The sequence below is a fragment of the Rhinopithecus roxellana genome, chromosome 11 (genome assembly GCF_007565055.1).
Source record: "Rhinopithecus roxellana isolate Shanxi Qingling chromosome 11, ASM756505v1, whole genome shotgun sequence".
NCBI lineage: Eukaryota > Metazoa > Chordata > Mammalia > Primates > Cercopithecidae > Rhinopithecus > Rhinopithecus roxellana.
Window position 1 is genome coordinate 61377700 of NC_044559.1, and position 144179 is coordinate 61521878.

Genomic DNA, 144179 nt, shown 5'->3' on the forward strand with positions numbered 1-144179 from the left:
CCTGCCTCAGCCTCCCGAGTAGCTGGGACTACAGGCACCTGTCACCACGCCCAGCTAATTTTTTGTATTTTTTTTTAGCAGAGACGGGGTTTCACCATGTTAGCCAGGATGATCTCGATCCCCTGACCTTGTGATCTGCCCGCCTCGGTCTTCCAAAGTGCTGGGATTACAGGTGTGAGCCACCACACCCAGCCAGCAAAATCTTATATCATAGCCCATGAGTATGTTGACTCAATCATATATCTCAAAAATTTCAGACCTAGTCCTTTCTTTAGTTATTTTGGTCTATAGTCTCTATATTCATATTCTCAGATATAACTTCCAAAAAATGAGACTCAGAAAACATGTATCTTACATATGGAGGAACAGCCAAGGAGACAGGTCCACATGTGTACTGGGAGAAGGAACCTATCCTCACTCCAAACCCGCTCCCTGCATCTTGGGACCCAGTACATTCAAAGACCTAGAGAGCAAAAAGAGGCATTTGGTAAGGAAACTCAAAGCCAAGAAAGAATAGGACACAAGGAAGCAACTCTAAGATGTTGGCCATCATAGCAGAGTACCAGGTCTGATTGTCATGCTACACCAGGGATCTGGGCATCTTCCTCAGTATATACTTCATGTGGGTCCACATTGCAAAGAAAAGATGAAACTGAATGATTGAAAGTTGACACTAGAAAAGAGGCAGGGCAAGAGAAGAGGAGGTAGAAATTTAAAAGCATTAAAAAACACACACACACACACACAACAATTTTCCCCTAGTGACATTGGCAAAAGTAGTTAACTGAAAGGGCCCTGTGGGATAGGTGTTGTGAGTGGCCCACACTCACTGTGGGTTGGAAAAACTAGTGGTGAAAGAAGCAGAGCCACTTCTACCCCACCTGTGGATTCCATAGAAGTGATAAGATAAAAATTGGACCTGAAGGACTTTTCAGTTCATTTTTCTGGTCTTGGATGTGCTTATCCAGTTGATTGTAAGGATGCTTGATGAATTGAACTACTAATCTATTTGCAACCAGTGATGAGCTCTGAGAGAACAGTAGAGCAGGCACAAGATTGAGGGCTTGAAGAACCTGAGGGAGGTTTGGTGGGAAGAAAACCAACTTGCCCTAAGCCTAAGGGAGCTCAGTGGGTGAGCCTACACCCACACTGTGGGCCTCAAGGCCAGGCCATCCTCTTTCTGTGGACCCCAGAACTTTGTTCTCTGTATTGTGTGGGAAGGTGCCCTACCTTCTGCTCAGAACATTTCCAAATGCTAAGGACCCTTGAAAAGCTCATTTATTTCAGACTCTCACTTTTTCAGCCCGTAAAAAGTTCTGGTATGGAGAAACCCAGTTGACTTTTGAAGGGACAAAGATGAAGAAAATAAATCCTAGAAATGATTCTGAGCCCCGTTTGCCATTGGTTCAACGATTCCCATAGTTAACACCTGAAGCCTGATTAGAATGAATTTTGAAGTACTTTGTAAACCACTCAAGTACTTAGTGGCTCTTGCTTAAGAATGAAGTCTAAATGCCTCCAAACAGATTGGGAGGGAGGGAAAAACATGCACTACCCTCTCTGAGCTGTCCTGACATGCTGGTTGCCTTCCAGACTACCTGATTAAATCAGGACCTAAATTTGTCACTGGCCTATTTTCGCATCTCTAGTATAGGCAGTTAATGTAAGTCCAATGCTCTGTGAATAATTTTTGTGTGAAACTTAGAGTTAGCCCATTCTATTTTCTTATCTGAATCTTGCAAATGATGGCCTATGATTCTAATTATTGTCAGAAGTGGGTCACGACCTAATTGTGTGGGCAAAAGAAAACTGGGAGAGAGCCAAGCAAAGAAAACAAGATTCACCTCCACAAATGACCTCCACGAATGACCTCACACACATGCTACTACCAGATACTTGCTGAGGACACAAAAGGCCAAGGAGAAATCAGAAAATCATTGAACTGATTTCAATTCAACACATTTGAAATGTCATAGCTCTGCACTGATATTGAGAAGAATTCTCACCCCAGTATCATTCTAGCCACTTGAGGCTGAGAAGCTCTTTGGTGTTCAATGCCTACAATGCTAGAGCAGGTTATATAAAAATAAAACACTCAGCTTCTGGCCTCAAGGAATATATAGTCTAGTGGAGGAAAGACAAGTAAACATATGTATGAAACAGTGTGGTAGGTGCTATGATGGAAGCGAGCCCTGCATTGTAGGAGCCAACTCACAATGGCATGGCCAAGGAGCAGAGAGGGAGGAAGAGAGGGAGCTGGTAGGGGAAGAACAATGAGCCTCTTTATTATTTTGTGTGTGTGTGTGATCCAGTGAGGCATTTGTTTGTTTGTTTGTTTGCATAATTCCATATTTTCAGAAGACAGGATCAGGGAATAACTCTGTTAATGCCTCCTGGGTTTCCCATCAAAGACTAGACCCTAAAGAAGACCTATCTTTCCCTGAGGCATCGAGAAGAGGAAGAAGCTTGAATGGGCTGATGGCAATAGGAGTCATTCCAAATGAGAAACATTGTATAAGACAGTTTATACATGTCACCAATCACCAGAGAAAAACAATGTAGAACACACAACCAGACACTACTTTCTCTAACTAAATTAACCTTATTTTGTCAGAATTTCCTGTAACCATTTTCTACATAGCTTCTCTCCATACCCAGTGAGGTCCCTGACTCCTATGCCTCCATCTTAACAATCTCCCACCCACTCCCATCATTTTGCCTCTGCTCTTGCGTGCATAACACAGTCTAGACCCTGTTTATGTCTCTCTTGGTGGTCCATAGTAACAGGCTCAGAACCTACTCACTCCAGTGCAACCCACCAGTACTGCCAATTGAGTATCTGCAAACTATGGCTACTGCCAAATGAGTCCTCTGCTTGGTGTCTCTGCAACACTTCCATGAAAGAGCTTCTTCAACATTTGAAGCCAACATCACCCTATGCAACAGCCAAACAGACATCCATGCTATTTTTCTCCCAGGAGCTGACTCAAATGCTCCTCATTTTGGTTGTTGTTGCTGCTTTTAAACTTTATTTTCTAAAATTCTATAGGTGCACATGGTAAATATTCAAACAGTACAAAGGATATGAAGTTAGAAAGTGTGTCTTTCACCATTGAAACTCACTCATACCTCCCTGAATTTCCTAGAGACAATGATGTATTTGGTTTCAGCATCATTCATTGCACCTATAAGCATGAATATATATATATATTCATATATATGTGTGTGTATATATACACACACACACACACAATATGAATACATGAATCTATATATGTATATATACACACACCATACGTATACATATATATGTGTATATGGATCTATATCAGTACAAATATATAGAACTCCCTTATCTTTCTTAGCAGCTGCATAATACTCCATTATAAAATATGTCATAATTTAATCAGTACTCTACTAACAAGTTGATTAGTTTACTCTTTTGCCTCTAGAAATGGTGCTAAATTATACATTCTAACTATAATTAGAGAAGCAGAGAAAGATTTTTATAATAAAGCTAATGGTGCTCAAGCCTCAGGGTCCCTCACTTATATGGGCTCATTGATTTTTTTTTTTTCCTCACAACAAAGGAACTGCAAAATTATATGTGCTTCAAGGTACACAGAACTTAGATCGGCACCTGGATGTATTATAAATGTTCTGTGACAGCAGAGTCGAAGTATATGTGTACATCACATTTTGAATGATGTTGCTGAATTCTAAAATCATGTCTGTAATTCATGGTGATGAAAATTCTCTTCACTTCTTTAGAATTCTCATGGCCTTCCATTGACATTTCTACTAGGATACATCTCTTTAGGCCTTGTATGTTATTCAGGTACTTATCTCACCTTCTTCATGCAGCTGTAAGCACCTTGAAGTCAGCACTCGATTGTTCTGTCTCTGTATTCTACCCAGTGCCTACCAAGGTGCCTTTCACATAATAGACATGTAAATGTTTGTTGAGCCTGCTTGAAGTTGTTTTTGGATACAATAGATATATAGCATAATAAATCAGTTAATAAAATACTTACATAGAGTGAATAAATAGACCACTTCTACACTGTCTTAAGTACAATTTGAATTTGGATTCTATCTATAAGATACCAGCACTGCCACCTTTGCAGGTTTAACAGCTGTTCTTTCCTTCCATCATTAAAATCATGTAAAAATAGTATACAGCAGTGGCCTAAGGCCAAAGGCCTACAAAATAGTATCTAATTTGTTATCTTCCCAACTTTTCCAGTTAATATTAAGCAATTAATATTACAGTCTAAATATAACTTTGTGCCCAAATTTATAAATATTAAAAATAACCAAAATCTTACTGAAGCCTAAATACATGCTGGCAACTACTTTCTTATTATCTATGTGCAGTGTTTGCCAATCAGTTCAGAGCATTCAGGTTAAACTCATCAGAATACGTAAATGTTAAAATGAATGGGATATGTAATTTCTCATTTTAAGCAATTCAAAGTATAGCAATGTTGGAATCACTGCTAAAGACATAGTTTTTCCTTGATCTAAATAAAAATTCAGAGTCTCTCAGAACCCCAATTAAGCCTTATTATACATTAATCTTAGTCTTTTTGATTGTCAACTGATATTAATTTGATTCTAACTCTGCCGGTCCCTCTGTGCTTCCTAAAATCTCTATTTTTTTTCTCTCTCATTATTTCTAGTAGTCCTCTCACTTTGATATGCAGCATGGTCACCTGGGAAGCTTGCTAAAAACACAATTTCCCAGTCCCATCCCTACAGTGTCTGATTCAGTGATTTCTCAAGAATATGCTACTCAATTTATGGTCCCTGTGACATGGCCTTGATATCACCTGGAGGCTTGTTAGACACTCAGGATCTCAAGCCCCACCCCAGCCCTACTAAATTATAATCTGCAATTTTAACAACATCCTAGTGGAGTCATACGCACATTAAAGTTGGAGAAGTGCTAAACTATCGCCCTCTTCCTTCCCATCCTTTTTCAGTTTGTCTCTTTGACTCCATCCCCTCTTATCTACTCAAAGACATCAGTCTTCAAATAACCTCCTCGTTTTCTTATATCTTCACTGTACCCAGTGCTTAAAATATACCAGTGAATGAGTCCAACAAAGCTCCTACCATCATGGAGTTTATGTTGGCTTTGGTAAGACAGACAACAAAATCAACAAATGAAATAAAACAAGCAATGACTGGAATAGGTTAAGAAAGAAATAAACATCGCCGAGTGCGGTGGCTCATGCCTGTAATCTCAGCACTTTGGAAGTCCAAAGTGGCCAGATCACAAGGTCAGGAGTTTGAGACCAGCCTGGCCAGCATGGTAAAATGCCATCTCTACTAAAAATACAAAAAAAAAAAATAGCTGGGCATGGTGGCACATGCCTGTAATCCCAGCGACTCAGGAGGCTGAGGCAGAAGAACTGCTTGAACCTGGGAGGTGGAGGTTGCAGTGAGCCGAGATCACGCCACTGCAACCAGCTTGGGCAACAGTGCGAGACTCTGTGTCCAAATAAATAAATAAATAAATAAATAAATACGTAAATACATAAATAAACACAGTAGAATGAGGTAGGAACTATTATTCTTATTTTACAGATAGGGAAACTGAAGTTGGAGGTCACACAATTAGTTGAGGGTCACATAGCTAGTAAATGGCAGTGATCCAAGTCTCTGTAATGCCAGGCCCTATGGTCTTAGTCACTCTGCTAAAATGCCTTCATTGGAAATCCAGTTGGGATTTATCCACAGCCCTTCTCTGGTCACCTGTGAGATCTTTTCTCTTATATTCCTAGGATTTTTGAAGCCTTTGTCCCCAGTTTCAGACATTTTTGCTCTAATAAGTTTGAACACATTTCTGAAGCTCTGATCCTGGCACCACTAATACATTAGCCCATCCTGCGGCTCATCACCGTGATAGGGAAAACGACAGTGCAAACTTTCTTTGCCACTCTAGAAGCTCCAACTACCCCTCTCTTGGTTAATGAAATTAGACACTCCTGGCGTTTTGTCCATAATTTAATGATTTTATCATCTTATCTCTTTAAAAAGAAGAACATAATTCTCTATATCTACAAATTACCAGTAGTCAGTGTCTTCTCGTATCTTTTCCAAGAAGTAGAGCAGATAATAAAACATAAGCCCAGGGTATAGAACAGATCTCATCTTTTCTCCCAGATTCAGAAAATGGAAACTATTCTTTTTCAAAGGCCTAGGTTACAAAGACACTCGGTTGATACCAGTTAACATTAGACAAATATATTCCCAGAGAGCAGTGTTTAATTTTCTTAGGTACTATGCTAAAATATCCTCACCCAAATTTGATTCCCTGAAATGTTGATACCATTTATGTTACAATAGAAATATTCAAGTACTAGAGTATTCTAACAAATAAGTCTGAAATGCTTTGTACATATTTGCTTCAAGAAAATATTTTATAGTTTGCCATATGTAAATATTATAATTGCATTTCATTTTACTATTTCATTTTTTTAATTACACTTTATGTTCTAGGGTACATGTGCACAACATGCAGGTTTGTTACGTATGTATACATGTGCCAAGTTGGTGTGCTGTACCCATTAACTTGTCATTTACATTAGGTATAACTCCTAATGCCATCCCTTCCGCCTCCCCCCACCCGACAACAGGCCCCAGTGTGTGATGTTTCCCTTCCTGTGTCGAAGTGATCTCATTGTTCAATTCCCACCTATGAGTGAGAACATGCAGTGTTTGGTTTTCTGTTCTCGTGATAGTTTGCTGAGAATGATGGTTTCCAGCTGCATCCATGTCCCTACAAAGACATGAACTCATCCTTTTTTATGGCTGCATAGTATTCCATGGTGTATATGGGCCACATTTTCTTAACCCAGTCTGTCATTGATGGACATTTGGGTTGGTTCCAAGTCTTTGCTATTGTGAATAGTGCTGCAATAAACATACGTGTGCATATATCTTTATGGTAGCATGATTTATAATCCTTCGGGTATATACCCAGTAATAGGATGGCTGGGTCAAATGGTATTTCTAGTTCTAGATCCTTGAGGAATCACCACACTGTCTTCCACAATGGTTGAACTAGCTTACAGTCCCACCAACAGTGTAAAAGTGTTCCTATTTCTCCACATCCTCTCCAGCACCTGTTGTTCCCTGACTCTTTAATGATTGCCATTCTAACTGGTGTGAGATGATATCTCATTGTGGTTTTGATTTGCATTTCTCTGATGGCTAGTGATGATGAGCATTTTTCATGTGTCTGTTGGCTGCATAACTGTCTTCTTTTAAGAAGTATCTGTTCATATCCTCTGCCCACATTTTGGTGGGGTTGTTTTTTTCTTGTAAACTTGTTTGAGTTCTTTGTAGGTTCTGGAAATTAGCCCTTTGTCAGATGAGTAGATTGCAAAAGTTTTCTCCCATTCTGTAGTTTGCCTGTTCACTCTGATGGTAGTTTCTTTTGCTGTGCAGAAGCTCTTTAGTTTAATTAGATCCCATTTGTCAATGTTGGCTTTTGTTGCCATTGCTTTTGGTGTTTTAGACATGAAGTCTTTGCCCATGCCTACGTCCTGAATGGTATTGCCTAGGTTTTCTTCTAGGGATTTTATGGTTTTAGGTCTAACATTTAAGTCTCTAGTCCATCTTGAATTAATTTTTGTATAAGGAGTAAGGAAAGGATCCAATTTCAGCTTTCTACTTATGGCTAGCCAGTTTTCCCAGCAACATTTATTAAATAGGGAATCCTTTCCCCATTTCCTGTTTTTGTCAGGTTTGTCAAAGATCAGATGCTTGTACATGTGTGGTATTATTTCTGAGGGCTCTGTTCTGTTCCATTGGTCTATATCTCTGTTTTGGTAAAAGTACCATGCTGTTTTGGTTACTGTAGCCTTGTAGTATAGTTTGAAGTCAGGTAGTGTGATGCCTCCAGCTTTGTTCTTTTGACTTAGGATTGTCTTGGCAATGTGGGCTCTTTTTTGGTTCCGTATGAACTTTAAAGTAGTTTTTTCCAATTCTGTGAAAAAAGTCCTTGGTAGCTTAATGGGGATGGCATTGAATCTGTAAATTACCTTGGGCAGTATGGCCATTTTCATGATATTGATTCTTCCTATCCATGAGCATGGAATATTCTTCCATTTGTTTGTGTCCTCTTTTATTTCATTGAGCAGTGCTTTGTAGTTCTCCTTGAAGAGGTCCTTCACATCCCTTGTAAGTTGGATTCCTAGGTATTTTATTCTCTTTGAAGCAATCATGAATGGGAGTTCACTCATGATTTGGCTCTCCGTTTGTCTGTTATTGGTGTATAAGAATGCTTGTGATTTTTGCACATTGATTTTGTATCCTGAGACTTTGCTGAAGTTGCTTATCAGCTTAAGGAGATTTTGGGCTGAGATGACGGGGTTTTCTAAATATACAATCATGTCATCTGGAAACAGGGACAATTTGACTTCTTCTTTTCCTAATCAAATACCCGTTATTTCCTTCTCTTGCCTGATTGCCTTGGCCAGAACTTCCAACACTATGTTGAATAGAAGTGATGAGAGAGGGCATCCCTGTGTTGTGCCAGTTTTTGAGGGGAATGCTTCCAGTTTTTGCCCATTCAGTATGATATTGGCTGTGGGTTTGTCATAAATAGCTCTTATTATTTTGAGACACATTCCATCAATACCAAATTTATTGAGAGTTTTTAGCATGAAGCGCTGTTGAATTTTGTCAAAGGCCTTTTCTGCATCTATTGAGATAATCATGTGGTTTCTGTCTTCAGTTCTGTTTATATGCTGGATTAAGTTTATTGATTTGTGTATGTTGAACCAGCCTTGCTTCCCAGGGATGAAGCCCACTTGATCATGGTGAATAAGCTTTTTGATGTGCTGCTGGATTCGGTTTGCCAGTATTTTATTGAGGATTTTTGCACTGATGTTAATCAGGGATATTGGTCTAAAATTCTCTTTTTTTGTTGTGTCTCTGCCAGGCTTTGGTATCAGGATGATGTTGGTGTCATAAAATGACTTAGGGAGGATTCCCTCTTTTTCTATTGATTGGAATAGTTTCAGAAGGAATGGTACCAGCTCCTTTTTGTACCTCCAGTAGAATTCGGCTGTGAATCCGTCTGGTCCTGGACTTTTTTTGATTGGTAGGCTATTAATTATTGCCTCAATTTTAGAGCCTACTATTGGTCTATTCAGGGATTCAACTTCTTCCTGGTTTAGTCTTGGGAGAGTGAATGTGTCTAGGAATTTATCCATTTCTTACTAGGTTTTCTAGTTTATTTGTGTAGACGTGTTTGCAGTATTCTCTGATGGTAGTTTGTATTTCTGTGGGGTTGGTGGTGATATCCCCTTTATCATTTTTTATTGCATCTATTTGATTCTTCTCTCTTTTCTTCCTTATTAGTCTTGATAGTCTATCAATTTTGTTGATCTTTTCAAAAAACCAGCTCCTGGATTCATTGATTTTTTTGAAGGGTTTTTTGTGTCTCTATCTCCTTCAGTTCTGCTCTGATCTTAGCTATTTCTTGCCTTCTGCTAGTTTTTGAATGTGTTCGCTCTTGCTTCTCTAGTGCTGTTAATTGTGATGTTAGGGTGTCAATTTTAGATCTTTCCTGCTTTCTCTTGTGGGCATTTAGTGCTATAAATTTCCTTCTACACACTACTTTAAATGTGTTCCAAAGATTCTGGTATGTTGTGTCTTTGTTCTCATTGGTTTCAAAGAACAACTTTATTCCCATCTTCATTACGTTATGTACCCAGTAGTCATTCAGGAGCAGATTGTTCAGTTTCCATGTAGTTGAATGTTTTTTATTGAGTTTTTTAGTCCTGAGTTCTAGTTTGATTGCACTGTGGTCTGAGAGACAGTTCGTTACATTTCTGTTCTTTTACATTTGCTGAGGAGTGCTTTACTTCCAATTATGTGGTCAATTTTGGAATAAGTGCAATGTGATGCTGAGAAGAATGTATATTCTGTTGATTTGGGGTGGAGAGTTCTGTAGATGTCTGTTAGGTCCACTTGGTGCAGAGCTGAGTTCAACTCCAGGATATCCTTGTTAATTTTCTGTCTCGTTGATCTGTCTAATGTTGACATGTTAAAGTCTCCCACTATTATTGTGTGGGAGTCTAAGTCTCTTTGTAAGTCTCTAAGGACTTGTTTTATGAATCTGAGTGTTCCTGTATTGGGTGCATATATATTTAGGAGAGTTAGCTCTTCTTGTTGAATTGATCCCTTTTCCAATATGTAATGGCCTTCTTTGTCTCTTTTAATATTTGTTGGTTTAAAGTCTGTTTTATCAGAGACTAGGATTGCAAACCCGGCCTTTTTTTGTTTTCCATTTGCTTGGGAGATCTTCCTCTGTCCCTTTATTTTGAGCCTATATGTGTCTCTGCACGTGAGATGGGTCTCCTGAATACAGCATACTGATGTGTCTTGACTCTTTATCCAATTTGCCAGTCTGTGTCTTTTAATTGGACAATTTAGTCCATTTACATTTAAGGTTAATATTGTTATGTGTGAACTTGATCCTGTCATTATGATGTTAGCTGTTTATTTTGCTTGTTAGTTGATGCAGTTTCTTCCTAGCATCGATGGTCTTTACATTGTGGCATGTTTTTGCAGTGGCTGGTACTGGTTGTTCCTTTCCATGTTTAATGCTTCCTTCAGGAGCTCTTGTAGGGCAGGCCGGGTGGTGACAAAATCTCTCAGCATTTGCTTGCCTGTAAAGGATTTTTTTTCTCCTTCACTTATGAAACTTAGTTTGACTGGATATGAAATTCTGGGTTGCAAATTCTTTTCTTTAAGGATGTTGAATATTGGCACCCACTCTCTTCTGTCTTGCAGAGTTTCTGCCAAGAGATCTGCTGTTAGTCTGATGGGCTTCCCTTTGTGGGTAAGCCAGCCTTTCTCTCTGGTTGCCCTTAACATTTTGTCCTTCATTTCAACTTTGGTCAATCTGACAATTATGTGTCTTGGAGTTGCTCTTCTTGAGGAGTATCTTTGTGGCGTTCTCCGCATTTCCTGAATTTGAATGTTGGCCTGCCTTGCTAGGTTGGGGAAGTTCTCCTGGATAATATCCTGCAGAGTGTTTACAAACTTGGTTCCATTCTCCCCGTCACTTTCAGGTACACCAATCAGATGTAGATTTGGTCTTTTCACATAATCCCATATTTCTTGGACGCTTTGTTCATTTCTTTTTACTCTTTTTTTTTCTCTAAACGTCTCTTCTCACTTCATTTCATTCATTTGATCTTCAATCACTGATACTCTTTCTTCTAGTTGATTGAGTTGGTTACTGAAGCTTGTGCATTTGTCGCATAGTTCTCGTGTCATGGTTTTCATCTCTATCAGGTCGTTTATGGACTTCTCTGCATTGGTTATTCTAGTTAGCCATTCGTCAATCCTTTTTCAAGGTTTTTAGTTTCTTTGCACTGGGTTCGTAGTTCCTCCTTTAGCTCAGATAATTTTGATTGACTGAAGCCTACTTCTCTCAACTCGTCAAAGTCATTCTCCATCCAGCTTTGTTCCATTGCTGGTGAGGAGCTACGTTCCTTTGGAGGGGGAGAGGCATTCTCTTTTTTTGAATTTCCAGCTTTTCTGCAGTGCTTTTTCTCCATCTTTGTGGTTTTATCTACCTTTGGTCTTTGATGATAGTGACGTACAGATCGGGTTTTGGTGTGGATGTCTTTTCTGTTAGTTAGTTTTCCTTCTAACATCAGGACCCTCAGCTGTGGGTCTGTTGGAGTTTGCTTGAGGTCCACTCCAGACCCTGTTTGCCTGGGTGTCAGCAGCAGAGGCTGCAGAAGAGAGAATATTGCTGAACAGCAAGTGTGGCTGTCTGATTGTGCCTCTGGAAGCGTCGTCTCAGAGGTGTACCTGGCCGTATGAGGTGTGAGGTGTCAACCTGTTCCTAGTGGGGGATGTCTCCCAGTTAGGCTACTTGGGGGTCAGGGACCCACTTGAGCAGGCAGTCTGTCCGTTCTCAGATCTCAACCCCTGTGCTGGGAGAATAACTACTCTCTTCAAAGCTCCGTTGGAAATGCAGAAATCATCCGTCTTCTCTGTCGCTCACGCTGGGAGCTGGAGGCTGGAGCTATTCCTCTTCAGCCATCTTGGCACCCCTCCCCATTTTACTATTTTATCTTTTAATTTTTGTGACTACATAGTGGGTATATATATTTATTATGCACATGAGATATTTTGATACAGGTATACGATGTGTAATAATCACATCAGGGTAAATGGGATATCCATCACATCAAGCATTTATTCTTTGTGTTACAAACAATTAATTATATTCCTTTAGTTACTTTAAATGTGTAGCTAAATTATTTTTTATTATAGTCATCCTGTTGTGCTATCAACTACTAGATTATATTCCTTCTTTTTAACTATTTTTTTTACCCATTAACCATCCCCACTACCTCTCACCCCCATTCCAACCTCTTGTAACCATCATTCTATGCTTCATCTCTATGAGTTTGTTTACTTTTGGCTCCCACAAATAAGTGAGAACATGTGAACTTTGTCTTTTTATGTGTGGCTTATTTTACTTAATGTAATGACCTTCAGTTCCATCCATGTTGTTGCAAATGACTGGATCTCATTCTTTTTTATAGCTGCATAGTACTCAGAATATTGTTATGTACTACATTTTATTTATTCATTCCCCCATTGAGGGACACTTAGGTTGCTTCCAAATCTTGCCTATTGTGCATACTGCAGCAATAAATATGGAAGTGCAGATATCGCTTTAATATACTGAATTCCTTTATTTGGAATATATACCTAGCAGTGGAATTGCTGGATCACGTAGTAGCTCTATTTTTAGCTTTCTGAAGAACCTCCAAACTGTTATTTTATAGTATTTTATAGAACTAATTTACATTCCTACCAACAGTGTACGAGGATTCTCTTTTCTCCACATCCCCGCCAACATTTGTTATGGTCTGTCTTCTGCTTTCCACAGTGGCTGAAAAATTTATATTCCCACCAAAAGCATAGCATTCCCTTTTCTCTGCAACCTCACCAACATCTGTTACGTTTTGACTTTTTAATAATAGCCACTCTTACTAGTGTCAGATGATATGTCATTGTGTTTTGGATTTGGATTTCTCTAATGATTAGTGACATTGAGCATTTTTCATATATTTATTGGCTGCATTTATGTCTTCTTTTGAGAAGTACCTCTTCACGTCTTTTGCCCATTTTCTAATGGAGTTCTTTGTCTTTTGCTTGTTCAATTGAGTTCCTTATAAATTCTGGATATTAGACTTTTGGTGGAGGCATAATATATGAGTATTTTCTCCCTTTATCTTTGCATTGCCTGTTTACTCGGTTGATAGTTTCTTTTGCTATGCAGAAAGTTTTTAGTTTAATTAGATTTCACTTATCTATTTTTTGTTTTGTTGCAATTACTTTCAGGGACTTAGTAATAAATTTTTTGCTACAGCTGAGACCAGAAGGGTACTTCCTAGGTTTTCTTCTAGGATTTTTGTAGTTTTAGGTCTTATATTTAAGTCTTTAAGTATTCTTAATTTTTGCGTGTGGTGAAAGGTAGAGATCTAGTTTTATTCTTCTGCATATGGCTAGCCAGTTTTCTCAGCATCATTTATTGAATAGGAAGTCATTTCCCTATTGCTTGTTATTGTCAACTTTGTTGCAGATCAGAGAGTTATAGACGTGCAGCTTTATTTCTGAGTTCTCTATCCTATTCCATTGGTCTATGTGTCTGTTTTTGTACCAATACCATGCTGTTTTGCAAATAAACCTGTTTTCTTTAGAAATTACCCAGCCTCTGGTATTCCTTTGTAGCAATACAAGTGGACAAATCCATTTCCATATCTTGGCTATTGTGAATAATTCTGCAATGGAAGTGCAGAATTTCAACTTTAATTTCTTTTGATATATACAAAGAAGTGGGATTGCTGGATTACATGATAGTTCTACTTTTAATTTTTTGAGGAACCTCCATACTGTGGCTGTACCATTGGACATCCCACCACCAATGTACAAGGATTCTTATTTCTCCACATCCTCATAAATAATTGTTTTCTTTTCTATTTTTGATAATGGTCATCTTAACAGGTGTGAAATGTTATTTCACTGTATTTTTGACTTGCATATCCCCGATGATTAATGATACTGAACAACTTTTTATATACCTGTTGGCTATTTGAATGTCTTCTTTAGAAAAATGTCTGTTCAAGTTCTTTGCTCACTTTAAATCATGTTTTGTTTTGCAGGTATTTCTATTGAATTATAAAAGGTTCTTATATTTTGCATATTAACAATTTGTTATCAGACAAATTGTTTGCAGAGATTTTCTCCTATTCTTTAGGTTGCCTTTTCACTCTAATTGCTCCTTTGTTGTACAGAAGCTTTTGGATTTGATGTAGTTTCACTTGTCTATTTCTGCTTTAGTTGCCCGTAGTTTGCTATCACATCCAAGAAATCACTGCCAAGACCAATGTCAAGAAAATTTTCCCTTAGTTTTTCTCCTAAGAGTTTCATAGTTTCAGGTATTAAGTCTTCAATCCAGTTTGAGTTGATTTTGTGTATGGTAGAAGATATAAGACCTATTTCATTCTTTTGCATATAGATACTCAGTTTTTCACACACCATTTATTGAAGAAACTATCCTTTCCCCATCACATATTCGTGGCACCCTTGTCAAAGATCAATGGACCACATACACATGAATTTATTTCTGGGCTCTCTATTCTGTTTCATTTGGCTGTATGTCTTTATGCCAGTACTGTACTGTTTTAATTACCATAGACTTTGTAACATAGTTTGAAGTCAGGAAGTATGATGCCTCCAGCTTTGTTCTTCAAGATAGATTTGGCTATTCACAATCTTTTATGGCTCCCTTGGGAAGTTTAGGATTGCTTTTTCCATTTCTATAAAAAAATGCTATTAGGGTTTTTCTGGGATATCATTGCATCTACAGATTACTTTAAGTAGTGTGGAGATTTTAACATTAAGTCTTCAAACCCATGAATACAGGCTGTCTTTCCATTTATTTGTGTCTTCTTCAATTTATTTCATCAATTCTTTAGAGTTTTTAGTGGTTAAATCTATTCCTGTTGTTCCATTTATTATAAATTGAATTGTTTATTGATCTTTTTCACGTATTTCATTGTTTGTATATAGAAATGCAAATGATTTTTACATGTTAATTTTGTATTCTGCAACTTTACTGGATTTGTTAATTAATTCTAACAGTTTTTTTGGTGTATTCCTCAGGCTTTTCTACATATAATATTATATAATCTGCAGAAAGACACAAAATATATTATATTTTGTGCAGGTAATTACCAGAAATTTTGATGCTTATTGAATCCAGTAATCGGAAGAGATTTAGGTTTCAACAAAAGTGATACACTTTAAAAATGTGCCTTGTCGCTGTTAGTTTAAACAAAAAGAAAGAAAATCATCGTAGTGGACACTATGCAGTTGCCTTTCAACATTCTTTCCAGCCTCTTCCCTTTGTGTGCCAGCCCATGTAGATTTCAGATTGTACACTGATTAATCATAATCATTATATTGTCATCCTCTCTTGCCAATAGTCAAAGAAATGAGATGTAAGCCAAGCAGTGTACAGCTTTTCCCTACAGACAGAGTTTATAGGAGAATGGACCCATGAAGATTGTCTTCCTCTGGACCTGTGTGTAAGGATGTGAGGCCTGAACCAACCTAAGTATGAGGCTGACACATGAAACCAAGAGCATTGGCTGGAAAATGAAGCCAGAAGCTCTACAGCAAAACCAAAGCCTGTGCTACTTGAGGATCTCCAGCTACCATATTTTATCAAATCGAACACACTGCCAGTGTAAGATATCCTACTTTATGTACCAGTAAGACAAGAAAAACACTGCCCCGTGACATAATGCTTTCTTATCCCTTAGATTTTTTTAAAAACTTTCTTGCTGAAATAGTTTCTTTAGATTTATTTGGATATAGAATTTCATTACATAGGCTTTTATACATAATAATAAGGAGCAGATGGAAACCAAATTTAAGGTCATCACAAAACTTCTCACACTCAGTCTAGCCATCGTTAAGTCTAGGTTTCTCCACATAATTTCCCTCCCTGTGCCATTAAGGCCACTGAATACACATTTTTTTTTCTTTTTTGAGACGGAGTCTCACTCTGTCGCCCAGGCTGGAGTGCAGTGACGCGATCTGGGCTCACTGCAAGCTCCACCTCCCGGGTTCACGCCATGAATACACATTTTTAAAAGAATCACACACTTCTATCTTCAGGACTTTGTTCCAAACCAGTGATAACTAATCCTTCAAATATTGATTTGCATGTCCAAGTAATAACATCATTATACTCACTATCTGGTCAACAGTGATTGTAAGATGCAGTTTGAGATATTAAAATATGGAAAATGCATATTTTAGAATTGCTGAAATACAGTAGGTATGCCAATAAATGTCCTTATTTTTTATTACTTCAGTGGACCCTGTCAACATGAAAACATGCCTCCTGAGAGGCCACCCTGCCTCCTGTCATCATTGCTGAATTACGTCTTTAGAGAACCATGTTGAACAACTAGAGAGCTGGAGCCAAGGAGAGTGTTTGAGTTGAAGGATTTTGTAAGGCAATCGTGATTTGCTGTTTGAATGGTGAATTATTATTGCAACTTTCCACATTATTAGAAAACAATTCTTAAAGGGCACAGAAACTGGTTAGCAGTAGATATCATAGTCACAGCCATATTACAATTTGTGGTCCAACTCACCCAAACTGAGTAATATTTGACATTACTCATCTTAATACAAATTCAAATTTGGTATTATTAATTTAAAAGAAAATTTTCAAAAGTAGTATTATATGTAAGTACAGTGAGTGATGATCTGTGCTCTGGGTCATTAACAAGAGGTTGGGAGGTAGGGTTTTCATAGACTATGAGGTGTGGCAGTTAACTAGAGCCTGGAAGCTATCTTTATAAATTATAGAACAAGTTAAGAGTAAATATATTTCAGTTAATAATATTATTTTTACAAAAGAAATAATCTTATCTTGAAACTAAATATTCTTCAAAACCAGTTGTGTACAGCAAATGAGTTTTCAGCCCAAATCTCCTGACACTCCATGATAGTCCTCCACGAAAACAAAACATTATTTAAACCCTCAAATACATTTTGATCTCTAGAGAAGACAGAAGACAATGACAGCAGTAACAAAAGATATTTTTAAAGGCTATCATATATTTAGTTCTTTATATGTGACAAGCACTATGTTATGCACCCTTTAATCTTCACCTATGAAGTGGGTAATTTTAATATCACCATTTTATTAAATATAGAAGAAAAAACTGAAGCTTGAAAGTACTAGAGAACTTGCCTGCAGTTCTGTTGGGAAATGCAAAGCTGTGAATCAAACCTGGTCTTTTAATATCCTACATGTATTTGCTTTCCTTTATACTTCATTACTTTTCAACGTCAATTTCTAAGGTGACATAATAAATCTAAGGACCTCTTCTAGGTCTTCTCAGGCAGATCAAAAAGCTACTTTACTCAACTCTCTCCGGTGTGTTCAATTAGCTAATACTGATTTAAATATATAACCTGCTCAAATTTTTTAGTTCCTCCAGCAAACTGGGACATGGGAGAAATGTTTGTTAGATGTATAACTTAGGCACTGAGTACAGGATTGGCAACATTTAAATATTTTCTTGAAATGTATGCTGACTTTTGGGGTCCATTTTTAATAGACAATATCTAGTTACATATAAATATGGAGAAAAAGAAAAAGACAGAGAGAATTAATGAAAGAGGTGGTTATAGGCACATGGATATAACTTTAGGGTTTTGAACATCTATAAAGTATTTCTCAATAGCAATATTCAGGGTCGCGTATGGGCATAAGGTTGGGCAAACCTGGGTTCAAGTTCTTGCTTACTGGCTGAGTGACCTTGGGGAAGTTACTTAACTTATCTGAGTTTAATCCCTTCATCTATAAAATAGGGAAAGCATTACTAATGCTTTCCTTTGACAACTGTTTTGAAGTTTTGGAATGGTATACGTAATGTGCCTTACACAATGTTAATACATACTTATACTCGTTCATTCATACATTTCTCCACTAATATTCACTGAGCATCTACTATGTTCCAGGCACACTTATAAGTATTGAGGATACAGCAATCAACACTCAAACAAAAGAAGATACCTACCCTTCCCCCATAAAGTATATGATTTTATGAAGGGAAACTACATTAAATTTGAAAGTTATACAAATATATGTAAAACTACAACTGAGAAAACTGTGCCTGGATGCAGCAACTAACTGAAAGAGCTCCCAGTAGCCACACTGGAACAATTTGAATAATGAAAGTATTGTTGGGTTATAACCTGAAGTGTAAAATAAATATTCATGAGCCAATACTGATTTAAATAAATGAGTAAATAAATAAATAGGGGCAAATAGACAAATCTCCCATGCAGAAGAATTCCAAATAGTATATGCAGATACCATATCCAAAAGGAGAATGAACATAACTTTCCACTTCTTAAATGTGGGCTATGCATAGTGACTTCCTTTCAAAGAGTACAGTATGAAAAAAGAAAGGAAAGAGTAATTTTTCAATGGAGAAACATGACAAACACTATTTCATCTAGATGATCAAAGTCAACATCAACAGTCATATATAATGTTGCTAGAATATATCCTTGATAGAATGTCATAAAGGCAGCATTTTACCTCTGTGATCTTCCTACCAAAAACCTGTAATCCCAGTCTAGTAATGAGAAAAGCATCAGATAAATTCCAATTTTGGGACATTCTGTAACATACTTAATCAGTACCCCTCAAAACTGTCCAGGTCTTCAAAAACAAAGTCTAAGAAACTGTCACAGCAAAAAGAGAGCTTAAGTAGACATGATGAATGTCTATGGTATCCTCGATGAGATGCTATGATAGAGAATATGAAGTAAAATCTAGCGAAATCTGATTGAAGTATGGATTTTGGTTAAACATTAATACCCATATTGGTTCATCTATGATAACATGTATACTATGTTAATACTATGTTAATAATAGGGGAAACAGGGTGTTGGGTATATAGAAACTGCACTATCTTTACAAATTTTCTGTAAATTTAAAGCTCCTGTAAAAATAATGTTTATCTTAAAGAAACAGTTGCAAAAACATCTAGAATGCACTTGTCCTACACCTTAATAAACATTCTTTCAAAAGTTAAAAAACGTTACCCTCAAGAGAGGAGGAGGGAAGTAGTAGAGCAGGCAATAGCTGTATTTGACTTTTGTATGTGTAGGCATATAAATGACTTCCTGAGGCAGTCCTAGTGAAGCTGAGCTAAGACTCATTAAAGAGTAGATACTGTTTTTATTCTGATAAGTTTTGTTTGTTTAATTTTTAGAAAAAGGATCTTTGCCTCTTTATCTATAAATCTACACTAGTAGAGTCACTCATTGAGTTAGCCTATCCAAGGATCATTGCCTGATTGCCTGGGAGAGCTCTAATGAGGTATATAAGTGTACGTTCTCTCCAAGACAGCACCATTAGCCATTAGTCTACAAAGGAAATCAATGTGTATTAAATGCTTACGTGCTCAGCAAGGCAGCAAGCTCTATATAGAGTATTCATCTCACTTTTTCTAGCACTCCCAAAGATAGGTATGAAAAACCCATTCTACAGGTGAGGAAACTAAGGTTCAGAAATTATGTGGCTAGACCTGCCAGAGCTCAGAATTAAATCTTTGACTCCTGCTTTTTCTATACCACCTAGAATAATTTGTTCATATTGTATGCCATGGATAGCATAGCCCTAATGAGATAAAATCATTTTTAAAGGCTTGTCTTGGTCACAGTTATATAAGAATATATATAAGAATATATAAAGTTTACAGGAGAATAAAAAATGTCAATCGACTACTCTGCTAATTTTTTTAAGTATAGTGAAAAAATAATTCCTCTGGCATAAAGTCAGCAGTCAGATGTTTGAACTCAGAGGAACTTAGCAAAGGAGGTCTTGCTGATTTAAGTGTGCCTTTAATTGGTGCTTTGCTTGAATGTCCTTTTTGCAGCAAATGAATCCACAATAACTGTCATTAACACGAAGCTCATTTTCCAACTGAGTGAACAGAACTGGGTGAGGTTGTAAAGTGTGGTTGTTCCATTTTCAGTGGTGCTTCATTGTGTGAAGTTAATACATTAAAAGTAATCCATGTGGACAGTCCAAAATATTTCCAGCAACAAAACCCGGAAACATTTTGGTTGGCCAAAGCAAACACGATCTGGGATGCATTTTAAACCATGAACTGCCTTCCTCTCCAATCCTCTTACTCCAAGATTTAGATATAACAACACTACCATGAGCTCCCAACACACATTTAAATTTATGTTTTGACACAAACTCAATGTACTGTGAGCCCTTTCACTTTCTCTTTTATATTTTTGTCAGTAACAAATAAAGGACTCTCTTCTTCTTCTCTTATTACTAAATCCTTCTGAATAATGAACTAATCATATTATTGGAACTCATGTTTCACTTAAATAATCTACAGTTAACATTCATTGAATACTTACTGTACACCGACAATAGGCTAAGTGTTTTATAGAATTATCTTAATTAATCCTCAAAATACTCCGTTTTATTTTAAAAAGCAGTTAAGAAACATGGAGAGTAGTTTGAGACATTTCAAAATGCATTTAATAGTGGATAAAGTGTACATCATGTGAATTACATCTCAACAAAACTGTTTTGAAATAGAGCTATATCTATCATCTATCTATATATCTCTATCATCATCTATAAGTGAGATCCAGAAGAGAATAGAGGGAATGGTGCAGAGGTGAAGATATAGCAGCTGATCATTTCTAGAATTGAATAATGTCTAAGTTCTCTTAGAGGAAGCCCTAGACACACTCTAGTGAATATGGAAAATAAGAGAGTGAGAACATTTTAAGAGAATATATGCTTTGGAAGTCCTCCTTTATCTATCCCCTCAATCTCACATCCTCTTTCCCAAACCACTACTAGTAAAATTTGATGTAAGGGAATACATATATAACTATATATTTATGCAAATATATTATGCAGTTTGCTATGCATGTGTTTTTGCTTTGTTTTGAATTATTTGTTAAAAGGTATCATACAATACAATTGCTGTGCAATTTTCTCTTTTCATGTAACAGTAAACCATGAGGATCTTGACATGTAATTCTATATGAATCCAGCTTTTTATTTATGGTTTTTCCATTTTTAATGCTATTTAAAAATAATCTTTGTTAACTTTTTTCAAAATCAGAGAAAAATAGAGAAGTTCATGATCCTCTCAAAAACAAAACAAAACAAAAATACTCTATTTTAGAGAGAAGGAAACTAAAATAATTTCATCAAGATTTCACAGCTAGTGAATAGGGGTTCTAAACTTGAGGTAAGAAGGAAATCTAGCTTGAGGGCCCAAATGCTTAGCCCCTGCACCTTCCTACCAGGTACTTAGTAGTGTTACTTCTCAGCGTGTCTTCCCAGTGCACTCCAGTACCGACCTCCCAGTTCAAACCTAGAACTCACCAAGTTCTAATGTCAGAATTGAAGTGTTGGAGTTTCTTATCTCAGTTCCCTATGTTCTCCTCCAAATTGATCCTTTTGCCAGCCCTGTATAGGTCATTTCCTTATGAGACTCAATTACCTCAATTACTGAAAGAGACGGTCAGACTAAAAAATTTTCAAATCTCATATTCTCTCTCTTTTCCTGTTGATTGGAACTTCTGATTTGATGGTCCACACACAAGTTCACTCTGAGCTTCCTACTTACCAGAACTTTAACCTCATCAAGTGCACCTGCACTCTATGAGTCATGGTACAAGTTGGTAGAATCACAGTCACAGAATGAAAGAATCACAAGATCTTACCACTGGAAGGGAAGTTAATGGTTACAGGGTGCCGATGAGTACTCAAGTGATGAGGGGCAACACAAAAGCAGAGGCCAGTAGCCCCCAATGCCATTTCTTCCTAAAGCCAGACTGAACTTAGCTGCACATCAAGGCATTTATACCCAAGTTCTGTTTCTTTCTCTGATTATTTTAGTAGAACAAAATGTGAGAAGGAGATTGGTGAACACTAAATAAAGATCACAAAAAAATGAAAAAGAAAAGAAGGCAAGAGAACATCAACTGCCACCACTCTACCGGTAGAGAGTGGGGAAGAAAGAACATTGGCCTGCTACTTAAAATATGCCCATTCTGCTCTATGCACTGTAAAAAGCATTCTTTTTAAAAAGAATAAAAAGTAAACAGCCACTCTTCAGCAGACTAAGAATATAAAACAAATGGCAGTGAGCAACCCCAGCCCTCTCTTTTTTTGACCCAACTCTGTTCCAACACATCAAATTCAATTGGTTTAAACATCTCTTTACCAACCACTTTACTCAGCAACCTCATTGCCAGTAACAGTAGATTTAACTTTTTAGAATAATATTCTAGATACTTCTAAGATATCTTAGTGTCAAAATTCCAATAATACTGAAAATAATATTTTTAGTTGTCCAAGATTTTTCTTTTATAATAACCTTTTTTAAATGAAGGCAACTTTCTATCAAATGTCTCTGAGAATAATTCTTTGACAATCTACCTTTGGAATTTGTTGCTGCTGTTTCAGAGTTGCTGTTTTAAAAATACTTATTAATTTTGTCTGTTCGTTTCTTAATTTATCATCCCTGTTTGATTACTGTCAAATTTTAAATGTAGGTTTTATAGTGGTCTGCTTCCAGCAAGTGTGTGTGTGTGTGTGTGTGTGTGTGGAGAGAGAGAGTGGGTGGGGGTGGGGAGAGAGAGAGAGAGAGGCTGTGTGAGGACTGCTGAAGTTTACATAGTTCATCCTCTGGGTGCTGGGGTTCCTCATGCTACAGTCATAACCTACCTGGGCCCGTTTCCCACTTTTCTAGTGCCAAAAATCACTAGCAAAGTGCTCTTAGCGAGGCTTTAGAGAGCAGTATGCCCAGCTGTATCATTTCACCTCTCCAAGTGATTCTCCACATTCATAAAACAGAATCAGAAGACAGGCTTTCCTACTTTCAACTGGAATATTCTATGATCTAGAAAGCTGTGTTAGTAAGGGTTCTCCAGAGAAACAGAACTGGCAAGTTGTGTTTATATGTGTCTCTCTGTGTGTGTGTGTGTGTGTGTGTGCACGCAGATGTAAAATGTATATATGTATGTGTGTGTATATATATTTTACACACACAGCTCACTCATGGTACAAACACATAGATCATTTAATTATTTTTAAAAATGCAACTTGGAGATCAATAGCCCTACTTTACAAATAAGAACACTGATATTCAAAGACGTTAAGATACCTTCCAAGGCCTCTTAGTGAGTCGAGGGCCAAAGCCTGTATGCTTTTCTGTACCCCAACCTGGTTCCTGGTGTGAGAATACTTTGCACAAAACATTTAACCTCATTATCTCCTCTTCTTCAAAACAGTTTCCTCCTCTTCTTCAAAACAAGAAATTGCACCCCCTGCTCTAATTACTTTCCAGAGTTGATATAAGGATAAAATACAAATACATATAACAATGTCTTAATTTCCAAAGTGATCTATGAAGCTCAAAGCACAAAGCTCAAAACACTCCACAGTGTAAATACATGATGTTTTTAACCAAACCATGCAGATGGGTTTAGACCTTGTGACAGAAAACCCTATGGTTTTCAGGCCAGTGTATTTTGAGACCACATGGAATCACAGTTTCACTTTTGTTTGCTAGGATAATGGAAGAAATACAGTTAATGTTCAAGACTCCTTTTAAAACTGATTAATATAAAATTAATATAGGTGAATATTTTTTATTTCTTGTTAAATGTAAGGGGTAGAAATGCAGTTCCATTACATGAATATATTGCATAGAGTTAAGTCTGGCCTTTTAGTGTAACCATGACCCAAAAAGTGTACATTGTACCCATTAAGTAATATTAAGTAATATCTCATCCCTCATCCCCCTCCTATCTCCCCACTCTTCCAAATACAGGTAAATATTTAACATGAATCTGTCATTGGACTAAACACTTGCCATCACATCTCTCCTCTGAGTCTCATGGGAACTCTTTGAAGTGGGCGCTATTATTATCCCCATTTCTAGATGTGAAAATAGATGCTTTGAGAGTGAGGTGACTTACCTGAAAGTAGGTAACCAGTGAGTAGCTGATTTGGAATATTAACCCAAGTAACCGGGCTGTAAAACCCATGCTTTTTAACATTATACTCTACCAGCTTCTAATACTGACATGATTGTTGTTAAGATCCACTGAAAGTATAATGGAAACTGCAAAGCACATTTGAAAGATTATTTTCCATTTTGTATAAGCTACAAATAACACAAATTGAGAATTTGGCTCCTCAAACATAGCCTCAGTTTTGTTTGAAAGGTTAATATTCTTTTCACAAAAATCTTGCCATTAGTTTCAGATTTCTTTTTTTTTTCCATTTGAAAATGTGTGAATGCATACAATTAGCATTTCATTATTCCACTTTTGTTACTCTTAACTCCCAAGTTATTCTAGTATTTATTGAGAAAATTAGAAAAAAATGCCCTCTTTATTTTATTGATAAATGTCTTCTACTTGGATATAGAAAGTATGGATTTGATGAATTAGTCCTGATTTAAATTCTGACAATTATAGTGTCTACATCTAGTTTTTATTGGGGAAAAAATGAAAGAATACTGCCTAAATTGCCATAGTTAGCTTCTCAGAGTCATTTGTTAGTCATCTGTCAAATGTTTGTGTGGTGCACACACAAACACACGTGTATACTTATTTTAACTTTGCTTCCTCCAGTGTCCCCTACCTTTTGAAAAGAATATATCTCTTTCTATCAAAACTTGGTAAAATTAACTCATAGAAATAGGTAGTGACATGATTATTAAAAGAGAGGTTATTTGATAACTTTTTCTCAGGTCATTATATAAAAGCTAGTGCAGATTTTTCTGTGAGAATTTGTTTTTACAGTAAAGAGAATGGGGCAGATTCTAGTACAGATTAAAGACCCAATGATCTGTATTTTCTAACATGACTAAAAGGAATACACCATATTTGGTAACTGGATTTCTTTTTCTAAAGTTGCTCTTTTACACAAAATCAGTATTTGCATTTATGTTGGTTGAGCTAAATAATATTTCTTTAAAAAAAACAAACAAGACCACATTTAAAAATTCTAATTTCAAGAACATTCATTAAACAAAGGAGTAAGGATGAAAAGGAACAAGGAAAGGTGGGAGGTACTTAAGTCAGGGTGAAAGGTCAGGGCCAGGATAGCATCCCACTGTTACCGTTTTTAGATGTAGCCAGGACTTTACATTAATTTTTAAGTTCTCATCTGATGCTACAATTATGTTATACCAAAACACCATCTAACATGCCAGGAGAACGAGATGCAATTTCCTAAAGCACAAAACAAAGGAGAGAGAGAGAGAGACAGAGAGAATGTGTGTGTGTGTGTGTGTGTGTGTGTGTGTGTGTGTGTGTGTGTATACCTGTGTGTGTGTACCTGTGTGTATGTTTAATCAACTCAACACTAGATGGCTCTAGTTACAAAACCAATACATTTTCAAAAATCTAAAACTCTGGGATAAGACATTAAAAGAACAGATGAATTCTAAACCACTGAATCAAATTCTGCTGTCTTCTAAAGTCTTCCAAGCATTAAGAATAGCATTGAGCATTTAGGTTTGAAATGTTATGAATCTCCAAAGGAACAGGCATAAATCCTAGAAGTTCTTATTTCACAGATCAAAACAAGAAGTTGCACTGACATCACCTCAAAGGCTACAGATCTAATCCACTTTGTAATCATCCCACTCTGTAAATACATGGTACTCTATTATTTTCAAGTCATTTTTACATATATCAATTCCCTTGGCCCTCTCAACAATCAATGAGGTAGATAAAGGATGTAGTTATTTTCCCCATGAAAGGCAAGGACTCAGACTCAGAAGAGGGGCAGAAACTTGCTCAAGATTAAGTAGCTCATAAGTCATAGTGTCTTGGGATTGAAGTGGTAAGGTCCTGACTCCTAGATCAGAGTACTTTCTAGTCAATAGGCAAGGAAAGAGAATGAGGCTTTTGCACTACTCAGTGTGTCTAATGTGGCCCCCTCAATTCTTTGAAATGCTCCCTTCCAGTGAATTCAATACCCCCAGCCACCCACTAAACACTCAAAAATGGAATGTTGAAATCTGAGGAGATTGAAATCAATGAAGATTTTTTTTTTTTTTTTTTTTTTTTTTTTTTTTTGAGATGGAGTCTTGTTCTGTTGTCCAGGCTAGGGTACAGTGGCATGATCTCAGCTCACTGCACCCTCCACCTCCCAGATTCAAGCGATTCTCCTGACTCAGCCTCTCAAGTAGCTGGGATTACAGACACCAGCCACCATGCCTGGCTAATTTTTGTATTTTTAGTAGAGACAGCATTCACTATTTTGGCCAGGATGGTTTCGAACTCCTGACCTCGTGATCCACCCAGAAGAGATATTTTTATTGAGCCAGGGCGGGGAGGATGGTGGCAGGGAAGGAAGCTTCTTATTCTTGGTAATCTTTGACTTTTAGTTATATTATAGTTTTTTTAAAAGCTTTACGTTTTACCTTAGCCAGCAAAAATTAATTATTTTTACCTAAATGTAGTCTGATAGTGAAAGCAAGATTTGTTGAAATCCATAAGCCTGGCCGGGCGCGGTGGCTCACGCCTGTAATTCCAGCACTTTGGGAGGCCGAGACGGGCAGATCACGAGGTCAGGAGATCAAGACCATCCTGGCTAACACGGTGAAACCCTGTCTCTACTAAAAAATACAAAAAACTAGCCGGGCGAGGTGGCGGGCACCTGTAGTCCCAGCTACTCAGGAGGCTGAGGCAGGAGAATGGCGTGAACTCGGGAGGCGGAGCTTGCAGTGAGCCGAGATTGCGCCACTGCACTCCAGCCTGGGCGACAGAGCGAGACTCTGTCTCAAAAAAAAAAAAAAAAAAAAGAAATCCATAAGCCAAATATTTCATGTATGAATGATTGATCATTGCAACCACCGAATGAGTACTTACTAAGGACCTGGTATAGCCTATTTTTGTAAGTCTCTTTCTTTTTGAACATTTTCATTTCAGCAAATAGTATCACCATCCAGCCAATGGCCACATCCAGTAATTTGAGACTTGTCCTTTAGATGTCATGCCCCCCTCAGTTCCCACATCCTCTTGATGATTTACCTCCTACACATTTCATGGACCATGTCTACTTTCCTCTCTTCCCACAGCTACCACCCTAATCTTAACTACCATCACCTACCACCTCCCCTCTTCCTGGTCTCTTTTAGATGCTTTGCCTCCTTCAAGTTCAAATCACCAATTTACTTGAATATGTACATGAGTAAAATTATTCTAAGATAACCAAGAAAAGAAAAAAAAAAAAGGAGAGAGGCAGGCAATGTTATCCCATGGCAATTTATTCTCCACTCTACACCCAGAATCTATACAAATAGTCCATCCATGTGGCTCCCCTTCTTCAGATGCTTCAGTGACTTCCCATTGGCCCAGGATAATGCTGGGAATCTCATGATGGCCCTTTATGAATCGTCTGACTTAGCTACCTACTCCAGTCACTGTCCCCATCATTTTCCCTCTTGCCCTTCACAACCGACCTTCTATCAGTTGTTTGAATGTGCCAAACTCATGCGAACTCAGGGCATCCATGTGAGCTATTTCCACTCACTAGAACGCCCACTTCCCATCCACACATCCTTCAAGTCTCAGCTTAAATGTCTTGGGTTCTGGAAGGCTTTCCTCAAGTACCTCCCAACCCACCCAGCCCTTCATGAGGTTAGGTCCCTATGTTTTGTGTTCTGTTTAGTATTCTGTACTTCTCCTTCATAACACTTATTACAACTATAATTAGTTAATCATTGGGGTATTTGCTTAATGTGTATATCTTGTATCTGGTCTGTTAACCACTAAATCCCTTAAGACTAGCACAATATTTTCCAAATACTTAAAATTGTGATCCACAGTAAAAAATAAAGTTTACTTCATAACCAATACACACAGATAGATTCATAATTAGAAAAAAAAAGTTTTCTAAATAATATTACCCTCTCCAGATGCAATTCACTTGCTATTTTCTGTTCTATTTTAATATGTTAGATACAACCCACTTTATTGATTTTATAGCCTACTAATAGACTCCAATCTCATTTTAAGTAATCACTTTTCTAATGCAACACTTAGCAGAGAGAAGTGTCTCAGTAATTGTTTGTAGAATAAAGTAATAGAAAATTCACATTTACCAGCCACTATCTAAACTGGGTTTATTTTTACAACGTAAAGGCAAGCCTTGCCATCCTGAGTACAGTTAGCTCTCTTGATTAGACTGATGAGATCAAGGTCATAAATTTGATCTCATTCTGATCAATTGGTTTCTGTGTGCCAGGGCCACGGACTTTCTCTCTTAAAGTAGCCCTCAGAAGAAGAAAGGCTGATCCATTGTTTTTATTTTTATTCCTGATCAATGCATTCCTATCCTTGTAACAAAATGGTTTAAAAAACAAAAACAATAAAAACAGAAAGCAATAACCTAATAATCCATTACTACCAAATTCATTACTACGATTGGCTTTTAGGAGTAATATATGAATTGTCCTACCAAAATCATCAGATTTTGGGTTAATGCGATTATAGTCCTGCCCTGTTGAATGCCAGGATCCATATCAAATAAGAAACTGACATATTTTTAATAACTGGTTACAATAGACTGAATGTTTGTGTTCCTCCTAAAATTAATATATTGAAACCCTAACTCCCAATGTGATGGTATTTGGAAATAGGTCCTTTTGGAAGTCATTATGGTTGGAGTAGGTCATGAGGCTAAGTCCCTTATGATAAGATTAATGCCCTGATTTTTAAAAAGGAGAAGACATGAGATCTCTATTTCTGCATGCATGCACCAACGAAGGCCAGGTAAGGACATAACCAAAAAGAGGGTCCTGCTGGCGCCCTGATTTTGGATTTCCAGCCTCCAGAACTATGAGAAACAAGTGTTTGTTGTTGAAGCTACCCATTGTATGGTTTTGTTTCTGTTTTCTTTGTTTTGTTTTTAGATGGAGTCTCGCTCTGTTGCCCAGGCTGGAGTGCAGTGGTGCAATCTCTGCTCACTGTGATCTTCACCTCCCAGGTTCAAATGATTCCCCTGCCTCCGCCTCCCGAGGAGCTGGGACTACAGGTGTGCACCACCACGCCCAGCTAATTTGTTTGTATTTTAGTAGAGACAGGGTTTTGCCATTTGGGCCAGGATGGTCTCGATCTCGTTACCTCATGATCCACCCGCCTCGGCCTCCCAAAGTGCTGGGATTACAGGCGTGAGCCACCGCACCCAGCCTTGTATGATATTTTATTATAGTAACCTGAATGAACTGAGACACTAGTTAATATCATTCTTTTTACCAGTTGGGTTTTGATGTTCTCCTTAGATACCTACAAATCCTAGCTTTCCTTTCTTTATCTCCACTTATCACCATCTAAGCACCTATCACAAAAAACAGTAAAGGAAACCCTCCCAAAACTGTCCATCTTACAATATCAACAATTCTTTGTTGTACCAGGCAAACTCGAAGTAAGAATTCCCCACTCAACTGGGAACCATGCAACCCCAGACTGAGCTTTCACTAGGAAACCAACAGGTCTACTTTGTAAGGGAATCCCTTCCCAAGAAGGAAGTAGAGGGATGTGTCCCTCATTCAGCTATCTAGCTGGGTGGGGCATAAATGCTTTCTCTAGGTCTAACATGAGGGGAGCGATTCTGGGGCTAAACAGTTGTTCCTGGGATGTTTTTGTTAAACCCTGTCATCCATAGCTATGGGAAAATGATAAATCATTTCATGCTTGAGAACTGAAATAATTTCATGTTTGAGAACTAAAAACTGTAAGCAGAACTAGCATTTCAACAGTATCTTTCATCTCTTCTCTTACGTATTCATAGATGTGCTTAATTGATGGATCTTCCTTTGCGTCTATATTATAGAAGAATTGTTTGTTCTGTGCTTTTCTACAGACAAAAATGCTCCCCTAATAGTTGGTTCCTAGAAAATTAGACTCTTCTTACTAGAACTAAAGGCAAGTAGGGGTATCCTTTAATTCTAGTTTTGGAATATGTGGTTTCCAAACTCTTAAACCAAAACTTACTCAAAATTAGGAAGGTTTTGGTTCTTCTTCCTTTTTTAAAAGTAGGCTTTATTACCCTTAGGGATTTCTTGTGTAGACTACAGCTCTTACCAGAGAACTTAGAGTATAGAGTTTGTATTTCTGAAAATACCATTTCTCTATTTTTCAAGAAACTCAGTTAGCACTGAGATTTCAGGCAATGAACAATAGCATCAGCTATCATATAACCCCAGTTTGTAGCTGATTATTGTGCTTCTCACAGAGTGGCCCCCTCTTAAAATCTAAATGAGCAGCTTGTATACAAAGAAGTATGCTTTCCCCAACCTGATCTGGCCTAAATCTATCTACTTTGTTTTATAAATGCTTCGTGTGTTTTCTGTTTATACGCCAGCATTTATCAATGTACTTGACCTAAAACTCTATACTTTACTCCGTGTAATACAGTGATATAAAAAGTGTAAAACAAAGAAATATTCTCCTAAATTACCTTAGCCATAATATCACTTTGGCATAGTAAAAAACAAAGGAACTAACATAAAGAAAAGCTTAGGTACCAAATTGCAGTGAGTTTTACTTTTTAAATATATCGTATAAGTCAATAAAATATCTTCAAAATAATATTTACCCCAATATTTTTACAATATTTATTTTAATTTTGTAAACAAATAGCAAAGATAGTTTTAGTAGATTATATCTGGGCTGTAGTGACCCAATTATCTGGTCAAAGGGCTGCATGGATGCAAGAGACAGGGTGAGTTAAAGTTTAACTCCCAGGAATTGTAAACCAAACCTAAAGCCACTGAACCTTTGGAGTTTGATATGACGATTAGAGCATAACCTGAGTAACACGTTGAATTCGCCATAATCAAGGAAACCTTTTCCGGGTGGGGATCTCTGAAATTACTCAGGTATGATCCATGTGTTTTGCTTTTTTCTATTTCAACTCTGTGGGACTGTGCATTGTGGTATCAGTGAGAATGCAGTAAAAACAGCTTTTACCTTCTTCTATTATCGAGCCTAATTCAAGGAATTATCTAGCTTGTTTTTAGACAAATGAAACAACCAGAAAGCAAAAGAATAGATTGGAATTATTATATAATCTCAAAATGAGATAGCTGCCAGGATTTAATAAATTTCTGTAGACTTACCACGGAGGGTTCAAAAGTGGAGCCAATGTTGTGAGAAGTTTATTTAGCTCTAATCAGACAGCAGGGAGAGTTGTGGTTGAGTGCCTGTCCAGATCCTAGGACCCTGAGAAACAGAAATGTAATTAACAAAAGAAACAGTTTTAACATCACCGGCAGATTTTCAGTTCTGTGTGTAGGTCGTAATTCCTATCATACTTTAGACTTCATGTATTCGATTATCTCCTGAGCTACTACCACCATAAAAAAGAAAGTCTTGGTAAACTCTTGTGATTTTCCCTGCCATTATCTTGCTAACCAAAGGAATGTTTAAACTATTCACTTCTGATTCCGGCCCAGAAAATATTATGGAAAATGACTGGTTTTCAGTGTGTTATATCTCAATCTTGGAATGGCTAATTATTATATTGTTTCCACAATTTGGGCAACTGTGCTGAGGTGGATGTATTTTCACATTTTTTTCTGTACTCTAAAAACATTATTCACAACCAGAATATAATGGTATTTAAAGAAAGAAATCAATCTGGACATTTACCAAAAATATCCCGTTTCTACCAGAAGCCCCCTAAACTCTCTTTTTGTCATGATTACCTATGTAAGTTCCAAGAAGAATGGATTCCAAACTAAACGAGTTTATTTACTATAGGAATTTTCAGATATGTATTGTAATTCTCCAAGACGATGAAGAACATAGCATTATTTGCACATTGTGCAGGGTTAGTGTTCTGTAGAGCATATTTTGGTAAATTCAGCTCTAGTTATAATTTAGGAGCTTCAAAAAATGTGTTGATCTGCTCTGAAACTTTCTTTATAATGTGTGCTATGGAGCATGCAATGGGAGCATAGGTCTGGAAATGACAGTGATATCACCTATTTGTCAAAGCAGTAAGGTTTTGCCCTGCTAAATACAGAAAAAGAGACAAATGACTTATAAGGTTCATACTTTCTGGAATAACATTGACTCTGCCCATCTTAGACAACTCTTAACATTTTACTGTTCCGTTTTACTATTTATCGATTTTAAGGGAAAAAAGAAGACAGCTGGCAAGGAAAAGAAATATTGTTGTGGGCAAACATTATAAAATGACATAATGGATATTAAAACACTATAAATACTTAGTTCTTATTTTCTACTGCACTAATACCAACCTGGTTTTATGTTATTTCAAATATCAACATTTCCGGCACTATATTCAGTGGATGTTAATGAATGTGGCTCAAAAGAAAAGTGACTCCATTGTCAAGTAAGTTGAGGAAATGGTGTTAGAAAAGTTATAGCAGGTCTTGTTACCACATGAGTGTTTTGAGTAATAATGATAGCAAGTATCTATGAAGTACTGTATTATCAGGTCTACTTCTTTTTTTTTCTTTTGTTTTGTTTTTGTTTTTTCTTTTTGTTTGTTTTTGTTGTTGTTTTATTATTATACTTTAAGTTCTAGGGTACATGTGCACAACGTGCAGGTTTGTTACATATGTATACATGTGCCATGTTGGTGTGCTGCACCCATCAACTCATCATTTACATTAGGTATATCTCCTAATGCTATCCCTCCCCGCTCCCACCTCCCCAAAATAGGACCCAGTGTGTGATGTTCCCCTTCCTGTGTCCAAGTGGGTCTACTTCTAAGTTCTCTCCATGCATTATCTGATGTTATTCTTAGAACAACTCTATGGTGTAGATACTATTATAACAGTTTATAAATGGGAAAATGGAGGCACAGACAAGTTACCTAACAGGTTCAGCTACTCAGTTAGCAAGTGGCAGAGCCAGGCTCCTTTGTCTGGCGGTCTCATCCAGAGCCCAAACATGTAACCATTATATCACACCCTCAAGCAGGGGGACTCATGACACATGCAAATATTGTCATTTATCACAATTATCTAAGAGAGTAGGCAATGTTTTGCTTCCTGGGCTTAATTTACAACAGAACATCTTCTTTCAGGAACATCTATCAATATCTCTCAAAATTGGTATTTATCAGAATACAGGACAAGAAAGAACAAATTGCTTTTATAGCCCATGTCCAGCATTCATAACAATGAGAATCAATTGAAATCATCACAATTGAAAAATCTAAAGGACTTTAGAGTCTAGTCTGCTTCCACCAAATAGGACTATGCCTATCTGAGAAACTTTTAAAATTAATTACAGAAAGAACACTAGGCTTTTTGCCTCGACACAGCTAAGTGGAAACGCCTATTGCAGAACTCCCTAGATTTGTGACCTTGGGCATATTGTTTGACTCCTCTGAATCTCAGATTCCTCAAATGTGAAATGGGGGTAAGATCTGACCCACAGTATTTTGTGAAGGTTAAATTAGATGATAAAGCAAAGGAGAGAAATGTGGTCCCGGGTGCTTAAGAATTCAGCAAAAATCCCACTTCCCTTTTCACTTTCCTATTTGTAACAACCTCCAGAAAAATTTTCTAAAATTGCCCAAGTATACCTCTTAGGCCTTGTTTGTCAAAACAATACTAATAAAGTTGAAATCATAAACTGTACATAAAAAAATTTTGATGAGTCACAAATAGTAGCACTATTCCATTTATTCAGAGCAAGTCAGTCTGTCATTTTTTTCAGTATTAAAGCACACACACAGAGCATATTTTTATTTTAGAGATTATTGCTGAAGAAAACTCTTAGTTATAAAACCCCAACACCTTTTCACCCAAACCCATGGTACACCCTGACACGGGGCATGCTTACTTCATCATGGAGGCAGTTGATGTTAAAAATTTGTTTCAGAAACTGTCTTTTCAAATATTGTCATCCCTTAGAAAGCTGAGTAGTACTGTGGGTACTATTGCACAATGGTTTTCATTGCCTTATGTGTCTCTAAAATGACTCAATAAGTTCAAACAAGACAGTATTGATCGACAGAGGATAAACACTATTTTATCTTATTCACAGAAACAGTAACCAGGCTCCTGCAAAGTGCAGCTCTCACAATCCAACTGCCCCCAGGAAAAGCATCTGGAAAAGGAGCAGCACCCTTGCGGTGACATTCCATATTAGAAATCTGTATCCCATCTGCTCCTTGGCCTGATCCTGTAAAATCCAAAGAGTTATTAACAAATGTTTGCTGCTGATTCAACCAGGAAAGCTAGTTCATTGCTTTATTTCATCAAATCTACTCCAACTAGGTTATCAGTTTTTTGTCGTTGTTGTTTGTTTGAGATGCAATATCGTTCTGTTGCCTAGGCTGGAGTGCAGTGGTGCAATCTCAGCTCATCAGAACCTCCGCCTCCTGGGTTCAAGTGATTCTACTGCCTCAGCCTCCCGAGTAGCTGGGATTACAGGTGCACACCACCATGACCAACTAATTTTTGTATTTTTAGTAGAGACGAGGTTTCATTATGTTGGCCAGACTGGTCTCGAACTCCTGACCTCATGATCTGCTTGCCTTGGCCTCCCAAAGTGCTGGGATTACAGGTGTGAGCCACCACGTGCATCCTAGGTTATCAGTTTTAATGACCACTTAGAATTTTTAATTTGATAAACTAAAATTTTGTATTGGATATTTTTTATTGATGCAATCCAAAAATTAAAACATGTCCTTTTGTAAAAAAATTATTGTCTTGACTAAAACATGCTGGTATCTTGAGAGCTCTAATTTGATTTCTTTTAAACAAATGTAAGCTAAGATATTTTTCCTGTATAGATTTATATGTGGAGTTTTATGCATATATGTATTAATCACATGGAGAACATTTTCCAAGTTTGTTTATTCAATGGAATTGGTCCCTGGTAATATTAAGAGGGAAATATTAATGAGGATATAAGATACATCCCTCTGATTTGCACAGTTAGGTGCAATGCTCTGCTCCAGACATAATATGACTAAAGAGAATTAGCTCATGACAATGTAGGCAGACAGAATGTCTAAGTGAGCAGATTGGTTTGTAATTCTATAAAATCTCACTTGTAATGATGTAGTGATGCCTTCCCTTCCTCCAGCAATTAAAAAATAATCATTGCTTTAGGATGCCCAGTTGATTTAAAAATCACTAGGTTGAAGTAGTAGAACTAACTACAACAATACCTTATTTCTATAGGATATTCTAGTTTATAAAGCTTTTCATATAGTACTTATATAGATTTTTAATGGCAAATTTCTTCATAGTTGATGTCAATTCAGTATGTCTAGTTTCTTCAAGGTAACTGTGTCAATATTCACCATTCCAATTGTACAAATCTGATTAACTGAAAGATGCTCCCACCTAACATTTATAAGCCCAACTCTGTTTATGTAGCACAATGATGATTAGGTAGTGGGCCTTCAACATCTTCACTGGACATTAATGTGTCTATCAATTAAGAGGTTAGATGAGGACAGGCGCAGTGGCTCATGCCTGTAATTCCAGCACTTTGGGAGGCCAAGGTCGGCAGATCACCTGAGGTCAGGCTAATATGGTGAAACCCTGTCTCTAGAAAAATACAAAAATTAGCCAGGCGTGGTGGTGGGTGCCTATAATCCCAGCTACCCGGGAGGCTGAGGCAGGAGAATCGCTTGAACCCGGTAGGCAGAGGTTGCAGTGAACCTAGATCATGCCATTGCACTCCAGCCTGGGCAACAGAGTGAGACTCAATCTCAAAAAAAAAAAAAAAGAAAAGAAAAGAAAGGAAGAAAGGAAAAGAGGTAAATGAAAACAGTGAAGAGCGGACATATGGGATCATGCGGAAGGTGAGAGAAGAACCACTCCCATATGGGACCTAGAAGAAAATAGCCCTAAAAAGATGTAATTATAACCCAATCCAGATGCTGTAACTAACACAATGAAAGATATAAAGGAACAGAGGTTTATAAAATCTCCTACCTGCCTGGCAGGGGACTGGCAAAGCATTGTGTACAAATGAAATTTTTTATTTCTATTGATTTTAGTATTCTTCTATCCAGCTCTTCTATTGGGATTTTGCTTAGTGCTTATCTTTCCAGCTGGGGCTTTCAGCATGAACTAAATAGTACTTTAAATTATTAGGTGTAATTAAACCCTAATGCCTCTGACTTTTTGCAATGGAAGTCAGAAATCAAAATCTGGTTCCATGGGGAGAAAAGTGTGTTGACACATATAGATGTTCATCTCAGGAATCCTCTTTCTAACCTTCTTTTCTGAAGATCCCTAACAACCCCTCGCCATTCATGTATTTATTACCAACTAATTATAATTGGCACTCTATGATGATGATAACGATGATGTTAATAAAAGCCCTTGCATCCTGTTACATCCTGCCACATGCCAGGCACATAGGTTAACTCATTTAATCCTCCATCACTCTATGGAATGGGTACTATTGCTACTCCATTTTTCCCGTAAAGCAACTACGGCTTAGGGACACAGAGAAACTTGCCCCAGGTCACACCACTAGTAAGTGGTGTAGGAGGGGCTCCAGGCAGTCTGGCACAGGCCACCTTGCGAACAAAGGACAAATGGAACACTGGGAAGCATCGAGGCTTAGAACTAGAAGAAAACTTTTGAGATCCTTTATTTGACAGAGAAAAGCAAGTTGGCTTCCCCAAGTTAGGTTTTTGTTAGAATGACAACCCAAGGGCAGAACCCGAACCCTCAGGGGGGACTTTTCCATTGTACCACTTCCCACTGTATAGCATGTCTAATTCAGGCTGATTCTCTATGAAAATTCTGAGAGATGAATTACTAGAACCCCTGTGGTTACAGAGGAATACTCCATTCACTCCAAGTCTCACCTTCCTTGCTGTGCCCAGACTCATGAACTGACGTAGCCAGAGACGTACCCTTTAACTAAGGAGACCCATTCTGTGACTTGGAGACACTGAGAGGCCCACATCACAGAGGAAATACATGCAGACACAGGCATGGATATGGTTTAGCTTTTTGTCCCCACCCAAATCTCATCTTGAACTGCAATCCTTAGACCTGTAGGAAAGAACCTGCTGGGAAGTGATAGGATTATGGGGGTGGTTCCCCCAGCTTTTTTCATGATAATGAGTGAATTCTCATGAGATCTGGTGGTTTTGTAAGTGTTCGACTTTCCTCCTGAACACGCTACTTCTCTTTCCTGCTGTCATGTAAGAAGGCCCAAGCTTGCTTCCCCTTTGCCTTCCACCATGATTGTGAGTTTCCTGAGGCCTCCCCAGCCATGCAGAATTGTGAGTCAATTAAACCTCTTTTCTTTATAAATTATCCAGTCTCAGGTATTCCTTTATAGTGATGTGAGAACGGGCTAATACAGGCACCATGAACATAGTGACAGGATAAACCACGGAGACATTGCTAAAAATACAAAGTAATTGTCATAAATGACTTGGTTGCCTTACACTCAAATTCTGTTAGTGTCTGAAGAGGACACAGCACCTCCTACCTGGAGGACATACCGTTTTCCCCATGGAAAAAATAATTGGGCTGCTAGGTCTGTATCTGCTAAGGGAGCCCCATATTTAAACTGACCTAATTTAGAACTTTAAATTGAGACTCAGATGCCCCCAAATAGCAGCTCCACCAACCTGAATAGAGTTATTCATTTAGAATAAGAGTTTGTTTCCATAAGTTTTGTTAAAATACAAATCAGTTGGGATGTAGGGTGTGAGAGATAGAGACTAAAACCGCTTAACAGACTAACTAGCCTGGCAAAGACTTGTGGGAAGCAAGTTTTGATGATGGGGAAGAGAAGATGTCAAGAGCAGATGGTCCAGGGAGGAAGTGTCACAAGTAACTTGGGGGTGATATAAGGGACATGAGTAGCAGGTATTTGTCCGATCTTTAAGGAATTAACTTATTAGAGAATTTTGTCAATAAAGTCATTTGAGTATCACACTTGCAAGATACTAATTCATCCATGTCTAGTTTTCTCATTATTTCACAGATATTTAACAGGTGCATTGACTTGAATTAACATCATGCAGGAAATGCCATTATATGAACCCTTAAGATATTTTAAGAGAAAAACATATAATGCCTGGAAACTCTTAGTTTTCTCTGACATTTAAAAACAGCTGTAAAGTTAAATCCTTTCTATAATAATTTAGTAACTCAGAATTGCAAAGGATTTCCTAAAACCCAAGGATCCAAAGCTCTGACCTGTGTTGTTGGCATAGCAGAGTGAGAGATAAATTACATGTTAAAGCAGAAGGCTCTGGACCCAGAATGCTTGGATACAAATTCTGGCTCCACCACTTGCTACAGTTTAACTCTAGGCAAATTACTGAACTCTGTGACTATTTCCTCTTCTGTAAAGTCAGGGTTGTTTTAATAATTAGATCAGAAATTATAAAGTGCTTAGAGTAATACTAAGCAAGTGTGCATAAACTTTAGCCATTTAGCTATAACTCTTATCATATTTCTATGTTGATTACAAACTGCTTTACTAGAGGAAAATAGATGAGAAAGAGGCCATGAGGTAAAAATGTAGAGTGCTTTTTAGAGTAGAATGAGCTTAGAAATTAACTCTATCCCCATCACTGGCTTGCAGTGGAAATTTGAAACAGTCTCTCCATAATTTTCTTGTAGTGTTTCTTTTCTTTTCTTTTCTTTTTTTTTTTTAAGAGTCTCACTCCATCTCCCAGGCTGGAGTGCAGTGGTGCAATCTCGGCTCACTGCAACCTCTGCTTCCCCAGTTCAAGCAATTCTCCTGCCTCAGCCTCTTGAGTAGTTGGGACTATAAGCGTGTACCATCACGCCTGGCTAATTTTTTGTATTTTTAGTAGAGACAGAGTTTTGCTGTGTTAGCCAGGATGGTCTTGAACTCCTGACCTCATGATCCTCCTGCCTCAGCCTCCCAAAGTGCTGGGATTACAGGCACCTGGCCCTCTTTCAGTTTTTTTTCTAAGACAGAGACACTCCCTATCACAGACAGGGTCTTCTAAATTAGTACAGAATGATTTGAAGGAACCTGGGTAATTATCAGAGGAAGCAAAAGAGAAATACAGATCCTCACACCAGAAAGCAAATCTCTAAGACTTTATCATTTTCATCGTTATGAAAGAAAAGATCAGTACTCAAAGCCACTTATGATGATGCATGAAAATTAGTATAAAATCAGAACAAATATAATATGGCTTTTAAAATAGAAACATAAGGCTATCTTTCCTTACAAGTGTCAGATTGCTTCTGTGCCACCATAACACAGAGCTTTAGATGGATTTTTTTAAGCTTCAATCAGAGATCAAATATATTCCATTAGTCGGTGGTTGACAGACTTGGTGAAAATTGAGTTTTCAACTTAAACTTCTCCAAATTGTCGAGAAAACCAGATGCAGCAACTAAGTTCAGAAGGTCAGAGTCTCAGGCTAAAAAGAGAGGGAGAAACCTAACACTAGAAGAAGAATGAATGAAATAGAGCACACACAGCTCATTAGGTCTCTATAATATACCACGCAAATCATTGGTACCAGGACTATCGAATAATCAACTGCTTTTAAGCTGAAGAATATCTACATTGTATGCCATGATTACTGCTTTACCGATTCATAAGACAACTTAAAAATTAAACATATATACAAAGACATTCTACTTTTCTCATTAGTCCATGCCATTCTATAATTTCTAAATTCTGCCAACTCTGTTTCCCAGGAATCTTCTAGAAGTCAGGCATTTTGGGAATAGCTGAGTATCATAACTGAATAAAGACACCACAACAGTCACCTGTAGTAGTCAGATCTTACAGGTACTAGAACAATAACAGCACAAAGACAGAGTTATGTGTATGTATTAGCATTCTCTAGAAAAAACATAATATATGTATATATAGGCAATAAATTTATAAATGCATAAAACATATAAAAATATAAATTATGTAAATATATGTATAAATATGTAATACTACACATATAAATACAAATAAAGAGATTTATTCTATGGGATTGGCTCATGCAATTATAGAAGCAGAAGTCCCAAGATTTGCATAAGCAAGCTGGAGATTCAGGGGAGCCCATGCATAGTTCCAGCCCAAGTCCAAAGGTTTGAAACCCAGAAAAGTCAATGATATAAGTTCCAGTCCAGAAGCCATCAGGTTAGAGATGCAAGAAGAGCCAATATTTCAAGTCCAAAGATCAGGAAAGGCCAATGTCACTGCTCTGTCATGCAGGCCGAGCTCCCTCTTACTCAGTTTTTATGTTTTATTCAGGTCTTCGGTTGATTGGATGAGGCCCACTCACATTGCATCTGCTGTTAAAATTTTCCAAGATCTTTTTGGGGTGAAAAAATCTATCATTCATCTTTCAATCTTCAATGTTGACAAGGACAGGACATTTATGAGTATTCCTGTTTCTGAGTTTCTGATAAGCTTGTCCAAGTTGAGCACAGGCTGGAAAATTTATAAGAGAGTATTGGAGGCAGAGCAGTGACAAAAGGAAAGAGGCATATACAAAGGTCTCTTGTGTGATGTTGTGCTGCAAACACTGACCTCTCAGAGTTTATTCACCCCTGTGTATATATACATATTCATGTCTGCACATGTGTGCTAGTACCCTTATACATCTATACATACACACAATCACATATACGCGAGACCTAATGGAATAGACATGAATTTGGCTTAGCCAGGGAAATTATAGAAAGAATAATGGGAATTCTAGGCATGTGGGAAATGGGAAACAAGGACAAAGGCACCTAGATAAAATAAAAAGCAACTGGTGTGCCTAGGAGACCTGATGGACTTGAGCATGGAATAGCTCCAGACTTGCACTGAAAGAAAATCAGGAAAGTCAAGTTAGGACCAGGTCATGGCAGGCACTGAATGTCAGGCTAAGGGGCTGAACTGTTTCTTTCTAGTTAGTGATGGGTCCAGTGAAGGATTTAAGGCAGGAGAATACTAGAGGAATATTTTAGGGAGATTGATCTTCCAGTGGTGTGTAGAACAGATATGCCATGCCTACAGGGTAGTAAGCAGTGACGTTTCTTTCACTCTACACTTTAGCCGAGCTCAGGTTAAGTCCAATAATGGAAGATGGGGTGGGAAATAGAGCTAGGAGTGTAGAGGGGGCAACAGGTAAGGATACATATGTACCGAAAGCAGAAAACATGTTAAGATCTAGGCTTCATGAGATGCCTATATTGAAGATTGCTCTGGATAAAGAGACTGTTAGGACTTCAGAGTTAGAATTCATAGCAATTCACAGAACTGCTCAGGCTCTTCATTATTCACCTGACTCAACTTTCCTACATCTGCTCCTTTCTCTTAAGAGCTTTCCTTGCTCTCTGTCCTTTTTCTACCCCACAGCTTTTGCTTCCTTTCCATACATAGAACCACACAAGTATTAGTTGTATGCATGCAGTGGTCATATAAATATCTTATTGGCTAGTCCTCACCAAAACTAAGTTGAAAGAAATCATTTGAGCCAGAATCTACTAAGAGTCAGATTGTTTAAGGTAGTTCAAGGTTTTTATTTATAAATACTAACAACTAGGAGAACATTTACTCATTAGAAATGATGAAAACATAGACAAAACAATTACTAGAGAAAATTTTGAATTATTCTTTTCTCCTGCTATCTAATTTCTACCTTTCTCGTGTTGTCTTTTTCTTTTTAATTAGATTTTTTATGTGAGTATATGGCCCATTTATTTGGCAGGTGGAATAAATTCAATTACTCTCAATTGTTTTGTTTGACCTGTAACATGTATAAGTTAGAGCTTAAGTCAGCTGTTCTAGATGCAACTGCATATTGTTATCACCTGAGAAGCTTTAAAATCTATCATTTCCTGGGCCCCATTCCAAACCAGCTGAATCAGAATCCTTCCAGGGGTGGGGAAGATGATGCCTAAGCACAGGTGATTCTACCATGAGTCCAGGCAGGGAGCCCGGTTTTTGTGCACAGATTCTGTATGTCATAGCTCTCAGCACCTGGCTCTGCTATGGCTGTTCTTAAGTGATCTTTTAATGCCAATTGGGAGTATGTTTTAATAGTGGTACAATATTTTAAGAATAAGGGTTTAAAGCAAGTTATTGCAAGTAACAGTTAAGGGATTTACTCAAACTGGACACAACCTCTGTTGGAGCAGATTACAGTGAAGTTTTGAGGGCATGGGATAAAAAAGAGGAAGGAGAGATTTAATGGAATGAACATTATTTGCTAAAATTTAAGAACGCTTGCAGTTAAATCTCGTGCTATTTTGACAAGATGTGCACAGGTGCATAGGTGAATGCTTCCTCTTCTGGTATTTCCTTGTGTAATTTATAGTTCAAACTAAATCCTAGGGATTTAAAGTGCTTCTCATTGATATTTAAAGGGCATTTTAAACCAGTGGAAAAATGTCTTTCTAAACAGATAAAATGTACCTTTATAAAATCCACTTAATGAGAATATGCTAAAAAGCAAGATGTGTTTCTATTGGATCATAAATTATACAATTTTAAACAAGTTTTTAAATGAAAGTAAATTGTTCCAACTATTTGAAATTACTTTTTCCTCAAACAAAACAAAAGAAATTTCTAGATGTCAGGATTGTTTTGCAAAAATGATGATCTGATGATCTGTTGGCCAGATTAATATGCTTAACTTTCCTAAGAGTTAAGGTGACATTATTCCTTTAATGAGCTTGTATATGATTTCTGATTTGACGTAGTTTTTTAAAAATTGGGAAAACATGCCTCCTCTACTCCTTGCATGTTTTAATGCCCTGATTTAATACTGGTGTGTGTGCGTATGTGCATATACACAGATAAACACATATATACACAAACATATATTAAAATTATAATAAAATAATCATTTGTTTATTATATATTTGCTTGTTCTTTTTCTCTGATAAACTCTAAGACAGTGGTTCCTATGGTACTTTTTTTCTCTGATACAGTTTTTCTTTTCTCTATAGATATTTTCACTACAGTGCAATTTTTCCAGTATCTTAGGTTTTGTTATCTTAAGTTACTCTACTTAGGACTCAGAATGATTCCAAATAGGGTGGTATATAGATTTTAAACCTCAACAAACAGTAATCAAACATCAGCTAGCCCTATACATCCTTGCAAAAATAACAATTTATTTAGAAATTGTATCAGCATTACTCCTTTACAACATTTAATATCTTATCTTAAAAGTTCAATATACATGTCAGATGGATTCAGAAACTTCTTTAGCCATAGATGTCACCAAAAGAGCAGGAAAGAGAACAAAAAAATTAAAGAATAAAACAGAAAAAGAAATAGAAGGAGGAAAAATGAATTATATGGACATTTGAGAATGGAGAGAGAGAAGACCCTACTCATTCCCTGTGTGTAGCTGTGTGTAAACAACTACACAAAGTAGTTGTGTTGGGTGTCTTGAGAAGCACTTGGGGCTTTGATTACCTCCACTGCAACCTCATGAGATATTTGGTCTATAGACAATTTCTTCCTCTCTTGCTATCTACAATCCGGAAGAACTAAAGATCAGTGGAAAGAAGAATCAACATCTTAAATAATTTAAATGGCTGGGCACAGTGGCTCACACCTGTAATCCCAGCATTTTGGGAGGCTGAGGCAGGGGAATCACCAGAGGTCAGGAGTTCAAGACCAGCCTGGCCAACATGGCAAAACCCCGTCTCTACTAAAAATACAAAAATTAGCCTAGCATAGTGGCATGCATCTGTAATCCCAGCTACTTGGGAGGCTGAGGCAGGAGAATTTCTTGAACCCAGGAGGAGGAGGTTGCAGTGAGCTGAGATCACCCCACCACACTCCAGCCTAGGTGATAGAACGAGATTCTGTCTTTTAAAAAAACAAAAGAATTTAAATATAAGAATAAAAGTAATCACAAAAGCTGAGCCAGATCTTGCCAAATGATACATCACTTGGTAAACCATGAAGGTGCCACACTTGTCAAGGAGTAACATTTCAATGAGATGTGACTCAGTGCATAGCAGACAGCTGGGTCCATTTGGACCATATCCACAGGGGGTCAATCCTTGATATGTCTGAGTGAAGCATTAGACAATCCACCCACAACACTCCTCAAAGGAGCTGTTACCATAGCTCACTTTCATTCCGGCAAAGAGGCTAAGTTACCATAGTGCTTCAGATGCTCCAGACCATGTGTCCCTAAGGAAGAGAATGTGGACCACAGCATCACCCTCATCGGCTCATTATGGTGTTCTGTGTTCTTCACAGCAACACTTTAAGGAAGGCAGGGTAGCTATAATCTCCACACCTCCTGCCTAATTTTTTTTAACATGAGGAAACTGGAAAGAAGCAAAATTAGTAATTAGGAACACAATCTTAGCCTCCAGGCTACCTAAATTCAAATCATCTGTCTGCCACTCATTACCAGTGTAAACTTGAGCACTTTAACCTCTCTATTCCTTGATTTATTACCCGTATCATAGGAATAATAATAGCTACACCACTGAGCTTTTATGAGGATTAAATGAATTATGTTTAAAATTTTCAGAACATAGCATATGTGTTCAGTAAATGTTAGCTGTGTTTATTATTCTTATTTAAAATATTTTTAAATATTGCCACATAATAGGCAAAAAAATGTTATCTTGGTTTTTTGTTTTGCCTTTTCCTGATCACTAAAGATTATCATTTTTAAATCATAAGTTTATAAGCTATTTTGATTTCTTTTCTTTAAATCGACTGTTCATTTCCTTTGCTCATTTGTCCACTGATTTGTGTCCATTATTTATTTAAAAGTAGTCTGTATATTACAGATAATATTTCTCCATCTACTATATAAATAACAATTATTCTCTTCCAGTCTGTGGGCTTTTTAAATTTCATTTATTTTGCCATTACAGAAGTTTGTAATATTTTTGTAATCAAATCTGCTAGTCTTTTCATTTATGGTTCTTGATATGCTTGGTTCAGAAGACCTTCTGTACCATAAGATTATAAAAACACGCCTACATTTTCTTCTGGAAGTTACACAATGTTTTTAAAGGTTATTTCTTTATTCTAGTTAGAATGCTGGCATGTTATGAGGTGATATGCCCACTTTATTTTTTTTCTCAAATTGTTTATGATCCCCCTATGAATTTGAAATAGCACTTATTGGTGAATTCCAGTATAAACAAAACTATGGGTCCAGAGTTTTTATTTTACTCCATTCATCTGGTTCTCTATTTCTATGCTTGTTTTAATCTTAACTGTTAATTAGGGTGGTTCCAAATCATTATAAACCTTCAATATAGTTATGGCATTTATTGCACATTGTTCCTGCCAGGTGAACTTTGAAATCAATTTGTCAAATTTCAGAATAATTTCATTGGACTTTAAATTAGAATTGCATTAAGGCAATAATCTGGGAAAAACTGATCCTTTTACATCAATAAGGCTTCCATTTATTAAGGCCTTTAGATTTTTCAGTCAAATTTTATCGTTTTTATATAGGTTTTAAATATTTCTTATTAAGTTATTCATATTTTATGTTTTTATTCTATTGTTTAGACCTTATTATACTTCACTTGTTATTTCTGTTAAATACAGAACATGAATAAGTTCTTTGCAGTAGTCTTTCATTAGTTTCAATTGTATTATATAGTTGATTTACTTGTTTTTAATGAGAATAAATGATTACGGTGTTTCATTACTAAGTATAATGTTTGTTTCATGTTTCTGAGAGATGCTTTTTATCAATTTAAGGATGTTTTGTTCTATTGCTAACTTATGAAGATGTTTTCTTAAACCAATAGTGGGTATTAACTTTCATTAAGTACCACTTTTAGATTTACTGTGATGATCACGTGTTTTCTCTTTATCAATGAAATGAATTAAACTTCCAGAATTCCTACTGTTCAATAAACTTTATATTTTGTAGTGCTCCCATCTTGCTCATTGTATATTATTATTTTGTATGCTTTTTCATATATAGTTCATATCTATATACTCCTATATTTGTCTAGTATTCTACTTTGCAGTAAATTTTTCTCTATCATATATGATGAGTTTGTAGATAATTTCAGAAGTTTTCTATTAGTTTCTACTCTCCAAAAGGCTTTTATATAGCAAAGGAATAATTTGCTTCTAAAGTGATTTATAAAACGTGCCTAATAAAACAATCTGGACCTGGTGTTATTTGGGAGGAAAACATTGAATGTTTTCAATGTAGATTATGATTACTAGTTTATTCAAATTTTTAACTTATCCTTGAGATAATTTTAAAAATTCACACTTTTCTAAGGTTTTGTCCACTGCATGTATATTTTTCAAATTATTGGTAAAAGTATTCTCTTTTGTAAAAGTCTATGACTCTTTGGTTATATCCAATTTTTCTCTTGTTTTGAAAATTTATTTACTCCTTTTTACCTTGTCAGGATTGCTAGCTGGATGCTAATTTACTACTACAATCAGCTGTTACATACATTTATCAAGTATACAGATCTGTTTTATTAATTCTACTTTTATCTTTGATTCCTTCTAATTTATTTTTGTCCATTTCATTCTTTTCCTAGCTTCTTTAGTTGAATGCTTATTTTCAGTGTTTATTGTCTTGTAATTAATAATAAACAGACTATAGTTTACAAAAATCTACTGTACATTTCAAAATGGCTAGAGAGAATGATTTGAATGTTTTCAGCATAAAGAAGAGACAAATGTTTAAAGTGATAGGTATCCCAATTACACTGTTTTAAGCTTTACAAACAATATAAAAGGATTAAATTATCACATGTACCCTCAAAATATGTTACATCTATTATGTATTAATTTAAAAAGAAAAGCAAGAATAGAAACTTGACCACATCTTAATGAAAAGCATGACATTTTCATTAACATTCATTTATTAACATAATTTTAACTTTTATATTTTGTATTATGAACAAGAGCTATATATCATAGAAAGCTAAAAATAGTCAAATAAGCAAGAATGAAGAAAACAAAAATAATTTGTTAATCCACTCACCCAGAGATAACCAATTAGCCTTGTGTAATCAAAGTATTTTTGAATATAAAAATTAATACAAATGAAATCAGACCATACATTCTGTTTTGTAACCTGCCTTTTCTACTTTATTGTATTTCACAAATATCTCTCTAAATTATTATATATTATTGTAGAACATTGATTTGATTAGCTGTACTGTATCACTGCTTATCCAAATATGTCTTTATCATTAGATATTTCAGTTGTGCCTACCTTTCATAACAATACTAATATATTCTATGAGAGGTGACAAGCATGAACATTCTTAGGACCTTAACGACTTTTCTACTAGGTAGCAAAAACAAAGATAAATGGAATAACTGGATCCATTATTAAGGCAACATAAAAGAGCTCAAGGTAATGCATTCAAAATTGAATTTTTCTCTGCATTGGAGAAACAGGAGGAGAATAACCAATGAGAAAATCACAGATCATGGCTAAGATGAGTTAAACAAAGCAGCAAATAAAGAATAAGAATGGAGTATTTCTATAGCACCTTCTACATGCCAGGTACTATTTTAGGCACTCTCACATTCATTACTTTATTTATTTCATGCTTAAAAAAACCTTCAAGTTAGGTATCAGTATTCTTATCCTTTTTTAGACTAGAAAACCAGACCTCAGAAAAGTTAAAATCATGGTGGCAGAACTATTTTTTTTTTTTTTTACTTTTTTTTAAGTTCAGGGGTACAAGTGCAGATTTATTACATAGGTAAACTTGTGTCATGGGGGTTTGTTGTGCAGATTATTTCATCACCCAGGTGTTAAGCCTAGTACCCATTAGCTATTTTTCCTGTTCCTCTCCTTTCTCCCACCCTCCATCCTCCAAAAGGCGCCAGTGTGTGTTGTCCCCCTCTATGTGTCCATGTGTTCCCATCACTTAGCTCCCACTTATAAGTGAGAACATATGGTATTTGGTTTTCTGTTATCCTCCTCTGCAGCAGGTTCCACAAGTTTAAAGATGCTTACATTTACATTTCAGTTCTGTGACTGTGTAAGTTTGCTACAGATAATGCAGGAACAGAACTGAAATTTCAATGTAAGCTTGTCCTTCTTTAAAAATGTGGAAACCTACTACAGAAGAAAATTTTTGTCAATACTTATAAGTAAAATTAACATGTCCACTATGAACAACTTTTACATTTCTTTTCTTTGTTTAATTTAAGCCTTGTCTTGGCCCAAATTGACAAGTTCCAAATTAATATATGATTTATTACTAATGCCTTAATAACATAGAGGAGGTTCTGGTTAATATTTTTTTCTGGTATTGTTTTAAAAAACTAAGATGTTGCATATTGGGACTTTGTGTGATGTCTTCATGGCTACATTTTGAAATTTTATGTATACGTATTCTCTATTAATTTTGCTACAGCTCATGATGCATGACCAAAATGCATGCTGCCACATGAATTAATTTCCAAAATAGACTTAAGATTAATTGTAAATATTTTTCCAATGTGGATATTAGAGCTTTGTATCAAGCAATGCAAAGTAATATTTACTTAGCATCATCAGGCAAATATATAGACTTCAGTCATAAATCCTTCACCAACCACTTCAGTACTATCTAGAATTTCTTTCATGTAAAATTCCCAGGAGATACTCAAGGGCTGAAATTCATGCTAAAACCACTTGTACAACTCACTTGTTACAGAAAAGTTATGTCAAGGCACAATTAAACGTTGAGGAAAGACTGGATTCCGTTTGGAGAGGTCCCAGTGGCAAGTGAAGCCATCATGGATTTGAAATGCACATGGAGCACATCACTGTACAGGCCCCAGTGGCTTCTCACTCAATTACAAAAGAACACTTCTCTGCTTACCAAGTCAGAAATAGTCTTTGTCCCCATTCAGTTTTCTTATCTAATTTCTTACGAAAAATCAAATCAAGATAGTAAACATACTATTAAGAGAATGCCTCCATTTCCTAACTCTAAATTGTTTACCACGGTGCAGATATTAAATTAATATTTGCTGACCCTTTTGTTAAAGTCGAGGATAATTACTTTAATTTTTAACCAAGAAATCTTCTAACTTTAATTCTGTGTTTATCTTTTGTCTCCTTTCTGTTCTTCTCTGCCTGTCATTCACACTGACCATTTCTTTTGTTTGTATAAACTTATGGGGTGCAAGTGTAATTTTGTTATATGCCTAGATTACAGAGTGGTCAAGACTTTTAGGGTATCCATCACCCAAATAATGTACATTGTAACTATTAAGGAATCCCTCATCATCCTCCACCTTCTCACCTCATTACCCTTCCAAATCTCCATTGTCTATCATTTCACTCTCTACCTCCATGTGTACACGTTATGTAACTCCCATTTATGAATGAGAACAGATTTGTTTTTCTGTGTCTGACTTGTTTCACTTAAGAAAATAGCCTCCAGTTCCACCTAGGTTGCTGCAAAAGATAAAATAAAATGAAATAATTTCATGATTTTTTATGGCTGAATAAAATTCTACTATATATTGTACATATAATACATTAATACTTAATATATATTCTATACATAATTTTCTTTATCCAATTGTTGATGGATACTTAGGTTGATTCCATATCTTTGCCATTATGAATATTGCTGCTATAAACATATGAGTGCAGGTATGTTTTTGATATATTGATTTCTTTTCCTTTGGATAGATACCCAGGAGTGCCCAACTACCATTTCTAGTTCTGTTTTTGCCAAGCTATGCTTTCATGACTCTTTAAGTGTGTTTTTCTAGTATGTACTCCTCTTACCTTCGTCTTGTATCTTTCCCAATTTACCATTTGAAAGACTTTCAGAAAAAAAAACAGGCCAGGCATGTTGGATCACACCTGTAATCCCAGCACTCTAGGAGGCCAAGATGGGAAGACTGCTCGAGCCCAGGAGTTCGAGACCAACCTGGGCAACATAGATAGCTCCATCTCTATTTTCTTTAAAAAAAAATTTATACATATATAATAAAATACTCATTTTCCCTCTTTCTCTGTTTCCCTAGCTGCCAACTTAATGGTACACTAGGGCAGTAAGACCTTCTACCATTCTTATAACTTCAGGCAAATCTAGATAACAAATCTCACTCAAAATCCTCACTTAGTTTTCTTTCCATGACTTAGTTTTCATGTGGGATCAGTTTTTTAGGTACGAGATAAAAGTGTTTCCTCTTTCTAGCTCAGGGTTATAATCAAAGAGCAGGATATATTATCCAGCTAACAGGTTTAGATTTAGAAAAGTCAGAATGTACTACCCTGCCTGTACCTCTCTTCCAACTTCCTTCTCATCTGTTTCCCTGCCAACTTCCCTGAAACTGGACCCACTGGCACCTGAGGCCAACAAGGTCAGGAACTGCAGCTCTAACTTTGCCCAATTTCCATTGAGTAGTTGCAGCCAAGTGACAAGGTAAGCTATTCATTCCAACCCCTCTCTGCCTTTCAGGAAGGCAGAAGTCTTGAACCCCCAATAATTTCTAGATCTTTGTTTTCTTGGTCAAATAGGCACTGATGTTGCAAATATAAAACCAGAAAGAGATAGAAAGTGTGTACAAATATCAATTTTATATTTTAATCACTGCACTCTGAATTTTTTTACTTTTCTTGTCTCTCTCACTGGTACGATGACATATTCATAAATGCGGAGAAACCACAAAGATCAATTTCTTATATAAAACAAATCCATTCCAGGATAGAACTTTCAGGAAGTAACTGGAAAAAGAGAAATAATAAGTATCAGGACTTTCAATTCAGATTAATTTTACTTCTGATTGACTGCAAGTCACTGTAATTTATAAAATTGCTGATCCAAAGTTTTGCATTTCTTCTATAAGTATCTATTAAGCACTTAGCATAATGTCAAGCTGAGCCTTCTGGGCAAACAAAGATGAAGTACAAGATAGTCCCTGTGCTCAGAAAGCTCACAGTTTAGTGAGAAAGTTAGACATGTAAGCCGATAAATACAGTCATGTGTGAAACAATACAAGGATGTACAGGTTTTTTTGAGAGCACTGAGGAGCTGACACTTAAAGGTTACCTACAGAGGTTTTCAAAGAAAGAAAGCATCACAGAGCAAAGAAGATGTTAATCAAGTCTAGAAGAATCAGTCAGGCCAATGTGGCGAAGTTAGGAGGCATGGGAAGGAAAAGGCATTCCAAGCAGAGAAACTGGAGGTGTAAGAAAGCATGGGAAGGCCAAGTGGCAGGGCATGTGAATGACACCGAAAGGGGAGTCTAGGATCTAGTCCTGAAGGGACAATGTGTCATGCTAAGGAGCTGGGACTTTATCCTTCCCACAGTTGGTTTTGAAATTCTGCCTCTTGGATTTAGAGATTGATAATTATAATAATTAAAATGATATAATAGCTACTTTTTATTGGATATTTATTAAATGCCAGAAACCATTTTAAGTATTTTAAATGTATATTCATTATTTAGCTCCCAATATTAATATTGACTCCTCAAAGAACCCTATGATGGACGTATTATCATCCTAATTGTATTTATTTTAGTAATAGTAGTAGTAGTAGTAGTAGTAGTAGTAGTAGTAGTAGTAGTAGTAGTAGTAGTATTTTGAGACAGGGTCTCATTCTGTCACCCAGGCTGAAGTGCAGTGCAGCTCATTGTAGGCTCAACCTCCCAGGCTCAAGTGATTCACATCCCAGGTAGCATGACTACAGGTGCATGCCATTCCACCTGGCTAATTTTTTGTATTTTTTGTAGAGGTGAGCTTTTGCTATGTTACCCAGGCTGGTCTGGAACTCCTGGACCTCCCAAAATGCTGAGATTACAGGCATGAGCCACCACATCCGGCCCCCTCCTAATTTTATATGTAAAGAAACAGGCTCAGATAGCTTCCTCTAGGACGAAAGTGGAAGAAGAAAAGATGGGACCTGCCGGGAGGATTGGCCAGGCTTGGTGGCTCACGCCTGTAATCCCAGCACTTTCGGAGGCTGAGGCGGGCAGATCACGTGAGGTCAGGAGTTTGAGACCAGCCTGACCAACATGGAGAAACCCCATCTCTACTAAAAACACAAAATTAGACAGGCGTGGTGGCGCATGCCTGTAATCCCAGCTTCTCAGGAGGCTGGGGCAGGAGAATTGCTTGAACCCGGGAGGCGGAGGTTGCGGTGAGCCAAGATCATGCCATTGCACTTCAGCCTGGGCAACAAGAGCAAAACTCCATCTCCCTCCCAAAAAAAAGAAAGAAAGAAAGAAAAGAGGTGACCATTTTTACATAGCAGGTTTGGTGGTGAGGATACATTTGAACCAAGCGTTCCGTTGCGAATAAAAACATAGTGTCTGAGAGGACAAGGAGACACAGATCGCCAGTTAATGGAAGCTGTAAGAACTAGAGGAAGCCCTGGCTTTCAATACTTTGTGTCCTTTCCTCATCCCATTGTTAGAAGGGATATAAAGAAGAAGGGAAAGGGGAGGAAATTATACAAGCAGGAGTTGACATTTCATCAGGCCCTTTCTGGAGTTCTTTTGCTGTTCCTCTACTCTGCTTCTCCCCTCCAACATGAGCTATTAGCAAACCTAGCGCAATTCTTCACAGGTGTTTTCTCATTTCACCTTCACAACAATATGATGCACAGCCTGCTCATCACTCCAATTCACAAATGAGGAAATTGATGCTTAGAGACAGTGTGTGAATATATGATTCTTTCCTGTAATATTGACTGTAGCCTTCCCCTCCATCCAATCTCCATCTTTTTTGACCCTTTCTGCTCTCAGCCATCCTCAACTAGATAACAGTGCTATGCCACAAACCTGTGGATTTTCTCCACAGAAATTATATAAGTACACTATGTTTTACTTAGTCTGTATTGATATATATTAGTTGTACATATTTTGAGGGTACATGTGATATTATGATACCTCTATACAATGTAAAATGATCAAATCAGGGTAATTAGAATATCACATCAAACATTTATTTTCTCTTTATGTTTGCGACGTTATGAATCTTCTCTTCTAGTTATTTTAAAATACTTAATGAATTATTGTTAACCGTAATTTCCCTACTATAGTATCAAATACTAGAACTTCTGTCTTGCTGTACCTTGTACCCCTTAACCAATTTCTGTTCATCTCCTTCTCCCCATTACCTTTCTCAGCCTCTGGTAACCACTTTTATACTTTTAACCTCCATGAGATCCACTTTTTGTATTCTAGTTATTGATCTTATTTATTATCTCTCTCACCCCCTGTAAAACTCCATGATATTTTGGGGGATGAGAGGTTTGGTTTTTTTTCTCATCTCCCTCCCTATGTCTTGAAAATTCTTAGAAGACAGTAGATACTCAATAAATAATTTCAGAATTAATAGGTGATAAATACTCATGAATGCTTTTCTCTATCTTTCCAAAGTCTTAATGCCTGCCCTGTTTGTTTTAAATTCTATTGCTTCAATAAGATAGTTTGAGAACTATCCTTTCATAATTCTGATCTGAAGAACTTACAAGGTGCTAAATTAGAAGATGTATTGCAAAGCCTTTATTTCAAATTGGCCAATATTTTTTTAAAAAGTTTGACTTGCTTAAAAGAAATATTTATCTGGGATTCAAGTTCACTACTTAGAATAGGTCAACACTTTGAGATGGGGTTGTTTTTGCAAAATAAAAATTAAAGATTAAGTGTTTCTTGTGGCAAATTTTGAATTTTATTTCCATGCCCTGATTCCCAATGATGTGACACTATAATTGAGATATTATATCGATTTTCTCAATAACTTCAGAATGAATTTATATGTGATCAAAGACCTTTCTGATTTCAAGATACCTTTAATAACCTTTACTAATTATTAACCAAAACTAAAGGCAGATTTTGCAAATACAAACTTGTCATTTCACCATGACTGTTATCTTTTTGATGGAAAAGATGAGGTTCAGCAAAGAACAAATCTACAACTTGGCCAGAAGACGGTAGACTTTGCCTTCAAAGAGCTGTAACACGTACATAAATAATCTCATCAGACCCCATCCACAGCCTCCTTGCTCTTGCAGGTTAATTAAGCACAGTGGGAGGGTTTGAGAGTATCCTCATGAAAAGACAATTTTAGTAACATTTAGGAAAAGAGCAAGGGTTAAATTTTATCTGAAAGACTAGCTTCCTTTGTAAGTCTTCAAAATGTTTTGCCTTTTGCAAAGTACAGACGCTGAAGCTGGCATGTTAACTTACTAAGTTAGCAGATTTCCCCCGAAAACACGATGCCCTAAAGCCAGGCAGAGGGTAGAACTGGCGAAGGGAGAGCATTAACTGTATGCTTCTTGAAACAATCAGTGAATGCAAACTGAATTGCCCTGGGTCAGCAGCAAGCAAAACCATCAGAAAGGTGAAGGCAAGAATGTCCATGTTTATATAAAGAGGATGACATTGTTCTGCCCTAAAAAGAGCTAACTCTGTATAATCTCATGTTTTCCTTTGATATTCTAAATTATACTGAAAATATACTTCCTTTTTTTTTTTTTGAGACAGAGTCTCACTCTGTTGCCCAGGCTGCAGTGCAATGGCATGATCTCAGCTTACTGCAACCTTCACCTCCCAGGTTCAAGCAATTCTCATGCTTCAGCTTCCCAAGTACCTGGGATTACAGGCATGCACCACCACTCCTGGCTAATTTTTACATTTTTGATAGAGATGGGGTTTCACCATGTTGGCCAGGCTGATCTCCTCCTGACCTCAGGTGATCTACCTGCCTTGGCCTCCCAAAGTGCTGGGATTACAGGCATGAGCCACTGCGCCTGGCAAAAATATTGCTTTCTAAATGATACTTATCTGTTAGCTTGGGGATATTTATTTAATTATACTACTTCAGTAGTAGAATACCTATTTCTATTACTAATAGTAGTACTATAGTAATAATAATCATAATGATATTAGTAATAGTAATAACTAGTACTTATAATACTCTAATGATACTAGCAATAGTAATATTAATAGTATTAGTAATACTACTATTAGTATTGCTATTGCTACTAATATTACTATCACTACTACTATTGCTATATTGGTATTATTACTACTATTAGTAATACTAGCACTGTCATTACTAATAGTGCTACAATTAGCAATACTAGTGCTACTAGTAATATTAGTTCTAATATTAGTGTTATTAGTAATAGTTGTACTATTATTACTAATATTAGTAGGTAGTCCTAATAATATTGTTATTGTTACTAATAGTAATATTCTATTACTATTCTGTTATTCAAATAATAGCAATTTTAGTAATGGAATACCTTAAAGTTGCATTTTTCAGAAATGATCACTTCAGCTTCACTTTTTTCTTTCACTCAATTTTTCACCCAGTTTCTTATATTATAAATGATGTCTTCATTCTGAGTCTTTAAAGGACAATGTGAAGCAGTACATGCATATGACAGAAAATTTTCAAAAGTACCTATATTCAAAACATTCAAATTGCATTTGATTCAGATCATTGTAAAACATATTTCCTCTGTCCTGGTTGGCAGAGCACAGTCAGCAGGGTGAAAACCCAGCATAGAACCTGCCCTGAGCCACTGATAACTGCAACCCAGTGTGGCAGGCTTCACCTCTGTGTATGTGCAAACTCCAGGACCTCACAATCCCACAGCTTAGAACCTTCAAAATGGACATTATCTTGTTCTGGGAACCTGTGGATGTGAGCAACCATCACATTTGGAATGTGATTCAAATCATGTTCCCAAAATATAAAATATAGACAATGAAATGCTGAAATTATATATTTATATCTGTATACACAAACATGAACATATGTAAACTTTCATCACTTTTTAGAATTTACAGAAGTTTCATTGTACTCTACCGAACACGTCTGTGGTATGTGATCTGGATGTTAGCAAACCCTTCCATGTCAACTCAAAAGCATCCATTGTTCTTGTTTTGTTAAAATTAATGTCACATTTTTATTACATAGAGTACTTTGCATGATGACTTCTGTGTATATGATACTGGCACATTTTGTTCTAAACGTTTATCTTTGGAGAATAAGTAGATAACTATATTAGTGGACACATAGGCTAAAGATCAATCTCTGAGAATTCTGATGCCTTATCTTATTCGTTAGAATTAGCGACAGTGCCCTCTTCCCGCATCTGTAAGGAACATCCTTCATATTATTTTAATAGATGTGAGCTGATCTGTTTTTGAGTATTTGGTGACATACTGAGATAAGTGGATTCAGAATTACTAATCTGCATTATAATTGGAGAATGGGTATTGTTCATTTTTTTGGCTTCTAAATTTCAACTAATATTGCGCATTTTTAAGAGTTTTTTTTAGAGTACATTTACACAGCCTTGTTTGTATGCTACTCTTAGTTGCTCTAACTTTGATGACTCATTTACAGAGAATATTTCCTAAAGATGTCCTTCATAAAAAGGAGAAGTTTGGACTTGACAACAGTAATTTACTTAATTTATCTTAAATTTGGTTTCAGTGAGCAACCCTAATTAACCTGATTTTTTGCTGATAATCACTCTCAATGGAATCAAATCACAAATCCGGGGATGGATTGAGCGGCACCCAGAAGGAAGCAGCCCTCCGCGCACTGGTCCAGCGCACAGGATATAGCTTGGTCCAGGTAGGAACTTCTTGTGAAATCTGCTGAGACTCACCACTGAATTTGCACAGTGGTGGGAATAATAGTGCTCCTAAGATGCAAAATGGGAATGGTCAGTTACATAGCTCTTTAAAGAAATGTCCCTTTCTAAAAGAGAAGGAAATTGCAACATTTCTGTTTTGTAGATGACCCTGAATGTAACCTTCTTTCTACTCTAAGTTATCAGTTCAACCTTAACTTGCCACAGAATCAGTGTCCACAGTTATAGAAACTATCACAAAAAGGCAGCTAGAATTTGCCACCCAACGCTGTGAAGTAGAACCACATTGGTGTTTCAGGAATCAGCAGAAAATAAACTACAGCAGGAACTAGGCTTAGTTTCCAGAGAAATCACTGCACACGTAAGACTTCTAGATGTGGGATCCAAGGAATGAACGTTTTGTGTCTAGCTGCTGAAGTTTATTTTCTCAGAACACTTGCTCATCCAGTCTAGGATATGTAATACTAACTTCTCTCCATGTTCAGCGTTTTGTAAAAGGAAAAAAAAAAAACACCACAATCTTAAAACTGTCTATTTATAGACACTATCTTTTAGAAATTATCTGTATATTATTATTATCTTTATGATATCTTCTTTTAGAGAGTTAAAATGCGTTAAAAATGTAGTGTTAGATACATATATTATCTTATTAAAAGAAAAAATGTTGCTTTTCTACAGTAGGACAAAGTATTTTAATTTCTCAGCTATTTTCTTTCACTTACATACTTTCCCAACTTAACCAAATCTAGATACTACTATGAATTCAAATGTCATGTGTGATTAGCAATAAAATATACAGTAGTGTCCTTGCATTAGATGCTCCTTTGTCAGTTGTAAATTTTACATTTATTTTATTTATTTATTTATTTATTTATTTTTGAGATGGAGTCTCGCTCTGTCACCCAGGCTGGAGTGCAGTGGCACCATCTTGGCTCACTGCAAGCTCCGCCTCCTGGGTTCACTCCATTCTCCTGCCTCAGCCTCTGGAGTAACTGGGACTACAGGCACCCGCCACCAGGCCTGGCTAATTTTTTTTTGTGTGTGTGTATATATATATGTGTGTGTGTGTGTGTGTGTGTGTGTGTATATATATATATATATATTTTTTTTTTTTTTTTAGTAGAGACGGGGTTTCACTGTGTTAGCCAGGATGGTCTCGATCTCCTGACCTCGTGATCCATCTGCTCGGCCTCCCAAAGTGCTGGGATTATAGGCGTGAGGCACCGCTCCCGGCCAAAATGTACATTTATTTTTAATTAATTTTTATAAATCACAGCCTGCTTTGTTAGACATAATAATAAAGTTATTTTCTTCATCCTAATTAAGAGTGTTAGTCTTTTTTAAGATTTCAAAAAGTTTCTATTATTTCATAGTTGACTTTTTGAAGTTTCATTTAAGTCAATGGAGATACTGACACATTAGTTTTTTTAACAATTAAAAGTCAAATTATTTTAGGCTCATTAATAAACTTTTGAAAAAAGGGTTTTCTTTCTTTTTGCAATTAACACTTTCATAAATGTTATAAAAACAAGAATGTTTTCGAATCTTTTTAAAATTTTGAACTTCTTGATATTAGAAACATTTGTGCAAAGACAGTGGAAATAGAAAGCATTTCAACACTTTCAAACAGCAATCTGTTAATATTTATATATAAGAGTGTTCCCTTTCTGGAACTGTATTTCTAATGACCCATAATATAAGATAGAAATATGTATAAATCTGTCTAGGGTGAGATTAGCTGTAATGCATATCACAAACTTAAATGTATAAATATAAGAAAATTATTAAGTGAACTATGAATGTATAATTATTATACTCAATAAGCAAAATTTATGAAAAATAATCCTAAAACAATATAAATTGTCAATTACATTAAATTCAATTCTGGGTACTGGTTCTTCCTTTTCCCCCAGATGAAATTCAGGTTAAGTCTCATAACTTTTCTGATAACGTTCAGGTAATAAAAGATCCTTCATTAAAAAAACTGACATTTTTTCATATTGATGTTATTCCAAACTAGATTGTTTGGAATCTAGTTTGGAATAATAGTAAAGACATAAAATCATTGAAAGTTACAGTTATTTCCCTTTCCCAAGTATGTCAGAGTGGAGGATAATTTCTTTTCTGTTTTTCTGCACTGTGTTTTCCTCTTTTAACACCAGTTTGGTAACTACAATTTCTGACTCCTGATGGAAGCAGAAGGGAGAAATGAAAGCAAAGGAAATGATGAAGGAAAGTTTTTACTGAGCTACCTTCATTGGGTTCTTGGGCCTGACAGGTATCGAAGCCTGTGAGATTCTTTGTAGGATCCTCAGACACCCAGCCATCTGCTCCGTTCTCTTTGATATTTGAAGCAGCCCTCATGGAGAGGATGGAAGATAATCATGAATTCCTACATGTGGCCAAACTCTGGTCCCCTGGAAACACACATTCCCTGGAATGTGGAAACACCTAGCAAAATCTGGAAACACCCCTGGAAACACCCAGCAAAATCTGGAAGTTGAGATGACACAAAGCAACCACCTCTCCTTGCCAACAACAAAGCTGCAGGCCAACCCACTGTTCACAGTGAGAGATTTCAGAACTGAGTTACACCCACCAGCTTAGTGTGTTCCCCAAACACAAAGGCAGGGAATACACATCAAGCTGTCTAAGTGGTTTCTCCTGCTTTAGGCAAAATGATAGGCGCCTCCCAATCCCTCCCACTTAGGAGGAACTAAGACTCACAACACAGCAGCAGTTGTCTCCAAATATCTTTGTGTAAATTCTAAAACTCCTTGCAAACTCTCCAATCTCTTTTCTAAGCTTAGGGTGTAGGGTGATAGTTAACAATAGAAAAATAGTTTCCTACTACCTTCTCATCCTGCTTGGCGCTCTAGTCACTTGGTTTCGTACCTAAACCAGAGGCCAGAGTTAATGATAATTTATTACATATTTCAAAATAGCTAGAAGAGAAGATTTGAAATGTTCCCAACACAAATAAATGTTTGAGGTGAAGGATATCCTATACCCTGATTTGATCCTTACCTGATTTGATCATTGCATATTATATGCATGTATTAAAATATCACACATGGAGTCCTTAAATGTGTAAAATCATTATGCATCCATTTTAAAAGTCCAATTCCATCTTAAAATCTTGTTACAGATGAAATACTATTCAGTTACTAACAGTAATCATATAAAAAATTCTGAAGGGCAATTGTAACACATTACTGTTAAAGCTATGAAGAAAGCTTGCAAATAATTTTTTTGAAAAGAGATCCAAATAACAATGGAGATAATCTTACTCCATTAAAAAATTTTACTCCATTGTAAGGTCAAATGTTATGATTGAAGGACATTTATCTGATACAGAAAATAATGATATGTATAATTTAAAATATTTACATATAAAATACTCCTAAAATATATGGCCAATCTTTATTTTACTTTGATCTTATCTATTCAATAATATTCAGAAAATGTTTATAATAACGACTTAGACCACAAGTTAATTGTAATAATAATAATAATAACAAAAAATATTCTAACTGCTTTGTGTATACTAACTCAAATAGTCCTTACTATACCCTGTGTGGTAGCTACTATGTTTATCCCCAATTTCCTGATGAAGAAAACAAGGCACAATTTAAATAACTTGTGAGATGAAGATTCTGTTGTTATTGACCAAAATTTTTGGTTAGACTCAGAAAACTAAGGGTTGTTATAATGTTGTTATAATGTGACTTTTAAGATTGCAATTTTAGAGATCAGCATGCTAGAGCATATGAAAAACATTTTTTCGGAACCTAAACTTTGTAACATGATTCACTTTAAGTAGTATTCATTAGCAGCGTGACTGTTGAATCAGAAGTGCTTCAATAATGTAGAAGCCTAATGTTCCAAAAGCTAGTTATCTACACCTAAGTCCTCTAATCAAAATGTAAATACCTATATAATTCAATCATTTTGAATGAATTGAAGAATGCCTCCTGATTTTGGCTACAGAGTATGGAAAATTATCCAAGACTTTAAATCAGAAGGCCTATAATCTAATCTAGTCCCTAGGGCATATGAGTTGTATGATCTTGAATAAGTCTCTTAACATCTCCAGGCCATAATCTCCTGGAAGATCAGCTAGGCAATACCCAACTATTTGTCCATGATTTTTGTGATTCTAATATCTTCTGAATCTAGTCACTGGTTAGCACACTGGACTATTTAGTCAAAAGGGTAGCCTAAATATGTAGAAACACAACTTCAAACTCTTTGTAACTTAGGGAAAATCCTTTAGTCTTACTAATACTTCAGCCTTCCTACTCTGGATTATACAAAAGATTAATACGATTATCCAAAAAGAAAGAAAGGCAACATTAAGAACATCAAGTTTACTTTTTAAAAAAGTTTTTGTACAAAAATTAAGATAAAGAAACATCCTAATACAATCCAAGAAACATACCAATAAAATGATAGTTTAGAATTTTATAAATTAGGGTTTGAAGGATTTACTTTTGCTGTATCTTTGCAGTCTCTGATATTGAATGCTGAATATTTGCAGAACAAGAATTCAAAAAACAGAGGGTGATGAATTTGTGCTCTCTTATCACTAGCAGGACAAATACAGCTATCAAAAATAGAATTTTGTGAGTTACTTAATAACGTGACCCAGGCTTTTATGTAGCAACTGATGCAATAATGCCTGCTTCTAAGGGTTTGGAAATATGCTTTGTGATCTCTTTTTAAAATAATTAAATATCTTTGGATATTGATGGCTGAAGTTTTTATCAAAGTACTTTAGAGAATAAAAGAGACGTAATGCAGTACCCCACATATAGTAAGTATTCAATACATACTCTTGATGAAAATTGTGTAATATTACTATGTTAAACTTTAAGCTTCATAATTGTATTATGCCTTGTAAAAATATTTTTAAAGAAAGTATGCTACAGTATTAACATGTGAACAGTCTTTGTCTCTGGGTAATGGAATTATGTATGGGAATTCTTTTCTCTACTTTTTTATTCTTAACTGTACTTACAAATTTCAAAAGCTAGCATATACTTCTTTGATAGCTAAAGACAAAAAAAAATCACATTATGATGAGCCTTTCCTCAAGAATGCATTAATGATGTGGGTTATAAACCCCGTCTCTACTAAAATATATATATATGTATATATATATATATATATATACACACACACACACACACACAAATTAGCCAGGCGTGGTGGCGGGTGCCTGTAGTCCCAGGGGGGACTATGGGGCCATAAAATGTACCAACAGGACCCTCTTCAATGTGATTTTGCCTTGAGTCTCTTCCAAAGTTTTTGTTGCCTGAGCACAACGAATAGTGCTGTAGGGAATATTCATTTTTAAATTGTGTATAAAATAATTATCTATTTTGTATAGTTCGTTCACCTTCACATCTTGTTAAAATCAGTGACTTCATGTTGATAAAATCTGTTTTCAGACTGGAATTTAGAAAGCAGAATTTATTTGGCTTAATATACTGTAGAAGTTGGCATTATTTCTATTAGTTATTTTCTACAATTTTTACAAGGTGTATGCAACATGAATGCCAGATATAATGTTCCTAAAGTATGAAGAGTAATAAAAATTGTGATATAAAGACTAAATGAGTTGTGGAAATTTTGTAGAGATGTAGAATTAGAAACAAAGACAGGAAAAGCTAGGATATGAACATAATATTCAAATATTAATTTAGCTTTATCACCATACAGCCTAGTGTTTCTCAAAATATATCAGGATGATATTAGGTAGTTTATAGGTCAATATTTCTTATTTTAATAATTATGCATTTATTTTAATGTACATTAGAAAAAGCATAATTAGGACACATGAAAGTTTCTCTTTAGAACTAGAAAAATACATTCTCATAGGTGAGCATATTCAGAAACATATACACTTCCACCCAATGTGGTGTCTGTTGACATCAAGTTTAATTCTATTGCAACTAAACCTAAATGTATATTTAATAAAAATCACCTTCAAGTAGTCTGAATATTTTTTAAAATAGACTCATTATATCTAATATATATAAAATTTAAAAAGGGACGTGTATTAACTTTGTTTACCCAGTTATCCTATTGGTAATCTATTTTCTAAAAATCATTACAGCACAATTTTTATGAGGTATGATAGTCCCCTTGCTTTCGTAAACCAGTGATCATCGTAAATAAACATCAAGATTTTTTGTTTTGTTTTGTTCTTCTCTTTTGCTTCCTTAGTCCCTATTATTGAGAAAAACGTATTAGTGCCGGGTCTTGGGATTATAGAATATAAAAATGCAGTGCCTGACCTAAAGTTCATATAAAGTGGGTGAAATGAAAAAGAATGCATCCAAAATTTACAACAACAACATAAGGCAGCCTCAAATGAGCAATACAGCTGTGAGTACCAAAAAGATCAGCATTTTCTGTATAGAGCCTTAAAAGTGACAATGCTCTTTGACCTGAGGAATGAGGACAAATATTTAGGCATAACAATGTTCATCATGTTGAAATTTATAATTTTTTAGAAATTTAAACTTAAACATATCCTAAATATCCAATAATAAACTGTGATCATTCTTATATTTTCAAATTATATAGTAATATAAAATTATGATTTCAAATAATTTTCAAAGACATGGAGAAGTATTCAAATTTTAACATTTAGCTAAAAATCTGAAGGCTACATATAAATTTGTGAAGAATAGTTTAAGAAATTATTCACATATAATAAAGAACATTGTAAAATAACGAAGTATAATCTCTTAGTTTTTCTTGCCTGATGCTCTTCTTCATTTTCTAAATTTTCTATAATAAATGCAGATCATTTTTATTACAAGCAAAAAATCTCATAAGGCAGAAAAGATTTCTAAGGGTCATTCGGTCAGGAGTAAAAAAAAAAGAAAAAAATCATGGAAAAAACCTTCATGATTAAATTTGGGTGATAAGTCCCTAGGTTCACTAGACTATTCTTTCTAATTCTACATATACATGAAATTTGTTTAATATCATATAGTCCAATCCTTTTGTTTTGCAGTTAGAAAATAAGCCCCAGAGGTACACAATTATAAATCAGGGGTCAACAAACTATGCCCCATGAACCAAATGTGGCTACAGCTTGTTTACGTAGTAATTGCAGGCTATGAATTTTGTTTTTTTACATTTTAAGGATTTTTTTAAAAAAGCCTAAAACATCAACTATTTGGCCTTTTACAAAAAAAAAAAAAAAAAATTCTGACTCCAACCTGATTCCTTAACCTAGTGCTCTATATTAGAAGTGAGTCTAGGTTTTAAAGAAAATTCTTTTATTTAGTATTCAATCTTCTGTAAAAGAAGTAGGTGCATCCCTTCTTGTGCTGCCTATTCACACCAACTCAAGCACTGGGCCCTCACTTATTCATTTATTAATTCATTTGTTGATTCCACCACAAAGAGAGACACGTTTCTACCTTTATGAAGATTAGTGTCATAGAAAAGATAGAAAATAAACAGATAAAGAAACAAGCAAAGTAATTACAGATCATGGTAAGTGCCAAGAATGTGATAAACCAGGTTGTATAAAACAGAAAGCCAGGTGACCTTCTTTAGAAAAAATGACAGTGGAGGCTAAGATTTATAAGATGAGAGCAAATGTACTTTACAAGGAGCCAAGTATCCCTGGAAGATGGAACACACAGGCAGTACTCCTTAAAGAAAATATTGATAAAATACAGAACACTTTTGGGTAGTGAAGACATTAATGTGTCTTAATTTCAAAGATCTAGTGAGATTACAGCAGATAAGTAGGTGGCTTTCATCTTTCCCTTCCTCTATTAATCAGCCATGGACCTGGTGTCCTGGGAACAATCTCCTCAAGCTAGGAGCAAAGTACAGTATTCAATTCCCACCCCTCACATTTTCCTTTCTATGTATACTCTCTTGTATGGAATTTCAGTGAAATCACTTGTTTTGATTCTAATTTGTTCAATTCTTCAGCAAATACAAGACATCAGGTACAAAAGATGGTGCTAGATCAAGTCTAATTAGAATGCCGTTCCTCTTCTAAGAGTGCCCCAAATTAAGTTAACTCTCCATCTTTCCGGTTTGAGATAATGTATTTAGGCAATTTTAATTGAATGTTTCTCAAATGGCATTTTTCCCTATAAATAATACAATAAAAATAACCTGAGGGCCTCGGGTTTACTAATTGGCTTCATCTAGACTGGCTCCAAGAGGAGCAGATGGAAAAACGCTGTGGCATTGACATTCTTTTTCAGCCACTGCACAAAAAATCCCAGGGACAGAAATAGGAATTTGACTTCACGGCAAAATATAGCTCCTGGGTCCTACTTTTTCCTCTATTGCCTGTTCTCGCCACCTGCTCACATCCCTGCTATCCAAGGACTTAGGTCATTCACCAAGTGCATGGATACCAACTCTTTAAATAGGTAGCAATAAGCATCAGAACAGGATGGGACCAGTAGATCATCACAGGGTCATGCTTCCCTAAGCCTATCACCCCAGCCACCCAGAGGCCAACTTTATTTTAAAGCTCAGAAGCAATCTTTCTTCTACTAGCCAGAGATGCCATAGCATGGTGCAAAAGACTCCAAATGAAGGAGCAGTTCTGCGAATCCCTTTGTGGAGGGGGTGTGTGCCCAATATTTGTGGGAACTTCATTACCCCAAGGAACACAGATATGTTCCAGAAGCTATTCTTTCCAAATAGCAATGAATTTCTCCTCAAATAGCCTCATAGGGTGTTGGCTATGTATGAAGTCTTTGATATATTCAAAATCTTCATAAACTACACAAGGTAGTGTTTTCCCTTAAGCTAGAAGCACAGAGTTTTTCTATTTTATCAGCTTAAAAATTGGTGTGAATCTCATGATCCAAACATGCAGAAGCATGACCAGGTCTTGTGAACTTTGGACTGTGTGTGCTGACAAATTCACAATTTTTTAAAAGTGCTATTCATTTGTTAGTACTGATTGGCAAATAAAATTAAGTGACTCTTCAATGTCAGAACCTGAAAGCTTACCATTATGATATGCAAAGACAGCTTTCAAACAAGCTAGGCAAAGAAGAAATTATTGAGATCACAGTTCCTTGCAGTCATGAATTTGTATAGGATTTCAGCAGCTGCGATCTTCTATAACATTGTTAAAGAGGTGCTGAGCAGGGAACCAATATGACATTAAATGGTACATTGTCCACATCATTAAATAACATCCAATCCCATATAGAGGGAATTATTCCACTTTCAGTTCTCTTTTAGGCTTTCAGGTGGGGAAAGTTAGTTGCTGGAGGTATGATTTAAACACCTCTCCAGGCCCTGCTAACCTTTTTAAGTCCCAAGAGCAGGACTAGAGTGCAGAGCTTTTAGTAGACGACAGTGTCTAGGTAGAAGTTGATCATGATTTCCCTTGTTTGCAATTGTTTTTATAATTACCGTCCATTTGTGGGAAATGATACTGATATTCCACTTATAAGAACAATATATATTTTCTTTTTGGTATAAGTTTATTTAAGCAACAAAGTGAATCCACGCATAAAGTCATTAGGTAATTAACAGAATAGGTGGCAATTGGACATGGAATTGGAGATACACTGATTTTTAAAATTACAACAACATCCTCTGAAGGCTCCAATTGACTAACTCACAAAACATCCTCTGGACATTTTCCTCCATTAAACATGATATCGAAGTCAGCCTTCCTTTCACAAGCACCCTCACACTCCCACAGGACTACTGCAATCACCTAGTCAACCCTCCTACTCCTTCATAAATGAAATAATTAAAGTCAGAAAAGATTCAGTGCCTTGCCGAGTCCCTCAGCTTGTCAGAAATTAAAATTCACAAGGGTGTTGTAAGGAGAAGAATGATTAGATGGGATTATGTTTGGCATATGTTGAACTAGGAAAAGACAGAAGAGCAATTAACCAAACCAAATGTTCTTTATTATGTCTTTATCTGCACATGGGAATTTTCGCATAACTTAATCAGATCTAGCGGCAATAATAATAGTTAATTCCGAAAGGCAAATTGTATCTGTAAGTAAACAAAATGTTATTGGGCCTGTTGAATAAATTACACATTCTGTAAGGATAAAAGCCCCAAATGGATTAAGGAATGACTAAAGTTGTCATCTAATTACTTCTTGGAAGGAATTTAGAGGTTCCTATAGATGGAAGCAGTGTGTCTGGGCACATGCCCAGAGCCAGAAGTGAGCATGAGCACAGCAATTCCTGACCTCAAAAAAAAGGAAGTAATGCTTTGCAGCCTATCATTATGCAAACTTTGCTGGAAAAGGTAAGCAGAGGGTCTTAGAAGTGACTTGGCATTTTACAGATTCTCTTTTATAGAAAAACACACACACATATGCTTTTTGTTTTCTAATTTTGAAAAACACTCAAAAAAATTTTCTGTTTTGTAATTTTGAAAGAAGAAATGTTTTGTTTTCTAATTTTGTTAATAATTTTCTAATATCGAATTTTCAAATTCAATATTCTTATGAATAACCAAAATCTCACATTATAAGAAGTTTTGCAAAACACAACATTTTAAAAAGCCTATTCGCTTTTGAATGCTTCAAATGTTGATACTGAATAATCCTTAAACACAAAGGGAAATTATTAAAATATGTTATTAAATGCATAAATTTGATAACATAAATTGCTTCTGCTTCCATAAGATAGTTAACAACTTCAAGTGAAATTATGATTAATTTCCTTGGAAATAGACTTTTAATAGTCAACCTTCCAAAGTCAAACAGGAAGGTGACTCATAATTTATTAATAGTTGTTTCCTCAGAAGAACCATATCATACATTTTTTAAAGATAAAATGTCAGGGCTTTGTAAAAAGTGAAACCAATAAATGAATTTTCAAGAGCCAAGAGCCATTTGCATCTTTCTTCATGATTTTTGCCATAGATACATGCCACCAATATTATTTATTTAGAATTCATTCAATCAACTCACTATTTTTAGTCATTTATTTTATTTTATTTTATTTATTTTTTAATTTTTATATTATACTTAAAGTTCTAGGGTACATGTGCATAACGTGCAGGTTTGTTACATATGTATACTTATGCCATGTTGGTGTGCTGCACCCATCAACTCGTCAGCACCCATCAATTCATCATTTATATCATGTATAACTCCCCAATGCAATCCCTCCCTCCTCCCCCCTCCCCACGATAGGCCCCAGTGTGAGATCACTTGGACTCGGGAAGGGGAACGTCATTTATTTTAAAAGTAAACTTTTTCTCACTTATGTAAGAAACCCACAGGTTTTGTGTGCTAATTATGCTTTTTCTAATGTACATTAAAATAAATGCATAATTATTAAAATAAGAAATATTGACCTATAAACTACCTAATATCATCCTGATATATTTTGAGAAACACTAGGCTGTATGATGATAAAGCTAAATTAATATTTGAATAGTATATTCATATCCTAGCTTTTCCTGTCTTTGTTTCTAATTCTACATCTCTACTAAATTTCCACAACTCATTTAGTCTTTATATCACAATTTTTATTACTCTTCATACTTTAGGAACATTATATCTGGCATTCATGTTGCATACACCTTGTAAAAATTGTAGAAAATAACTAATAGAAATAATGCCAACTTCTACAGTATATTAAGCCAAATAAATTCTGCTTTCTAAATTCCAGTCTGAAAACAGATTTTACCAACATGAAGTCACTGATTTTAACAAGATGTGAAGGTGAACAAACTATACAAAATAGATAATTATTTTATACACAATTTAAAAATGAATATTCCCTACAGCACTGTTTGTTGTGCTCAGGCAACAAAAACTTTGGAAGAGACTCAAGGCAAAATCACATTGAAGAGGGTCCTGTTGGTATATTTTACGGCCCCATAGACTTTCCTTAAACTATCTATCACATAATGAAGGATCTAATATATAGGTGGAATACAATAGAAATAATGTCTAATAAATACTTTTATTCAATTTCACAAATCAATAACTAGGAAAATACAGTATAGACTCATGAAACACAAGTGACATAGTCAAGAGAGATGTCCTCCATGCCTTGTTGTCAACTTTAAGAACCATACACAGGAGTTTGGTCACAGAACCACTGTTCTGGGCATGGTCCTGGTGACTGGCAAGCTAGTAAAGACTTGAAGTGCACTAAGCAAGCGTAGATTGGCCAGGACCCAAGGGAACAGGAGCAGGAATAAATACAAACCTGGTCAATTGGAAAATGCATAGGAAAACATCTGAAACAAGTTTAGCTATGAAAAATACACAATTTCTTCCCTCTTACAGAGGGGGGAAAAAAGAAACTAAGAACCAAAGAGAACCACAAAGATGATTACAAACTTGAAATATGAACTTTCCAAAGAGCCATTAAAGAAACTGAAATTACTACTCAGGAAAAAAACAGGCTCAATGAGGGTTCGTCAATTAATGTCCTTCCAGTTATGAATGAGCTTGTTTATGGGAAACAGTAAGCATCTGGTGTCCATGATTGGTGAAGTTGAGCAGGAAAATAAATGTAACACACAACATGAGGATTTAAGAGGCTGGTAAGCCTGAGAAAAATAATCATCACAATTTTTGAATACTATATAGGCCATAAAGTTCACCAAATTGAGAACTGCAAGGAAGTCTGGAAAAATCAACGATAGAAACTTTATTCTAGTGTTTTCTACAATAAATTAAACCAGTGTGATATTAGACAAGTTGTGTATCTCTGGCCTTAGTTTCCTCATCTATAAAATTAGTATATTGTGTTAATGTAAAAATGAAAGAGAGATAATGTAACTACAAGTGTCTTCATATTTTGTCTCTGCTGTTTACTGCTTGTACGAATTTGGCCATATTTTATGCCTTGGATTCCTTGCCTATAAAATGAAAATAATAGTAGTAGCATCCTCATAGATTTGTTGAGAAGATTAAATGAATGTAAAACACTCAGTAAAATACCTAATTCAATTGGAGATAGTTGTTTTTGCTGCCATTACTATCATGTGCAAGTAACAGAAGCTAACTCTAACTGGCTAAGTAGAAAAGAGTTTATTAAAAGGATACTGGTTCACAGAAACTTTAGATGTGGAGAATCCGAGTCAAGGGTAAACTTTTAAGAACAAAACCCAAAACCACATCACATATTTGTCATGATAAGAAAATGTTATCTACCATCACAGAATGCTCAAAATTAAAGTTTGCACCATTTGTGACTTTTGCATCAGAACTCAATTTTAGTAAAGGAAACCATGATTGTCCATGGTTTAGTAAAGGAAACCATGGTTTTCCAATAACCATGATGACCCCAGCTGCAAGGAAGGCTGGAAAAATCAAGTGTCTGTCATTTTTAAGTTCTGTAGGAGAAGGCAATTTTTGCCCAGATTCCCCAGGTATATAACAAGTTCAAATGCTCAGTGGCCAAAATTAACTCAGTTCATTCAACGTCCATGGTAAGACTTATGGCTTAGAATGATTTATTGAGGAAGGTTTTGTGGGTTTTATCCAAGGTCAAGAAGATGGTAGACATAATCTCTTGAAGACTCAATGGCTCCATCATGAAGGACTTGAAATATCTGTGATAGGAGGAAATTTCCAAGTAATTTTGACATATAAACTGAGTAATTGGGTAGGCTCAGCATCCAATATTTAAATTAAAGCCACTAGATTTATAGTTAGAAATTGTGTCCTCAATTGTTAATTTACATAGGTGAAGACTTTCCACCTATTTGTATATGACTCTAGAGAGACAACGGTTTCTAAGTGTTTGATTGGAAAAATAAAAGTTTCCAGAGTTTAATAAACATTCTCTCATGAAAAACAAAAATCTATATTCTTTTAGTCTGAACTACTAATACATTTGTGCTGCTGGGGAGAATGCTTCCCTTGAGGAAGACATCAGCTAGGAGGGAAAAGACCAGTTATAACCGGGCTTTATCTATTTTAAACTCCTCAACTGAGAAAATAGTGCCTGACATATTAGCAACCCAGAACCCAACTGTCCTTTCTGAGTAATGGACAGCTATTCTAACCCCATGACTAATGCCCAGTGCCTGTCTTAAATTGATCTGAATTTCCTTTACTGGTACGTTCCAAGACCAGTGGGTGGCTCACAGAGCAAATCTCCCCCACTGAGTGAACTGCAGGGCATTCCTGAACTGGTCAGACTCTTTACAGTCTCAAAAAATATTCTTTAGACTTTTTTCATGTGTTTATAAAAAACAAAGACAATTAATATGCTTTCTTGCCCAATTATTTCAGATTGTAAGCAGGTAAATCCTGCTATACACATCTTATGCATAAATAGTTGGCATTTTGCAATTATAGCAATCAAGCAAGTTGAAGATACATTTTAAAAGGTCAATCTGATGGTTGCCTATTTATTTTCAAACTACCAAAGCTTTTCAAAGCAGAATTTCTGGAATTACCACTTTACTATTATGGAATGAAAGTTTGGTTTCCTCATCTTGAAGGGTAAAAATACCACCGAATGTACAGTAAATTTATTTCAATAATCTGTTGAATGTTATAGACATCAAAGATATACAAAAATGGGCTCAGGAATCATTGTCACCTAAATGGAGAGAGTTTGTCCAGGGAGGAGGACGGTAATTTGGCAATTCAGGTTGAGTATCTTTTATCCAAAATGCTTAGGACCAGAAGTATTTTGGATTTCAGATTTTTTTTAATTTTAGAATTTTTGCATATGCATAATAAAGATATCTTGGGGATGGGACCTAAAGTATAAACACAAAATTCATTTATGTTTCATATACACCTTACACACATAGCTTGAAGGTGATTTTATATAATGCTTTTAATAATTTTGTGTACCCCTCACATGAGGCCAAGTATGGAATTTTCTACTTGTGGCATGATGTTGACACTGAAAAATTTTGAATTTGGGATTTTGGGGTTAGAAATATGAGATACATTTTTCCAAATATTTTATGTAATAAAATGATTGCAAATTAAAATGATTTTAAATTGTAGTGGGGAATTTACTATTTAATGGCATGATATTATTTTTTCATAAATAAGGTTTGTTTGTTTGTTTGTTTTGAGACAGAGTCTCGCCCTGTCGCCCAGGGTGGAGTGCAGTGGCGCGATCTCGGCTCACTGCAAGCTCTACCTCCCAGGTTCAGACCATTCTCCTGCCTCAGCCTCCTGAGTAGCTGGGACCACAGGTGCCCGCCATCATGCCTGGCTAATTTTGTGTATTTTTAGTAGAGACGGCGTTTTACCGTGTTAGCCAGGATGGTCTCGATCTCCTGACCTAGTGATCTGCCCGCCTTGGCCTCCCAACGTGCTGGGATTACAGGCGTGAGCCACTGTGCCCAGCCCGTCCTTCCTGCCTTCCTTCCTTTCTCTCTCTTTCTTTCTCTCTCTCTCTCTCTCTCTCTCTCTCTTTCTTTCTTTCTTTCTTTTTGAAACAGAGTCTTGCTCTGTCACCCAGGCTGGAGTGCAGGGACACCATCTCAGCTCACTGCAACGTCTACTTCCCGGGTTCAAGTGATCCTCATGCCTCAGCCTCTCAAGTAGCTAGGATTACAGGCATGTGCCACCATGTCCAGCTAATTTTTGTATTTTTAGTAGAGACAGGGTTTCACCATGTTGGCCAGGATGGTCTCGAACTCCTAGGCTCAAGCCATCCACCCAGCTCAGCCTCCCAAAGTGCTGGGATTACAGGCGTGAGCCACCATGCCACGCCAATAGGGAATATTTTAATGTATGTATCTGTCGTAAGTGGCTTCCATACATCAAAGGAGCAAAACGGAGAAATTAAGCTGATGAACTTTGATGCCTGACTTCCTGGGTTCAAATTCTGGCTTCTCCACTTCCCAACCATGTGACTTTGGCAAATTACTTAATTTATCTGGGCTTTGGTACCTTATGTAAATGGGATAATAACAGTCCTTAACTCATGACATTAAGTAATGATAGAGCAGTATCTGACATATAGTAAGTGTTATATAGGTATTTGTTTGAAAATAAGTAAATAAATGTGTCTGAAAATATCAATTGCACATATTTAAGGTAATTATTGGTTGAGATATAAACCACTAAATTACCAAGGTTTGGGGTTTTTTCTATAACCATAAAGACTTCCATTTCTCAGGTTTCTCTGTGATATCAAAGTTTTACTACTGGACAAGAATATTAGGGTAAGAAAAAAATACAAGAACTCTCTAGGCAAATATTTAAATATTCAGTTAGATTAAAAACATACTCAGTTGTTTAAAACAACAACAACAAAAAAGGAATCCAGGTAAAGTAGAAGACTCATATGACATTTTTTAAATTACTATTTTTAAAAACATTGTAGGAATTATTATAAATAAAAAAGTGATCATGACCACAGACACCACAGACATCAAGTAAATAATGTGATCCAAAGAACCTTTGTGCTAACACTTACAAAATAATTGAGACTCAAGTTGGTGTATATGAAGATTTAACAGGGACACCACAAGCTGTTTTACTTCAATTTTAAACAACAAACAGGCCGGGCGCGGTGGCTCAACCCTGTAATCCCAGCACTTTGGGAGGCCGAGACGGGCGGATCACGAGGTCAGGAGATCGAGACCATCCTGGCTAACACGGTGAAACCCCCTCTCTACTAAAAAATACAAAAAACTAGCCGGGCGAGTTGGCGGGCACCTGTAGTCCCAGCTACTCGGGAGGCTGAGGCAGGAGAATGGCGTAAACCCGGGAGGCAGAGCTTGCAGTGAGCTGAGATCCGGCCACTGCACTCTAGCCTGGGCAACAGAGCCAGACTCCGTCTCAAAAAAAAAAAAAAAAAAAAAAAAAAAAAAAAAAAAAAAAAAAAAAAAAAAACAACAAACAACTGTCATACAAAACAGTGTCTTTAAACAACTAACATATGTCTTTTAAAAATCTACATAGAAAAATATTTGAAAAGGCCTATGAAATTTTAAACAATAACTACTTCTAAGGATGAGTAGAGTGATACATTGGAGAATTTTTCTTTTTACTTTACATGGCATCATGTTTTTTCCACAACATGCATTATTTTATAGCATAAAACTTCTTAAAATATTAGTTGTAGAAGTTAGTAATGAACTCCTGGGCTCAAGGCATCCTTCTGCCTCAGCCAGAGTAAGTTCTAGTGTTCTATAGCACTGCAGGATGACTACAGTTAATAATATATTCTCAATATGTAGTTGTAAATAGCTAGAAGAAGGCTATTCCTTGCGTTCCCAACACAAAGAAATGATAAATGTTTGAGAGGATGGATATACTAATTACCCTGATCTGTTCACTCTTTAATGTGGTAAAAAGATAGATCTCTTAAGTATTCTTACTTAATGAAATTAAAAGAGAAAAAAAAACATATTTGCCTAGCAGTTTACAAGTTTTCACAATGTTTATCTCAAGCAAGCTGCTGAAGCACAGAGTGTGGTATTATAATCCACATAAAAAACTTTAATTTTTCTCCTTTAACCAGTCCACTATTATTATTTGTCAATGATAAATACATTCTTTACTGTGAAATGATTTTGAAAAATACTCAAGGAAACTGAATTAAAGACTTGATCATTTTCTTCTCTCCTTCACACCTGCCCTGGATTTGCAGGAAAATGGACAAAGAAAATATGGTGGCCCTCCACCTGGCTGGGATGCTGCACCCCCTGAAAGAGGCTGTGAAATTTTTATTGGAAAACTTCCCCGAGACCTTTTTGAGGATGAGCTTATACCATTATGTGAAAAAGTAAGTCCAAGTTTAACATTAATTTTTCTTATCTTTCAAGGGAAAAATACTATTCTCTTCACTTTGCTTTCATTCTCAGCCTTCTTGGTCAATGATCGTTTCCATTCAAATTACCATTCGTCAATTATGGACAAAGTTTCTAGTGATTGTCCCTTTATAATCACTGCCTTGACCTAGCTCTTGTCCTGTTACTGACAACTTGAATTGCTACAATTTCTAATGACTTTCAAATCTATATCTTGTTACCCAATCTTTCCACTGTCATGCCATCTAACTACAAACTATCCATCTACAATAATCCTACAACAACCTGTCTAAAATTAGATATTGCTCCAACTTGACATTTTAATATGATTTTATAAAGTACATTTTCATTTTAAAAGAATGTATATGTTTGACATGGCTGAACGTGTACCTATAATCCAGAATGAAATCTTCTCCAAGTCTGAATTTTTCATCTACCTAAATGCATCAAGAAGATTAAGAATATGGCTTTTCAATTAAAGGAAGAATACAAAATTCAATTTCATTTTTAATAATTTACCGAGCAGTTTTTAGCAACAAGCACATTCCTGAAAAATTTAGTAAATATGATAATTTAGCTCTCTGCCTAAATGCCAAAATTGAATTTTGTGTGTGTGTATGTTAACAGCCTCAGATTCAGAACTGCACCTAATTTTACACATACAATCCCTCTTGGCACAAGGACAAATGATGAGGACTTAATTCTGTAAGAATCTTATACATTGAAGCGGAAAATGAGCATCAAGAAACATAGAGATGAAACGTGCTCAAACTCTTTCCTAATGAGCCCAGAAGAAATAGGTGTTCATTACTGAATACATGGGGGTGTGGTAGGGTAAAGCTGAGCTGAGAAGTGACCAACCACAAAGGTAATGGCATGTGCTTAATGGCACTTCTCTCCAGACATGCCCCATCATATTTATTTGGGCAACGCTTCCTACAGCAGCCAGCAATAGTAAATTGCTCAGTCTAGACTGCTGCAGGACAGTTGTGGGGGTAGAAGGGAGTATTATATGGGCAAGTAGAGTCACTATAGCCAGGGGAATAGAGTGCTCTCCTGCTCTGGAGGCCCTGGCCCTGAGTTAGTAGCATTTAGGCTAGCATTTATATTCAGCCAGAAGACTGAGAAAATGACAAGCCTCCCAGATCATACCCTGAAACATACCTGTGTTCATTTTGATGTCATGGCTGAGGAAAATGACAGCTGAGAAGTTAGTCTGGCGAATGAGCATTCTTGTATTTTGTTTTAAAGATCAATGATAGAATAGGACCAATTGGAAACAAAACTGGAGATTTCAGAGGACAGTTAGAGGGAATGGACATATACATCGAAAAAGTGCTTTTTTTTTTTTTTTTTTTTTTTTTTTGAGACAGTGTCTTGCTCTGTTTTCCAGGCTGGAGTGCAGTGGCACAATTATGGCTCATTACAGCCTCGATCGCCTGGGCTCAAGCAATTCTCCCACCTCTGCCTTCCAAGTAGCTGGGACTACAAGCACGTGCCACCATGCTCAGCTAATTTTTGTATTTTTTGTAGACTCAGGGTGTCACCATCTTGCCCAAACTGGTTTCAAATTCCCAGGGTCAAGCAATCCACCTGCCCTGACCTCCCAAAATGCTGGAATTACAGGTGTAGGAAACTATACTTACGATAAAATGTGTTTTCATGTCTCTAAGATGTTCCAGATAATTATGTGATGAAAGGTAATTTGCTCTACTAAAAACACATTCTGTTAACTCAGGCTGAAATGTCACTTGGACACATTTTATTTAACTTAAGTTCTCTCACGAATCAGATAACTGATCTGAACCCACATGAAAATATGCAAACCATTCCACATGGGATGCAAATGCCAAATAGTACTGGCAGGAGGCAAACTTCAGAAAACATTGTGTGTGTGTGTGTGTGTGTGTGTGTGTGTGTGTGTGTATCAGCACATGCACACATACATTCAGAAGTACAAACATATAAATTTTTCATTTCTATTACTTGCAGATCGGTAAAATTTATGAAATGAGAATGATGATGGATTTTAATGGCAACAATAGAGGATATGCATTTGTAACATTCTCAAATAAACTGGAAGCCAAGAATGCAATCAAGCAACTTAATAATTATGAAATTAGGTAAGCTCTACCTCTTCTAGATTAAAAGTGAAACAGACAATGCACCTGCATCTGTTTTTCTATCAAGTTTATCTAATATGGTATATGCCAAAAAAAAAGCCAAGCCAGAAATGACACAGATTAATAATTTTCCTTGGCAAAAATAAATTTGATTAAATATTTATTTAATATTAATACTATATGAAGTACCAAACTAAGTTCTATGAGTGTTCAAAGAAACAAAACTTAATAATTTGCCTGTTTCATAAATATATTTTGGGCAGTGTTCAAAATATTGGGAATATATCAAGGTATAATTTCCTACTCGCACAGCAAATATATAAGATCACTCAAAATAGTATGAAAAAAAATCAAACCAGGATAGGATAAAGTTGTGTGAGAAGGTGGCTACTCTAATTTTGTGTATTTAAGAAAATACTCTCTGGCAGAGTGAAACTTAATCTGAGATTTGAATGAAAAGAGCCAGTCATGACAGTCAGACCTTGGGAAGGTTATTTCAGGAAAGGAGAGAACATCAAATGTAAAGTTCCCAAAGTGAACAAGCATGGTATGTTTGAGGGGCAGAAAGCAAGCCCATGTGGCCAGAGAGGGTAGAGAGGAGAACTGAAAGCAATACAGTTGGAGAGCTGTGTACTCAGTGGGGAAGTATAGATGAAGTACAGAAGTCTCTGCAGTAAAGAATTTGAATTTTCTTCTAATAGAAGGGAGGAAAGAGTTTTGATTACATTTACAGTTTTTTAAACATTCCTCTGCTGTTTGGTTGAGAATGTACTATGGCAAGTGAGGTTTGAAAGAGGACACCAGTTAGAAGGCTGCTTCAGTTGTCCAGATCTGGACAAGAGATGGTGGTAGCTGGATGAGGGGATCAGTGGTGGACAAGATTAGAAAGGGTGAGATCTGGAATATATTTTAGATTGAGTACACAAAACTGGCTAGATGTTGGATTTAGACTGTGAAAGAATTCAGAAGGTTGGGAGGAAACCTAGGATTTTGGTCCAAATATCTGTGAACTTGTTAGTGCCATTGCAATGGAAAAGACTGGAAGGATAGCACAGGAAGGACTCTTTGGGGCACTTTACATTTGAGATGCACATTGAACATCCCAGGGGAGGTGCTGAGAAGGTGACTGTCTGCACTGTAGTGGAGTCAGGAGACAGGTCACAGTTGGAATATAAATTTGGGGGTCAGCTAAATATAGATAGCAATTAAGGCCATGGGACTAGGGGAGAGTCCCATGTAATTGACTTTGTGCAACCAATAACCAGTTTTGATAAACTGGAAATAAAACTGATATCATGAAATTGTCTGATTTCTAAAAGCTTCACTTGGAGAGAGAACTGTCATAAATTCTTTCTTAAATGAAGCCCTGAGCCATGTGAGAGGAAGATTAGTGCAGCAGTTAAAGATCAATAGTTTTGGAGTCAGCCATGCTTCGTTTGAGTGCCACCAAGTAACTTCACCATTCTAAGCCTCAATTTCCTCATCTATAAAATGGGGATACTATCTATTGCATAGGTTTATTGCAGTGATACTACAACAACTTTACAGTGCTTAACCCAGTGTTTGGAACACAGTAATAGGTTGACGAATGATTTTTAAAAATTATATTTTAGCACAGTTCATCAGTCTAGATGCAGTTTTTTTTACATCTAATCCCTTTCTGAAACAGAACTGCACCTTAAAATGGGTAGATCTTAAATCTGATGAATGCAGAAAGAGTAGATTTACCACAATTATTTTTCTCTCACTTTCTATAGGATGAAAAGAAGTCATACATTATCCTCACAGTCTGTAAATCAATTAACTACTGGCTCATTTTATTAAAAACTCCTGGGCTAGACACAGTGGCTTACGCCTGTAATCCTAGCACTTTGGGAGGCTGAAGCGGGTGGATCACCTGAGGTTGGGAGTTTGAGACCAGTCTGACCAACATGGAGAAACCCCATCTCTACTAAAAATACAAAATTAGCAGGATGTGGCGGCGCATGCCTATAGTCCCAGCTACTCGGGAGGCTGAGGCAGGGGAATCGCTTGAACCTGGCGGGGCGGAGGTTGCAGTGAACCGAGATCACACCACTGCACTCCAGCCTGGGCAACAAGAGCGAAACTTTGTCTCAAAAAACAAACAAACAAACAACTCCTTAGCCACAGGAAGATCAGCTAGATTCGGCAACTACTTGTAGTCTAACCATTCAGCTCCAAGGTTGGATTCTAGAAGAGAGTCTTGGAGAAAACATAAAGGAGGTTCCCCTCCCACAGGTGCCTCCATAGACCCAAAAGAGCTTTGTGTAGTATGTGGAGGATTGTTTGCAGTAGGAATCAGGAGACCTGGGGTCCAGCCCAGGTTCCTTTGGACAAATGCTTTAACTTCTTTGAGCATCACTTTTATTATTGGCACCTGAACACAGAGATGTTCTGAGCATTCACTATATGAAAGAATATATACTAAAGTGCTTTGAAAGGGCTATAAAATGCTACATTATTGTTTTACAATTTCCAGAATTGGAAGGTTCCCCCATTCCTTGGTCTTTCATGGAACCTGGACATCGTAACACTAAGGGTTATTCCCAAAATGGTATCTGAGTTGAGATGGATATGGAATTGGCTCTGCAGGGAATCAAGTGGATTTGCTGTATCTACTTAACACATTGTTACCCAATAGGGCCTGTAAATATTCATAGGGTATGAATAATGAATACAATCAATCCCCTATGGCCACTGATAATTAACAGTATCCTCTGTGAATTTTTGTGCCTTTGTCTGGAAAATAGAGATAAAAATATACCTACCTCATGAGGTGTTTTGAAAAATAAATGAGATAATGTACATACATTGGAAAATAAATGAGATAATGTACATACATCTCAGTGCTGACACATACTAGGTGCTCTGTGAATGTTTGCAGAAGGTTATGGTGGTGATGATGGAGGAGAAGAAGGGAAAAGAAAAGGAAAAATATGACAGAAATTAGGAAGAGAAAATTACTGGCCAGGATTCCAGTTAAAGCACAGGTTGGATGCCAGAAGCAAGGTAAAGGCAGAGTGTTGTCTTAAAAATTAGGGGGTAGAATAAATGGAATAAGACAAACCAGAATAAACACCCCATAGACAACCTCACCTACTTCCACTCTGCCTTGGGTCAGTCCTGCCAGGGAGAGAACTTTTGTTGCAGAGAAGAAAACTTCAATTTGCTTTTATCCACCATTTCTCACCCACATATCATTATATGAGCTTCTACTTCATCAAATATTCACTGATCATCATCTAAATGTCTGGCTTCTAGAGACATTAAAGTTGCGGCCTCAGCTTTTGAGAGGAGATGGCTCTTTGTCTCCAGATAATTCCGGGAAAGGCTCCTGACAGACCACAACAGTTTAAAAATAAAATATGGAATTCTAGGCTCCCCCTGCTGGTAACTGATATATGACCAGCCCCCTAACTATCAAAAATAATATAATTTCTAAATACATTAATACTGTGGAAAATAAGGTTTTGGTGTTTTCTTTTTAAAATGAAGTTAAAAAAAAAAAAAAAAAAAACTTGGAAGATTATTTTATCAACCTTTCCCTACCCTTGAGAACCACGCTCCTGGCACAATTCTTACTTGACTGAGATGGACCTGTCAGATCTGACACACGGTCCTTGCTTCTTCAGCAAAGCATAAGAGACAGCTAGGACAGTGGCCTAACCCTGGTCAGAAAACCTGCCACACAACCAAGAGCCATTCGCTCCATGGATAGCAGACCAATCGCCCGCCCACTCAGCTGGCTGAGAGCTTGTGTTCACTGCAAATGGGTCATTTCTGCTAAGCATGCTTTACCCATTTTTAATAACTTAGTGTTATTACAAAAGTCATACAGCCTAATACGTAACACATGGAAAACATCAAAAAAGCATAAAGTAATAAAAGTTAAAACCATTTCTCCGTAACTCCATTGCCCCAAAATAACCACTATGTTGACATTTTATTGTCTTTCCAGATTTTTCTATACATTTTTAATCAAAATGGTCTTCACATATACTTATTTTATAGCTTTTTAAAGCCAACAGCCTATTGTGAACTGGTTTTTTTAAACCAGTAAATATTCTTCTACGTTACTCTTTTTCATGACTGCAGAGCATGCAATGGTATGAATGCCTGTCTTTTGTTTATCAGTGATTCTGAACCAGGAGCAGTACTGTCCACCCAAGGGGGCATTTAGAAAGGTGGGGAGGCATTTTTGAATGATCTGATTGGTCACTATTGGCACGTAGTAGGCAAGAACTAGAGATGATAAACATACTGTGGTATGCAATGAGATAATCTCCAGTTCAAAGCCAGTAACATCTCAGTTGAGAGACATTAAACCAGTTCTTTACCGTGAGGTATTTTGCTCATTTCCAATTTGGGGGAGATTTTAAAGAGCAGTAATAAATATCCTTAAACATAAATTCTAGTGCTGATTTTTATTTTCCAGGGTCATATTCCCAGAAGATACTTTATTTGGTCAAAGGTTGTGCACACTTAAGACTTTTGATAAATTTTGCCAAATGTTCTCCATAATAGTTTAATCAATGTATACTCTGCCAGTGCAGGTGTATATACCTCAACTTGCTAAGAAGCAACTCTGAACAGTGGAAGAAACAGGAACTAAGATCCCAGAGCTAGGTTTCATTCCTTAAAATCTATAACATTTTAAGCAAGTCTTTTAATTTCTTGGAGTTTCAAGTTCATCTGTAAATGGAAATAACATCTACTCTGCCCATCCCACAGTCTTTTTGTGTGGGCCAGATAAGATCATATGTGAAAATGTGTTCAAGTATAAGAGACTGTTTTTAACAGAGGTCACATCAGAACAGCTTTTCTCTTTGGCTGCAAAAACAAAGGAATGTCAGGTGTTGCAAACTCAAGTGATTGCAGGGCCAGGCAGGTGGCTTCAGTAACCTGGGTTAGGTGTAGGGGCCTCAGTGTTAGAGTTGCTCCAGGGAGTGGCGAGGATTCACAACTCTTGAATCCAAATCTAGCCCAAAGAAAGCAGATGCTACTCAGCTTCAAATAGCTTTTTTCTTTGAAAATGTAGAGCACATATTGACACATCTAATAATCTTGCAAAAGAAGCCACAACTCTACAAAAATGGTTTCAACACTATGAATCCAAACATCCCACATCTTCAGGCAACATCTGGCCCAGGGCCATACATTTTCAACCTGAATCCTACAAAGATTGTCATCAATCAAAATCCCTGCTCTTTTTGCAGAAATGGGCGCCTCTTAGGGGTCTGTGCCAGTGTGGACAACTGCCGATTATTTGTTGGGGGCATCCCAAAAACCAAAAAGAGAGAAGAAATCTTATCGGAGATGAAAAAGGTTACTGAAGGTGTTGTCGATGTCATCGTCTACCCAAGCGCTGCAGATAAAACCAAAAACCGAGGCTTTGCCTTTGTGGAGTATGAGAGTCATCGAGCGGCTGCCATGGCAAGGAGGAAACTGCTACCAGGTTAGCAATACCCTCCTCAAAGATGAGATTTCTCTGCTCTATCCTGCCTGCCTCCACAAAGAAAATAAGCATTTTTAATTTTTTTGGCTATCTTTCATTGTGTTGCATTTTAAATTTTTTTATCCTTCTTCACTATCTCACAGTTGATTCCATTCCCTGAAGTTTTCACAGACTCAGTTTTGAAAAATATTCATTCTGTGCATTGAGGGTAATTTACATGCACTAAACAAACCCAGAACTTTAAGTGACAGCAATCCCATGATGAATAAAGAGTCTTCTTAAAATTAAGTATATCAATCACAGTTACTTTTGTGTATAGATTTTGTTATCGGGCTTATTAGAATTAGGGTATATTCTCCATTACAATGTAGAAATAAAAACCTCAAGTGATACATTATTCCAGTGACAACTAGGTGACATACTTTCATTATGATTCCCTGTTGTCTAATAATTTCTGTCTAATATGAGAGAAGAGAGATAAAAGCTCTCCTTAGAAAGGCACCTTTATTTGTTAGTTATTACAACCACAGGATAGATCCCATTTGGTGAATAAGTATCAAATTCTCTATCCACCCCAACACTGCCTCGGTCAGATCAACTTAGGAAAGTTGTTTAGGGTTCTTGACTCATTCTACAACATTCACTACAACTTACACAGGTTTTTAAATGAATACTAAAATAAGAAGATTTCAAGAATGACAGACTGGACATATTGGAATGAACTTTTCTCATGAAAATTAAGAGAGAGCCACCAGAATTCAAAACAAAACCACCACAACAAAGACGTCTACATTCATGTTGCCTTTGTACACACTCTTCAAAACAAACCAATACTAGATCAGCCCCCTAGATATCTTCAAAACTAGGAGACAGATTCTAGCTTGGGGAAGATCTTTCAATAATACCTTCATGAAGGCAACTTAAAGTGAAAAAAAAGGAGACAGTTCCAAAGATTGCTGAATCTTTTACAGAAGTAGATATTTTTAATGTTGAGTCTTTCATTCACAACTTCTTCACTCTTCACTGGCCAGCAGTCAAGTCATCAAAATCACAGGTCCATAGATAGACTCACTAACACTCCTCATAGGGACATACTTTTTGGTGACCTGGATATAATATTTTGCTATCTACTTCAATTCTTCTTTCTTCTTCAACATCGACAACTCTACCATTGAAAAGTCTTTTGTATCCATCCTGTTCTCAGGCCACCACTGAAGTATAAACACACATATTCTAAACCTTATGTAATTTTTTTCAAGATCTAATTATTCTCCCAGCTCTGCTTTCTCTTCCATGTGCCCCACCCTCCCACTTCTCTATCCTGAACATTACCACCAGATTAATGTTTCCAAAATATTCTATTATCCTTTCAATACCTTCTTGCAAACAGTAGGAATTCAATCTCTATCTATAGGCTGAATGATGTCTGTCACTAACTGGCCAGTTCAAAAATATTCATAACTCCTTGTTGTGTATAAGAACTAAGTATGTGATTTCATTATTCAAGACCTTTTATTCATTTCCTGGTCATTTATGACCATATTTGCTACCTTCTATTTCCCAATAAAACTCTTCCTTCTATCTGGACAGACAACGCAATGGCCTAGACACTTCCATGCTTATGTCTGTCTCCTTTATTCCTAATGCTATATCCTCTACTAGGAATACCTGCCCCTCCTTCACTTGTGACATTCACCCCAGTTCAGCCAGCACCTTCTTGAGAAACCTTCCTCCAGTATTCCAGCCCGAATTAGTCACTTTCCTCCCTCAATGTAGGAAGCTGTTCATTATCTGTAAAAACAGATATGTGAAATAATTTTGGGTGTGGGGGAGTAGGTAGGTGAAAGAGGGTCCAAAACAGGTGAAAGACAGTTTCCAGGGTCAAGACAATCCAGTAATCCCGGAGAAGCTCAACCTCCTGAAAGCTTCCCCATCTCTTCAAAGAGAATGGCACATTGGCCCACTAAAGGAACTTCTTTATGTAAGTCAAGCTGACTGGGCTGGCCAGGGCCTATCAGATAAGCTTAGAAATTCTCAAGCACAGTCCTGACTTTTCCTTGTGGATTCTCTGTCCAGGATACACCATAGGGAGGCTACCTCCCCTCCCCATCCACTACTCATATTCACCATGATCCAATGCAACTCCCTTACCTATGGCCCTTTGAGCCAGTCTCAGGTGGATTTCATTCAGCTGGATTTTAGTCAGCAACTAACTCATCAGCAAACTAACAAGATGAGGCACAGTGGTGAGTAAGCCAGCCAGAGCAAACTCCTTCGCCTCTAATGAGATCTCAGAACAAAACCTATCACCCATTTGGATCACTCTACGGGTTACCCCATTGCAGACTCACCCACGACAAAGGAATTCTGTAATTGCCAACCCTTTGAGAAGCTAGTTTAAAAGAACAAGGAGACTGTTGAGAAAAAATGATAAGTGAAGACAACAAGAAACTTTTCTTTCTTAATTGACCCAGACTTGGAGACAGAGACAATGGTTGTCTAAAGGGATGTAACTGCTCCTCAGCCAGTTACCTCCTCTCTAAACAGTGGAAGTTCCCCCTTGACAAATCTCACCTTTACTGAGCTCTTTACAGGACGAAGTTGCTGCATCCCACTCAGAAACTAGAAAGGCATTCTAAGAATGCTCTGAAGAAAAGTCCTGGCAGTGATTCTCAACGTCAGGCTGCATCAGCATCACCTGGAGGGCTTGTTCTAGCACAGATTGCTAGATCCCACCACCAGAGTTCTTGATTCAGTAGGTATGGTGTCAGGCCAGGTAATCTGCATTTACAACAAGCTCCCAGGATACTACTGCTCCCAGGACTGCACATTTGAAAACCCATGATTTGAATCAATGATTTTCCATCCTAGGCTGCACATTGGAATTACCTGATGTTTTCAAACAATATTAGTACCCATGTCAGTCTCTAATCAACTGAATCTGCCTCACTGGAATATAAAGTTAGGGAACTGGTGTTTTAAGTTTTCCAGATGATTCTATTCTTCAGTCAAATTGTGTGATTCATGGCTAAATCTATTAGCTAATGATACTGGGTATCATCTTCATGGCATGTAAATAGGAATACCTGGGAATCACTCAGTCAGTAAATATTTATTAAGCATCTAGAACATATATTGCTCCCTTCTGAATGACATGAGAGATTCTAAAAAAAAAAAAAAAAAAAAAAAAAAAAAAAAAAAAAGTACCTAACCATTGCACTCGAAGAGTGCATATTCTGAGAAAACCATACACAAAAACAGGAAAAATTATTAAGAGGAGAGTGTATTGTTGAATCATCATTTAAAAGTTATTAAGTCTTATCTGCATCATCTTTTCTTGACCTCACAACAATAGTAGGTTGTAGATAAGGAAACTGATGTTAGAAAGGATATGTTTTCTAGCCAGGATCAGTGTTCTGACATTTGAACTTGTCTTACTTCAAGTTCGTGTTCTCAAATCACTCTGTAACACTCGCTTTCACTAGAGGCCTTCACAAGGATATTGGTGGAAATCACTGCTCCCTATATTTACTCTCATGTCTGTTCTCTTAGCCTTATGCAGCAGTTCATGGTCCTAGTTTCTGAGAAGACTAAAGCTAGAGCAGTAGTACTCAACTGTAGCTGCATTTTAGAATTAACTAAGCTACTTGTAAAACTCCTGAGATCCAGCCCACTTATATCAGAATTGGGAAGGGCAGTCTGGAGGTCAGTAATGAGCTGGTAAATCTTTAACAGCCAGCTCCTAGAGAAAAAAACAAAAGCCCTGATTTGTAGCATTCGCCAATTTCCATGGTATTAACACTCCCACTGTGGCTGATTTCAAGTTACCAATGTGGCTTTAACTGGCTCATAAAATTCTGATACTTTCTTTGTCTATTTATCTGTTGATGAACATTTAGGTTGATTCTATACCATGGTAATTGTGAATCATGCTTCCATAAACATGGGAATGCAGGTATCTCTTTAACATAATGATTTCATTTGGGAAGAATAAATACCCAGTATGGTGACTGCAGGATCATATGGTAGCTCTATTTTTATTTCTTTGAGGAACCTGCATATTATTTTCCATAGTGGCTGTACCAACTTACATTCCCATCAACAGTATGCAAGTATTCTCATTTCTTCAAATCCTTGAAAACATTATCTTTGATCTTTTTCTTAATGGCCATTCTACCAGGTGTGAGGTGATAACTCATTTTAGTTTTGATTTATATTTTCCTGATTAGGGATGTTGAGCATTTTTTCATATACCTGTTGGCCATTTATATGTCTTCTTTTGAGATATGTCTATTCAAATCCATTGACTTTTTTTTAATTTTTGAGACAGAGTTTCACTCTTATTGCCCAGGCTAGAGTGCAATGGCATGATATTGGCTCACTGCAACCTCTGCCTCCCGGGTTCAAGTGATTTTCCTGCCTCAGCCTCCTGAGTAGCTGGGATTACAGGTATGCGCCACCACACCTGGCTAATTTTGTGTTTTTAGTAGAGATGGGGTTTCTCCATTTTGGCCAGGCTGGTGTTGAACTCCTGACCTCAGATGATCCACTGGCCTTGGCCTCCCAAAGTGGTGGGATTACAGGCATGAGCCACCACACCTGGTCTTTTGCCCATTTTTAATTCGGTTATTTGTTTTCCTACTATTGATTGTTTGAGTTATTTATATATTTGGGATATTAACTCCTTATCGAATGTATGCTTTGTAAATATTTTTTCCCATTCCTTAGGTTATCTCTTTCCTCCACTGATTGTTTCCTTTGCTGTGCAGAAACTTTAGTTTGATGCAATCCCATTCATCTATTTTTGCTTTTGTTGCCTGTGCTTTGGGGGTTATAGCCGAGAAATAATTGCCCAGACCAATGTCAAGAAATTTTCCCTTATTGTTTCTTTCTAGTAGTTTTACTGTTTCAGGTCTTACATTTAAATCTTTATTCCATTTTAACTAGGCTTATGTGTATGTTGTAAGATAAGGGTCCCATTTCATTCTTCTGCATATGGATATCCAATTTTCCTTACATCATTTGTTGAAGAGGCTGTTCCTTCACCATTGTGTGTTCTTGGCATCTTTGCAAAGATCAGTTGACCTTAAGTGTGTGGATTTATTTCTGGACTCTATTTTGTTTCACTGGCCTAAATGTCTGTTTTTATGTCAGTATCACACTCTTTCGATTACTACAGCTTTGTAGCATATTTTGAAATCAAGTAGCGTGATGACCCCAGCTTTGTTCTTTTGGTTCAGATTTCTTTGACTAAGGTCTTTTGTGGCCCCATACAAATTTTAGAATCGTATTTTCTATTTCTGTGAAAAACATCACGGGATTTTCGATAGAGATTGCATGGAATCTGTAGATTGCTCTGGGTAGCGTGGACCTTTTAACAATAATAATGCCTCCAATCCATGAACATAGGCTATTTTTCCATTTATTTGTTTCTTCTTTAATTTTTTATCAATATTTTATAGTTTTAGGTATACAGATCTTTCATCTTGGTTAAATTTATTTCTAAGTATTTTTGTGGGGGGATGGTATTATAAATGAGACTGTTTTCTTTATTTCTTTTTCAGTTTTCTTGATTTCTTGTTGTTAGTGTACAGAAAGGCTACGTATTTATGTATGTTAGTTTTGTATTTTACAGCTGTACTGAGCTTATTAGTTACAATGGAATATTATTCAGTATTTACAAAGAAGGAAATTCTGTCATTTGCAACAACATGGGTGAACCTGGAGCACATTATATTAAGTGAAATAAGCCAGACACAGAAAGACAAATATTGCATAATCTCACTTATATGTGGAATCTAAAAAGTTGAATTCATATAAGCACAGTGTTGAATGGTGGTTACCAGGGCTGGAGGCAGAGGTATGGAGAGATATTGGTCAAATGATACAAAGTTTCCATTAAAATGAATAATTTCTGGAAATCTATTGTATAATATGACTATAGTTAATGTATTTGTATACTCAAAAATTGCTAAGGGAGTAGATCTTAAATGTTATCACCACAAAAAAAAGCATGTGAGGTGATAGATATGTTAATTACCTTCATTTAATCATTTTACAATGTATACATGTATCAAAACATCATGTTGTATACCATAAATAGATGCAATTTTGATTAATCATACCTTTAAAAAGCTTGGAAGGAAAAATGCAAAAATAATCTATTTTTGCAAGTAGAGAAGAACTGGTTCTAGCACATCATTGGGTGGAATCCAGGTTTCATTATTTTTTAAACCTCACCCAATATGAGGCCAAGGATGAGCCTGGCCAAAACCAGAGCTACCAAAACCAGAGTTACATGGGAGCCTTGGGGATCTTGGGGATCTTGGGATAACACAAACAAAAAAAGTCTAAGGTAAAGCATAAAAGGGGAAGGGAAGAGAGTAATGAAGAAAACTATCCCCTGGAATGCAATACAGAACAAGATGGTCACAGCTAGGGTAACAAGAGCCAGCTTCTCTAAGGTCAGTTATCTCTTAAGACATGCCTATTCTTCATTTGGGTTTTAGAATGCCAGTGCCACAGACACTTTTATTGACTGCTTTTCAAGGAATATAAAGATGCATTCTTATTGAAAATAATTGCTTCCCACGTGTAGTAATTAAACAAATAAACCCTTACCAATACTGAGAATTCCTGACTTTGTTCTCTCAAGCTTTGTATTGCTTACGGGATAAAGTTTATTCCCAAACAATGAATAAAAATCAAACTAGATTTCCAATCAAATTTAGAACTTGGGTTGACTCTCACTCCCCTCTCATCACTTCAACAAGATCTGCACTGTGTAGGGGTACAGGAGCAGAGTCACCAAAAAACCAAACCAAAACAACAACAAATAAAGGGGGAGGTGGTTAAGTAGAACAGATCTGGGAAAGTTATCCTCTCTAAAGCTCATTTCCCATTCTGTAAAATTGGGAGTCATTCACTTCCCCACAGGGTTACTGTGAGAAGGAACTGAGATAGCACATGAAAAACAGATGGTACAGTACAAGACACTCAATAAAATGTGTTTATAGTAATACAAATATATATGTAGCCATGGAGAACAACTACCCTTTTCAGAAGAGTTAAATTTTTCATCAAAGACTCTTCCATTGCTTGTCATCTGTCTTCTTAATTAGGAATTTTTTTTTAAAAAGTCTCCAGATTCCAGATTTATTCATGTTGTGAAAGAGGATTAAGAGGGAACACAGCTGGTCTAAGCCTTGACCAAGTGTGAGGGACAGAAAACAAGCTAAGGATGCCTGAGCCCCACCCACCTTTGCCGAAACACCATTTTTTGAACATCTCAATTGTGGTACCTAGCCTAATTAACAACACAGATTCAAACAGCAGTAAATACTCTTCCTAGTAACCTTCTCAATGTTCTGTGGAGTCAGACTCTATATCTGGGCCCTAAATCCATACTTTTCCTTTCTCCCTTTTGCTATCTTACCTTAAGTGACTACCTTCATCCGATGAGTGTTGTTGTGAGAGCCAAATGTGCCCTCTGCTGCCTCATTTCCGTTCAACCTCAAACCGCATCCTGGTTCCCTTTATAATCAATAGTTACAACAAGTCACTGGTCACACAGAACTCCCTTCTAGTCAGTTACTCCATTTATTTGGAATGTCTCTTAAGATCAATACTCACCAATTTTAACGGTCTTCTTGCTCATTTAAGACCTCAAGGGTCAGGCCAATTTAAAAGACCATCGGTATAAACTGAGATGATGTTGTCCTGATTTCTACATAATTCATCATAATTGTCATCATTTTCAACAGGAAGAATTCAGTTATGGGGACATCCTATTGCAGTAGACTGGGCAGAGCCAGAAGTAGAAGTTGATGAAGATACAATGTCTTCAGTGAAAATCCTATATGTAAGAAATCTTATGCTGTCTACCTCTGAAGAGATGATTGAAAAGGAATTCAACAATATCAAACCAGGTAGGACATATATACAAGATTAGTTTTTCAAAACATTCTTTAAAAGCACCTATGCTTGAGATGACTTCCCATAACATTAAGTAGAAATGCTTTTATTTAGCTCATCTCATAATTGCATGCAAACCTCTCAAACTATGTTCCTAACTTTGGATTAGAAAATCAAGCCATATGGTCCTATAATATTTATCAATATTATAATTTTATATTTATCTATGTGATTATTTAATGAATACCTATTTTCTTCACTAAACTATCAATTTCAAGAGTTTTTTTCCCTTCTTATTGTTTCCTCCTTCCTCAGACATTTAAGCTCTGGGGTACAATGATTGCTCAATAAATATTTACTGTAATAAAGAATGCATGCCGTAACGATGTGTCTGATGCAGGGTTTCTCAGCCTCACCACTGTTGATATTTTGGAACAGGTCATTCTTGGCTGTGTGGGTCTGTCCAGTGGTTTGTAGAATGTTTAGCAGCATCCCAGGCCCCTCCCTGTTAGATACCGGTAGCAACCTCCAAGATGTAATAATCAAAAATGCCTTCAGACATTGCAAAATATACTCTATGGATGGGCAAAATTGCCCCCAGTTTAGAACCACTGGCCTAATGGAATCCACTTGTGACGTTAGTAAAAAGGTGACAATCCTAGGAACCTCGTTTAAATGAAGAGGAAGGGAAAGGAATAGAGGGAAGGTGGAAGGGGATAGTTGCTACTCATCTTGCCAATACTTTTCAGTATCAATTCTAAGCCATCAGATTGACTCCCCATCTCTTTCTTCTCCATGTAGGAGCTACAACACTGAGAGAGGTAGAGCATTTCAAGAAACAATGTGCAAATTACCATTTCCCAAAAACAGTTCAGAACATTAATTCTACAATCTTTTGGTAGATGTTACTGATAAAAGGGCTGCATGGTCAAATAAGCTTGTAAACACCAGATTCTGCAAAATTAAATTAATTTCTTCATTATGGAACTTACCAGAGTCTTTAGCCTTCTGACATGCTTTGAAATTCTCCAAGATACAGAAAGCTTCATTTTTCAATTTTCTGAAACATGACTGCTCTTTTTTGGCACATCATCTTGTGGGATTACTGTGTCTTTAAACATACTCTGGGCAGTAGTGGCTTAGGGTTATCATAGTAGTAATATCCTTTCATAACTGAGAATGTCCCAGCCTCCTGGCAAATTCTCTAGGTTGTTAATAAGCATAGGCCATGGTACTGTCATGTTAAAGCCGCCTGAGAATATTCACTTACACATACTCACATTGTCTGTTTCCAACTCTGGGTGCTATTTCAGATAAATAGAATGATAAGCTGATGATTTGCTCTGAAGGATATTCAGTAAGGATGTCACTGCTCCATTTTGAAAGACTCACCAAGGATCTTTCTCCAGCCTCAAGAACTCTGCCTTCCCTGAAATATTAGTGTGATGGTGTGGCTCCACACCAACAGCTGTGAATCCATGACTAAGCTAGAAACTGCAAACGACGGACTACCGTACTGTGTGCCAAGTATTGCAGTGGGCACTTTCACAGCATGTGTCATTTATTCATCACAACTCTATAATACAGGTTGCTTTATGAATTCCATTACTTTATAGATAAGAAAACCAGGACCCAGAGTAGTTAAGTGGTTTGCCCAGGGTCACACAGCTAGCAGGTGGCAGATCCTGGATTTGAACTCGAATCTGGTAAAGGACATGTTCTTAAAAACTTTAATACTCTCATGCCCAATCTTTATTCCATTCACTCACTCATTCATTCAACTGTCTTTCCTTCAGTAGCTCCTATGTGTGAGGCACTGTGGAAGGAACCAACAAGTATGATGTGTGTGTGGAAAAAGTTTAAGAAATTCCAGAAAAAATACATCTTAGACAGACTACTCTTGGAGTGAAGAGAAGATTTGTGTTTCGAAGTGACAACTAAGCTGAGATCTGAATGTTGATGCAGTTGTAGACATAGGAACCATAACGTGTGTGTACAAATATTGCTCACTATTCTCCCCTCATTGCATGTTGACTTTCTACCTTCCCAGAGTGAATAATACTTCTTATTTTTATCTAATTAAAACAGCACCCTTTTTTTTTTTTTTTGCCAAGGGCTAGAATGAGAAACTACTAAAAGGCTGCTTCCTTTCCTAGGCCCTGGTCATTAGCTTTCCCAGTCTGTGTATTGGCATATAGTGAAGAGACATGTGTGCCCGGATCCTACTAATTATCATGAAAATAATGAACGTCACATATCTCTCTGTTGCTTGCTCTCTCACTTTCTCTTTCTTCTTGGGACTAAAGTGTGTCCAGAGATTTCAGGTCATAGTCTGCAGCTGGTGGCACAACTCTCAGGGCTATATAATGATGTGTGGCTTGTTCTTCCTGGCCCTCTGCAAAAAAAAATATGAATTGCTGAAGGTGAACAACTAGCAGACATCTGCTGCATTGAGAGGGAAAAGTCAGAGCTAACTAGTTTGTTTTATCTTGGAAAGTATGTACTGTGCCAAGGCTATACTTACCTAGAAAAATTTATAGAAAGAAACAGGAAAATGACTCTTTAAAAATTCCATTTAAAGTTTAGGTCCCTCAGAGGAACCTACATATTACCTCAAAATATTTGACCACGTATCATTTTAACCATGATGAGCTTGAATAATACTATATTGCCACTCAGAGACACAAATGATAATTAGAACAAAAATTGGGATCTGAAGATGGTTTGTTCTTCCCCACTGTAGCCTAAGGGTATCTGCTGAATTTCCAATTATAGTCATTCTACAAAATCTGATCTTCCTACAAGAGTTTAGCACTATTAGAATCACCTGAAGTGCATGTTAAATCGCTGATTGCATGGCCCATCATGGGTAGGCTCAAGGATTTCCATTTCTATTAAGCTTCCAGACAAAGCTGATTCTGCTGGTCAGGGGACCACACTTGGGGAACCATGACCCTCTGATAACCTTTCCTTTGGCATACAGGTGTATTTCTCCTCAGGTTTATGTGTTGCTGACAAGTTGATAATAAACACAGCAATAATTTTTCAATTTCTTGCATCATGATTTCAGAGGATCTTTTTCTTCTTTGCTAATGGATGATTGAGTAATAATGATCATTCATATTCTATGGACTCATCCTCTGCCAAATGAGGATCAATTACTAAACAAACTCCTATGCACTAAAGAAGAAACATATTAAAATAAGCCATGTGGTGAATACTATTGTAGAGAAAACCAACTTTTATCACACAAACTCTAACTTTTTAACTTGTCTGTTTTATGAGACTAAATTTTTAAGTATCAAATTTTCCAAAACCAGATGCATCTGGAAATTATCCAACAGCGAAGATAATTTGAAATATCTGCAAACAGAATTTCAGAAAATCTAAATTCATTATCATCTGAAATGCCACCTAACTGGTGTAGATGACAGAAGTCGGGTTGTGAATTAACTGATAATATTCCCTTATTCCATGTGTATTTATAGAGTAACTCCTATGTCCAAGGCAGTAGGCAGGAACCAGGAGAAGATGATACCACAAAGTCTCTGAAGCAGGTCCTCTTCTCAGGGAGATAACAGACCAGGGGGTCTAAGTGGAGAATGACATTGAAATATGAACTGGAAAAGTGCAAAGACTGGAAAGGTGAAGGTCATCATTGGCCAGTCTTTCTTCTCAATTACAAAAACGAGTCATGGGATTGAGTCATGATCATCACCCCGTGTGACACTGAAAGGAATGAAGAGACTATATTGGATATTCAGTTAATTATACGTCCCATGCTTCATGGTCTCAGAGAGCTTTATTTATCCTTAGCCTGGCCAGATAATTTTGCTCTGTATAACCATTGACATAAGAAGTCAAGGGTTGAATGTTGAAGGGAGTGTAAAGAGAAGTATCACAATGTCTTTAAATTGTCCTTATGTTACAGGTTCACTATTATTCCAAAGGAAGATAATTCTTAGTCATTGAACCATGCGGGAGAGTAAAAACTCTAATTACCTTTGTTACCTTGAATCTAAGAGGATAATGAAACTTTGATAGGTACAGAAAGGACTTCCCCATCTTCTTTTCCCTGGAATAATGTCTCATCCTATGTTGTCTCCCTAGACTCTCAAGGTACACCCAAGTGAGTGTAGGGTAAAAGAAGATAATTGGCATGCTAAACTACAGTGGTTAAACAAATTTCCACCTTACCTTCACTCTAAGCAAAAGGTCTATTTTTAAAATTGAGTAACCAACAACATTTTAAAAATACAACATCCAACTATCTCGGTACAACTATCTTTTTCATTTTTATATGTTGCTATCATGTTCAGCAGTTCCTTTACATAAAAATAGATGGTTTGTTTGGGTTTTCTACACAAATAACATAAATAAATTTTGCAAATATTTGTAAAATGCCAAATACATCAATTACAATATGAAAATCCCCTTCATTCTTCCCAACTTTTCTCCCCATTCCTGAAGTAACCCCTGTTAAGAGTTTGGTCTCTATCTTTTCAGTTTGCTTTCTGTATGAGTGTATTTAAATTTTGTGCATATATATAGTTTGGGATTATTAAAAACACAAATGCCATAATATTGTACTTACTATTTTATAACTTTTTAAAACTTAACAATAGATCTTGGGCCAGGTATGGTGGCTCATGCCTGTAATCCCAATACTTTGGGAGGCTGAGGTGGGCAGATTACCTGAGGTCTGGAGTTCAAGACCAGCCTGATCAACATGGTGAAACTCCTTCTCTACTAAAAATACAAAATTAGCCAGGCACATGGTGGCACATGCCTGTAATCCCAGCTACTAGGGAGGCTGAGGCAGAAGAATCGCTTGAACCAGGGAGGCGGAGGTTGCAGTGAGCTGAGATCACGCCATTGCACTCTAGCCTGGGCAACAAGAGCAAAACTCTGTCTGAAAAAGAAAAAATAGAGAGGTATTTAATCTTCCCGTGTAATCACATATAGGTCTATTTTCTTTATAGACTCCTTGGTGTTGGTATAAATGTAGCAGATTTAATCACTCATGAAAATAGACATTAAATTGTTTTATTTTTGCTCTTTCAACAATGTTGTAATTGATACCCTTATGCATGATCCTTGTACATGTGTGTGAGTGTTTCTGTATGAGACATTCCTCAAAGTAGAATAGTAGATATTTACATTGTTTCCAGTCTTTAGCTATTATGACAGCAAGGCAGGCAACTTATCTTGGTTCCCAGATGTTCTTTCGGAAACAAGTTTCTTTTTCTTCTTTTTGCTTTTCTATTTAAAGATTAATGGATAAGGATATAGGGAATACAGTTGTAGTTCCTCTCTGTGTGGACTCTAAATCTCAGTTACCTTGTCAGAATTGTAGTTACCTAATATTTAAGTTTTAAAAAGTAATTTAAAGTTAATTACATAAGACAAAAGAGATAAAGACATTTTGCTGGCACGAAAAGCATAAAACTTAAAAAAGTAATCAGCTAAATATGTATTTATAAAATGATCAATAATTGAGTTCAACTCAACAAACATTTTACCATGCAAAAGGTACTATCTTTTACATTACATAAGATGCAAAGGAAGATGGAATTCCCACCCTTAGAGACCTTATAATCTAGGAAGTGGAAAGCACAAATCCATAACAAATTATAATAAGTCAGAATATAAATTTTATTTTTAAAACTGCAAAAAAACATCTTCAGTTGAATGTTCTTGATGAGATCCTTTCTTAAATATGAGATATCCATGAAAAAATCCAATATTATTTGCAGCTAGGTGCTAAAATATATCACTTTCAGGGCTCTCTTAAGTTTGTTAACGGGGCAACCTTCACTCTATTTTACAGGTGCTGTGGAGAGGGTGAAGAAAATTCGAGACTATGCTTTTGTGCACTTCAGTAACCGAGAAGATGCAGTTGAGGCTATGAAAGCTTTAAATGGCAAGGTAAGGTAGAACAAAGAAAAAAATATGCAGATTCCATCCAAGTTTGATGTGGACATTACATTCAAAAGCACAGTCCTGCAAGTCTGTCTCACTCCAGCCTTCTCTGACATGGCTGCCTCAGTCCATTTAAGATGTACTAAAGAGAAATGATGGAAAATACAATGGAAATTGGAGATGTACCTAATATATCCAACTTTAGCTCTATTTTTTTCTAATTTGGACCAGGCACTGACACTCAATTTCCATGGAAAGAGGAGATTGAAGTAGATTATTTCAAGGTGTTTTTCACAATTCCAGTTTTCTCTCATTACTTCAAAGAGATTATCATCATTTTATTGCAGTATTTTAGAAGCCAATGAATTAAACACATGTCAAGATAGCTGTTATTCTGCCTTCATAGTTTGATCTTCCACTTGGAAAGCTTAGAGTCTCTCACTTTGCCAAGAGTAGGGGCTGGGGAAGCTTCTATATCCTCACTACTGAGTTGTATACAGAAGCCAATATAATATTTATATATCAAGCCAATAAACATTAAAAACCTTCTGTAGACCACTTATCATGCTAGGATACAAAAAGAATCAAAGATGTTTGACAAGTAGTTAAAAGTTGGTTGGAGGAATAAGACAACTACACAAACACATGCAAAGTACAGTCAAGTAAATATCATAAAAAGAGATCAACGTGGTGAGCAAGTTCAAAGGAAGAAGTGGGCCATAAAGAATAAAACATCTTCATGGATATGAGAAGATAATATTTAAAAGAAGCCATGAAAATTGGGTATAATTTCAAAAATCAAAATATGGAAAGACAAGCAGTCTTAGACAGAGGCACAGAATTTGAGAAGAGCAAGACAAGATTGGAGAACAGGAAAATGTGGAGTAACTTGGTTGGAACATAATGCACATGGGACTGTTTTACCTATCGGATCTGGTATCAGCCAGGGTCCCAAAGAAAACAAATAGCAAAGGAATTAATTACAAAAGTGTGAGTTGGGACTAGGGAAATCAAAAAAACAGTGTCAGAATTTGGGGCTCACAGCACTCTGGAGTGAAAGGTACAAGGGGCTGGAGAATTAATAGAAATCCTGAAAGGGGAGAGAATTGTGTAGAGCAGATCTCTTTGCAAGAAGTAGCTGGGTGCAGTGGCTCACACCTGTAATCTCAGCACTTCGGGAGGCTGAGGTGGAAGGATTGCTTGAGCCCAGGAGTCCGAGACCAGCCTGGACAAGATGGCAAGACCTCATCTCTACAAAAATTAGCCAAGCATGGTGGCATGGACTACTACAGTAGTCCCAACTACTCCAGAGGCTGAGGTGGGAGGATCTCTTGATCCCAGGAGGCTGAGACTGCAGTGATCTATGATTGTGCCATTGCATTCCAGCCTGGACAACAGAGTGAAACCCCATCATTAAGGAAAAAAAGAAAAGAGAACAGAAAGAAGTAGTGATTTTGGTCAAAGGACACAGTCAGCCCAAGGTGACCTTTCAAAGAGGGATCCAGCAGAATAAATGCCCCAAATTCACTGTTGTCTCTTTCTCCAACCTCCTACCAGCATTCTGCATTGGCTAAATCCAATCACAATCTAGAAGGCTAAAGAGGACCCCATGTAGAATAGTCTCCCAGAACAGAGAGCAGGCTGGAGCTGGTAGGTGGTGAATTCCATAGGGAGTGGATCCAGATGGCAAAGGGAGTATCTCTTAGCCTAGGCCCTTCAGACACTGTGGAGCCTCTTGCATCTTAGCTCCTCAGGGGCCCACTCAAACTCAAAAATGTTTGAGTGCTGGAGGATGGAGTGGAGAATATATTCACTCTGAAATACAAAAATGACAACTGCAAAGCAAAAACTAATGCATAGTTAAATACATGTCTATAAAGAAAAGCATTATTTCATCTTCATTGATTATCACATTTAATATCATAAAAGCATTATTACTTGGAAAACAATCTATAAGTTAGATTTTCTCTATATGGAAACATTCCTGAGTATACATGATGATTGCTGGGAAGGAACAGCCATCACAAATTAAATGCCAATAATTACACTGGAATAATTACAATGGAAACATATTCAAATTATTCCCAATTTTTGCAGCTAGATATTTTTATAGTAATATTTACACATATTATTTAGTTAAATATATATTTAATATTATATTTGACTATAATGTTGTATGGAAAAATCTAAAGTAAGTTTTCCTAGGAACTATGGTTTTTGAGCATATATATAGAAATTTATATTTAATTTATTAGATGAGGTGAGATCTTGAATTTTTTTTGTGCAGTATTTATCACATTTACAATTTAGGAAAATTAGCCTAGTAAGAATTGACTTTTTAATACAGGTGAGAGAAACATGTCATAAAAACTAGTTATAAAGCTATTATAGTCACCCAAATGGGACAAAATAAGGTCTTGAACTTAGGTAGCAATGGAATGTAGGAAACAACCATATACAGAACAGTAGGGATAAATTCAAAGGACCCCGGAACTGATTGGAGATAGGGGTGAAAAAGAAGGAGAAGTCATATAAGCTTCCAATATGGTAGGTTGTTATGAAAGTCAGGAAGGGAAGCCTATTCAGAGAGAAAAATAATGGATTGAGCTTCAGAATGATTATTCATTTATTCCAAGTGTGTGAAGTGAAAGAAATTTTACTAAGCTTGGGCTATACAGATTAATAAGATGTTGTCCTAGCTCTTGAAATATCTAAACTAAATAACTAAAATACAATATTGAGTTTAAAATGCTTTTGGATGGGACAGAGGAAGGCAGAACAAAATTTATTATGACAAGAAATCTGAATTTGCAGCAAAGAATCATTCCATGCAAAATGTGTCTTGATATGGAAGTGCCTATAAGCAGAGACCTATTTGAGTCTCTCATCTTCCTCAAGACCAGACAGAAGATATAAATAATCTTATACCCAAGGTCCTCCCCTATTTTCAGTATGCCAGTTCTATTTTTTCTAATTATATCAACATCAATATAAGATTGTTGAGTATCAGCTGGATTCTATCAGAGTATTCCATCTAACTTATTTGACACTGGCTCCTGCTACTAAAAAGTAAGATAAATACATAATACTGGAGACAGGCCGGGCGCGGTGGCTCAAGCCTGTAATCCCAGCACTTTGGGAGGCCGAGACGGGTGGATCACGAGGTCAGGAGATGGAGACCATCCTGGCTAACACGGTGAAACCTCGTCTCTACTAAAAAATACAAAAAACTAGCCGGGCGAGGTGGCAGGCGCCTGTAGTCCCAGCTACTCGGGAGGCTGAGGCAGGAGAATGGCGTGAACTCGGGAGGCGGAGCTTGCAGTGAGCTGAGATCCGGCCACTGCACTCCAGCCTGGGCAGCAGATCGAGACTCCGTCTCAAAAAAAAAAAAAAAAAAAAAAAATACTGGAGACAAACCGACCCATAGGCTGAACAAAATGGTCAGGATGATCATGAAGCACAAGCTTTGTCCAGCAGACTTCGATAATCCAGGAACCACTGAGTCACTGTTGAAATCAGAGGGTAAGGGTGCACACTCAGCTGCTGTGAATGTGAATTTCTTAGAAACACTTTAAATAAAAGTGTTCTGTATATAAAACAGAAGATCATCACATTCTTATTCAAAAAAAAAGCCACAAATGCTTTCTGACAATAATTTGTTCCTTTGATAATAAATACATCAATCTATCAAGAATTTGTTGAGAGCCATGTTTGTTTCTTGTGTAGGTAAGCAATACATAGAAGTTAGTAGCACATGTAGATCTACATACGTTCATTATCTTTGACATCTGGAGCTGTTCACACTCTCAAAATTTGTGTCAATAATTTGTGAGGACAAGTTTTAAGCGGTGCATGATCTGAGAACCTCAATACTACTCTCACTCGCAACTACTCCCGACCACTGTCATCCCTGTTTATTAGTTCCCAACTGTTCGGCAGATCAAAAGGTGGCTTCACAAGGAAGAACCTGTGGCAGGCAATGCAACAGCCTCCCAGATTCCTCTTCCTTTGGTAGAGCCACAGTATGCCTCTCTTCTCCTGTGAAAACTTACTTGTGCGGCTGATCTAAGGAGCAAGGCAGTTAGTAGGCTATCAGCTGGAAGGGCCTGATTTGGCTGCCCATGCTAAATGCTAATAATTGATAAGATTTCATTATTGGTCTCCTTTCACCTTCATCTTATTGTGCTAGGTAATGGAGATTTTATACCATCCAGGACAAAACTAAATTTTGTTGTAGTTATATAATTATATAGATATGTAATTTAAAACACATATATGACCTAATAAAAATATTACATAAGTTTCTGTCTCAGTGACTGTAACCAGATTATAAATTTATAATGAATAGGTCAATGGACACCGACCAATATGTCACTGTCAAACCTGTTGGCATCTTATGCATCTTACCAACAAAATGGCTCAGAAAAAATTCAACTGGCATACAAACACAAACTTATAAAATGACAAGATACAATCAATAAACCTATAGCAAATAGTCTAACACTTAGAAGGAATCATGTTATTAGGGCTCAGCCACACTTGGTTATCTTCGTATCATCTCATGCTGATTTTTCTTCGCTCTCTACAACAGGTGCTGGACGGTTCCCCCATTGAAGTCACCCTAGCAAAACCAGTGGACAAGGACAGTTATGTTAGGTACACCCGAGGCACAGGTGGAAGGGGCACCATGCTGCAAGGAGAGTATACCTACTCTTTGGGCCAAGTTTATGATCCCACCACAACCTACCTTGGAGCTCCTGTCTTCTATGCCCCCCAGGCTTATGCAGCAATTCCCAGTCTTCATTTCCCAGCCACCAAAGGACACCTCAGCAACAGAGCCATTATCCGAGCCCCTTCTATTAGAGGTAACTCCAGTCACATCTTGCTTTAGAGTAATCCCAAGATTTCAAATGACTCAAATTGCAGTAGTCTTAGATACATTGGATGGGTCCACTGGGAGAAAAGCACTGAAAATGTTTTTTATTAAAAATCAAGTATTATATCAATAGTTTTCCTTTAATAGGAGCCTTTTTTCACATTACAACTGGTTATTGAAAAAACGTGGTCAGAACATTGTGCAAATGAGCCTAGTGCACAGATTCAAACTTTACATGGGTCCATAAAATTTGCACAAACTAAAACCTAGTTCTATAATTGTTAGCTTCTTCTGTATCACTTGTCCACCATTGTGCAGTCATCTGTGGCTCATTACAACACTTCTGGAATAGACTAGCATAGTCCAGTGGAAACCAATTACCTCAACTAGCAAAACCCGTGTGTATTTGATGGTGACTCAGTGGCATTGTCTTAATATACAAATCACAAATTATTATAAATATAATCTAACAGACACATGAGAGGTTATCATCTGATGGCCTCCAAGAAATATGTGTTATACTTTCTTAAAAGCCAAATTATTAAGGAAATTACTATATTTCTTTAGTATATGGAGAACTAAATAAACACCAAATAGAAAAAAACCCCCAATCAGACTGCTAATAACACAATAAACATTTCGCATTTGAATCCTGTAAGAATTCTAAATGTTTGAGTAGTTTTCCAAGCTCCTTTTTTTCAAGGAAGCTAGAAGATAAAGAAAGCCTTTATTTTATTTCCAAGCAACTAGCTTGTCCCTGCCTTTTTGGCTCCTTCAGATTAGTTTTTCTAGGATATGGCTAATGCCAACTGAATCCCAGTTCTGTCCTCTAAATACGACACAAATCTGGGCAATTCGATAAATAAACCGTGTATTTAAGTCTATTCTTGGGTTTGGCTTAGAAGCAACGAGGCACATCTAGATTACTGTAGAAACAATTATCTTACTGTGTTTTACTATTTCTCAGTATAACTGAATTGATCATCCTAGGAGCTCTAGTCTTCAACGGCCTTAAAAGTTTCATACTCATAATTACTTGCCCCAAAATTTTAATGCAAATTAAATAATCAGGATTTCCCTTAGGATAACTTCTCTATGTGACAATAAATTATATCATTGTAACATTATGCATTTATAATGAAAAATCACGTCATTAACCAATCCATACATTAAATACAAATTGTCAACCAGTTATGATGTAGAAAAAAACAAACTCCACTGTAACAGAAAAAAATGCCTATCTAACAAGAAAGGAATCAATGAATGATATTCATGGATGAAGGGTAATCAATTTAATTTTGTATCTCTATGCCACCAACATAAAATCAAAGTAGCAACATGGCAAAACAAAAATCAAAAGGAATCTATGCATGAAACTCAATGGAAACTTAAGCCTCACATTGACCGAACATCAGAGAGTGGATGGTGAACCTAAAAGCATGCTTTCTAAATGCTTGTTTTCCAGTAAGTCACTGGAGGTGGGATAATTAGAGAAGCCAGAATTTATTTCTAATATAGTGATCAGCGACAGTCTCTATGCAAGACTGATTTCAAAACAAGTGGTTGCATTATGTTGGAATGTTATAATAAATACATTCCCAGTCTTTATTCGTCTATGTTAGAAAATATCAAGAAAAGGTCACCTAAAGACAAAAATCGCAAAATTTCCCTCCCAACATTTTTAAGTTGCTTATGTACTTATCAACAGTATTGTACTTATCAATGGCATGGCTTTCTTCTGAAGCTAGTTTTTCAAAAAAGAGAAAGACACCTATGTTAAACCTTACCTTATGTTGAGTTTCATTACATTAGAATCCTAGAGTTTCCCACCCATCTTCAGGGCAATAATCAACGTGAATTGGGCTAACTTTTCCATTACAGTAAGATTCAGGGTGATTTTCTGGTGGTTTGATTCAGTTTAATGCCTTCTTACATTCCTAGAAATTTACATGAATGTACCTGTAGGGGCTGCGGGAGTGAGAGGACTGGGCGGCCGTGGCTATTTGGCATACACAGGCCTGGGTCGAGGATACCAGGCCAAAGGAGACAAAAGAGAAGACAAACTCTATGACATTTTACCTGGGATGGAGCTCACCCCAATGAATCCTGTCACGTTAAAACCCCAAGGAATTAAACTCGCTCCCCAGGTAGGTAATGTTATTCCAGAAATAGTTTCTTTAAGTTGTGCCAATGAGCATCATTCACTTTTACCAAATGATTTGACTTGATCCCTACTCAAGCTATGGTTTTTTTTTTTTCTTTTAATATATAAAGCATTCAATCAATGTCACACCCTTTGAGGGAATGCTGGGCATCAGGTGCCGTTTATTCTATTATAGGTCCTTTCTCTTTTTAAAAAAAATCATAAAACTTAACACCTTGAACTATATTGCACTGAAATGCAAAGAATATGAAAGCTATTAAGAATTATCAACCCATACCCTAAATGAAAATAAAATGAGGCAAAGACCCCATTTCAGAATAAATGCCTATTGTATGTGAGCCAGGTTGGTTAGCAAATGAAGGGCATTATGGCAGAGCCCTGAATAGACCATTTAGGACATCTTTTCTTGGAAATACTATATCTAAGAGAAAACTCCACCATGATATCTAGGTGAATTATTAACTATGAGATGTCGTCAGTCATACCAAATTAACTCTTCCTCCATAGTTACATTGCGGCAGTGGCACTACAGAGAGGGTTTTTTTGTGTGTGTTCATTTAAGAGTTCTAAGTTTCCATACTTCAACATTAACCTGTGTTTTTTATTATTGGAAAATTAAAAGTTGTACAAGTTTCAATACGGAAACTGACTCCCAGGGTTAAAAATAAAACAAAACAGGGTCTATGCTAACTCTGAGACTGTTCCCTGTGGGAGTGTGATAGGTGCTGATCTCTCTGAAATATATTTTGGCTGAATAATCAGTTACAGTTTGTGCATCTTGAAGGAAACTTCCCTATTCCCATGACAAAGGTGGGCTTATAGCCCCACATTTATGGAAGTAGCCCTTATAATTTCAATCCAGAAGAAAACTTGGTTTTCTAAAAGCTCATCTTGGGTAATTTTTTAACGGGATTTCTCACTTTCTTTTATGCACAAATTAGCTTATCTAAGGTTTCTGCTAGCCCCACCCAGGGAATTAAAAAAAAAAGAAAGAAAGCCTACCAGAGTGCTAAACAGCAATCATTTGTTTGTGCACAAAAGATTTAGTAAACTTCTCTTATGCACCATGTAGTGCACTAGGTGCTGGAGATGCAGAAGTGAATATAAAAAAATCCTTACCATCAAAAATCAGATGGCAATCCAGTGGGAAAAAAACTGACACATAAACATATAAACATAGTGAAATCTGGAAGTGATATGATGAAGTTTGTTCAGAAAATATAAAAGCCAGTCACCCAGTTTCTCTTGGGTTAAAACCCAAAACCAAGAACCTGATTAAAGTACTGGAATCCTTAGAAATCTTTTAAGAAAATAAAAAATAATAGTCACAAATTCTGTATAATAGTAGTTCTGATAGCTGTGATAGTATGAAAAGAGATCTCTTCGTTTCACATCAAACTCAAGTTAGAAATTCATCATGTCTTATATTAATATGTCAGTAATAATCTCTATCAATTAATAAAAGTGTCTCTGTCCCCAGAAAAATAACTGGGGACAGCCAGTGTACCCGCTGCACTCTGCTATTGGACAAGACCAAAGACAATTATTTTTATACAAAAGACAAATTAATAAAATTGTTCTCTGACCTTCTACAACTATGGCTTAGAAATGAACACCATGCCACCACCAACCAATATAGATGGGGCCTAAACAAACCCAAAGTAGAGTTATGAACTTCCAGCCAGAAGCAGAGACAAATACTGCCCTGCAAAGTCAGCAGTGAGAGCTGGTTTCCTTCCACCCAGGTTTGCTCACCTGGCATAAACAGGCAGGCATCATATCTACCAGCAAAAGCTCCATTATTATTGCCCAAGAACTGTAGAGAATGCTCTATCCTACACAACAAGAGTATTAAAAAGAAAATGTCAATAGAGAAAATAGGAACAATCTACAAATTAATAAACTGGAAAATATCATGCTGTTGCAGCTGGGTTAGTCAGCATAAATGAGGTAAGAAACCCCAGAGACACCTCCTGAGGCACTGTTCTGTCTTCCAGAGTTATTTTCTCAGTCTCATGCCCTGCTTTCCACAGTCCACTGAATCTGCTGACTAACGAGAGCATCAGGACCTCTGGACAACCAAAAATGGCTTCAGAATAAAGAAACTATGAATCTTTAGAAAATATTCAGTTTGGAGTAATTACAGAAGAAAACAACGTGCAGGAGGATGCTAAAAAGCATACTGTCATTAAGCAAAAGGAAAAAAAAGCCAGAAATAGTGTCTTACCAAACAAATAAAAACATTGCAACTGTCAACACCCGTCTAGGAATGCTCAGTAAATACCAATCCATTAATAAATAAATTATTTGGAGGGGCGGAGCAAGATGGCCGAATAGGAACAGCTCCAGTCTCCAACTCCCAGCGCGAGCCACACAGAAGACCGGTGATTTCTGCATTTTCAACTGAGGTACTGGGGACATCTCACTAGGGAGTGCCGGACAATCAGTGCTGGTCAGCTGCTGCAGCCCGACCAGCAAGAGCTGAAGCAGGGCGAGGCATCGCCTCACCTGGGAAGTGCAAGGGGGAAGGGAATCCCTTTTCCTAGCCAGGGGAACTGAGACACACAACACCTGGAAAATCGGGTAACTCCCACCCCAATACCACGCTTTAAGCAACGGGCACACCAGAAGAATATATCCCTCACCTGGCCGGGAGGGTCCCACGCCCACGGAGCCTCCCTTATTGTTAACACAGCAGTCTGCTGCGATCTAACCGCAAGGCAGCAGCAAGGCTGGGGGAGGGGCGCCCGCCATTGCTGAGGCTTAAGTAGGTAAACAAAGCCGCTGGGAAGCTCGAACTGGGTGGAGCTCACAGCAGCTCAAGGAAGCCTGCCTGTCTCTATAGACTCCACCTCTGGGGGCAGGGCTCAGCTAAAAAACAACAGGGGAAACAGCAGAGGCCTGAGCAGACGCAAACGACTCTGTCTGACAGCTTTGAAGACAGCAGTGGATCCCCCAACACGGAGGTTGAGATCTGAGAACGGACAGACTGACTGCTCAAGTGGGTCACTGACCACTGAGTAGCCTAACTGGGAGACATCCCCCACTAGGGGCAGTCTGACACCCCACACCCCACAGGGTGGAGTACACCCCTGAGAGGAAGCTTCCAAAGTAAGAATCAGACAGGTACACTTGCTGTTCAGCAATATTCTATCTTCTGCAACCTCTTCTGCTGATACCCAGGCAAACAGGGTCTGGAGTGGACCTCAAGCAATCTCCAACAGACCTATAGCTGAGGGTCCTGACTGTCAGAAGGAAAACTATCAAACAGGAAGGACACCTATACCAAATCCCCATCAGTACGTCACCATCATCAAAGACCAGAGACAGATAAAACCACAAAGATGGGGAAAAAGCAGGGCAGAAAAGCTGGAAATTCAAAAAATAAGAGCGCATCTCCTCCTGCAAAGGAGCGCAGCCCATCGCCAGAAACGGATCGAAGCTGGTCAGAGAATGACTTTGACGAGATGAGAGAAGAAGGCTTCAGTCCATCAAACTTCTCAGAGCTAAAGGAGGAATTACATACCCAGCGCAGAGAAACTAAAAATCTTGAAAAAAGAGTGGAAGAATTGACAGCTAGATTAATTAATGCAGAGAAGGTCATAAACGAAATGACAGAGATGAAAACCATGACACGAGAAATACGTGACAAATGCACAAGCTTCAGTAACCGACTCAATCAACTGGAAGAAAGAGTATCAACGATTGAGGATCAAATGAATGAAATGAAGCGAGAAGAGAAACCAAAAGAAAAAAGAAGAAAAAGAAATGAACAAAGCCTGCAAGAAGTATGGGATTATGTAAAAAGACCAAATCTACGTCTGATTGGAGTGCCTGAAAGTGAGGGGGAAAATGGAACCAAGTTGGAAAACACTCTTCAGGATATCATCCAGGAGAACTTCCCCAACCTAGTAGGGCAGGCCAGCATTCAAATTCAGGAAATACAGAGAACACCACAAAGATACTCCTCGAAAAGAGCAACTCCAAGACACATAATTGCCAGATTCACCAAAGTTGAAATGAAGGAAAAAATCTTAAGGGCAGCCAGAGAGAAAGGTCGGGTTACCCACAAAGGGAAGCCCATCAGACTAACAGCAGTTCTCTCGGCAGAAACTCTACAAGCCAGAAGAGAGTGGGGGCCAATATTCAATGTTCTTAAAGAAAAGAATTTTAAACCCAGAATTTCATATCCAGCCAAACTAAGTTTCATAAGTGAGGGAGAAATAAAATCCTTTACAGATAAGCAAATGCTTAGAGATTTTGTCACCACCAGGCCTCCCTTACAAGAGACCCTGAAGGAAGCCCTAAACATGGAAAGGAACAACCGGTACCAGCCATTACAAAAACATGCCAAAATGTAAAGACCATTGAGGCTAGGAAGAAACTGTATCAACTAACGAGCAAAATAACCAGTTAATATCATAATGGCAGGATCAAGTTCACACATAACAATATTAAACTTAAATGTAAATGGACTAAATGCTCCAATTAAAAGACACAGACTGGCAAACTGGATAAAGAGTCAAGACCCATCAGTCTGCTGTATTCAGGAGACCTATCTCACATGCAGAGACATACATAGGCTCAAAATAAAGGGATGGAGGAAGATCTACCAAGCAAATGGAGAACAAAAAAAAGCAGGGGTTGCAATTCTAGTCTCTGATAAAACAGACTTTAAACCATCAAAGATCAAAAGAGACAAAGAAGGCCATCACATAATGGTAAAGGGATCAATTCAACAGGAAGAGCTAACTCTCCTAAATATATATGCACCCAATACAGGAGCACCCAGATTCATAAAGCAAGTCCTTAGAGTCTTACAAAGAGACTTAGACTCCCATACATTAATAATGGGAGACTTCAACACTCCACTGTCAACATTAGACAGATCAACGAGACAGAAAGTTAACAAGGATATCCAGGAATTGAACTCATCTCTGCACCAAGCAGACCTAATAGACATCTATAGAACTCTCCACCCCAAATCAACAGAATATACATTCTTCTCAGCACCACATCGCACTTATTCCAAAATTGACCACATAATTGGAAGTAAAGCACTCCTCAGCAAATGTAAAAGAACAGAAATTATAACAAACTGTCTCTCAGACCACAGTGCAATCAAACTAGAACTCAGTTCTAGTGAGTGAGTTTGAAACTCACTCAAAACCGCTCAACTACATGGAAACTGAACAACCTGCTCCTGAATGACTACTGGGTACATAATGAAATGAAGGCAGAAATAAAGATGTTCTTTGAAACCAATGAGAACAAAGATACAACATACCAGAATCTCTGGGACACATTTAAAGCAGTGTATAGAGGGAAATTTATAGCACTAAATGCCCACAAGAGAAAGCAGGAAAGATCTAAAACTGACACTCTAACATCACAATTAAAAGAACTAGAGAGGCAAGAGCAAACACATTGAAAAGCTAGCAGAAGGCAAGAAATAACTAAGATCAGAGCAGAACTGAAGGAGATAGAGACACAAAAAACCCTCCAAAAACTCAATGAATCCAGGAGTTGGTTTTTTGAAAAGATCAACAAAATTGACAGACCTCTAGCAAGACTAATAAAGAAGAAAAGAGAGAGGAATCAAATAGATGCAATAAAAAATGATAAAGGGGATATCACCACCAACCCCACAGAAATACAAACTACCATCAGAGAATACTATAAACACCTCTACGCAAATCAACTAGAAAATCTAGAAGAAATGGATAATTTCCTGGACACTTACACTCTCCCAAGACTAAACCAGGAAGAAGTTGAATCCCTGAATAGACCAATAGCAGGCTCTGAAATTGAGGCAACAATTAATAGCCTACCCACCAAAAAAAGTCCAGGACCAGATGGATTCACAGCTGAATTCTACCAGAGGTACAAGGAGGAGCTGGTACCATTCCTTCTGAAACTATTCCAATCAATAGAAAAAGAGGAAATCCTCCCTAACTCATTTTATGAGGCCAACATCATCCTGATACCAAAGCCTGGCAGAGACACAACAAAAAAAGAGAATTTAGACCAATATCCCTGATGAACATCGATGCAAAAATCCTCAATAAAATACTGGCAAACCGGATTCAGCAGCACATCAAAAAGCTTATCCACCATGATCAAGTGGGCTTCATCCCTGGGATGCAAGGCTGGTTCAACATTCGCAAATCAATAAACTTAATCCAGCATATAAACAGAACCAAAGTCAAGAACCACATGATTGTCTCAATAGATGCAGAAAAGGCTTTTGACAAAATTCAACAGCCCTTCATGCTAAAAACTGCTCAATAAATTCGGTACTGATGGAACGTACCTCAAAATAATAAGAGCTATTTATGACAAACCCACAGCTAATATCATACTGAATGGGCAAAAACTGGAAAAATTCCCTTTGAAAACTGGTACAAGACAGGGATGCCCTCTCTCACCACTCCTATTCAACATAGTGTTGGAAGTTCTGGCTAGGGCAATCAGGCAAGAGAAAGAAATCAAGGGTATTCAGTTAGGAAAAGAAGAAGTCAAATTGTCCCTGTTTGCAGATGACATGATTGTATATTTAGAAAACCCCATCGTCTCAGCCCAAAATCTCCTTAAGCTGATAAGCAACTTCAGCAAAGTCTCAGGATACAAAATTAATGTGCAAAAATCACAAGCATTCTTATACGCCAGTAACAGACAAGCAGAGAGCCAATTCAGGAATGAACTTCCATTCACAATTGCATCAAAGAGAATAAAATACCTAGGAATCCAACTTACAAGGGATGTAAAGGACCTCTTCAAGGAGAACTACAAACCACTGCTCAGTGAAATCAAAGAGGACACAAACAAATGGAAGAACATACCATGCTCATGGATAGGAAGAATCAATATCGTGAAAATGGCCATACTGCCCAAGGTTATTTATAGATTCAATGCCATCCCCATCAAGCTACCAATGAGTTTCTTCACAGAATTGGAAAAAACTGCTTTAAAGTTCATATGGAACCAAAAAAGAGCCCGCATTGCCAAGACAATCCTAAGTCAAAAGGACAAAGCTGGAGGCGTCATGCTACCTGACTTCAAACTATACTACAAGGCTACAGTAACCAAAACAGCATGGTACTGGTACCAAAACAGAGATATAGACCAATGGAACAGAACAGAGTCCTCAGAAATAATACCACACATCTACAGCCATCTGATCTTTGACAAACCTGAGAGAAACAAGAAATGGGGAAAGGATTCCCTATTTAATAAATGGTGCTGGGAAAATTGGCTAGCCATAAGTAGAAAGCTGAAACTGGATCCTTTCCTTACTCCTTATACGAAGATTAATTCAAGATGGATTAGAGACTTAAATGTTAGACCTAATACCATAAAAACCCTAGAAGAAAATCTAGGTAGTACCATTCAGGACATAGGCATGGGCAAGGACTTCATGTCTAAAACACCAAAAGCAACGGCAGCAAAAGCCAAAATTGACAAATGGGATCTCATTAAACTAAAGAGCTTCTGCACAGCAAAAGAAACTACCATCAGAGTGAACAGGCAACCTACAGAATGGGAGAACATTTTTGCAACCTACTCATCTGACAAAGGGCTAATATCCAGAATCTACAAAGAACTCAAACAAATTTACAAGAAAAAAACAAACAACCCCATCAAAAAGTGGGCAAAGGATATGAACAGACATTTCTCAAAAGAAGACATTCATACAGCCAACAGACACATGAAAAAATGCTCATCATCACTTGCCATCAGAGAAATGCAAATCAAAACCACAATGAGATACCATCTCACACCAGTTAGAATGGCAATCATTAAAAAATCAGGAAACAACAGTTGTTGGAGAGGATGTGGAGAAATAGGAACACTTTTACACTGTTGGTGGGATTGTAAACTAGTTCAACCATTATGGAAAACAGTATGGCAATTCCTCAAGGATCTAGAACTAGATGTACCATATGACCCAGCCATCCCACTACTGGGTATATACCCAAAGGATTATAAATTATTCTACTACAAAGACACATGTACACGTATGTTTATTGCGGCACTATTCACAATAGCAAAGACTTGGAATCAACCCAAATGTCCATCTGTGACAGACTGGATTAAGAAAATGTGGCACATATACACCATGGAATACTATGCAGCCATAAAAAAGGATGAGTTTGCGTCCTTTGTAGGGCCATGGATGCAGCTGGAAACCATCATTCTTAGCAAACTATCACAAGAAGAGAAAACCAAACACCGCATGTTCTCACTCATAGGTGGGAACTGAACAATGAGATCACTTGGACTCGGGAAGGGGAACATCACGCACTGGGGCCTATCATGGGGAGGGGGGAGGGGGGAGGAGGGAGGGATTGCATTGGGGAGTTATACATGATATAAATGATGAATTGATGGGTGCTGACGAGTTGATGGGTGCAGCACACCAACATGGCATAAGTATACATATGTAACAAACCTGCACGTTATGCACATGTACCCTAGAACTTAAAGTATAATAAAAAAATGAATAAATAAATTATTTATATTTATATATATAATAAATAAAATATTTATCCATTAATAAATAAATAAAATAAACTTTTTAATTCTATTTTTATGAAATTGTGAGATTAAAACCCTATGGTAAATGACATGAAATAGAAATATATTCTTAGGTTATCATCTTTAAACCATTATAAACACAGAGACTGAGGGTAATAATGAGTAAACCTATACAAATCTATGCACACAGTGTTGGAGCAACAGTTTTTACAAAAACAAATATTCCAAACAAATCATAAAATTAAGCTTTTGGTAAAAAGTTACAGCTAATGGACTAAACTAAAAACATATTACAGTAAATGGTGTGAAAGTGATTTTATGAACTAATAGACCTAACATTTTAAATGGAGTTCAAATTGAGTTTATCTTAAATTTTATGAGTCATTAAACCATGTGGCATTTTATATCTTCTGATATTAGCTTGAACTCTGAAAATTAGAGTTTAAAAATCTGAAAACTTGGGATAAAATGTGAATGTGTCATTTGAGGGGGAAATAACTGTTTTTATTCTTGTAGATATTAGAAGAGATTTGCCAGAAAAATAACTGGGGACAGCCAGTGTACCAGCTGCACTCTGCCATTGGACAAGACCAAAGACAACTATTCTTATACAAAATAACCATTCCTGCTCTAGCCAGCCAGAATCCTGCAATGTGCGTAACTTCTCCAAATTCCTTACCATTTTAGAGCAGGATATGCTTGTAAATTAAATGCACTTAGTCACCATCTAAACAAGATACTGAGGTCTACTACCTACTCATTTGTCATTAAATGTAAGCATTGAGATGTATAGTTGGGATGTGCCAGCCATGAAGCTGGCATATAAAGGCCCCCAAATTTCATATACACAATGAAGGTTGTGTAGTATCACCAACCATTGGAAAACAGTCAGTAGTGTAAAATGTAATAGAAATAAAAACTATAGCCCATTCTTGGCTGGGCGTGGTGGCTCATGCCTATAATCCCAGCACTTTGGGAGGCTGAGGCAGGTAGATCACTTGAGGTCAGGAGTTTGAGACCAGCCTGGCCAACATGGTGAAACCCCATCTCTACTAAAAATACAAAAATTAGCCGGGTGTGGTGGCAGGCGCCTGTAGTCGTAGTTACTCGGGAGGCTGAGACAGGAAAATCACTTGAACCTGGGAGGTGGAGGTTGCTGAGATCGTGCCACTGCACTCCAACCTGAGCAATAGAGTGAGACTCCATTTCAAACAAACAAAGCTATAGCCCATTATTTCATCTGTGCAATGTTTAAGTTGAAGCATATGAAATTACCATTTTTATACATAATAAGACAATGGCCCATCATTTAATTTTGGACCAAATATATGACCTCTCTGTTAGTGGATATCACCTCCTGAATTTTACCATGAGCCTGCATTTCTATATCTTTTAGAAACAATTTGTTTCACTTGTGCTTTAGAAAAGGCATGTAGTGAATTATTTGTATGTCCCAGGAATGTCATAAACCACTGATGTTCTAGATGAATTTGTAAATATTCCTACATGCAACCTATATTTAGAAGCTTTAATAGCAAACAGAATGTAAAACACCCACTCAAAAAACCACCATCCAGTCATTTTACAAAACTGATAGTGCCTTAGGTTTTCACCTGACTCAGTTGTACCAGTTTAAAAATGCCTAACCTGACTGATTTGCTTTCCAGCCACCCTTTCACACCTCCGAAGCTGAGTGCCTATGTGGATGAAGCAAAGACGTACGCAGCCGAATACACCCTGCAGACCCTGGGCATCCCCACTGATGGAGGCGATGCTGGCACCATGGCTACTGCTGCTACTGCTTTCCCAGGTATGGGAAAATTGTGCCAGAAATGGCGCCCTGCAGAGAGTATTTGGGAAACCCTTTTTTGGTACCACTGAATCATAGAAATGTTTGTGTACCCCACTTACAGCAATCTGACTTGCACCACCTTGGGACCGAAAGGAGTTTCCCAAATGAGTGACTCACTAAAACACAAGGCAAGAAAATCAAGCTGGGCAACAGAGTGGGTTCTGGTCTCGGCTCAGCTTTAAACTGCTGTGTGATCTTGAATGAGTCAGTCTCTCTGAGTCTGGTTTGTTTTGGTTTTTACTTTTAGTATTAGAGTTTGAAACTACCTATAGATACATGATGTTTATTGGAGCTCTTACTGTGTGCTAGGCACTCACCTAAATGGTCAGGAAGCATTATAATATCTTAGTAATGCTCATGATACCACCAAGAGTTAGGTTCCATCAGCAAGTCTAGTACACAAATGAAGAGCCCACGTATGAAAAGATTAAGTAATTTGGCCAATGGCAATTAGCTTTTCAGCAATTTTTTCTCCCTCTCCAATCTTCAATCTACTTTTATTAATTTGATTCCAAAAAAGATTTTTTAAAGTCAAAAATTGTGTGTGTGAGAGTGAGAGACAGACAGAGATCCTTTCAATATGTGAATAATCAGGACTCAACTCATTTGTTCTATAATTTTGGTCTGGGGCATATGCTGATTGCTTAAAGCAAAGCCTATCTGTGGGTCAACAATGCATTCAGAGGTCACATGTTAAAAGATTTGTCCCCATTTATTACGTACCCACAACAAATGGTAATAATTAAAAATGAATCCTTTAGAGACTGAAGGGGACCAGGAAGAAAGTTGTTTAGGAAATTTTTTCTCAGGTGAAAATTTTTATCCTTTTTTTTTTTTTTAGTAAAAGATTATTTCTATTGAAGAAATCTATCATTTTGACTTGTCATTGTGTCAGCATGTTCCACATAAGTCCAAATTAGAGCTCTAAGTATACCTAGAAACATGACATTCTTATCGATTAATTAATTCATATATTGGTCATGTGTAGGTGTGAGAAATTTTATATTCCTCACACCCACTACACCTGGGGCTCATTCTCAGCATTTTGTTTTGTTTTGTTTTGTTTTGTTTTGTTTTCTCCAAAGTTGTGAATATATCCTCCATTCTGGTCAGTGAGGCTAACACTAATGATGTTTCACATCTGAAAGTGACCTCAATTCTGGCTTTGTTTCTCTGTAAGAACATGGAGACGCTCTGTGGTGAGTCCCTCGGAGGTTACCAAGGTAACAGCTGACACTGCAGAGGGCAAGGTCCTTCCTGGGCAGTGCGGGGCCAGCAGCCGGTGCTTGCTTTCCACATAACAGGGTGTTTACATGTCCATGTACTCAGGATGCCTGTCAGGGCTTCTCAGTTCTTAGAGAAAGTTGAGCCCCTGTCTTGCAGAAAGCTGCACCCCAAAGACACCTAACAAATGTACTATTAAACTAATGAGCCACTGTCAGAAGAATTTCAAAGTTTGTTTTCACATTGGAAAGGATTTGCTTTTACCCAAGAATGTTTTATCTTATTCTCACTTCTATTGGCTTCTGTGAAAAGTTAAAAATATTTGGGGTATGAGTGTTGTCTGGGGAATGCCTAAGAATCTGAGAGCCTCTCTTATAACTTTGCTGTGGAGTCAAGCAAAGAATAATAGTCTCCAAGGAAAGAATCGGTTTGAAACCCAAACACCCTGGCACTTAACAAATTGACCAAGTTGAAAAAGAAAATTCAAAATCCCTGAAGGTAAAATCTGTGCCACAAACACATGCATGCATGTGTGCACACTCTCACACAATTATATTACTCACTTAGTTTAGAAATACTGTTTCCAAAATTACGAAAGTAACTGTTAACACATGTCTCCTATCCTTGGAAAATGGACCAAACTTCTCTAGTGCATTAATCAGCATTACTGACCAAAGTGAATGCGCCAAGAGTGGATTCAATTTTTGTTCAAAATAATCCAACCAGCTTCCTGCCACCACTTTCTGAGAAGCCACCAGAAAAAAATCAATGTGTCTGGGGTTGGGCAGGCTTCTACCGCACATAAACCAAATGAGGTTTAAAACAACAATGAAAAACAGGTGTCCATTTGTACTTAAGTATACTTCTCTCTTTCTCTTGTTATCTTTTACAATTTCTGGATCATCTCAGAAATACTCAGGTTTTTAGACTAAAACAACACAGAGAAATAACGCTTTAGATAGTAGCTAATATGCTCTCTTCTTCAAAAGTGAATGTTCATCCACTAGACATAATGCTAACATGAAAGCACATAGATTAGTTTTTTAATTCTTGGATACTTTGGTTCTCTGAGAGGGAGAACCAGCATCAAGGCCTCTGAATACACCAAGCACAGGCTTGATGAGGGGCTTGGGAGGTACGAAGGTGCTTCTGCCATTCATAGTTAGATCTAAATATGGACAGGTTAGGCATTTTCTTTTAAGGTATTATGGAGAAGTACACTTAACCTTTACAGTATTTCTCCTACTGATCTCCCAGTCTCTACACATCTTCTCGGGTAAAGGCAAATGTTTCAAATGTTTCATTTAGGCAGGTGTGGGGTTGCAGGAGAACCGGTCCCACAGAGCCCCACCTCCCCACATACCATGCCCGGCCAGCCCCTCAGTCACCTTTTCTCATTTATAAATTTGGAAACCTTCAAAAAGTTATAAATCACAAGCTTTAATCAACTCAGCATCCTGTTAAGTTTCTCTTTCTTGGGCCCTATCCCAAGCATCTTTAATTCTCTTAAGTATGAAGTGATTCTGACACAGGTGGGAACATTGTCCTAGGACTTTTTGAATGTGATTGAAAATTACTGAGTCCACATATTGTGTCCTTAAGGGCACTTTTTAAAACATACATATTAACTTTTAGCTTTAAGTAATATATTAAAAGTTCGTATGTCTAAAAGAAGACAAGCCAAAAGGGAGCAAATGTGAATTCCTTTCATGAAGTTTTCTCTGCCTCTTCCTCCAGGATATGCTGTCCCTAATGCAACTGCACCTGTGTCTGCTGCCCAGCTCAAGCAAGCGGTAACCCTTGGACAAGACTTAGCAGCATATACAACCTATGAGGTCTACCCAACTTTTGCAGTGACTGCTCGAGGGGATGGATATGGCGCCTTCTGAAGATACTTTTTTAAATTTAAGAATAAGACACACAAAACTCTACTAAAAAAAAACAAACAAACAAACAAAAAAACTCTAACTCGGTCCCCCAATGATCATAAATAATATCTTTCCTAAAGAAATGCCTTTCCAGAGACAGTATAGCTTATATCAATTGTAGAATCGTGAAGAACGTTCATGACTGTAAAATCGGAAGAACGTAAGAACGTTATTCTGAAATGAAATCAAATGTTAAAGAGCATTTTGTTTAACAGAAAGCTGGAGAGCCACTGCCCCAAAAGTTGTTCTTCCAATGTTCCTGAGTGTTTGGGGAGCATGTTTACAAATCCTGCCAGGGTGGAGAGAGATGTTTTAGCTGGCAAGAGTTGGGAGGGACAGAGCAGACCGCAGACCTGGGCAGTCAGTAACAATCAAGGGAAGCCAAGTAAACTCCAGAGTCTTACCTCTGGCTCACAGCTGCTTTTGTGATACACAAAGTCACAAAGAGGAAAAGGGAAGGGAGGAGGCTGCTTTTCAAAATGCATGCACCATGGCTCACTGTGTGGGGCGTGATTGCAGGGCTGAGCTCATGAAAGACTATCCAAGATTTTGTGGGTTCAATTTCTCTTCAGCCTGAAAATTCCATTCAGTCCATTTGTCACAGATCAGGATCTTCCTGTCCCCTGCAGCCCATGGGGACTCCCTAGAAATAGATATGATATGTTGTAGATATGGTCGAAACAAATACAGGCCCCATTGTTTATTCAGCTCATTAGTCCACACCTATTTTTCCCTAGAACTCCTACCTTTTCCAATAATCATGCCAACATGAAATGACCTTTTCTAATTTAAAATTTTTTGACTTGTTCATAGTGATTGATTTTCATCATCTCAGACTCATTTTTCTCCTACCTAATATCATAAAAAAGTAAATCAGATATACAGAATATCATTTATGATACTTCTTCCTTTCAGCAAATTGACTGAAAAGTCATTTTAAAGAGAGAAGTGCAGATTTGCTCTCATTTCTTTGATATTGTTGCAATATCACGAACTAGCAATCAGAGACAGTTATATTAACTTGGGGTTAGCTTTGAATTATCTAACCCATTTATTTTAAATCTGCCAGGAAATCCTCTAACTTTCCTTCCTTTCTGTTTCAATAAGTATCAGGCGGCTTCACCATACCTGAGTCCTTTTGTCTTGAAGCTGCCACAGAAAAATCTTACATCAATCATTGCTGATTAGAAACTGTTTCAGACAATCAGCATGGGTGTTATTTACGAAGTTCCCCCTAGAGTCCTGGACCTCTTCTCCAGGAACATCTGATGATGAAGTGGGGGAGGGCAACGGCGCTACAAAACCCGGAACTGAGGTAAAGAGAAGGCACTACTTTCTTGCCATACTTGTAAATGATTGCTTTGTTCAAACATAAATAATGTTTAAGTCCAACACCAAATACCTGTTACTCCTACATCAGTCTCATTAGTGGTTTAAGACACAGTACTAGAATTTTCATTTTTTAAAATCCCTTGGCGGCTGGGCGCGGTGGCTCACGCCTGTAATCCCAGCACTTTGGGAGGCCGAGGTGGGCGGATCACGAGGTCAGGAGATCGAGACCATCCTTGCTAACACGGTGAACCCCGTCTTTACCAAAAATACAAAAATTAGCAGGGCGCGGTGGCGGGCGCCTGTAGTCCCAGCTACACGAGAGGCTGAGGCAGGAGAACGGCGTGAACCCGGGAGGCGGAGCTTGCTGTGAGTGAAGATCGCGCCACTGCACTCCAGCCTGGGCGACAGTGCGAGACTCCGTCTCAAAAAACAAACAAACAAACAAACAAACAAACAAACAAACAAATCCCTTGGCCCTTACAAAAATTTACAGAACACAAAGGAAAACATAAACACAAAGACATGGAAAATTTTGTCAACTCCTTAATAGAATTCTGTGATCCAAAAGCAGGCCAGATTCTAATCAAAATCAGGTAAATTTCAATCACAATCAAAAGTACTTGTAACATTTCAGTTGTCCTAACTCCAGTGAGATAACAAAGCCTCCAAGTCTACAGGTGAAACTCTGAAAGGCCCTGTACTTTCTATTTTACATTTAGCTTCTACTATTTCCTAGGACAGTAGTCCCCAAAGTAGGCTGTACATTAGAATCTCCTGGAGAGCTTTTAAAAATGCAAATGCCAATATCATATCTCATAACATTTACACTAGAATGTCTTTGGATGGGTGCCTGGCATCAGTATTTTTTAATGATCCCTAGGTGATTTCAATGTGCACCTAGGTTTAGGAACTGCTATTTATACTCTATCTCTTAATTTCTTTTCCTTTTTATTTCACTTTTATTAAATAGAAAAATGCAATTAAAACATCATCTAAGTTAAGACAAATAGCCAAATCATATTTGTCCCTGAAATAGTATGAATTTAAATATAATTTATGTAGGCTTCAAACTAACTCTAAAAATGAGAAAGTAAAACAACCTTGTCCTAAAACAATTCTTAGATCCAAATTTACACTCCCCCACAGATCTGCTTTTATTCTCAAAGACAGCAATTACATTGACATAACAAATGCCCACTGGAGCAGGAAAATTTCTACTCCGTCTAAAAAGCATTCCAAATTCTGGGAGCAAAAGTTCTGATTTTCCTTAAAATCTTTGCAAATAAATAGCAAAGGTTTTTTGTCTTGTCAATGCAAATTAGGTTTGATTTAAAGAAGTTTTAAATTTAATCAAAATGAAAAGATTAGTTAATACAGGAATCTCTTTATGAGAAAAAAATCATTATTCTGGATAAAGTCATAATTGCTTTTTTACAAGATTAAGAGCAGATGCCTAAACATTCAATAATACCAAAATATTGAGAAAATTACCACTGGAACACCATCTCAGGTTATCACACCATTTACCTCTTTGGAGCCAGTTTTCTACAAGTAGGTAGATGTGGTTTTGGTTTTTTTGCTAAACTTTTACCTTGCTTTAGTAATATCTAGGGAATACTTTGAATTCCATTAAAATAAATTCATAGAAAGTGTTAATGTGTCTACCATGCCATATGTTTATTTTTATTTTCCCCAAGTTAAGTAGATAAAGCAAGTCCTGCTACAGTAAGTTTAAAATTGTTAAGACAATGGGTTTTTTTTAATTGCTGGTAGAACCAAAGGCTAATTCTGCATAAGGTTTATATTTTTAGACTTAAGATAGTAGCACCTATTTAATACCTTCATACCTTCTGCATCACTATCAATTTTTCTATAATTTCTTATTTGAATGCTTCCTAATTCCTTACAGAGAAAATTAAAATTAGTCAACCAACCAGGTGATAATAACAAAACAATAATTTAGGAACATCCAGTAAATTTGAATTGGTTCTATAAATTTTGGTAATTAATAGCTTATTGATAAATAAAATCACCTTAATGTTGCTTAAGTAGGAGGAAATTGATCAGCAATGAGATTGGGTATCTATTTTCTTTCATATAAAAATCTGCCTCTTTTCAAATTGTTTTATTTCTCTCCTACTGCATTAGTAACAGCACCTTCAACTGCAACAACATATAATTCCCCTAGTTGACTAGGATATCCTCCAATCTGGTATCATGCCAAACAACACTGTGTTTGGGGAACAGCACCCAAAATGCTGCTAAAAAGCTACCTCATGTCAAGAAAATATGGATTTCAAAAAATACTTGGCACAGTGGCCCATGCCTATAACCCCAGTAGTTTGGGAGGTCAAGACAGGAGGATTGCTGGAGGCCAGGAGTTCAAGACCAGCCTGAGCAACATGGAAAGACGCCTTCCTCTCCAAAAAAAAATTTAATTGGCCAGGTGTGGTGTGGGCCTGTGGTCCCAGCTACTTGGGAAGCTGAGGCAGGAGGATTGCTGGAGCCCCGGAGGGTAAGGCTGCAGTGAGCCATGTTCACATCACTGCACTCCAGCCTGGGTGACAGAGCAAGACTCTGCCTTCAAAACAAGCAAAAATAAATATCTAACAAAAAGGGACCTGTTTCCAAATCACAGTTTCTTAACTTTTTCAAGGTGGAATAGAAATTAAACTATAAGTATACACTGATAACAGCTCTGCAGGAAATTGGTTTTTATTTTACTTAAAAGTTTTTTTTAGAAAAAAATCTTCTGATTGCATAGATTAGCAAAATATTGCATCAATATAATTTTCCATTTTCATTAATTTTTGTTATATTCTAAATGACTGTTTTATAATTCTGTCTCGGACAACTGGACCACAATTCAAATGTACACAGACAGGGATGTTCTTAGGTGTGCCATTTGTAGAATAAAGGGCAATCAAGTTAATATTTGGAGTAAATTTTCATTGCATTTTAACCTATGAAGTTTGATAAAATATATTATCATTGAACTGCTCCAACACTAAGATTTCCTAAAAGTGACCTACAAAAAAAAAAAAAAATGAACAATGTGCTCAACATTCACATAAAGTCATGATTATTCTCTTCTTGCATTCATATAAAAGTTCCCAGGGGGATGACAATGTATCTAAAAATTAGACTAGAAACTTGGCACTTTTATATATTGTAGATACACTTTCATATATTGTAAATACATCTGTTAAAGATAAAGCTAAGTTTCTAACATAGGACTACAAGGAAACTTTGGATAAATATTTTTAAAAAGAGAATATTAATAGGATAACTTAACATTTTGTGTATACTTATTGGAAGACAGAAAGAAACTAGGCAGTAAATATTCCTACCTGACATGCAACCATTGTCAAATAAGTTTTGTTACATTGTCAAATTTGATTTTGAAATTTTAGTTTACTCAAATAATATCTTGAAAATGCTCTGTATTTTGCTAGAATATATTCATAGAAAATGTAATGTATCTACCAGGCTCTATGTTTGTGTCTGCCAACATTAGAAAAACAAAGTAAGTTGAGCCATAATGAGTGAAACTAAGGAAAATGAGATTTTTCTGACTCCCATTCCTTCTCTTTATTTAAGCAGTAAAATATTTAAACTTTTTTTATTAAATGAAAAACAGGTACAGAATACTCTATTACCCTCCAAATGTCCAATATTTTTAAAGCCATGTTGTCTAACAAAGTTTATACAGAAAATAGAATGTATAGGTTTAATATAGATAGCAATGTATATGTAGGCTCATTTGTGGGAGATTGCAAACTTTATGTGCCACCAGTTCTCCTTGGTTTTGTAGGAAAGCTAAAAGAAAAACTTGTACTCTCACTAATAATGAAATTCATAACCAATTTAGATAGGGAAAATAACCTGAAAAGCAAAAGACCTCATTCATTTAAACATGCCTGGAATAAAATATGGAATACTTCTGTACCTACCTCCCGCTCACAGACTTTTCTCCTATTTTGAGAGAGAAATTCAAGAAGAATAATACAGCTTTTTCTCTCTCCACAAATAATACTTCGTCTAAGGGAATAGGAGATACCAAGAAACAGTACCTTAAATAAAGTAAGCTGCCCACAGGCCTCCTTGGAGACTGAAAAATATCAGCCCCATTCAGGGCTTAGCAATGTCTCTCTGAGGTGATAACACATCCTGGTTTTCCAGGACGGTCCTGGCTTAGGTCTGCTGTCCTTCTATAAATATTAACAATGGTCCCTCTTATTTCCAAATGTGTCTCAGTTTAGACAACAAATTATACAGTGTTCGCCCCCAAACACACACACTCACACGCACACACACACACACCCCACCATCTTTATGGGTTGTTATTGTTTTCTTGTTTTTAATTTTGTAGAATTGGCTTTGCTCTCTCCAAAGCAGATAACAGCTTAAACTAAAGAGCCCAGCTACTTCTTTCTGACTGAGCAGGGTCATAGTAAACAGAGAAGAATGGATCACCTCCTCCTCTGAAATCTCCATCAATCCACTTTCTGTCTAACTCTCTCTCTACCCAGCCCATTTTTGGTCCTAGTTTTCCTCTCATTACTCCTGGGCTGTGAGTCCTGAGTTCTGCCTTCATGTGGCAGAGCAAGCTAGCCATTATTATGCCAGGTTAGGTGGCGGGGCAAGACAAAAGATAGCTCTTGGGAACACTTGTTTGGTCTGTAGAGACCCACAGGGCACTAGTAGGGTATTAGAGCATTTACTAGTTTCTTTCTTCCTTGAGTCAAGTTACTTCTATCCCAAAACAGACAGGTCTTATGTAAACCTTCACCTTAAAAAGCATATTGCCTTTTTTCCTTCTGCTTTACAAATTTGCTCCAACGCTAATTCCCTTGCATTTGATTTCATCATTATGATTGTTCATCAACCATTCTTCATGAAAAATTCTCACATCATTTCACATAAAGGTTTTATTATTTTTAATGGAAAATAACATTGACAGATTATTTTCCTTTTTCATAAAATTTCCCTTTTCCCCTCCCTCTATTCTCTTTACTAACATTGGAAATTAAATTTTACAGGCTCTATTGTTATTAACCCACAAATCTATTCTTCAGAGAATATATGATCAGCCTGTGTTTACTATGCATCTACTCTTATACCAGAAACTGTGAATACAAATACATATATTTCCTACTTCTCTCTTTAATGGGACACACAGTATCATGGACCCATTGTGCATTTTTCAAAATTGAATATAATTGCATCAGCTGATAGGTTTGCCATTTAGAATTCTGAAAATAAATCAACTCTGTTCTAAACCTTAAGTTTCCACTATTATTGCCAAGCTCTGGACTGATACAATAAGCCTTTTAAAAGGTGAATTTAACACTTGACCTATTATGGTTATTTAAGTAAAATGAGTTTTCAAAGACTTCCCCCAGGAGAAATATAAAGGACTATGCAAAAAATCGAAGAAGGAGAAAAAGGTTAGTTGGAGGTCCAGAAGGAGAATTAAAACATGGAATTGATAAATTCACATACTGATTTATGATGTTAATGAGCAGGTACCTACACATTTTATTTACTTGAAAACATTTTGGCCATTAACTATTTCTGTTTTCTAAATATACTTGTGTTTATAAAATTTTAAAATCTATATCACAAGCCTTAGTCATGCCTTTCTTTGCAATAAATGATTTGCAATGAAGTATATATACCTTTTTACAAATGTAAATTTTATTTTGAAACTTGGCATATTCTTTATAATTCCTAAGATATCTTTGGGCACACAGACTACAGATAAATCTATTTAAATCAATTCATCATTATCACTGGTTTAAATATTTAATGTAACCATTGGAATTTTTATTCTTATTCCTTCACAGAATTCTCCTTTTCTTCTATGTTTCTGACTGCAATACAGCCCAATATTGTTATTCCCTATATCTTAATGAAAAGCAAGCTGTCAGCAAAATGCATTTATAGTTTCCAGATGTTAAACAATCTCTTTCTTCTTTTCTTTTTTGTTATTATTTTTATTTATGTGAAGTTAGTTAGCTGAGGTACCAAAAAAGAGACAAAGACAGTATTAAAAAGTGTGCATAAAGCACTTATTTTTGTACTTTAGTACAATGTTTTATAGAACTTTGTGATCTATCTAAATATATTAAGTAAAATTATACCATTCACTTGTTGGGAAAATAATCTTTGGTTTGGAAGATATGAGCATAATGGGCATCTTAGAATCATAAATCGCATGAAATGAGAGACAATGCAATATTGTATAATTCCTGGATGATGCAATTGTTTTAATTGAATTTTCAAGTGCCATTATAAAGTTTTAAAAATTATCAAGATGAGTTGTTGGCTAATTTTTTCTTTCCTGAAAATAAAAGTTTTTCTTTTTGTGAGTAAATACCTGAATATTAATAGTCCATAACTGCAATGTGGTTTTGACAACTTCTTTACATGATTCACATCTTCCACATAAGTTCACTCTTCTGAGATTAAATGCAACTTTTAATAATTAAATGCATTATTTTTAAATCCATAAAAAAACAAGAGAAATACTTAGCAACTAAAAATATTGAGGAAACATGACTCCAGAAAGGTAAGTGGGCCCCAAAGTTAACATTTGCCTGGGGGCATCTGCTGATCCATAAGAACTAGAGCTAACACAGCAAACTATTCCTCCAGGACCAAATCCAGCTGCCTGACGCTTGTTGGTCCTTGAGCTAAAAATGACTGCTATGTTTTTAAAAGGTTGAGCTGAGAATGTTTTTCACATTTTTGAAAAGTTCGTTTAAAGAAAAAAAAAAGGAAGAACAAGACCATATATGGCCCACAAAGCCTAAAATATTTACTCTCTGGTCCTTGACAGTGAAAGTTTGCCAAGCTTGCCCTAAGCTAACACCACATATTTTAATTTCTGTTACCTGTAGCACCCCACTTCTTGATGCCAAATTCTGAATTAGCTAGGATTAGGTTTGGCTGGCAGTGACAGTATTCCCAAACAGCAATAGTTTAAACAAGATAGCAATTTATCGTCTCTTACCCAAAAGTCCCAAAGGGCAGTACAGTGCTGATACTGTGCTTCACAGGTTCATGAACATAGGCTTCCTTTTGTTGATTTGTTGCTTTTGTTGCTTCCTTTTGTTGCTTCAATCTCATCGTCTAAGATTTACATCCAAGTAGAAAGATAGAAAAAGGACAAAGAAAGGGAAGGACACCCACGAGCTGTCCTTTTAGGACAGCTACTGGAAGCTGCCACAGGACACTGTAATTTACATCACATTGGCCAAAATTTAAGCATGTGGCCACACCTAGCTGCAAGAGAAGATGGGAAATGTAGTCTTTATCTAGGTAGGAAAAAAATTATTTTACTATGAAAGAACAGAAGAGTGAATACCAAGAGAAAACTAGCAAAGTCTGCTACAAATTCCTACATCACAGGAAGGATGTGACGTTTAAATTAAGTAGGCATATGAGAACATCTGGCACTGGCCTTTCATCATGGGTACTTATGAATCTTGGCTCTGTAACCAACCACCTGACAGGTTCTTCCTGCCCACTGCACAGATAAAACCAATTCACTAAGACCATGACATTGCAATAAAGAAAGAGTTTAACAGACATGTGGCCATCCATACCACATGGGAGACAGAGTTATTACTCAACTCAATCTCCCTGAAAATTCAGAGACTAGGGTTTCTCAAGGATAGTGTGGCTGGCTAGGGAGTCTGCTTCTGAGTGGGGCCATGGGACCAATGACTCAGAGGGAGTCAGTGGGCTTAGGTGAAGCCACAGGTAGTCAGAAATGCAAAAACCTGAAAAGACACCTCAAAAGGCCAATCTGAGGTTCTACTATAGTGATATTACTTGCAAGAGTAATTGGGGGAGTCACAAATCTTGTGACCTACAGAATAATGGCTGGTTATCCTTTAGGTGGACACCTTAGAAGAATTCAGGCTCTTCATCCTCCTAACCTGGTAGTGTTTCATGAGCTTTCCAAGGCAGTTAGTTTGAGGGAAGGACCGCTATTTAAACTATAAACTAAATGTCTCTCAAAGTTAGCTTGGCCAAGCCCAGGAACAATTAAGGGCAGCTTGGAGCTTAAAGGCAAGATGGGGTTTGGTTACATTAGATCCCTTTCACTGTCAAAATTTTCTTAATGTTGTAATTTTTGCAAAGGCAATTTCAGCTCTTTTATCCTGCCTTTACCAACTAAAAGGAAACTGCCAACTTACCTTAGAGTTTCTCGAAGCATTATCACCCATTGAAAGTATAACTGTGTAGGGAGGATCCCATTGGCCCCACTTCCTGGTATTCACACAATCGTATAATCTCCTTCCTTTGTACATAGTGGACCTAGTAACTCCATTCTAATGAACAGAATATGGCAAAAATGATTGGATATCACTTCCAAGGTTATGTTATGAAAGATTATGATTTCTATCTTGCTGGCTCTTTTTGCCTGTTCACTGTGATGAAGCTGGCTGCCATATTGTAAGCTAGGCTGTGTAAAGAGTCACATGGCAAGGAACTGAAGGTAGCCTGCAGCCAACAGCCCGTGGGGAACTGAGTCCCGCCATCAACCACATGATCGCACTTGGAAGTGGGTCACTCCTCAGCTGAGCTTTGAGAGGACTGCAGTCCCCCTGGCTAATACATTGAGTGAACTTTATGATAAACTTCAAAGCAGAGGACCAAGCCAGCTGCACCTGGCTCCTGCCCCACAGAAACAGCGATATAATAAATGTTATTTTAATGTGTTAAGCTTCAGGATAATTTTTTGTGAAGGAACTGATAACCAATACAACAGTGAAAAGCTACAAAATTACAGTGAATGTAAATGTGTTTATCATCTGAGAGTCACAGCCATCAATGAATAACATAACAGTGAGAAGTTCTAAAGGTACGGGGAATTCAAATGTGTTTATACCTGAGAGTCACTGAAGCTGTTGTGCAAAATCAGAGAAACCAACTCAGGTTTTGAGTTTATGGATAATTGTTGGTGATGTCAGTATCCAGGAGCATATGCCCAATGTTGGAGAGGATAAGAAGCTAAAGAAATGCTATATATCTGATACAAAGTAGGTGCTCAAAAATGCTGGTTGAGTGGAAAGAAAAAAGGGAGGAAGTGATAGATGAAAGAGAGTATGGGATAAAGTGGAGGAAAATGAGAGGAAGGGAGGAAGACAGAAATGGAGGAAAGAGAAGCGAAAGAAAAATGGAGGGGAGAGGAGAAGAGATAAGAGAATCTGGACGTCTGAGAACCAGGAATGATATTAAGTAATGGCAAGTGGGTGGTATCTTTTGCTCCCATATTTCAAGTAATTCAGAGTAAAATTTCCTTTTGATGAGCAATGTCATGATAAGAACAACTTTAGATCCAAAAAAGTTTCACTAAGAAAAAAAAAAAATCCTCTAAGTCTGAACATTCACAAGGACACTTGATATAGTTGCCATGAAAAGAGTGAACTCTGAAGCAAGAATCCAGAATTCTGGCCCAAGTTCTGCCACTGTTTTATAAATACCTGACTCAGACTCCCAGACTCTATAGTAGAGACTATCAGTTGAAACATGTGGCTAACAGTGGTGGGCAGACTGTATTAGTCTGTTTTCACACTGCTGATAAAGACACACCTGAGACTGGGGAGAAAAAGAGGTTTAATTGGACTTACAGTTCCACATGGCTGGGGAGGCTTTAGAATCATGGTGGGAGGTGAAAGGCACTTCTTACATGGCAGCAGCAAGAGAAAATGAGGAAGAAGCAAAAGCAGAAATCCCTGATAAACCCATCAGATCTCATGAGACTTCTTAACTATCACAAGAATAGCATGGAAAAGACCAGTCCCCATTTTTCAAATACCTCTTCCTGGGTCCCTCCCACAACAGGCGGGAATTCTGGGGATACAATTCAAGTTAAGATTTGGGTGGGGACACAGTCAAACCATATCATTCTACCCCTGGCCCCTCCAAATCCCATGGCCTCGCATTTCAAAACCAACCATGTTTTCCCAACAGTCCCCCAAAGTCTTAAAACTCTTTTAAGCATTAACCCAAAAGTCCACAGTCCAAAGTCTCATCTGAGACAAGGTAAGTCCCTTCCACATATGAGCTTACAAAATCGAAAGCAAGCTAGTTATTTCCTAGATACAATGGGAGTACAGGTATTTGTTAAATACAGCTGTTCCAAATGTGAGAAACTGACAGAAACAAACGGGTTACAGGGCCCATGCAAGTCCAAAATCCAGTGGGGTAGTCATATTTAAAAACTCCAAAACAATCTCCTGTGACTCTAGGTCCCACATCCAGGTCATGCTGATTCAAGAGGTTGGTTCCCATGGTCTTGAACAGTTCCACCCCTGTGGTTTTGCAGGGTACAGCCTCTCTCCCAGCTGCTTCCACAGGCTAGCATTAAGTGTCTGAGGCTTTTTCAGGCACACAGTGCAAGCTGTCAGTGGATCTACCATTCTGGGATCTGGAGAACAGTTGCCCTCTTCTCGCAGCTCCACTAGGCAGTGCCCCAGTAGGGACTCTGTGTGGGGGCTCCGACCCCACATTTCCCTTCCACACTGCCCTAGCAGAGGTTCTCCATGAGGGCCCCACCCCTGCAGCAAACTTTTGCCTGAGCATCCAGGCATTTCTGCACATCTGAAATCTAGGCAGAGGTTCCCAAACCTCAATTCTTGACGTCTGTACGTCTGCAGGCACAACACCACATGGAAGCTGCTAAGGTTTGAGGCTTGCACCCTCTGAAGCCACAGCCTGAGCTGTATGTTGGCCACTCTCACCCATGGTTAGAGCAGCTGGGACACAGGGGATGAGAATAGCATGGGAAAGACCAGCTCCCGTGATTCAATAACCTCCCCTGTGTCCCTCCCACAACACATGGGAATTCTGGGAGATACAATTTAAGTTGAGATTTGGGCAGGGACACAGCCAAACCATATCACAGACCAATACTCTTTCAGTAGCACACAGTTAACATACTACTACCACAAGACCTACTTCCTTGCCACTTGCCGAATTTTCTACCCCCTCTGTATGCTCCTAACAATAATAAATATGATAAAACTCCCCAGGGAAAGCAAATATCTGGCACATGGGCAGACACTCTCCTCTCCCACCCTTGGCAGACATTGAAGAATGACTCATTAATCTATTGGTCTAAGTCACAGCCTCAGAATCCTTTTTAGCATAAGGCTCCAGGTAGTCATTACCCATCAATCAGCATACCAATGAATGATACCACTGTAAATTTCCACTTTCCTCATCATTACATATTCAAAAAACTGAAGTTATATTAACAAAACCACTTCATAAACAACTTATTTTAAAAAGCGAAAGCTTTCTACAACCAGTACTTGAAATGTTGATCTATGGAATTAACTACAGATTTCTTAGCTTACATGGCTATGTAAATATTTTCTATATTAACTTTCTTCTATTCTCACTGTATTCTTCCCCTTTCTCATCAGGTCCAGCTGTCTATCATTGCTTCAGTAAAGGTATCTGGCTAAACATCAAACAGAGATTTCCTGCAAGGCTTTCTGGCTGTGGTTTTTCAACAGTTTTAGGGACTAGAAGAATTTGTAGGGTTTTTGAAGGAACTGAAAGGGTGGCAGGAAGTGACAAAAGCAGAGACAAACTGTCATGGAGAAGCAAACGGAGAAATGTGTATCCTCATGCACAAAACACCAAGGGGATGGGAAGAGAGAGAAGGAAGAGACCTCAAGAACCAAGAACATATGGAATTTAGTTCCCACTTCCAAGTAGCACTATCCAGAAGTAACAAAATCTCAAAGAATGGCTGCAGAGCAAGTTCAAGCAGCCTTGACTATATATCCATGACTCAAACATGGCAAGGGCTTCTCAAGGGAATGAAAGGCACTGTAGGGACAGAGACATTGGCCTTCTCATAAATCATCTCTATGACTCAATGATTAAGATTAAACTCTCCAATTCTTTGGCTACATTCTGGCACTATACAGGATACTAAGGATTGCAGCAGAGTCTCAGGAATGCAAAGATGAGTCTTGGCAGGTTTTTATTTTTACCTGTCCAGTAAGATGTGAGCTCAGTGAAAAATCAAGTTGAGTTGCAGAAAAATAAAGCAATGTTTTCTTTCATGTTGTGTTTATGGGCTGAGACTTGCTACTTTAACACTCAAGGTCCACCTCAACATGGCTCCCATTGGGCTTTTTAATCCCATGCTATCTTGCAGAGTGGCATGAGCACTGGCTTGGGAGTACGCACTATTTGATCTTGGAAAATCACTAAAACTCCCTGATTTTCTTTCTTCATCAGTAAAAGAGAAATCATAATGTTTTCCTCACAGGGTTACTGAGGATCCATTGAGATTATGTACATTAAAATACCTATCACAGTGCCTGACATGGTAAGCATCATATAAATAACAGTCATCATTATCACAAAAATCTGCAAAGGTAGCCTAGTAGGGTTTTCACAGAAATTTCCAGGTTCTTTTCTCTGTGGAAGAAGTAAAAATTAAAATTCCAGATTGTAAAGAAAGAAGTAACACTGTCTTTATTTAAACACAACATAATAGTCTGAGTAGAAAATTCAGTGGGCTCTACAATAAAGCTACTTGTATCTTACTTCTTCTTTAACAAATAAGAATAAATTTGCTCTTAAAGAAGAAATAAAATATAAGTAGCTTTATTGTCAAATTATTTGTTTATTTGTCCTATTATTTATTATTATTTGTTTGTTTATTTGTTCTAGTTTTTCTTAATAAAGAACCAATAAGTGAGTTTAGCAAGGTTTCAGAGTGTAAGATTAATATACAAAAATCAATTGTATTTATATATACTAGCAACAAGCTACCCAAAGTTGAAATTTAAGAAGCAATACAACTTGCAATACCATCAGAAAATATGAAATAGGGATAAATATTTTAAAAAGACGTAAAAGACTTGTGTAATGAAAACTAAACATTGCTGAGAGTAATTAAAGAAAACCCAAATAAATGGAGAAATACACCATGTTCATGGGTCAGAAGACCCAATGTTACCAAAATGTGAATTCTCCCCAATCATAGTTTCAGTGCAACCCCAGTCAAAATTCCAGCAGATTTATTTAGAAGTTGACAAGATGATTATAAATTTTATATAAAAATGCATATAGGACATACTAATAGAACTTTGAAAAGTAGAACAAGTTTGAAGTCTTATATTACCTGATTTCCAGACTTATTTTATAGCTAAGGTAACTAAGACATTGTGATATTGGTGTCAGGATATTAAAGCAGATCCATGGAACAAAATAGAGTCCAAAGATATATATATGGCCAATTGATTTTTGACAGACGTGTAAAGTTAATTCAGTGGAGAAAACATAGTTGTTTTGACAAAGGGTGATGAAAGCAATTGAATATCTATTGGTAAAACAATAAAGCTTGACTCATATCTCATACCATGCAGAAAAACTAACTCAAAATGCATTCTAGAAAAACATTTAAAACTTAAAACAATAAAACATCTAGAAGAAAACATAGGAAAAACGTTGTTACCCTGCGATAGGCAAATATTTCTTAGATATAACACCAAAAGCATGATCTATAAAAAACCAAATTGATAACTTGAAATTTATCAAAATTTAAAACTTCTGGTCTTTAAAAGAGGATGAAAGAAGCCATAGACTAGGAGAAAATCTTTGCAAAGAATATAGCTTATAAAGGCTGTATATCTAGGAAATATAAAGAGCTCTCAACATTCAACACTAAGAACAAAAGCCTCATTTTTAAAAATGGGCAGAGACTTGAATGGACATTTCACCAAAGCAGATATATGGAGGACAAATAATTACCTAAAAAGATGTTCAACATCATTAGTCATTAGAGAAATGCAAATTAAAATCACAATTACATATCCTTAAACATGTATTAGACTGGCTAAAATTAAATAGACTTGCCATAAGAAATGTTGGCAAGGTTGTAGAAGAACTGGAAGTCTTATACACTGCTCTTGGGAATGTAAAAGGATACAATGAATTTTGAAAACAATTTGGCAGTGCCTTAGAAAATTAAATGTACACTCACTGTATGATCCATTCATTCCACTCCTATATATTTACCCAAGATAAATGAAAGTATATTTCCATATAAAAATGTATGTATGAATGTTCCTATCTGCTTTCTCTGTAATAACCAAAATCTATCCATACTGGAATACTACTCATCAAGGAAAAAGAAATAAAGAATTGATATGCTATATCATGGGTGAAATGAAAAATAATTACATTGGGTGAAAGAAGCCAAACATGAAATAGCACATATTATATTATTTCATTTTAAACAATTCTGGAAAATGAAAACTACCCTATAGTGACAGAAGGCAAGTCTGAGTTTCCCTGAGTTTGGAGCTGAAAAGGGTAGGGAGATTACAAAGAAACACCAGGAAGCATCCGTGGGTGACTGATATGTTCACTATCTTGAATGTGTTGACATTTTCACAGGTGCATACATATGTCAAAGTTTATCAAATTGTGTAATTTAAATGTGTACTATGTATTAAATATCAATTGCTCTTCAATAATGCTCCTTTTTAAAATTAGTTTAACATATTCTTATCATACAATCCAGCCATTCCATTCCTAGGTATTGATCCAAGAGAAACAAAAGCATGTATTCATACAAAGACCTGTGCATGAATGTTCAAGTGGCATTATTTGTAATAGCCAATAACTGGAATAAAACCCAAACATTCACCAACTGGTGAATGAATGAGTAAACAAATTGTGGCACATTCATTCAATGGAATGCTACTCAGCAACTAAAAAGTAAACATGCTGCCACATGGATGAATGTTAAAATAAGTATGTTGTATACAACAGAAGCCAAACAAAGGAGAGTACATACTGCATGATTCCATTTATATTATATTCTTGAATATGTAAGTGCATGTAGAGTGAGACAAAGCAGATTGTGGTTGTTTGGGGAGAGGGGCAAGAGGGAAGGATTACAAAGCAGCACTAGGAAACTTTCCAGGATGGTAGATTTCTTCATCATCTTGACTGTGATGATGGTTTTGTGAGAATAGACATGTCGAAACTTATCAAATGTTATAATTTTATTTGTGTAATTCATTTGTGCAATTTATTGCATGTCAATAACACCTCAATAGAAAAATTAAAAACAAAGTGAGCATAAAATAGCAAAAACAGTAAATACTTTCTGGGTACAAGGAAGTATTGGCTCAGCTAAATTGCTGTCTACCCTTCAGCAAGTCCTCTATCACCTCCAGACCCCCATTTCTGATTTTGTCATGTGAAAATCAGCTTGATGCTCTTTCATATTTGTTCCACTTCTAACAGTCTATGCTACTATTTTTAATCATTGACATCGGGGTTCTTCAAAAGACTTTAAAGAGCCTGCCTGCGAGCTTCCTTAGGAACCTTCAAAATTAATTAACTAAGGAGAGAGACATGGCTCGCCCTCCACATTTCTGGGTTCTCAGGAAAGGAACCACATCCTCCCCAACTTGTGCAGGATCTCAGAACAAGTGCCCTACCTGGGAACAAGTGCCCCAGGTAGTAAAATGTTTTATAAGGAGATCTGTCTCACTCTTATCTTCGTAGCTCCTATAGGTCTGCAATTCTGCCACCATAATCCCCAAAATAACCTACAATTTTAGTGAGAACACAACCAGGGAGAGCTTAATTTGAAAGATGATGATCCTTACTGCCTTTCCAAAGGCAGTGGGTATAGTTGAAGGCGATATTAGCCTATATCTTCCAGCCAACAGTTATGAAAATTTAAACTTCTATGTTTAAGAGTGTGTACCCGCCATGCATGTGTATAGTTACCTTATAACTTATTAGTACGCAGAGTGAGCTCTCTTTGCTTGCTTTTTCTAACAAGAGCTGGGATAAATCATAACCCTTGACTTGTCTTACTGATTTCCTGTTGGAAGTTGTGGACTTTATTGTTAGCCTAATGTTTCTCTGCTAAGTGCCTTGGGACTCATATTCCAACCACAGTCCCATCCTTGAATCAAAATCATGAGATAAAATATTCATGAGATAAAACACTCAATCAAGTGTCAGGGTGAAGGCTAGAATATTTTGTGCCTTGTCATTAGACAGAGCTTAGGAGAGAGGCAGAACCAGATAATGATTTGTCCCATCTGCTTTTGCATAGTAGAAATTTCCTAAAGGTGCATAATTTTGTTGTGGTGCTAAAGTGCCTGGCTTAATGCCAGGGACTAACTGGGGAGTGCAGTGACCTGAGTTCTAGGTCCAGATTTACAACCAATTTAACCTGTGTTTTGGTCAAACCGTGTAAGGTGCCTGGGTGGTCAGGCTCCTCCTTTGTAAAAGGACGTAAAGGGCTCCTACACTCCTTCCCTTAAGGAACTAGTTAGTTGACCCAAATGAGTGAAGCACACCTGTAAGACTCCAGGGAGTAGGACACAGTTGTCTCAACTCTGATCATTCTGAAGAGTGCACCCTTTGCCTTGATGCATCCAAGTCCAATGAATACTGAGAAAAATAAAATATGTGCAAAATAAAACTTGCCTCCAACCCACAGTTTTTAAACTCTGGCCTCAAAGATTGCCAAAGTCTATTCTAATCCTAAAAACCTAAGATTGTCCAAGCCCAAGTGCACTGGACAGTGTGTGTATAGTAGCTTAGATCAAGTATGACATCCAGTGGCCTATTTGGCTAATGACACTTGGAGACTTTGAAATACTCTGGGGAATTCTGATCTCTTCAGCACTTAATCTTGCAGAAAAAAATTCCGTTGAAGAAAAGGAACTGGAACTAACAAGTATTCTCCACTGGATTGCAAGTACTGCAAGAGGAATTTTTGCCGTTTATTCCACCCACACCTTACAGTAACTATGCAACCAATGTTATTAACTACCAAAATGGACAAGAAAACAGAAAGAGACATAGAGATGAACTAACTTGCCTAACTATCTTACCAACCCTGCAAATAAGAATTTCTGAATACCATCTGACTCCTGAAAACATGCTGCACCCATCATTCCAAGACTTCAGAGAACATGTTTCCAAGTTTCTATTTTACAAATGTGGAAATTAACCTGAGGAAGGATAAGTGATACCCAAAACATAGCTACTTAAGGACAGAGATGAGGCTGGAACCCAAGGCTTGCAGATCTACCAATTAATTGTGAGATCCAATATATCATAGAAATGTCTTTACCTCCAAACAAGGCCTTTAAAACACAGACTATGCTCACAAAGACCTTTTGCCTTACTTCAGAAAAAGAGGTAGAGCTACAATTAAGCCCCTACGCTGACAATTGGGAGACTAGAAATGAACCTATTATAGAGTTGGCAGCAGAAAAAGGACAAAAGAAGAGTTAATAATTTTTAAAAATATCTCTTGAATGTGTATAGTGCTATTAGCATTGGGGCAAAAAGTCTGATGCACTTTTAAGTTCCAAAGGTTTCACCCTATACAACCTGGCATAGTAACGAATATCCATAATGATGACACTGGGCCATTAAGAGAGATTGAATTATTCTTACAGCCCTGTATTTAATCAAGTACAGAAATATGTAATCTAATTTGGAAATCTTTAAGATTCAAAATAATGAGAGTTAACATTTTGTGTGCAGCTAAATATCTTATCTTGAAGACAGGCTTTCATTTGCCACATTCTTAAACCCTTGAGTGTGGTCTATAGAAGTAGTCAGAAGTCACCTCCCATCTGGCCCAAAATTCTTCTCCCATTACTCTTTGGTTTATGCCACAAATATAAGTGCACTATTCCCGGATAAGGACTATATTCAATATCCACAGCCAGCCTGTTTTGCCATGACAAAACCTGGTCCCTTTCAGTTCAGTCTCAGAACAGAGTCAATTCAAGAAGCAGTTTATCAGGAATTCAAATTTTTACTTACATTTCCCAAATGACTGAAAGGAATTCAAATAGAAAGTCCAGAGTAGCCTTGTAAAGGTGTCATCTTGCCTTTGTCCACTTCCCTCACATACTGCGTCTTCTCTGGGATTTTCAGTGAATGCTTTTTCTGCTCCCCTACCAACAAGACTTTTCTTCCACCTGAAATTTCTCCCCAATATCCACCTCCTTTTTTGTCTCCTTTATCTTCTTAGCCATTCCCATTTGTCAAAAGTTAACTCCTACTTTAGAGTTTAATTCAAATACAATAAAATCTCCTTTTCATGGAATTCTACAATCCTATCACTGAAAATGAATTCCTTCTCCTACTACATTACAATGACTTCTTTAGTTCACATCCAAGAGTAATAGTTAGACTTAAAGAAAAGATTAGAACAGGCTCTAGAGTCATCAATCCTATTTTACTTGTTTAGTTACCATTTATTATGCCCCTTCTGTATGCCAAGCATGTTGCCTGCATTTTGCATGTGTTAACTCTTTAAGTCTTGCTGCTTGCCTATGAGATAATTACTATAAATCTCATGCTTTAAGATATGATAACTATAGCTTAAAGAAATTAAGTACCTTGCCAATAATCACATAGCCAATAAGTGGCATAACCAAGTTTCAAAACCAGAAATGCTGACTCCAGAGCTGAGGTTATTAACTACTGGGATGGCCATGGAGGAGTGCCACTCAGACGTCCTTTAAGAGAAACTGCCATGGTGAGCATAGTTGGATCTGCCACATTATTCATATTGTTACAGTATGTAGCTAGTCAGACATGAGTAGGGCAGGAGAAGGCTCCTACTACCCCCAAACGCACCAAAAATGTTAGACAACTATCAGGTGATGATCAGGCAGTTGTTAGCTCTCGCTCTAAAATAATAATTGATCACAGCTGGTGTCAGGGAAAGGCAGCCTCCCAATAGATAGAAACACCAAATCTGGTGATCAGCAGCTTCCCAACAAGATCTCAGGAGCTGAGTGAGTGGGCTCAAGCATGTGCATTAAGAGGCAAATGGTAGAGTTTAACTGATAGATGATCTTCTAGGATCCTTCTACTGAAAAGGAAAGAACGTCTCAAGCGAGCATTCATCCAACTCCAATAAACACACCACGCATGCATACTTCCCAAGTGCTAGCAGGCCACTGCACATGTGGACAGCCCAACCCAAGAGAAGAATCACTGGAGGAGGGACGCAAGATCCCAGAACAATGCTGATGTACAAAACCTAAAGTCAAAAGGTCAAACCACACACTTGATCTCTGAAGTTGCCCGCTTGGCCCTCTTCTTACTTCCTTTCATTCCTGCTCTAAAACTGGCCTCAGTCTCTCCTTCTGCCTTATCCTCTCATTCAAATTCTTTCTTCTGAGGAGGTGAAAATTGAGGTTGCTGCTGACCCATATGGATTTGCCAGTAACAATAACAAGGTCATACTTTCCCTGGGTTACCCCCCAAAAATGACTAAGCACAGTAGAAGGACAAGAGCTGGGCCATTATTGTCATTCTCGCCCAACACAAGATCCCTTTATCAAGCATTCTTTGCTGAGGAGCTCCTCACTAGCCTGACCAATGCTTTCTCAAGACTGCACTGTAATCTGAGAATCTTCCTTTTCAATCATGCCTTCCTCCATCTCTCCTTTCACAAATACCATATCTGTACTGCAGTCTGAAGGTTCACCAAACTGTTTCTGCTCCTTTCCCTTTTACCCTAAATAGGTATTTTTCCATTAAATCTCTGGCATGCCTAAGCTCATCTCAGCTTCTGCTCCTTGAAAGACACAGGTGGTACCATGACTGGTCCAGGAAACCAGGTAATAAAATGGGGTTCCAGGACTGGCTCACTCACCACCCATTTGGCAAGAAGGACTCCATCCCAAATAGAATATCAAGTACAGATAGTCCTTGGCACAGGTGACAGGCCAACTGCTGAAGGTTTCATTGATGTTGACCTGGGAAAATGCCCTACAGTTCAATGATTCAGTGGGAACAGCTCAATGATTCAGGCATTTGAAAGATATTTGGGATCTACTCCTACAAAGACAGCAGAGCTGGTAAATAGTTATCAAGTTATATTAATGCTTCACAGAGACATCATGTGAAAGTAAGGATGACTGGCAACCAGCTACAAGCTAAGTGAGGAAACCATGGAGCCTCTTTGTTAATTTATCTCTTATAATAAAAAAAAAGACATGGCTGAGGAGTAGATTCAGAACTTGATAGTTAGAAATGCAGAACTCCAGAGACATTTAAATACACAGCCAAAGTAGGTCTGTTATACTAAGGCCAGGACTCTGGTTAGGAAAACATGGGACCCTGGAATATAGGATGGTGATATCTGAGTGGATGGCCACAAGGATTTTGGCTCTGGAGACTATCCAGACCTTCCCTCTTATAAAGCCCACTGAGCCACAGTAAGAACCAGCACTTCACTTATGTGGAAGACACTGCAGAAGCTTTAACTCCACAAGGCAACGGGTAACTTCCAAAAGAGATGCTCCCATATCCTCTTCTTACTCCCCACACCACACCAATGGGTAGGATTAAACCCAACAAAACCCAGCTCAGGACACACTGGGCTTTATAAGAGGGAAAGGATTATATATACTTCAAAGGAATGGCAAGAATTACCTAGTAGGTACACACAGGAGCTGGGATTGGATTGGACTGGGCTTTGGCTTGATCAAGAGGCCAGAGCATAAGACTGGATAAGGAAGAATTCATGGACTTGAAGGCACTTTCTTGAGATGTAGGATTTAATGCTCTGGGAAGGGTCCCTGGATAAGGGGCAAACTCACTACTGAGTGGCATACTAGTTTCCCATTGTTGATGTAACACATTATCACAACCTTAATGGCTTAACACAACCCAAATTAAGTAACTTACAGTTGTGGAGATCAGAAGTCTGAAATAGGTCTTACTGGGCCAAAATGAAGGTGTTGGCAAGCTGCATACCTTCTGGAGACTCTAAGGAAGGATCTATTTCCTCATCTTCTTTGGTGTCTAGAGCCTGCTTATGTTCTTTGGTTCATGGCCCCTTCATCCATCTTCAAAATCAAGTGTAGCATTTTCAAATTTCTCTTCCTCTCTAACCATCCTTCTTCTGTTTTTCACTTACAGGGACCCTTGTGGTTATAATGGGATACTGGGATATGTGGATATCATGGGATACTGGGATACAGGATAATCTCCCTATCCCAAGATCCTAGATTTATCTGTACCCGCAAAGTTCATTTTGCCATATAAAATAGTATGTTCACAAGTTCTGGAGATTAGGATATAGACATCTTTAGGGGGAGGGGGCATCATTCTGCCTACCTCAGGTAACTCTTTGGAACCTGGAAAAAGTAAAAGCCCACACTGATTGAAGCAGAAATACTTAGGTTTTCCTGGAATATGGGAAACACCTGGAGACTTTGGAGATTACTGGATATAGGATTTGAGTTGATATTAACTCCTAGAAATATCATCAAATCATCATCATTATCACCTGTTAAAGTGGGGCTTATCAGGTATCAGGTAATAAATGGAGACTGGCTAAAGTCTGGCTTACTGGGGCCCCACCAGGTCCACAAACCCACTTAATGCTCACTGATATTCACCTGAGCCAGTGTTGTTGAACAACAGTCTCCCCGAGAAAAGAAAATAAAAGCCCAATGCCTGGTGGTCCTCTTTGTTTCTAGAGAGAGAACATCCCACGCCTAGATATACTGTTCTGGCCAATCTACAGGATGTGATACAAGCTGGCCTGCCACTGGGGCCATATGAGCCTGCAGACCCCGTGGTATGGGAGGGATTGGGGATAGGATGAGATGCACTGTGGAGTGTATGGCAAGCCCGAAGGAGACATTTACACCACAGGTCTGTACCTATCTAGCCAGGCCACATCATCCGCAGTGAAGAAACAGCTCCCGGCTCATTACAGGGCCCTGCTACCGATGAAATGTCTGACACCTGCTTCTCAAACGGTCTGAACCCACAGCCCGTCTGTTAAACTGAATCACTTGTTTCAGCCTCCCTCCTGCTGGAGCTGAGAGATAGTCCAGAGGAGGCCAGGCTAGAAGTCGAGCTGAGGAACACCACACACTAAAGCACACAGAAGCCCCTTCACGCCAACAGTGTACCTCACCTCAACCCTCTACCAGAGTGAGCTCCTTCCCCATCAAGTACAGGGTGTGGTGTTTAAATGATTTCCTCCAAAACCAAAACCGAGAGGGGTTTTCTGGAGGAGCCTCACTCCAGGAGTATATTTTTCCTTCTGCCAAGCTCCTCAACTCCTAAAGCAAGTAGATCTATGGCACATTTGCCCTGGAATATCAAGAGCTTTGCCCCTTGCTCTCAGGTCCCTGGCGCAGTTGTTTACTATTCTCTCATTCTATGCCATTTTACCAAAATCCTTCCTCCAATTTCACCACCCTCTCAAGGCCACAGCAGCTTACAGGCAGATTCTGAATATGGAGGATTACACAACCATCTTGAAAGTGAACATCAGCCCCAGTTCACTTCTAGCCATGGAGTTTTATAGCTTCCCCTGGAAGGAGAAGAAGAGTAAGAAAACATCTTCTAACTTGGGAACCCTAAAGGGAAGTGAAGGGCCAGAAAGCCTACACTAGCACCTAAATTCAAACCAAACACACAGTTGGGATGAAAAGATACAATTATTTTCATGACGTTCCATAATAAGATTTCTAATCCGAAGTCTAAGCTTTCTTCTTGTCTCCTCAAACCTTTTCATCCTCCTTTTGTAAGTCCACAATTTGAAGAACTGAAGCCAGGGGGCAGGACAAAATGAATTCTACAACATGGAGCAGACACTCAAGTTTCCTCTACACACTTCATAAATCTTGTCACCTGCTTTCCTACATCATTGTCTTTGTGGGGTTTTATAGACCCATAAGAGCTTGGAATGAGAGAATGAAATATCCAGGATCTCATTTGGTACTCAGTTCAGCCCGAAGACATAAAACCCACTATTTCCTGTTGATATGTGGAGAAACTGAGCCACAGAGGCACAGAGAGTGAGGGACACAGCCAGGATTCAAAGAGCCCACCTTGTCCTGTCCCCTATCCTGAAGGGAAACTCTCAACCAACTTTCAGATACAAAGGACCCAAAATAGTCATCTTAAAAAAAGTAGCTCTGGACTAGTGACCTTCTGGAGTTACCCGTTCTTTAATATTTGTTTCTTATTGGTAAGATACAAAATCTGTGATCTCTTCAAGAGAGAGGCTTTGAAAATTGAATCCCAGATAATTGAGTTATAAATTCTGCGTTCATAGCTAAGAAACCCAGAGCTTAGTAGAGACCTAGAGGTGACATATCTTATCCAAATTAAGAATTCCTTGGAGACATTCTTTCTCTCCAAGTATCCCTCAAAAAAACAGGGCCAACTTTAGGAGTAGTAGATGGCTGTGTTTTTGAGGAGTGACACGCAAAGACTACTCATCACAAACAGGATACAATTTCCAACATTCAAAGGAACAAATCACTTGCTTCTCCAAGAAGAACCTTTAAAGTGTCTCTATCCCAGGGAAATGTAACTGAAAAGGGGGTCTTTTGTGACTCTGCTTGTCAAGCTGATTATCTTGACCTCAACCACGTGAAAACCAAAATGACCTATTGAAAGGCCATGTAATTCAGTGGGAATAGCATAAGCTTAGAAATCAGGCAGGCCTGGGTTTTAATTCTAGCACTGCCATTTTCTACTATATGCTTTGTACAGGTTGCTTCAACTCTCTCAACTCCTACTCCCTCCTTTGTAAACCAGGGATAACATCACAGAGCTGTAAGGAGGTGTATAGTCAGTTAACATGGCTGAAGCACCTAGCACCTGGCACCTGGCAGGTGAAGCATCTGGCACCTGCGAGACCGGTATTGGGAACATATTAAAATAAACAGGCCATGTTCAACTAAATGTAAAAAACATTGAATTAGACAAACTTAAACAGGTTTATTGCCTTCAGAGTTTCTGGAAACGTGTGTTGTCCTAATGTGCATGGTAAATCTTCAAGAGAGGGACTATTATAGCAATTCCCAAACATATTGGATCATAGAACTTTTTTCACGGCACTAACATAAACAATGCTGAAAAAAAACAATTTGGAGCAAATCCTAATAGACCCTTAACAGACATAACTTTCCTCCTTTCTTCTCCCACCCAGACTTCTTTACCTCCTAAAACTAACATACAAATAAGACACTTTGGTCTTTGTGACTTCAGTGACATCAGAAGTGTACTTTTGGGTTTTGATATTTTAATCTTAAACTTTATCATTTAAAATAGTAGTTTTATGAAAGAAAACAGCCAGGCACTGTGGCTTAAGCCTGTCATCCCAGCTACTTTGGAGGTTGAAGCAGGAGGATGACTTGAGCCCAGGAATTTGAGGCTACAGTGAGTTATGATGACACCACCGCACTCCAACCTGGGCGACAGAGTAAGACTACAAGACCTATCTCAAAAAAAACAACCACCGCCCCCTGCCCAAACTCCCTGCCAAAAAAAAAAAAAGGGAAAACAAATGTTTTAACATGTATTGACAAGATACTTATGAATGAGTGTTATTTATACTGAATTTTTAAAGATAGTTTTGAGAACCTCTCCAAAGAGCTCAATCAAAGCACTATAAGGTAAGTTTAGGCAAATTATGAGATTAAAATATATGCCCTTAAATAAAGAGCAAAACATTTTCTTTCATTGTCATCTGGCCTACATTTACAGTCCTTGCATTATTTTCTGTTCAATTCAGTAGATGGCGCTGCAGATTGAACATAGAGAAAACCCATAGCGTTCATGTGGATTCATCCTTGAATGAATACTCTTGTTTTGTTTTTGTTTACCCTCTCTAGTTTCGATGTTGTTCATCTGCTAAGAGGATAACTTGTGTATTTTGTGGGAGCGGGATGGGGCAAAGTAGTGTAAGTAATGATTTTCTGCGCCTACTGGAAACTCTCCCTGTGCCTCCTAACCCCTTGAAAATTGGCATTTATAGAATTCCCTGGCTCAAGAAGGCCAAATGCAGGACTATCATTTGACCACCGACGCAGACCCGGCCCATATCAGACAGTGCTAATCACCACTCGAGGCCGGTGACCAGACAGTGCTGATCAATCATAGCCACTTTTCCACAGGAGCCAAACAACATTTCTCAATTCTTTTCAATACAGTTTTCCAAGCAGCTACTATATATCCCTCAACCAAGGCACCAAAGATACAATCTATTTCTAATACCTGTTCGGAGTTTTTTCAAGATCAAATCCTTGATAATATTCAAAGTTGTTAAGAAATGTATCCAAGCATATCAGATGTGACAGAACCAGGACAGGATAATAATTCAGGACTCTTTTTTTTATATATATATATACTTTAAGTTCTAGGGTACATGTGCATAATGTGCAGGTTTGTTACATATGTATACTTGTGCCATGTTGGTGTGCTGCACCCATCAACTCGTCAGCACCCATCAACTCGTCATTTACATCAGGTATAAATCCCAATGCAATCCCTCTCCCTCCCCCCTCCCCATAATAGGCCCCGGTGTGTGATGTTCCCCTTCCTGAGTCCAAGTGATCTCATTGTTCAGTTCCCACCTATAAGTAAGAACATACGGGGTTTGGTTTTCTGTTCTTGTGATAGTTTGCTGAGAATGATGGTTTCCAGCTGCATCCACGTCCCTACAAAGGACACAAACTCATCCTTTTTATGGCTGCATAGTATTCCATGGTGTATATGTGCCACATTTTCTTAATCCAGTCTGTCACTGATGGACATTTGGGTTGATTCCAAGTCTTTGCTATTGTGAATAGTGTCGCAATGAACCTACGTGTGCATGTGTCTTTATAGCAGCATGATTTATAATCCTTTGGGTATATACCCAGTAATGGGATGGCTGGGTCATATGGTACTTCTAGTTCTAGATCCTTGAGGAATCGTCATACTGTTTTCCATAATGGTTAAACTAGTTTACAATCCCACCAACAGTGTAAAAGTGTTCCTATTTCTCCACATCCTTTCCAACACCTGTTGTTTCCTGACTTTTGAATGATTGCCATTCTAACTGGTGTGAGATGGTATCTCATTGTGGTTTTGATTTGCATTTTTCTGATGGCCAGTGATGACGAGCATTTTTTCATGTGTCTGTTGGCTGCATAAATGTCTTCTTTTGAGAAATGTCTGTTCATATCCTTTGCCCACTTTTTGATAGGGTTGTTTGGTTTTTTCTTGTAAATTTGTTTGAGTTCTTTGTAGGTTCTGGATATTAGCCCTTTGTCAGATGAGTAGATTGCAAAAATTTTCTCCCATTCTGTAGGTTGCCTGTTCACTCTGATGGTAGTTTCTTTTGCTGTGCAGAAGCTCTTTAGTTTAATGAGATCCCATTTGTCAATTTTGGCTTTTGTTGCCATTGCTTTTGGTGTTTTAGACATGAAGTCCTTGCCCATGCCTATGTCCTGAATGGTATTACCTAGGTTTTCTTGTAGAGTTTCAGGACTCTTGACTCTCGAGGAAGAGTTTATATTCCACCCTGATTTAATGCCCTACTGCT

At 37.3% G+C, this 144179-nt stretch overlaps 1 protein-coding gene across 3 annotated transcripts; it reads left to right on the forward strand.

Moving 5' to 3' along the window:
- The first annotated feature begins 30957 nt into the window (after positions 1–30957).
- Positions 30958–116577, forward strand: A1CF (APOBEC1 complementation factor). Of its 3 annotated transcripts, none has more exons than XM_010373535.1 (12): positions 30958–31049; positions 56525–56668; positions 74270–74404; positions 76422–76552; positions 81790–82028; positions 89792–89956; positions 95773–95870; positions 100456–100729; positions 102682–102887; positions 111959–112095; positions 113110–113252; positions 116256–116577. In XM_010373535.1, exons 2-12 carry the CDS (start codon positions 56570–56572, stop codon positions 116405–116407), a joined length of 1779 nt encoding a protein of 592 aa, XP_010371837.1. In that variant the 5' UTR covers positions 30958–31049; positions 56525–56569; the 3' UTR covers positions 116408–116577. The 3 variants fall into 3 exon arrangements, with proteins under 3 accessions (XP_010371837.1, XP_010371838.1, XP_010371839.1); XM_010373536.1 differs by having other exon boundaries at positions 102706–102887; XM_010373537.1 differs by lacking the exons at positions 30958–31049; positions 56525–56668 and adding an exon at positions 63045–63080.
- Positions 116578–144179: the final 27602 nt, after the last annotated feature.

Bases quoted from the DNA above. Each gene is read 5' to 3' on its own strand.
- A1CF (XM_010373535.1), top strand. From the start codon at position 56,570: ATGGAATCAAATCACAAATCCGGGGATGGATTGAGCGGCACCCAGAAG. The intron at 56,669-74,269 runs GTAGGAACTTCT...CTGGATTTGCAG, and splicing joins CAGGATATAGCTTGGTCCAG to GAAAATGGACAAAGAAAATA. The intron at 100,730-102,681 runs GTAACTCCAGTC...TTACATTCCTAG, and splicing joins CCGAGCCCCTTCTATTAGAG to AAATTTACATGAATGTACCT.